Source organism: Bos javanicus, chromosome 24 (assembly GCF_032452875.1).
Source record: "Bos javanicus breed banteng chromosome 24, ARS-OSU_banteng_1.0, whole genome shotgun sequence".
NCBI classification, from domain to species: Eukaryota; Metazoa; Chordata; class Mammalia; order Artiodactyla; family Bovidae; genus Bos; species Bos javanicus.
In genome coordinates, this window is record NC_083891.1 from 4,287,271 (window position 1) to 4,430,247 (window position 142,977).

General features: G+C 46.8%; 3 protein-coding genes across 7 annotated transcripts; 1 reads left to right on the top strand and 2 right to left on the bottom strand.

Annotated features, from left to right (window-relative positions):
• Positions 1–21,148: 21,148 nt before the first annotated feature.
• Positions 21,149–30,935, bottom strand: LOC133237466 (uncharacterized). Of its 2 annotated transcripts, none has more exons than XM_061399526.1 (2): positions 30,670–30,935; positions 21,149–30,492 (listed from the first exon to the last, which is right to left on the bottom strand). In XM_061399526.1, the coding sequence occupies exon 2, from the start codon at positions 23,393–23,395 to the stop codon at positions 21,947–21,949; it is 1,449 nt and encodes a 482-aa protein (XP_061255510.1). In that variant the 5' UTR covers positions 23,396–30,492; positions 30,670–30,935; the 3' UTR covers positions 21,149–21,946. The 2 variants fall into 2 exon arrangements, with proteins under 2 accessions (XP_061255510.1, XP_061255511.1); XM_061399527.1 differs by having other exon boundaries at positions 21,149–23,375; positions 26,082–30,935.
• Positions 30,936–31,036: 101 nt separating this feature from the next.
• Positions 31,037–36,461, bottom strand: TIMM21 (translocase of inner mitochondrial membrane 21). Its single transcript, XM_061399529.1, has 6 exons — positions 36,161–36,461; positions 34,265–34,327; positions 34,069–34,166; positions 31,750–31,823; positions 31,557–31,662; positions 31,037–31,454 (listed from the first exon to the last, which is right to left on the bottom strand). The coding sequence occupies exons 1-6, from the start codon at positions 36,459–36,461 to the stop codon at positions 31,362–31,364; spliced, it is 735 nt and encodes a 244-aa protein (XP_061255513.1). The 3' UTR covers positions 31,037–31,361.
• Positions 36,462–36,815: 354 nt separating this feature from the next.
• On the top strand, positions 36,816–74,292 carry FBXO15 (F-box protein 15). Of its 4 annotated transcripts, none has more exons than XM_061399525.1 (10): positions 36,816–36,895; positions 44,187–44,297; positions 46,101–46,205; positions 50,098–50,340; positions 50,764–50,973; positions 54,478–54,604; positions 55,664–55,746; positions 56,679–56,821; positions 72,645–72,769; positions 73,914–74,292. In XM_061399525.1, exons 2-10 carry the CDS (start codon positions 44,188–44,190, stop codon positions 74,181–74,183), a joined length of 1,416 nt encoding a protein of 471 aa, XP_061255509.1. In that variant the 5' UTR covers positions 36,816–36,895; position 44,187; the 3' UTR covers positions 74,184–74,292. The 4 variants fall into 4 exon arrangements, with proteins under 4 accessions (XP_061255509.1, XP_061255506.1, XP_061255507.1 ...); XM_061399522.1 differs by lacking the exon at positions 36,816–36,895 and adding an exon at positions 37,436–37,563; XM_061399524.1 differs by lacking the exon at positions 36,816–36,895 and adding an exon at positions 37,619–38,096.
• The last annotated feature ends 68,685 nt before the right edge of the window (positions 74,293–142,977 follow it).

Sequence of the window (142,977 nt, forward strand, 5' to 3'; positions counted from 1 at the left end):
ATCTGTATGTGACCACTGCAAAAACCATAGCTCTGACTATATGGACCTTTGTTGGCAAAGTGATGTCTCTGGTTTTTAATACACCAACAAGTTTGTCATAGCTTTCTTTCCAAGGAGCAAGCGTCTTTTAACTTCATGGCTGCAGTCACCATCCACAGTGATTTTGGAGCCCAAGAAAGGAAAATCTGTCACTGCTTCCAATTTTTCCCCTGATGGGACCGGATGTCATGATCTTGGTTTTTTGAATGTTGAGCTAAGCCTAGGCCATGTCTTAGGATGTTCTGCTGAGGAGGAGCCGTCACCTGTGGGAGGGGTCGTGACCTCCCTACCATTTGGCTGTTCAAGCCTGGATTCCACGGCCTTTTCAGTTTCTTTTGAGCCTAAGCTTGCTGATCTGGTTCCAGACATTTGAACCTAAAGCCTGACTTGCACAAGATTAGTTACACACAGTGTCAGTTTATTCCTGAGCAGCACCCATGCACGCATCCAAACACTCAGGAAACAAGTTAGCACTTGGGAGGTGAGCTGATATTGGGGGCGGGCGGGGGGGTCTGCGCTGTGCGGCAGCCCGGCTGCGGGGCCTCTGATAACCGTGGTTCCCAGGCCTGCGTCGCTTCTCACCTTCCAGTGTGGCTTTCTCTAGAATCTGTGCCGCTCACCACCCTCCTAAGCACGTTTCCTAGTGCAACCACAGCCTTCTTAATTTAGACATATTTTTCAAACATACTTTAAATTTTTTTCAGCTTTATAGCAGTGTAGTTGACGAACAGAATTGTTAGATATTTAAAGTGTACACAGTAGTGACTTGATATCCATACACACTGTGAAAGGCATCCCTCATCTAGTTAATTCACCACCACCTCATGTATTTATCTTTTGTGTGTATGAGACCATTTAAGCCCTACTCTTTCAGCACATTTCAATTATACAACAGTGTTTTTTAGTGTGGTCAGCATTTGTACATTTGATCCTCAGAGCTCATTCATCTTATTAGCTGAAAATTTGTACCCTTTTAAAACCAACCTCTTCTTATTTCCCCCAACCCCCAGCCCCTGACAACCACTTTTCTGCTCTGTTTCTGTAAGTTTGACTTTTTCATTTTTGATTCCACATATACATGATACCATGTAGTATTAGGCTTAGACTTGACTTAACATAATGCCCTCAAAATCCATCCATGTCGTCACCAACAGGTACGTGAAAAGGTGCTCAGCATCACTAACCATCAGGGAAATGCAATCCAAACCCCAGTGAGACATCACCTTACACCTGTTTGGATGAATACTATCAGAGAGAAAAGAGGGAACAAGTGACAGTGTGAATGTAGGGAGCAGGCAATGCTGGTGTGCTGCTGGCGAGAATGTAGATCGGTGCAGCGACTTCGGAAACAGTGTGGAGTCTCCTCAAAAACAAGGATAGAGCTGCCGCCCCAGCTCTGGGTATATACCCACAGGAAATGAAAACAGGGTACGGGGGAATTGTCTGCACCCCATGTTCATGCTGGGTGATGCACAACATGTCAGAAATGGAAACCTATTTGTCAGGGGATGAATGGATAAAGAAAATGTGGCATGTATATACATACAATATTCCATTACCGTCCAAGGAGTTGCAACGGGTCAGACACAACTCACTGACTAAGCACACCGCATACGTATGCATACACGATATGCATACACATAATGTAGAACATATACATGATATATAAACATTGCATAACATATATAATATATAACATGAAAAGTGAGGTGAAAGTATTAGCTGCTCAGTCTTGAACGACTCTTTGTGTCCACATAGACTGTAACCCACCAGGCTACTCTGTCCATAGGATTCTCCAGGCAAGAATATTGGAGTGGGTTGCCATTCCCTTCTCCAGGGGATCTTCTTGGCCCTGGGATCAAACCCAGGTCTCGCACACTGCAGACAGATTCTTTACCATCTGAGCCATGAGAGGTATAATAACACATGTTATATATAATGTATACATAACACATATACATGATATATAATAAATACAGTACATATATAATATACATTATATACATAAATAATGGAATATTATTCAAGCATGAGAAAGAAGGAAATCCTGCAATTTGTGAAAATATATATTTTTATATTCAACTATTTAAATTGCATTTTAAGTGAGATGATTGCTTCCTAAAGATATATAAGGAGATGTTAAACTTATCTTTCTTGGATAGTTTTCTTTCAGAAATATTCTCAGAAGGTACTTGATCTTTTTCCTGATACGTAGCTACATGCTAACTTTCTTCTCAGATTGATTTATGGTTAAACCACTTCCAAATGCAAAGGGATCTAAAACTCCAACTTATCTGGATGTATTCTTTAATAGAAACTCGATAGAAGGACTCTTGCCCTCATCAGTGCACGAGATCCACAAAGTTAAGCTGCTTCATTTAGAGATTTACCTGTGGCCTGAATTTCAGTAACCTCACAGTGGTGGCTTTTTGTCTCATGACTTTTGTTCACAAAATAACTTTTCTTTGGGGGAAACTTTCACAATTATAAACTATTTAACTGCCATCAGTTTGCGGGGGCGGTGGTGTTTGGGGGCTCCTGTGTGAAAATGTTAATCTCTCAGTTGTGTCTCCCTCTTTACGACCCGGTAGACTGTAGCCCGACAGGCTCCTCTGTCCATGGGATTTTCCAGGCTTGAATACAGGAGTGGGTTGCCATTCCATTCTCCAGGGGATCTTCCCAACCCAGGGATTGAACCCAGGTCTCTTGCACTGCAGGCAGATTCTCAACCATCTGAGCCACCAGGGAAGCCCCAAGTCTTGGACTCCTGCTGCCCTGGAAGCCAGCACTTGAAGAGGACTTGGAGATCATCAGGCCAGCATCCCTTGTCTTACAGACCTGTCACTGGAAGCTGGGAGGGGACGGGCCCCAGGTCCCTCTGCCATCACAGGAGAGGACAGTCAGCTCAGTAGCTTCCTTCTGCTCATCTCCAAACTCCCCACCAAGCTGGCCAGGACTTGGGCCAATAGAAACATTCGGCCACCAGCTCTAACCTGGACTCTCTTCTGTAGGGAAAGAGGCAGGGGAGAAGCAGCTGGCAGCTGTATGTAACTTGTGCATTTTGAATGAGATTGCTCCAAGCCTGGAGCTCTCGCCTTTGAGCTCTCAAGGCTATCAAAGCCCTCCCTGAAAGAATTTAGAGCCCCAGTCCCTGGGGAACAGGCAAGAAAAGGGAAGTTGACACTCAGTAAACATTTAATTATGCAATCGCCATTAATCTCCCCACCCAGCCTGTGAATCAGGTCACTGCATCAGTTTCTCACAGCTGCCATAACAAAGTGTCCCAGGGAGGCTCACTCTTTAACAACTCTGGAGGCTGAAGTCCCGAATCAGGGTGTCTCGGGGCCAGGCTCCCCCAAAGGCTCTGGGGAGGATACTTTCTGACTCCTCCACTTTTGGTGGCAAATCCTGGGTGATCCTTGGCTTGTAGACATATCACTCTGGTCTCTGCCTCCTCCTCCCCATGTCTCTCATCTTCTCTTGTCATAAGGACACCAGTCGTTGGATACAGGGCTGTCCCTGATCCAGCCTGACCTATCTTAATTTACATGTTAATTACATCTGCAGAGACTCCATTTCTATATAAAGCTATATCCTTTTGGAAGACACAACTAACCTCAACAATTACCATCATTTTACAGGTGAGTAAGCCTCTGAAGGCTCCTCTGCTGATTCACTGGTAAAGAATCCACATGCAATGCAGGAGATCCACATTCAGTCCCTGGATTGGAAACATCCCCTGGAGAAGGGAATGGCTACTCACTCCAGTATCCTTGCCTGGAGAATTCCACGGGCAGATGAGCCTGGCGGGCTACAGTCCACAGGGTCACAAAGAGACACGACTGAGCGACTAACACTTTCACTTCACTTAGATTAGACACTTAGGAAGAAAATCAGGAGATCTATGCATTTGAGTTTTGTGGGCAAAGATAGAAGTGGCACCTCCTGCCTCCCCCCAGACCCCCAGCTGCAGGAAGACCTGCCAGCATCCTGCCCAGAGCGGAAGGCGGAGCTCCGTCCCATCCGCCCAGCCTCTGCTGTTGTATGGAGCGCCCCTACCCGCCGCCTGCTCCTGGGCCACGGGGTTGGACCTGCTTCTTTCCCAGCATTTCTCCCCAGTATCAGGGGCTTATGTCTTTCACAGCCTGTCTGAGGCACCTGAGCACTGCTGGCACAGAATGTGGTTGTTGTGAAATAAGATTATTACACCAAGACACGTTTTTCCTGTCTCCTTCTGCCAACTGTCACTCAGCACACAGGACTGGGATGACTTTTACTTCTCTCTCCAGGGAGAAAGTAACAATAACAGTGATTGCTAGCACCTGCTGTGCTGGGCGTCCTCTGACTGCGGCATACCTGCTCCGTCCTCGTCCTCCTCCCGGAAGGATTTGAAGGGATTGTAAGTATCCTGGCTCAGAGATGAGGAAACAGAGACGGAGGAGCTTGTTTCAAGCTTCTCAGGTCACAAGAGTACGAGGCTCCTCGTGCAGGAAGGTGACATCTTCCCAAACTCTGAGGTGACATCTGCTTCACTCTCCTCCTCACTCCAGTAAAATAATTACGAGGGGATGTTTAGAGTTGGTTGTCTGAAGGTTTCCAGAATGGCACACCAGTCGAGTTTGCCTTTTCCTGTATTCATTTCTGCCTTCTCGTTCTCCATCCAGACAATAAAAACCCCAGCTCAGAGCTCTAGAGGGAGCAATCTAGAGGAAGAGGCGACATTTCCCGCCTCCCCCTGACCCCAGGGCATTTGGATTTGAGAGAAGACAGTGGTCAGTGGGTCCAGAGTTCTCAAATCAGTGGCATGCGTGCCAGCTTTGTGGGAAGCGGGCAGGACAGACATGTAAAAGTGAGGGCTCTGGTCCTCTTACCTGTTATGCAACCTCTTCAGCTCAGTGCTTGCTCCATTCCGTCACTCACGTCTGACTTTTTGTGACCCCAGGGTCTGTAGCCCGCCAGGCTCCTCTGTCCATGGGATTCTCCAGGCAAGAATACTGGAGTGGGTTGCCATTTCCTCCTCCAGGAGATCTTCCCCATCCAGGGATTGAACCTGCATCTCTTATGTCTCCTGCATGGGTAGGCGGGTTCTTTACCTCTAGCGCCACCTGGAAAGCCACACAGCGATGGACTGGAAATGCTTCTGAAGGCTGCCCCAGGTGGGCATGAGGCTTTTCCAGTTCTGCTCTGTACTTTCTAATTCAAATATTTGGAGGTTCCCTTCTTGGAACATTTTTAAAAAAAAATTTTAGCTGCACTGCGAAGCATGTGGGATCTTAGTTCCCTGACCAGGAATCAAACTGATGCACCCTGCATTGGAAATTCAGAGTCTTAACCATTGGGCTGCAAGGGAAGTCTCTCTTTTTAGAACTTGATTGCCCCAAAGTGCAGTAGAAATAGATGAAATATTAAAAAATAATCCCAGGAACAAAGAGCCCATCGTTAGAGGGATAAGGATGCTATTTTAAACCTTGGAATGTAGCTTCTAGCAATCTCCATTTTATCTCTTTGGCACCTAGCTCCATCACCAAAGTTTACCTCTGGCAGCCCTGGAACCATCCTTATTAAGATGCCTGTCGAGTATTAGACAGTCACACTCAACCATCATGAACTCGTTTGTGGGATGAGGTAACCTGAGCTTCCTTTAGGAGAGTGTCAGCATCAACAGAACACGCTAATGGTGTAAATACAATTTCAAAGGTGTTTCTAACACTGAAGAGATTAATGGAATGTTTGCAAGTGCCCTCAAGGGTGTCAGAGCATAGTTTATCATGGGGTGCCACTTGTACTCATCAGCTCCAGTCTCCTGCAGCTCTACTGGTAGGCATACCTTGATTTTAGTTATTATAGGTAATTGACATAGGGCTTCCCAACAGCTCTGCAGGTAAAGAATCCGCCTGCAATGCAGGAGACTCAAGAGACCTGGCTTCCATCCCTGGGTGGGGAAGAGCCCCTGGGGGACGACATGGCAATCCATTCCAGTATTCCTGCCTGGAGAGTCCCATGAACAGAGGAGCCTGATGGGCTAAGGTCCACGGGGTCACAAAGAGTTGGACACGACCAAAGTGACTGAGCATATAGACATAAATGATAGTGATCACCCTGGATGTGTGCTTGACATATGTCACTATCATTCTCCGACTTTTTACTGCTTCATATCATCTTTTGTCCAGTCCTTTGCCTTCAGTGTTTCCCAAACCAGACTCCTCGTTCACAATCTGTCCTTCTTGTCCAAATTCAAAAACTTGCTGACATTTTAAAATTAACCTTCAACCTTCCTGCTCTCTCAGAAACCAAATCCTGCTCCTTTAGCTGAGGAACACCTCCTCTTTGGGGGCGGGTCTCCATGGTAGCCCCACCCGCCGACCCTCCCGACCCCACCCACCTCCTATTCCCGGTCAAGCCCACTGCCCCTACGGCCCGCCCACCGCCCTTCCAGCCCCGCCCACCACCCCTCCCGACACACGTTCCCCTCTCATCTCCCCTCCTGTCCCGCCCACCGACCCTCCAGACCCCGCCCGCGCGAGGAGCAGCCTCCTTGCCTGTCTCCTCTCTGCGCAATTGCATAAGGTGACAAAGGAACACAAAAGGGACAACACGTGGATCCCGAGTTTAAGAAGCGTATCTTCTGCATTGTGTCCAGAGAGATCCCCTTGGACATAGGTCACCTGGGCCTTCCTGGCCCCCTCTGCCACCCCCCTCCCCGACCCCCCATTCACATAGGCCCTCCAGCTCTCACCAGAGCACCTGACTGTCTACAGGTTCTGGAGGGTGTGAGTGGTCTCTCTGGCAGGCCGGGGTACCTCGTGGCGGGGGTGGGAGGGGTCCCTTCCCAGCCCCCCCCACCACGTGGTGTCCGCTGGCCCCTAGGAACCGCTTTCTGCCAGACTGAGTCATTCTGTCTGACCCCCTGGACCACTTGGGGTCTGTGCCTCTAGCGGCACTGGCGTCCTGGGGTCCCTGTGGGCTGGGAGCGGTGGCTCTTTGTGTCACCGCTGTCTTCTGAGCACTGTGTGTGTGCTCAGGCGTGTCTGACTCTGTGTGACCCCCTGGACTGTAACCCTCCAGGCTCTTCTGTCCATGGGATTCTCCAGGCAAGAACACTGGCATGGGCTGCTCTGCCCTCCTCCAGGGGCTCTTCCCCATCCAAGGATGGTACTCATGTCTCCTGCATTGGCAGGAGGGTTCTTTACTGTCTCAGTCACCTGGGAAGCCACTGAGCACTAAAGCTGTGTGCATATCTAGGTGACTGTCCCCAGTCCCTGCTCCCCAGGACATGGGGATTTCAGGCCTGAACACTGAGAGGAGTGCGCCGGGCCCAGCACTCACGGAGCTGGACAGTGCGCCCGAAGCCAGCCCCCCTTGAGGACGCCCCTTCATCCTCTTCAGCTTGGTGCCCTTAGATCCCTCCCATTCTCATCACTGGACTGACTCCTGCCCCTGTGCAGTCTTCAGGAGCAGGACCTGAGGGGATCGGAGGCCTCACCCCCGCCTCGAGGGGCTGCTGCCCTTCTCTCCCTCTGCTGAGAACCCAAATCTCAGCAGGGTCAGGAGGTGGGGAGGTACCCCAGACCATGGCTCTGACAGTTGAGGGCCACAGCCTGGCGTCAGACATGGCTTTCCAAGGGGGTCTGCACCCCCAGGCTCCCCTGCCCCTGTTTGCCATGCTGGGAGCTCCTGGGGACAGAGAGGTAAGCCGATACCTCTCAGGGCTCAGAGCTGCCTTGACTGCCCTCTGATCGGAGCTGGCCCTGAGCCTGGGGCAGAGGCGAGTGGGACAAAGGCCAGCACCCGTCCTTTTCATTGGCAGGCGTTTTATTTGTTCAATGACTTATCAGTTACCTCCTCATTAGTCCAAAGAGAGGAGAAAGCCTCCCCCCTTCACCACAAGGACCCAGCTTAACACCCACCGGATTTGGATTCCTCTGGCTTCTCAAAGTGGGAGGGGAGGGAGGTTTTTAGAGAAAACATGGCTTTCGGAGAAAATATGTTTTGTTTTTATGCTTTCTTTAAAATTAAGAATGTCTTTTAAAGGGTTTCAAAAAGGTCCATTTCTTACGGTGCTTGGCAGGTCCTTTTAGATTTCTGATGCGGTCAGGTCTTGGGGATGACCCTGGTTTGTTGTTTGTTTGTGTGTTTACTCTGATAAGTCTGATGATGATCAAGCCTCTTTGGGAGAGTGCAGGGGTAAGTACAGACCCTCTAACTCTCAGGTGATAAACGCTGTAATATATAGCTCGCCCCACTTTGCACAGGAAATGCACGCACTTTGCTTTCATGGGGGTCATTGGTCATGTTCCCTCTGTGCTCCTGTCTTTAGCTGACTCCCCTCCCCCTGCCCCCAACACACACATACCTACAAAACACTGACCTCCCTCATCTGCACTGCCTTATCCTGGGTCTACCCTGACGCTCACCATCCAATGCTGTAGTGAATTATTTATGCTTCGAATCTGTCTGCTCTGAGACAAGGACTGAATCTTGCTCAATTTTGTGATTTCACTGTCCAGCACAGACTCTTACAGAATGCATACACAGCGTTTAAACATTTGTTGAGCACTTGGAGGCTGTGTAAATAGCTTTTTGTTGTTGTCCAGTTGTGTCCGACTCTTTGCGACCCCATGGACTGTAGTATGCCAGGCTTTCCTGTCCTTCACTGTCTCTTGGAGTTTGCTTAAACTCATGTCCATTGAGTTGGTGCTGCTATCCAACCATCTCATCTTCTGTCGTCCCCTTCTCTTTCTGCCTTCAATCTTTCCCAGCATCAGGGTCTTTTCCAATGAGTCGGCTTTTTACTTTACATTTAATTGAACTTCCTAGGGGAATCTTGGAGAAAGCAATGGCACCCCACTCCAGTACTCTTGCCTGGAAAATCCCATGGACGGAGGAGCTTGGTAGGCTGCAGTCCATGGGGTTGCTAAGAGTCGGACACGACGGAGTGACTTCATTTTCTCTTTTCACTTTCATGCATTGGAGAAGGAAATGGCAACCCACTCCAGTGTTCTTGCCTGGAGAATCCCATGGACGGGGGAGCCTGGTGGGCTGCTGTCTATGGGGTCACACAGAGTCGGACACGACTGAAGTGACTTAGCATACATAGGGGAATCTTAGGGCTTCCCTGGTGGCTCGGAGGGTAAAGCGTCTGCCTACAATACAGGAGACCTGGTGTCGATCCCTGGGTCAGGAAGATCGCCTGGAGGAGGAAATGGCAACCCACTCCAGTACTCTTGCTTGGAAAATCCCATGGACAGAGAAGCCTGGTAGACTACAGTCCATGGGATCGCAAAGAATAATATATATAAAACGAATACTAAAAGAACAAACTCTTTAAAAAACAATCTAAAAATGGTTGTCTTAAAAGCATGCCTTTGTAATTATCAGTTTATTGTAGTTCATGACCCTGATTCATTTTGGTGGGTGTCTGTTGCCCTCTAGTGGCTCCAGAGGGTTAAAGCTCGGGAAACATTCCTCAAGATGGCCGTTCCCAGGACACATGGGCGAGAAGGACAGGAGAGATGGAGAGAGAGACGTTTGCAGCAGGCACGGTGTGATCACCTCAGACAGTAACTTGGCCTTTTATACAGGCTTCTTAATACTCTTGCTCTGTTTACAAAACAAAGAAACAGAGCACGCAGAGCCTTAGATGCCGGGGAAGCAAAAACCAGAGTTCCCTCTTCTGAGCAAATGAAATTCTGAACAGCTTGGGGCTGCTTTCGGAAAAGTGCAGCCCACACCAGTGAGGAGAAGTAGTCCTGTCGTCTTTACCTGATGACACTTCTCTCCTCTGGATTGACAGAACGATAAAGATAAGATTTACTACTCTGTGTGTGTCTGCTTATTATGAACAGTTTTTGGTTCATTTTCCATTTTCTATCATGTGGGGGTCATTATTTTTAAGCGGCTTATAATTCTGGGTCTGGGGAAGTTGCTTGTGAGAAATGGAATATTTCCTGCCGTATGAGTCATCATTGTTCCAGCCACAACTAATGATGAGCTGGTGAGCCCTGAGGGCACTCTGGAAGGAAGGAATACCTGCCCTCTAGCAGCCATCAGACTGCAGCCCCTCCCCTAAGGTGAGCCCTGGGAGACTCAGGACTTGAGAACACAGGATTCTGCCCCAGGTAGCTGAGGTGCATCTCAAAGGACTGATTTCAGAGAGCCCGGACTCTTGCATCTTCCCATACACAGAAAAGTCTAAATTCCTTAGCTTCAGACATTTGGTTTTCTTTAGTTAACAATAATCTTTTGATGTTCTGACTACCTGCCCTGAATGTTCATGGGAAGGACTGATGCTGAAGCTAACGCTCCAATACTTTGGCCACCTGATGTGAAGAACTGACTCCTTGGAAAAGACCCTGATGCTGGGAAAGATTAAAGGCAGGAGGAGAAGGGGACGACAGAGGATGAGATGGTTGAATGGCATTACTGACTCAATGGACATGAGTCTGAGTAAGCTCCGGGAGTTGGTGATGGACAGGGAGGCCTGGCGTGCCGCAGTCCATGGGGTCTCAAAGAGTCAGACATGACTGAGCGACTGAACTGAACTGAACTGAACCTGCCCTTTGCTGCAAAACTATATAACCTGGCTTTCCCCTCTCGCCTCCTCAGAGCGGTTCTCCCAGGGTCACTTGAGATGCTGCTTCTTGGGCTTAAGTCCTAAAAATTCCCAGCAAAACACACACACACACACACACAAAAAACCTCTCAACTTTTCGGTTGTGAATATCTTTTAAGTCCACGCTTGTGTGCCTAGATTCACACGCAGTGCAATCAGCATGTTACTGAGGCCAAGCTCACTCTGCTCGCTGGGAGACCAGGTGTTGAGGCAAGGAATATGACTTTATTTGGAGAACTGGCTGATCGAGAAGATGACAGACTAATGTCTGAACATAACCATCTCACCTGGGTCTGAGTGCCAGGTTCCCTTATGGATCAGAGATGGGAGGAAGGTGAGGAAACAAAGCAGAAAGGCCATCAATCTTGTGGATATCTCCTAGAATGGCAAAACTCAGGCGGCGGGATGTGTTCCTTCCTGCCTGCCATCCACAGGTGGACAGGCTTCTGAACAAAGACACTTTAGCTGAACAGTAAGGCAGAGAGGCAGGGTTCGCTGAGGCCGGCCATCGTGTATGATTACAATAAGAGCAGCAACGAAAACGGAGAAGGCAATGGCACCCCACTCTGTACTCTTGCCTGGAAAATCCCATGGACCAAGGAGCCTGGTGGGCTGCAGTCCACGGGGTCGCTAAGAGTCAAACACGACTGAGCAACTTCACTTTGACTTTTCACTTTCATGCATTGGAGAAGGCAATGGCACCCCACTCCAGTACTCTTGCCTGGAAAATCCCATGGATGGAGGAGCCTGGTGGGCTGCAGTCCATGGGGTTGCGAAGAGTTGGACACGACTGAGCGACTTCACTTTCACTTTTCACTTTCATGCATTGGAGGAGGAAATGGCAACCCACTCCAGTGTTCTTGCCTGGAGAATCCCAGGGATGGGGGAGCCTGGTGGGCTGCCGTCCATGCGGTCGTACAGAGTCGGACACGACTGAAGTGACTTAGCAGCAGCAGCAGCAGCAATGAAAAAGCAAGTCAAACAGTTCCAACAGGGGGTCAGAGCTGGCTTCTCCCTGGGTGAACCAGCAGTGTGCTCTTTCCCCTGAGGACCCGGGGAGGCAGGCGAGGAGAGGGAGCCCCTCACCTCGGACACAGCTTTGGGGCGGGGCTGGGAGAGCCAGAGATCACGGTAAATAACATTTCTGTGAAATATATTAAAAGTCAAAGCAAATACAAATTATCCATGATAAGCAAAACTATCGGTGTTTTGGGTAAAGACAGGATCAGCAGAACTGACTTTTCTCTCCACTTTGGTCTCCAGTGTGGCTGGCACAGTGCTGATTTCTCTTTGCTGTTTTTATTTATTTTTATTAGGAAACAGGAGCTTCCCTGGTGGCTGAAATGGTAAAGAAACTGCTGGCAATGCAGGAGATCTGGGTTCGATCCTTCTGTTGGAAAGATCCCCTGGAGAAGGGAATGGTAACCCACTCCAGCATTCTTGCCTGGAGAATCCCATGGACAGAGAAGCCTGGCGGGCTACAGGTCCATAGGGTCATAAGGAGTCAGACACGACTGAGCGACTAACACCTTCCCTCTACGAGTGGTTCAGGGCCCAGCCTCCATAGTGAGATAGCTGGGTTTCAAACCCGGTGCTGCTACTTACTGGGTGCCTGACATTGGGCAACGTTCATCATGTGAGTCCTTAAAAGTGAAGCCTCATTGCTGGCTGGGTTGGAATGGAGGAAAGGGAGGATGGAGGAGAGTTTCGTTCGAAGTGTGAGAGGGGCATGGCCCATCTTGCTGGCTTTGAGGATGGAGGGCGGGAACCAGGAGACTGGGGATGGGAGTGGCCCCTAGAAGCTGGGAATGGTCCCCAAATGACAAGCTGCCAACCCCCAGTAACAGGATAGAAAAATAAGGGGCAAAACAGGAACAATAAAGAGAGCGAAAAGACATGCGGGCTTAGTTATTTCAGTTGTGCTCAATTCTTTGCAACCTGTGGACTGACTGTAACCCGCCAGGCTCCTCTGTCCATGGGCTTTTCCAGGCAAGAATATTGGAGTGAGTTGCCATTTCCTCCTCCAGGGGATCTTCCCGACCCAGGGATCGAAACTGTGTCTCTTACCTCTCCTGCATTAGCAGGTGGGTTCTTTACCACTAACACCACCAGGGAAGCCCACAAAGAGAGCAAGAAGACACGTGCACTGGCGTTTACACAGAAAGGATGCGCAGCAGTTGCGGCTGGCAAGCACCGCCCATCTGGACACCCGGCGTCCTTCGGCAGACTGCGTGCGTCAGTGCCGTATGCTCTGTTCTCTCCCCGCTCCCCCCACCCCGTGCCTCCCCCAGTTTGGGGACCCTGGCTCTGGATCCTCATGTATATTTTATGTGTCTCTCAGGGCAGCAGGATATTCAAAGTGCCTGAAAAATTAAAAGCTTTTTATTCTCTTGCTTTCCCCCCCTGCTTTTATTACATACAAATTTGGCATAGAATACCATGCCTGATGCAGACATGTAATATTTAATGAACAGCTGTTGCTTTTTCTTTGCTATCCCCATGTGTCTGTGTGTGCAAAGCTAAAGAAAATAAGGCTTCAATGTATTTTATGTGCCTGTTAAAAGCTAAATTAACAGTACTGTGTGCGTTCTTAGAAGCCTGCGCGCAATTTCAGCCAACAAGCCGCCTCGGCTTACCCAGTCCCATAGCCCCCGACGCTCTGTGTTTCAGCCTCTGACCCTGCCCAGCCCACAAAGCATATTTGCAAGAAAGGGAAAGAGACCCTTCTTCAATTAAAAAGGTTAATTTGGAATACTACTTTTTTCAATAATAACAGTTAAAAAAACATAAAATCAGGCTATGTAAATTATATAAATCAAATTGTTGAACCCAATGGGAGGTTTAAAAAGTTAATCAAACTAATTAGGAACTCAAAGTCTCCAGGATATAATAATTAGCTTCATATAGTTTACCTGTTTTTCTACTTCCCAATATTTTGTGAAATTTGTCAATAGTAATGGATAAGGAGAGCTTCCCTGCTGGCACTCTGTAAAGAATCTACCTGCGATGCAGAAGACACAGGTTCGTTTCCTGGGTTGGGAAGATCCCCTGAAGGAGGAAATGGCCAGCTGCTCCAGTATTCTTACCTGGAAAGTCCCATGTACAGAGGAGCCTGGTGGGCTACAGTCCATTGGGTCACAAAGAATCGCACATGACTATGTGTGCACACACACAAAATGGACAGGAAGTGGACGGTAGTAAATTCAACCTCATCTTTTGTTGTGTTTGACCTTGGGACATATGTTTTCCTTGATGATTCACTTATTATCTCTCAATAAATAATCAATCAGGTTGAAGTTATGGTAGATGGGGTGGAAAAGACAGCAAAAGATGGTTGTGAATATAGTGACTTGATTGTAGCCGACTCTTGAGACAGGATGTTGTGGACTGTAGGGAATTCCCAAAGTATGAGATAGAGGGGGGAGATGGGTCTTTGAGAAGCAATTTGGAACCACAGCATATTTCTGAGCAGAGTTAATGGCATACTCAGAAGGACAATAAGCAAGTTGTTTACATTTTGGAAGTTGTTAAGTTTTAGGAAAATGCTTGAGTAATGTTACAGATTCAATTACAACCACACTGAAAATGTTAAACTCCTTAGGCTCAATGAATAATGACTATTTGAATCCAAGCGTATCCCTTTAGGGTAAATCTCTATTTACAGGAAGGAGTTTGATACAGACACAAACTCAGGAGTGGATCTAACAGTGGAAAATAATATATGACATGGAATTTAGGGAGCCCAGCCCTAAATGTTTGACTTGCCAGAAGCTGTGTCGGTATGAATCAGAATTGCAACCACTTAAGTTTTACTCAATAAACACATACTGGGGACTCCCTAGACAATAAGGAGGCAAACCGTAAACATGCCAGGAGGCCGTTGAACAAGTAGTTGGGCAGACAGGACGCTTGGGCTGTTACCCGGAGTTACTACCCAGGGGTTCTGTCCAAGCATTTAAAATTTTCATTTAAAGATGTTTCCCTTTATTAAAACACAGGAGCGGTGAAACTTTCTACTGGCTTTCTGGAAACCAAAGCAAAGACTCTTACTTTGCTGGATTTCTCTAAGGCAGAAAATATGTTGTGCATTGTCCCAAGTCAAGATGGCCCAAGAGGTTCTCAGGATGGCAACTTTAGACAAACGACCCTGGAGCTCTATTCTGTGGTGGCAGCCACGGTGACTAGACCCCTGGTGGAGGGCCTGAGGGAAGTTAGGAAGCTCGGTTCTCCTGAACACTCCCCACCTGCACTGGCCTGTGACTTGAACCCTATGGCCTATGCTCCTGTGCTTGGGTTTCAGGTCCCAATTCCACAAACAGAAGTATGATGGGCTTTTGAATGGAAGAGTCAATGAACTGACTACCAAATGGGGGTTAGTGAGATGCAAGAAGTTTATTAGGAAGAAGGAGGCATGATTATAGTTTTGGAGAGAGGTTTAAAAATTAAAAGAGGTAGGTTTTAGAAGAAATAAACTAGAAACAATTAAAATATTTAATTCAATATTCAGTCCAATTCAATGGTAAGTGATAAAGTTAAATTAAATGAAAAGTATGACCTTGAAAATAAATATTTTCTCCAGTTTCATCATAAAATGTGGCCTAGGGAGGGCAGCAGGAGCATCAGTTCTGCACATCCCCCCGCCCACCTCCGAATCCCATGCGTACACTCAGTATCCATATGGTAGCTCTAATATCATAGCCACTCCACCACCGCTCCTGGCAAGGTAATCCTCTCCAAACATGGGATCTCAATGACATCAGGACAAAGGAGCTAGCACAAAGGGCTTTCTGCTCGTCTCCCTGCAACAATCTGAGCATCACAAAGAAAACAGCATCCTTAATTTGAGTAAGATACAATTTTGAAGGTCTGCGAACTTGTAATGACACTCAGGAAAGAAAAGTTAACATCAAAGGCACCAAACAGTACTGTGAACGCAACAGGGTATGTTTGATTTTCAGGGGTCTTTAAAAGTAGGGGGTTTGGTGCATGAGTGCACAAGTGGCTATCCTTTTGGGTCCACGTCTGTTTACGAAATACAGGTGTGTCCTTGTTTGGTAGCATTGCCTAGGTGAACGAGCCCAAACAAAGCTGGTTATGTGATGGTGGACTCCCTTGAGAGCCTATTTCAGTGATGATACAATATTGTGATTAGGTCAGACAGACCTAAAGTCAGTAAGAGGGAGTAGGCATTAACGTAGGGGCTGCTGGCAATTCCCGGGAAAGCAGAGGGGAGTGAAGAAAGGGGGTGTGTCAGAGGGTCCACGCCTGTGAGGGAAAGCAGGTGTGGTCTCTATCAAGGTCACCTGCCCTGCACAGGAGAGGGAATTAATGACGCCTTGCTGTGACATCCTGTGCAGTGGCCTGAGGGCGTGCTAGTGTGCCGGACAACATGTTCCTAGGGGACAGAGGGAGATGTATACGAAATTAAGAGGAGAAAGGGACAGGATCTGATGGACAAATTCTGCGATGCGCGTTCAGGTTCTTTGTCTCAAGAACATCCAGACACTTGTTCCCCACGGGGCTCAGCTTCCCCGGCTGGGTACCGAGCTCTGCTCCTGCTTCTAATTTTTCAGACTTATTACTCTCCACCATCTGTTCCCCAAAGCTGAAGAACATTTGTGTACAGATGAGAATTTTCCTCAAGTGAGGCAGAGCAGACAGCAGGCTGTAAATATTTTATACTTTCCAGGATCATTTTCTTGCAGAGTATTAAGAATTCACGCCAACAGTTGGTAATGGGTTATCCGAAGAATGCTTTGCTAAGCATTCTTAGCTATCCATCTTGGTAAAGGATAGGAGGAAAGGACTTGGATAAATTCAGAGCTGAGGTTTCAAAGAGCTGCAGCATCATTTCATTCATGGTGGCAGGCTCACCTACCTATTAACAACATTTAAAATTCTCCTCTTGGACTATTTTTCTTTAACAGCTTTTTGGGAGCCTCCAACTTACGGAAAAGTGGTAAATATGTGCAGTACAAAGAACTCTTTCTTTTTTTTTCTACACCATCTAAGAATAAGCTGCTGACATGTTGTCACATTACTTCCACATCCTTTAGTGCATATTTCCTACAAATAAGGATATTCTCCTACTTTAATGTGCTGAATTATGTCCCCCCAGATTCATGTTGGGGCTTCCCAGATGGCGCAGTGGCAAAGAATCCACCTGCCAGTGCAGGAGACGCAAAAGACTCAGGTTCGATCCCTGGGTCAGGAAGATCCCCTGGAGTAGGAAACAGCAACCCACTCCAGTATTCTTGCCTGGAAAATTCCTTGGACAGAGGAGCCTGGCGGGCTCATCGGGTCACAAAGAGTCGGACACAACTGAGCAACTGAACACACACACACAAATTCGTATGTTGAAATCCTAGCCCTCAGGACCTCAGAACATGACTGTGTTTGAAGACAGGATCTTGCTAAGTCGTGTCTAACTCTTTCATGACCCCATGGACTGTAGCCCGCCAGGCTCCTCTGTACATGGAATTTCCCAGGCAAGAATGCTGGATTGGGTTGCCATTTCCTTCTCCAGGAGATCATCCCAACCCAGGGATCAAACCCACATCTCCTGCGTTGGCAGGCAGATTAAGAGCCATTAGGGAAAGAGGTAAGTTAAAATGAGGTCATAAGGGTGAGCCCTAATTCAACATGGGGTCCTTACATGTAGAGGAGGTCAGGACACAGACACCCACAGAGGGAAGATCAGGAGAGGGTGGGGTTAGCGACCCTTGCTCTTCGCCCACAGTTCCGCCCTGAGCAATTGGTGATGTTTGCTCCCATCTCGCGGCTCCTCGGACACTTGGAGGATGCACGGGCATGGCATACGTATGGTTCTGGTCTCCAGTCCTGAGCTGTGCAGAAGTCCAGCGGGCTCAGCTGCCTGTCCTGCATCCCAGTATGCCAGACTCTGAAGTCTGGCCCGTCCAGTATGGACTCATTTTCACTATCCCTAGTCCCCCTCCCAGCTCCCCCACTGTGTCAGACACATCTTTATTCTTATGCTAAAATTCTTAGGGTGACCTACGCTGCAACAGTTTGAGAATTTATGGCAATGAAAGGGAAGCAACATGCCTGATCATATGCTAACTGGAGAAGGAAATTATGGGATATCTTTTCCTTCTTGAAAAATGTATTTATTTTTAATTGGAGGGTAATTGGTTTGGAATATTAGATCCTTTCCTTTTAAGGTATATTCCCTTTGGGTAAATTATGAGGTAGCTTGGAGGTGCTATATATTATTGTAAGTCATTATATTGCTCACATCTTCGATTAAAATAGTTATAATTTTTGCTGCTCTCCAAGTATTTAAAAACCAGGACGGTAGCTATCAGTACCTTGAGGGAAGGTCATTTAAGAAAAAAAGATAGTTTTTTTTAGTGGCATTTGGTAAAGTAGAAGGGGGATGAAAGGCATATTTTTCTTTAAAAATACGCTATTGCGGTAGTTTTGTTTAAAATACTTTTGTTTAAAAATACACTGTGTTGATTTTTCCCAGTTTCTCATTTCTGTGTTGTTCCTTTGCATTAAAAAAAAAAAATTAGTTTTATTAACTTGACATTCTTCCTTTTCTAGGTAATTTTTGGCCATTAGTTCTTGTTTATGGATACATTTTGTTTTCTTTTTTGGCCATGTCTCATGTGGGATCTTAGTCCCTGACCAGGGGCTGACCCGTGCCCCCTGCATTGGAAGGGCAAAGACTTAACCATTGGACCACCAGGGAAGTCCCATTCTTTTGCATTTTGACCCTGCATACTTGGGTTACATATGATAGACTCTTCCTGGAAAATAAAACTGGATTCTTGTGGTCACACATTTCCACTGTATAGAAAAATGTGGCTTTAATTTCAGAACTTCTAGTCTCAGTGTGGATCGCTGTTTTTGAACAAAGGCAAGTAGACAAAGTGGTGACGGCAACCTTGCTCACAAGCCTCCTGTGTTCCAGCCTCATACTCAGCTGGACGTGCATGTTCACCTCTGACCCTCACACTCCTTGGTCTCCATGTCGCCAGCAGATGCATCGACACTCAGAGAGGTCAAGTGAGACTGTCCATGTGACTCAGCCATGTCAGGGGCAGAACAAGGATTCCATTTACGGGTCTCTGTAGCTCAACAGCTGTGCCCCTGGATACTTGAGCGTAAGACATTTGCAGATTTCCCACTCTTAGTTTAACATGATCTTGATTTTCACAGCACTGTCAAGATTTCCCAGACTCCTCTCCCTGAAGGGTGGAAATATGGCTTGTCTGATAGGTGATTTCTACAATGTTTTTGCAGCCAAAAGCCACCTGGGGGAGCATCTTTTCTTCTCCTGCCAGCCGGACGCCTCAGTGCTCCTGGTCCAGTGGCTGAGTGGGAACATGAGATCAGGGACCCATCTCCCTGACTCCTTGAGTGGCTACTGACACCCTCTCAGCTGTGAAGACAATCCCAGGCCAGGACCAAACCGGACTCCTACAAGTAAAATCCTAATAATGAACAAGGCCAGTGGGAGAAGATATTTATAATGGTAAAAGAAAATGCTCTGTGCAGAGTATAGTTGGTGAGGGAAGATTTCACAGCACAAAGAAACCATTTCTCCTTTTCAGGGATAAATCCAGAACCTAAGTTGAAAATGTAGTTGAACTCAATGACAAGGTTTTAAAACAGACCCAACTCAAACACTTCTCCAAATAGTTCTGCTCAATGTAATTTCGAACAAGGTATTTGAACAGCATATTAAAAATGCTCCAGAGCTAAGGGTTTATTTCTTTTTCCCTCTGTAAAATATTCTGACCAAGATACAGAATCTAATTAACGTAAACCCTTTAAGCACATTAAACAGTCCTATATTCCTTCTCGTTCTGCAAATGTGCTCAGATCTGAAGGCTGTTCTCCTACAAATTGTCACGTATTGTTCATTTCTTTGAATACTGCTTTATAATGTCACAATTTCCATAGAGTGCCAAAGGGTATTTCTAAAGTCCCCTGCAGGTAAGTCGAAAAATCACTGCAGGGTGTCCCTCTGGCAATCCTGTCACGAGGACTTCATGGTAACTTCTGTAAAAGGCATTAAGGTGGACAAAGACCTGAACTATCGAACTCAAGCAACTCACTGCCGTTTCAACCGGACAGCTGGGTGACTGTGGCCATAATCTGTTAAATCCCTTTGCTTATTCCTAAACATGGCTCTCTAATGTCTGATCAGCTGGGTTATAGGGCACTGAAATTATGGAGGAATATCATCTGTGGTTTTAGGATTTTCAGGGAAAAAAAGAGCTCTACTGAAGTCAGGGTTTGGGGGCCAGCTTGTCAGTTACAGCCTGCTCCCTGGTCCTCGTGGACACTTGGCTCTGAAGGGCTCCTCCAGCGCCTGGAGCACAGGGAAGCCTCGGCTGGAGGCTGGAGGACAAGGCTCTGCTGCTTCTCTCTGGGCACGCGGGGAGCCCGACAGAAGTTGCATTCCAGGCGACCTTCTTTGCTCTCACCAGGAACAGTCAGATAATTGACCTCTGCTGCAGGTTAATCGTCCTTCCCAAACTGAGCTGCCATCTGTGAGCCGGTGTCTATTAAATGACTGCAGATGTCCTGTTAGCAGGTGGGAGCGGAGCCCTGGGACATGTGGCTGGGGAGGGGCCAGGACGAGACATTTGAGTTCTGGAGAAATAGCTGTGTGAGTGCAACCCGAGGCAGCATCTCTCAGGGCCATCAGTGTTCATGGGTGTGTGTGTACTGAGCCCTGCTAAGGCTCTGTCCCGAGAAAGAAGATGGTCTGGTTAGAGAGACACCTGCACATACAGGAAACTCAGTGACAAGCTTGCTAAGCAGTGAGAATCAACGGTGGGCTTTCCCCTGGCCCATCGTTCCCGATTTATCCGTGTTACTTGACTATGAGTCCATTAAGAATGACAGATGCTTGGGCCCTGTGATGGGTTAAATGGTGCTCCCTAGTTGGGTACTCAACTGATAAGACTCATCCTCCCATCTTCCGTTCCAGAGACCCAGAGAGCCATCTATGTGTGTGTGTGTATTTGTGTGTGTTAATTGCTCAGTGGTGTCTGACTCTTCACGACCCCATGGACCAGAGTCCTCCAGGCTCTTCTGTCCATGGGATTCTCCAGTCAAGAATACTGGAGTGAGCTGCTATTTCCTTCTCCAGGGGATTTTCCTGACCCAGGGATCGAACCTGGGTCTCCTGCATTGCAGGCGGATTTTTTACCATCTGAGCCACCAAGGAAAGCCCAATATCCACCTGGCCTGATTTAAATCAGGAAGAAGGAACACAGACATTTGTAAGTCTCCGTTACAGTCTATTAAGGAGCTAATAGGGAGAAGATGAGGAGCTGGAGGAGTGAGGTGGGGACTGGAGAGAGAAGAGGGGTGGAGAGTCAGAGAGTGATGGAGAGAAGGGAACACACTGAGCCGAAGAGTGTGGGGAAGTGCCGGTGCCAGCCGGCAAAGTCGATCAGGTCCCGAGAACGTGCACGGTGGGGCTAAGAAAGAAACTAAAGCAAGAGACTACAAAGATGGGGTCGAGAGGTTCAGACACGTCACCACGAAGGGACGCAGTCTGACACCAACTTTATTCAGCATCTCATATTTATACAGAAGAGCGTGAGAAAGACAAGACAGTTGACTTTTTTTTCTTGGTTGGCCTATACATCTTACAAACAGTCACAAGAAATCTTGAGAGCATGGGAATGGCTCCCTGTTATTATTTCTTACACCAGATAACATTTCTCTGGGTGTGAGAAGTTTGCACAGAACTCCAGGTGCCTGCAGTAAATAAGCGCCTAATCTCTGGGGTGGCGGGACAGAGAGCTATGTTTGCAAGCAAACCCTCAAGGACTGAGGCAGCTCCCAGAGCTGTGTCCTTCGGACAAAGGACCCCGTTCTCACGGGCAGCTCCCCGCATCTCCCCCTTTCTTTTTATATAGGCGCACGCTTATGTTCCTTTAACTGCAGACCATTTCCATAGATGGAAGCCTTTATGATCCATAGATAATCAATCAGTTTTTAAATTAAACAAGGTGCAAGAAATAAAACAGTTAAAATTATTAAGAATAGTCCTCCCATGGCTGCTCCAAAGTACCAAATACTATTGACAGTAGGTACATTTCGAAAAAGTTCTTTAACAAAAGACTCAGCTCTTTTTGCAACATCCAAATCAGGTCTGGGTCCATTTTCAATGTTCATTATTTCCTGATGTAGATGCAGCAAATTTAAGGAAATATTTTCATTATGCCAAATACCTTCTAAATGAGCTTTCACCTTATCCCGAGCAGTTATACTACCATTATATTTTTTGGGAGTAACACAGATCTATCAAAAATCAGCATGACATTGTACTCGTAATCTCAACTTTATACTTTGAACCTCTTCACCTAAAAATTTTACAACATCATAAAGGGCATTCAATCGATCCTCTAGCTTTTTGTCAATATCTTCTTGAGTCCCCAGGGCAACGGATGCATTTTGTGCCAGATTATTAACAAAAGTTGCAGTTTGTACTGATTGTGCCAAGGACAGGGCTGCAGTAATCAAGGGAGCAATAAGAGTTTCCAAAGCTACAAATCCCAGAATTATTAACCCTATTGCCCTGCGATAACGCATTAAAGCACCCTCTACTTCTCTCCAAAGTTCAAGTCCCCTTTCATCATACCAAGACCCATTAATCTTTATAGGAACCATAACAAAAGCAGGCTGTCTTAAGACTAAAACCCTAGTTTGATTAGTAATTCCCCTGACGCAGTTAGTTAAGGTACAATTGTTACAAGTTACATTATAATTTCGTAACCCAGGTTGTATTTTTACAGATCCTACTAGTAAAGCATAAGGGTGAGGCACACATGCACGAGGGTATCTCATGGTGAGATTCCACAAATGACCGTGTCTCACTTTTGATCCCACCTGAAGGTAGGAACTCTCACATCCAAGGGCGGCAGCTAGTTTCCAGATTTCTGTTTGGAACACTTTAAAGCCGCCCAAATTCCAAATATGGGATACAAAGTTCCTATTATCTTGAGCTCCAGGGTTTCGGGCCGAGTCTGGAGACCAGTCCCACAATGACTCATTTGTCCCAAATATGTTATAAACCGTAGCAGTTCCATCTCGACACAGTTTCCATGGTGCAGCAGTGACTCTTCCCCTTGTTCCAAAGTCGCAGAAAGGGATATCTAAAGGACCAGTTCCATTACGACATTGAGGAATTCCAGACTCTTTTGTTACTCCAGGAATATACAGGCTCCAACCATTGTCATAATCAGCATATCCGGACTCCCCAACAAAAAGACATTCTGTTGAATTAAAATATCTAGACAGACAAACAGGTAAGCGATCAAACACTCCATGATAAGAGAAATTAACTTGATTAGGAATAACATGTTTATCTGAAAAACCACCCAAAGCCACAGTATCATTAGTGTATATGGGAATAGACTGACCCTCCCAGCCCACCGGTTGGAGAAGGGGAGGGTCGGGAAAATAAGCCCAGTAAGCACTTGAATATTTTTCAGAATGTGTAGTATTAATCTGATTTAAGATAATTAATAAGGTTATCAGGAAGCTTAAAGGTGATATCAGATCGCCCTGCACAGCAACACGATTTTGTGCCTCTCGCATCAATGTCTGAAGTTGTTGCCGAGATGGTAATTTATCATGTTCTTGAATCGTCAATCTCCTCATCTGGTTTGCTAGAGATTGTCTCCGCTGTGCGTACCAACCTTTCCGGCAACCAGCGTGGCGCTTCGGCATCCTGTAGGAAAACACAAACATGCCCTCGTCCCCAGATTAGTACTGGATCTGGTCCATACCATTTTTCCACAAGTGGGTCTTTCCAAAAGACTTTAGGTCTTATTGTTTGTGTATCAAAGTTCCAAAATCGCTGTGCTGTTGAACAGCCACTTATGTCTAATTATAAAAATTTAGAACAAATAAAGCATGGTTTAGAGAGTTGGAGGGGGTATTGAGATACAATTTCCCCTTCTATAGTTTTTGTAATTGATGTTTGAGAGTTTGATGTGTCTGTTCAATGATTTCTTGACCTTGAGGATTATAAGGGATACCTGTTTTATGTGAGATAGACAATTGTGTACAAAATAATTGAAAAATTTTTCCAGTGTATCCTGGACCATTGTCTGTTTTTATGGTTTTAGGGGTTCCCATAACAGCAAAACATTTAATGCAATGAGCTATACAATGTTTGCTAGCTTCTCCGGATTGTAGAGAGGCATGTAAAAAGCCGGAGAAGGTGTCAATAGTAACATGAACAAATTTTTGTTTACCAAATTCAGGAATATGGATAACATCCATTTGCCATATATCGTTTGGCAACAATCCTCGAGGATTAACTCCATAATGGGGGACGCCAAAAAATTGAGCACATGTTTGACATTGCTTAACAATCTGTCTGGCAGCTTCTCGAGTAATGCCAAACTGAAGTCTTAAGCTATTGCTGTTTTGATGGTGTAAGCTGTGAGAAGTTTTTGCCATTTGTTCCAATTAAGGAAATATCATACGTGTAGCTTCGTCAGCCAAAGCATTGCCTGGTGCTAAAGGTCCAGGAAGCCCAGAGTGAGCACGAATATGACCAAAATAGCATTTATTAACTCTGGGGCAAATTAAATGTTGTATATCACGAAAAAGAGTTTGGATAGTAGAATTCAGGGTACCAATAAATGGAACAGTCTCAATAGTGTTTAAGGCTCTTATGATATATTGACTGTCGGAATATAAATTAAATGGAGCAGAAATTTGCAATAGAGCCTGAAAGACAGCAAATAGTTCTACTTCTTGAGCAGACTTATAATTAGTACGCCAGGTGGCAGTATTGCCCTGTATAATCAAACTAGCTATTCCATTAGAAGAGCCATCAGTAAATACAGTTAGGGCGTCGGCAAGGGGCTGAGAAACACTGATTTTTGGGAATAGAAATTGGTGATAGTGAGCAAATTGCAAAATTTTATCTGAGGGATAATGATTATCAAGCCATCCACTAAAACCAGCTAAGGCAATAACCCAATTTAGCCAACACCATTCCCGCCTGCTCATCTCTTATCATTTTACCAATTGCCTCAAGCAGGCGGGCAACAAAATCCTAATATGGCTCATCTGGCCCCTGGCGAATTTTAGATAAATCTTCAGTCTTTTTATCAGAATTTGGAAGCTTTTTCCATGTTTGTAGAGCCGCAGCACTAATCTGAGGGTAGGCTCCAGGCAAATAATCAAGTTGACTATTAGTGTCTCGATATTCTCCCTCTCCCACCATCATTTCATAAGTGGTGTTCAGTCCCTGTCACCGACTGATATCGGCTGTGATCCCACATTGCTCAGCAAACTCAGATTTCCATAGTAAATAATCTCCTCCAGATAAACAAGCTCGAGCAACCTGTTTCCAATCATTAGGTGGCAGATTTTGATTTCCTAAAGCCTCTATAATAGCCTGAGTAAACGGCACAGTCGGGCTGTATTGTGCACAAGCCATTTTTAGCTCTTTCAGTTGTTTAAAGGGCAGCGGCTCATAATACCTCTGCTGTTGAGCATTTTCAAACACTGGATAGATTCCTGAAAACCCGGAAATATGTTCTCCTTTTTCATTAGCTCGCTTAATCGCTTGTTGAAGAGGAGATAATAATATCTCACTTTTAATTTTTATGTTTTCACCGAGCAAAGAAGCAGGGATAGATATAAGCTCTCGTGGTTCTATGAAAGGCGGAGGTGGATCGAGTCCAGCAAGAACCGAGGGAGGATATGGTGGAGGCGCAGGCTGGCTGGAGTGGGAGTCTCCCTGTGCATCTTTTTTTACTGCTATAACAATCTTCTGAATTAAATTCTCCAGCTGTTCTTCAGAAAGCCCTGAATGCTTTAATTTCCCTTTTCCCGAGGGGGATTGCATGTTAACCATCATTTCCCAAGGCATATCCTCTCTATGGTACTGAGCCACTTGTTCATTTAACTCTTCCTGTTCATCAGAGCTTAACACATCATCACTCCCTCCAGCCTTACAAGCTGTTCCCTCAGGCACAGCATAAAGCGGCTCAGGTGGAGGAGCAGAAGGCTCTGCAGCTTCGGGTCCGTGGAATCCCTGAGAGCCGTTTGAATTTTATGTCCCTCATGTTCAGGATCCAGACAGTCTCTAATGAGAGTCCACAAAGAAAAAGCATCCACAGGAACACGATTGGGACCATGTAAGGAATAATATGTCTGCAATTGTTTTCTTACTTTTTTCCAAATTTCCAGACTAACTGTTCCTTCCTCTGGAAACCAAGGACAAACCTCTTCTATAAAAAGTAAAAACTTCTCTAGCTATAACTTATTTACATGAATTCCCCTACCTTTTAACATAGTTTTCAACATATGTACAAATAACTGGCGGCTATTGCATTGTCCCATGATGTATTACTCTCGACAATCACCCTCCCTGCCCTTTACTTTAATTAATTAGGAATTCCTCTTTACTTACCTCAATCTTGGTGGGCAGCGGTCGTCGTCGCGCTCCGATTCTCAAGTCCCTGTTCAGGCGCCATCTGCCGGTGCCAGCTGGCAAAGTCGATCAGGTCCCGAGAACGTGCACGGCGGGGCTAAGAAAGAAACTAAAGCAAGAGACTACAAAGATGGGGTCGAGAGGTTCAGACACGTCACCACGAAGGGACGCAGTCTGACACCAACTTTATTCAGCATCTCATATTTATACAGAAGAGTGTGAGAAAGACAAGACAGTTGACTTTTTTTTCTTGGTTGGCCTATACATCTTACAAACAGTCACAAGAAATCTTGAGAGCATGGGAATGGCTCCCTGTTATTATTTCTTACACCAGATAACATTTCTCTGGGCGTGAGAAGTTTGCACAGAACTCCAGGTGCCTGCAGTAAATAAGCGCCTAATCTCTGGGGTGGCGGGACAGAGAGCTATGTTTGCAAGCAAACCCTCAAGGACTGAGGCAGCTCCCAGAGCTGTGTCCTTCGGACAAAGGACCCCGTTCTCACGGGCAGCTCCCCGAAGGGAAGCTGAGCTGTGATGGATTTAAGTGGGAGAGACCGCATCCCACTGTTCCCCTGGGGACTGAGCTTCTGGGCGAAGATGCCTGGGTACTGAGCGAGTGGCCCCTGTGTGCCCCTGCCCTGGGATTCCCAACCTCTACTCCTGTCTCTAGAACTCTGCAGGCGGCCTCTGCAGACAGAGGAGGGGTGCTGGCAGCTCAGGCCTGCAGCCACAGCAACCAAATCAAGACCACTTCAAGGACTGGAAGCAGTCAAGCCACAGGCTGCACTCCTCCCCACAGTCAGACGGTATGGTGAGCCCTGCAAGCAAGGTGGCTGCTAGGTGGCATCACTCATGAGAAGCTTAGCATATGTTCCGGCATGTCCTGGTTGCATAAATTTGAAATAAAATGATACTGTTTGTCGTGTCCGACTCTGCGACCCCACGGACTGTAGCCCACCAGGCTCCTCTGTTCCTGGGATTTTCCAGGTAAGAATATTGGAGTGAGTTGCTATTTCCTTCTCCAGGGGATCTTTCCAACCCAGGGATGGAACCTGGGTCTCCTGCATTGCAGGCAGATTCTTTACCATCTGAACCAAATAAACTAAACCAGTATATTAATAATAATACTAACGATGATGCCGTCATGCTTGATAAAAGACAGAAATGAACATTTTATAACTGACATGAAAAAGAATAAACCTGTTGCAATCCAGTTATTCAAAACTACTTGAAAAATGAAATATTTTGATGTATTTCATCCACTTTACATAACTATAGGTTAGATACAAGTAGCTATTAATGACCATGACATTTAGCTTAAAAGCTTGATGGTTTTTATCTGAATTGCTCCTAAGCAAAACTGGGAGCTTCCACAGGCAGCCCATCACACACAGCAGCTTCTTGGAAAAAATGAACAGCTTGGTCTTCATTGTCTGAGCCTCTTTGGTTCCTTGAGAAATCAACACACAGGCCTTCGTCTCCTCTGTAAGCAGGAATCTGCCGGCCCCACAGAGCACATGTTTGTTTGGTAGCGTTTCCTCCTCTCTGAGACAATGGTGACAACTTTGCTTAAATAGATGAACATCCCCGTGTCTCCGTTTGCACGTGGCAGGAACAGTCGGTGAATGTGGATAACGAGTTCTCATCACTGAGGCTCCCCTGGACTGGAGTGTCATTGCTGCCAAGTCACTTGGTTCTTCTCTTCCTCCACTGCTTTTCTGTCTTCTGCCTGTGACTTGATCATGGGATTCTCCAGGCAAGAATACTGGAATGGGTTGCTGTTTCCTTCTGCAGGGGATCTTCCCGACCCAGGACTGAAACCACCTCTCCTGCATTGCAGGCAGATTCTTTACCACTGAGCCACCAGGGAAGCCTGTGATGCTGCCACATGTACCAAATATTAAGTGTGCAATACATGCCCCGATGGATACTAGTTGCCAGAAATAAAGCCAGGATCTCTATAGCTGATGAATTTGACCATTTCAACTAATATTTCACTTTGGCATGCTTCCTTTTAGTACTATTTTGAAAATTCCTTAGATCTTCAATCCATGGAATGGATACATGCAAAATATCTAATGAGGTCTTTGCATTGCTGTTAACTGTTTTTAACAAAAGTTCCCCATAAATTCTATGAAAAGGGGAAAGGACAGGAAGAAGAGGAGAGGCATTGTGCAACTTAGCAGAGATCTTAGTAATGATGACTGTAAACAGCACTGACTAATCCTTTCCTAGGTTGGGTGGGGCATCTGGAAACAGGATTTAGTGGAAGAGGAGCAGATGCCTCAGCAGGTCCTTGGGGTGTCAGGGGAAGTGGGGGGCACCTTTCTTAGAAGCTCTGTGTATATCACTGACTGCCCCAGCATCAGATGCCTCATGTTGAAAAGACAGACCCAGAGTATCTGGTTAATGCAAATGGTTATTCTGAGCTGTTTATGTTGGGAGTTTGTGAGTAAATGTGTTAGTCACTCAGTCGTGTCCGACTCTGCCATCCCATGGACTGTAGCCCACCAGGCTCCTCTGTTCATGGGGATTCTCCAGGCAAGAATACTGGAGTGGATAGCCATGCTCTCCTCCAGGGTATCTTCCCCACCCAGGGATTGAACCCAGGTCTCTTGCACTGCCGGTGGATTCTTTACTGTCTGAGCCACCAAAATAGTCACACCATTTTCACTGCAAAGAAATATTTTACCATGAAAAAATCCTTTTTTTCCAAAAGTGCACAAAACTCTTTGGTCAAATCAATAGACATGTATCAAAGCATTAACTGTGCTTCCACTATCTGTATGATCAAAATATTAATTTTTTTCTTTGCATTTTGTTACATAGGACTTCCCTGACAACTTGGTAAAGAATCCACCTCAATGCAGGAGATCCTGGTTCGATTCCTGGGTTGGGAAGATCCACTGGAGAAGGTATAGGCTACCCACTCCAGTATTCTTGGGCTTCTCTTGTGGCTCAGCTGGTAAAAAATCTGCCTGCAGTGTGGGAGACCTGGGTTTTTTTGTTGTTGTTGCATATAAAGTCTTTTTACAAGCTGGTTGTTCTTTTGCTGCAAAACCATCTTTTGCTGATGTGTGTGTGTGTGTGTGTGTGTGTGTGTATGTATTCTGAAGAGCAGTATTCATGTTTTCCTTTTTCCAAGCCTGCTCCTACAGAAGTTTCAACCTTCCAGAGGCATTAGATGCACATTATTTTGGTTGTGATTTTGTTTTACTAATCCATGAATGCTTTCAGCTGTGACAATACTGCATCTATAATTTTCAGTCTTCTATTTCTTAGAGCCGGCACGCTACGACTTCAGCAGCTTTTAAAGTCAGCTTCTGAGAACTATGCTGTCTGTGTTTTAGAAGTATGTCTAGATGCTTCTAAGGCTTGGATTTAATACAACTTTTGAAAACCTACCATCTTCCAGATATGCTAAGAACTGAAGGTACAAAAATGAAAATGATACCTTAAAAGGTACTGTAAGGTTGAATGCATGAATGAGAATGCCTGTTTCTGGTTTCCAGTAACAGTAAAGAACAGTAGAGCCCCACGTCCCCCATCTAGCCAGCCGGCCCCACGTGAATGTGAGGACTTAATGAGACCGCATCTGGCAGGTGGTACTTTTGGCTGCACAGGTGTGTGACTGGGGCTGCAAAAGACTGATGTGTACCTCTTGGTGTACTATAAATGCATGGTCAATAACTTCAGGGCAAAAACAATGCCTTGTGACCCCAACTCTCATAGAAGACTTTTGAAAATGCCACTGAGGCAAGGACAAATCCTACCTAAGTGGTAGCTTCCATGACTGCTTTGCCAGGAAAGGAATATGAGAGGCCTGATTAAGAAAATTCCAAGTACCTGAGAATGTTTGGTAGCAAAACACAGATAAAACATCTTAAAACGGTTAGTTCTCAAATATTTTCAAATGTTCATCTCGAGTCTGATTCCAAAATAGATGAAAAGAAGCTGCTTTGGGCATCTTTTTATTCAGTTCAGTCGCTCAGTCATGTCTCTTTGAAACCCCATGGACTGCGACATGCCAGGCTTCCCTGTCCATCACCAACTCTCAGAGCTTTCTCAAACTCATGTCCATCGAGTCGGTGATGCCATCTAACCATCTCATCCTCTGTTGTCCCCTTCTCCTCTCGCCTTCAGTCTTTCCCAGCATCAGGTCTTTTCCAATAAGTCAGTTCTTCTCATCAGGCCAAAATATTGGAGCTTCAGCTTCAGCATCGGTCCTTCCAATGATTATTCGGCACTGATTTCCTTTAGGATGGACTGGTTGGATTTCCTAGCAGTCCAAGGGACTCTCAAGAGTCTTCTCCGACACCACAGTTCAAAAGCATCAGTTCTTCGGTGCTCACTTTCTTTATGGTCCAACGCTCACATCCATACATGACTCCTGGAAAAAACAATAGCTTTCACTAGATGGACCTTTGTGGGTGAAGTAATGTCTTTGCTTTTTAATATGCTGTCTAAGTTTGTCATAGCTTCTTTCAAAGAGCATGCATCTTTTAATTTCATGGCTGCAGTCACCATCTGCACTGATTTTGGAGCCCAAGAAAATAAAGCCTCTCACTGTTTCCATTGTTTCCCCATCTATTTGCCATGAAGTGAGGGTACTGGATGTCACGATCTTAATTTTTTGAATGTTGAATTTTAAGCCAGCTTTTTCATTCTCCTCCTTCAGTTCCATCAACAGGCTCTTTAGTTTCTCTTTACTTTCTGCCATAAGGGTGGTGTCATCTGCATATCTGAGGTTACTGATATTTCTCCCAGCAATCTTGATTCCAGCTTGTGCTTCATCCAGTCCAGGACTTCGCATGATGTACTCTGCATATAAGTTAAATAAGCAAGGTGATAATATACAGCCTTCATGTACTCCTTTCTCAATTGAACATCTTATTAGTTTCAATTTTATTTCACAGATTTTATACAACATAAAAAAGCATTGAATACTGAACTTTATTTTATTACATGGTGTAAAACTGTTAATAACAAAAATTTATCATAAAAGATGTTAAGTACAGCAGAAACTCTGACCATTAATGCAAAGATTTAACATAAAGTATGCTCTATTTCATGATCTTTCACTCTACGAGAAAATCTCTAATTCAGTTTGTCTAAATGTAACAACTACCCAGTAGCCTTCACTTTTATGAGTTTTACTCCCTCCTGTTTTATTCAAAACAGAGGCTGGCGGAGGGCTGTGATGATCAGAGCCTGCCACACTCATCAGGAAACACAAGCTTGCTTGTTCTTCTGATTGTCTCAGGATCGATTATCTTCAACGACAATAGTTCTAGAATAGGGTTCAAGTTCTACAAATATATACCGAAATTCATATTCACCACTTTCTGGGTTCTGGAAAAAAAACAAAAACAAACGAAAGAGCATCAAGGCCGTGCTTTCCCCTCGGCACCTCCCGTGAGTCCGGGTTCGGGACCCCTACCCCACACGGCTCACCTCCTTCACTTCAAGGTGCACGGTTCCCTGCTTCCCAGGCTCCGAGCCCTGGATGTAGAACTTCACTCGCATGTGTTTCAGCCCATCTTTCTTGTATTCAATAAAGCTGTCAAGAAAATGAAATAACACAAGCCTGACTTCCTTTCACTTAAGCCTCTCCCACCAGCCCCCCGGATCCCGGCTGATCCGATACCTAACGTGCTGCCTTCGGCCTCGCCGTGTCACCTCCCCGTAGCCTTTGACGGGCTCGCCGAAGACACTGATGACCTAGAGCACACAGACCAGGCCTGCTCCGTCAGGGTTATGGTTTTTTAAAGCTTCCTGGAAAAATATTTTCTGACAAACCAAGCGACCCCACGAACTGCAGCATGCCAGGTTCCCCTGCCCTTCATTATCTCCCAGAGTTCACTCTAATTAATGTCCACTGAACATTTTTAGCAACATTTACCCAATGGTGTCTGATACTAAAACTTATGAGAGCAAAATGATACTTTAGTCACTAAACACACATATAAAAACAAATGACCCTATTTAAAGCAAACCAGATCGAGGGGTAGGAAACCATTATTCCTAATGGGAAAACTCAATGAAGTGGAAATGAAATTTTCACTGAACTGAAAATGCAAATACTTTGGAATATTTTCATAAAATACAAATTTGATATGAAAGTAAAACAAATATTGCTTCAACTCTGGAAATATTTAGTTTGTTTGCTGAGTGTCTTCAGTATCAGAATTTTCAGACATAAAGAAAAAGAAGTAATAGGTAAGATGAGACATATTAAAGAACTATGTAACAATAGTAACTATGAAACAAATGGGACAATTCTTCAAATAACTCACTATAATAGATTAAACATGTCAGTATCAGAACATTAGAATTTTCTGTTTTTCAGTCAGTCACAGTGCCTGGCAAAGAACAGGCCCCTAATAAATGCTGACAAAATCAAGTTGTTAAAGTTTAATTATTCTTTGTAGAGCTCGTTCAGGCAGCAAATTAAGTTATGAGCTTGAAAACATCCCACTCCGCGTTTATTCAGGGAAGTTCTCTTTTGTTCCAAATGCTGAGGATCACTGAACGGCTAGCTTGTGAACAACGCAGCAACTCTTCATCTCTTCCAACATTTAACTACGTGACTGGTCATATTTATCATTGGAGTGTGTAAAGCGTATCTTTTCAGGTAGAATTAGGTTTCCCAGGAACTACAATGGGAACTTCCTTATTCCCTGCTGAGTTTCACTCAGAGTGGCATCTCCCCACAGCTCTCAGATCGCCCAAGTTCAGTACGAAGGAAAGACGTCAGAGACCGTTAGCTCCCGAGGCTTCTGTCCCGACAGGACTAGACACTGATGGAGCATATGGAGGCGGTGTCCAGGGAAACCCAGGGCAGGGCATGGATGCTGACAGGACTTATGCTGACAGCGTCTGCAGGTTCGAAACCTTCCCGCTCTCCCCAGGGACCGTCTCTTTGTTATTAGTCCTTGGTCTATATGAGAAACAGCCCTGCGATTTATGATGCTATATGCCATATTCTTTCAAAGTACAAGAATTAAGCTTTAAATGAATTAGATTTTTCAATGCCGAAGCTTTGCACCCAGGGAGTAAGAAATCTGGGCCTTCACAGGCTACACTGGCTTTCTCTCTGTGACTGGAAAGCCCTATGGAAAACTTCCTTCTCGATGGGATCCTTTAAAAAAAAAAAATCAACGCGGTTTTTCTGCGCCTGCCTACTCCTGGGGTGTGGTTCAGGCAGGCTGTGCTTAAGACATAAGATCTGGAATCAGACAAACTTGGACTAGGTTCTGGCTCTCCCTCTTACCAGGCTTCCACCCTGGCTCAGAAGGTAAAGAATCTGCCTACAAATGTGGGAGACCCAGGGCTTGATCCCTGAGTCGGGAAGATCCCCTGGAGGAGGGCATGGCAACCCACTCTAGGATTCTTGCCTGGAGAATCCCCTGGACAGAGGAGCCTGGCAGGGTACAGTCCATGGGGTCGCAAGGAGTCAGACACGACTAAGAGACTAACACGTTCACTTTCTCCCTCTTACTGGCTTGGTCATCTTAGCTTTGTTAATTTACTCTCTTTAAATGTCAGTGTTCTTCTGCACGCAGGATAGAGACTGAGCGCTTAGAGCCTGGGCAGAGTGTGTGGTGTGCACTATGCTCTCAGTAAGCTCCAACAATTCCCACTATGATCATGAGGTCATGGATCAGGTTTTTAAAAAGACTGGACACTTACTGCATGAGTTTAACATGCTGATATAGTCTAAGCTTTTACAATTAGAATTGAAATGTCCCTGTATGGACCTCTGGGTGCTGCCCATAAATCAAAGTATTTCAAGTAGCGAACAAGGAGCTAATAACATAATCAAAACCTAACCATTCCGATTTATTACATAAATTTCACCAGTCTTGGAACCACTATGTGACTTCTACCCACCACTCCCCCGGTCACCCCAACGTTTTTTCCTTCCTATTGTCGGAGTCTGTATAACTCAGCCTTGAAGACTAACCTCGGGATGTGATCTGCACTTTTCTAGGGCTTTCCCATATATCTTATTCGGACTAGATGAAGAAAAAAGTTCTCTGAAGATCGTGTAAAACAAGCCACCTGAAAATCACAGAAAAAGGAGATCTAGCAAAACAAGAACGAGACAAATGGAAAGTAAAAAAGACATTCAGGAGGTTTATACTTGCTGTGATTTCAACCTGTAATGCTGATTCCAATAAGCACCACTATTAAGTAGGTAAAATCTCTTCCGGCTTCTTTCACTGTAAAGAGAAAACACCCCTGGTTACATGTGTGCCGGACATGAGCTGGATACTCTTGGCTTCAGGATGTCTAGCAGGTGAGATGTGGGTTTGGGACATGGGAGGGGTCAGCGTGTGTTCTGGAGCAGCTGCTGTCAAATCTGCGCATTGGAATCACCTGAAGAGTTATTTGCAAAGAACCACAGCCGACTCTGGGAGCAGGGCTGAGGAGTTGGTACTTTAGGTACTTGATCTTAATGCCTCCTTACTGTCTAAGATGAGGAAATCCTTTGATCCAGTTCCTCTGAAGCCTCCCACATGAAGTGGCAGCTCATGCCTCCCTGTTAAAGGCTAGCTCTTCCTCCTGCTCGAAGACCTGGTGGGGGCTTCCACCTTGCAAGACACGTGTTCTGGCCAGGGTACAACGTAACTGGAAGGAAGGAGGAAACGGGCCACCCCAGCCCTGAAGTGGCTGGAGGCCCCACCAGCAGAGCCAGCTATATCCCAAGGGAGATGGGAAGGGGCGCAAAATACAGACCGGGACGAATGGGAGCTGACTGATCAGCACTCTCCGATCAAACACTGAAGTCTGACAAGCAGCCTGGGAGCTGGTGCACAGCTCGGCTCGTGCTTGGAAAGATGGAGCGAGCGGGGTCCACATTAAGTGAAGTAAAAATGACAGCACTGCCACAGCGAACTGTGGGTGTGCTCGAGTGGATGTCAGACACCAAGGCTGGCTGTACCGAAGGAGGGCCTGGAAAACACTGCTCACAAGGTGCTCTGACAGCCCTGGGGATGGCCCAGCACTGAAGCCAGGTGGGAACAGTCGTGACAACGAACAGCTCGGTTTCTGGACCTGAACCGCTCTTCACTCCTGGCATTCATTTACCGAAGGAAGGCCAACTCCATCAGGAGGCACTTGCGCAAGTATAAGATTCCCCTGGTCCTTCACCAGAGCCCCTCGGCCATTAACTTGGTGACCCTATGCTGGAAAAGGGGACACTTCAAGGTCCACTGGACAGTGTCTAAGCTGACATCAATAACCTAAGGAGTCTCTACGGTCCCTCTGTTAAGTACCTGTGGTGGCTATGTAATAAAGAGCCTGGCATGTAAGAGGGTCACAGCTGCGTGGACTTACCAGATGGTCATTTCCCTGATTTTCAAACTATAACTGGAACGGCTATACTCAGTCATCAGCAACAACAGTCCCTAAACTAGGTCCTTTGAGGTGCATTGCCCACCATACCATAATGAGTAAAGTCCAATGGAAGCCTCTAAAACTGCCTCCCACTGATCAAAATAGTAAATAAAAAACAGCACTGCATCTAAGGGCCATATGTCAAAGACAGCGCTATTCTTAGAGGCTAAAGACAGGTGTGGTTGTCCCAAGAGGTACTGGCATGGCTATTAGGAAACTGAGATTAGAAATACTCACACTCAATTTTTAGTTGTGCGAAACCGGGGAAATTAGCCTTATACATACTACTGAGTCCTGTCTGAAAAAGTAAACGGTGAAATTCAAATGAGATGAAGTAACACCTGGGAAATCTACTTGTCTGTTACAAAACATTAAACAACGGTTTTATAAGCTCTCTCCACACCAAACTAATAAAAGTTGAGAAAAATCTTACAGGCATAATTCAGCAAAGTTGCATCAAAATCAAGCGTCAAATGTGAGTTCTCAAATCTGGGAAGAAAATTGTAGGCCTATCTTCTCTGCTTCTGAACTGCCTTCAACGGTTCTACCTTTTAATTTGCGTGTACCGCTTATTCTCGGTTCTGAACTTATATAAAGGGCACTGGCAGCTCCCGTCACGTTTGCTGAGACTGATCGCTACACGGAATCCCCTTTACCTTTCTGTGACGTTGAGAGGACGGTTTCCCCGCCCTGACTCCTGTGCACAGACACTTGCTTGCTGCCGTCCTCCTTCGCGCTCTGGGGGCTCCGTACTTGCGTCCAAATGGATCTCTGGGTGACTCCCCAAATACACCTAGGTCGCGCCGTCGTGTTCTGCTCTTGCAGCCCCCATCTCCACCTGGGCTCAGTCTGCGAGCAAGCTCTGTGAGGCACAGAGTGTGGCAGAAACCATGGCTTCCCGGGGCACCCATGCAGCCTCTCCGTGCACCGCACAGCTCTCAGGAGAGTGCAGATCATGCTCCCGGAAGGCCGCCCCGCTCAGGGAAGACTCCAGCTGTGAAGAGGAGACCTTCGCGACCTGCCACACACCCGGCCAGACGCGGGCTCCAGCGCTCGCGCGCACACCGGTGACGCTGCACGGGTGTGCTCGGCAAAAACGTTAGCTCCAACTGCGTCAATCAAGACAGAACGTCTCCCGAAAGGAGCTGACGCCCACTTTCCCTTCCCTTCGGCTCTCCTTTCACTGGACTGAAAATACTTGGATTCCTTTCTCTGCTGACATTCACCTGATGTCCGGCAGGCCCCTTGCAAAGGGACCTGGAAGACCGCTAGGAGTTCTGGGAGTGGTAGTTCGAGGGCGGCACTCCTCCCGGAACTGCCGCGGCGCGGGACGCTCAAAGACTACATCTCCCACAGTGCAAGGCAGCCGGGGCGCGCGCCGATGCCGTAAGGTCTCCCACACGCCCCTGCGCGGACGCCCCTGCGCGAACGCCGCGCGGCTCGGTCTGACAGAAAGGCGGGGCTTTGTTGGTGGCGGGCGGGATGGGAGCCCCTGGCGCTGCGTACTTCAGGAACCTGCAAAAACCAAGTTCGCGGTTACAAACCGTCTATCCCGATGTCCCTCTAGAAGGGGCCGTGCCAACTGGGGAATTCTCGGTCTAAATGTGGCCCTGCTGTTGCCTCTGGGCAGACGATGTAGCCTTTTCGTTTGGTGTTCTTAAACAGTCGGGCAGGAAGCAGCCCAGACTACCCCAGAGCCAGCAGGTGGGGAGGGCGAAGCCGCCTCAGCCCCCGTGGGAGCACAAAGTCCAAGTTGTGTTCTCGCCGCCGCCAGGCGTCCTCGACGTCTGCGTCGGTGCCGAAGCCGGCTGACAGGCGGAGTTGTCCTCGGCCCCGCCCCCTACAGTAACTCTGCGCACGCGTCAGCGTCGAGGGGGCGTGGCCCGGGGTGGTGCGACGGCCCGGAGGAGGAGCGTCGGCGCTGGGTATCCATGGCGATCGGACGCGGCCGGCTCCTGCAGCTGCAATGGCAATGCCTTTTGGCGCGGCCCCCGCCGCTTGGCTGCTTTGGCTCAGCTTTCGCGAGCCCCGGGGCTGCCGCGGGGCGCGCAGGGTTCAGGTGACTCTCCGGGGGTGGGGTGGCGTGGGGGCGGGCTCCCGGGAGCCCCGACGGGATTAGCCCCTCACTCCCCCGCCTCCCTTTCTCTTTCTTTTCATTGATTACGATCTGTTTGCGCGGGAAAGGTCTGGAAGGACGGAGGGAGGCAGTGTCTAAAACTTGGAAGCCTGGGGTAAGCCCAAGTCACGGTTCAAGTCGAGGAGCTTCCCTGGAATATTCTGTCTCCTCGGTTCATTCAGTTAGTGGGCCTTGGGGCTACGGGGGCGTGCGAGGCCCTACACCTGGAGCAGCCCTCGCGGAGAGCCGCCGCGTGGACGCGTCCACCTGCGGGGGCAGGTGCGAATCTCCGCGCTCCCGCTCCGGGTAGCCGGCACGGCTCCCCTCCAAAGCGTGTTCCCGAAGTTATTTCCTAATTCTGGGGCCGGGTTTTTGTCTTTTTTATGACTTTATAAAAGTCGATTCTACTTATCAAAACATAATCAATTTTCTCTCCTGCACCCAGTTCAGGAACGGAGGACTCAGCCCCTAACCAGGTAACGCTGTTAGGCAGGTTGGTCTGGGAGCTGCACCTCCGCCATCAGGGCCAGGTTTGCGTTTCTGAGCAGACCCTGGGGGGATGCCTTCTGTTAATAGACAGACACCCCTCGGTGCTCGCTCCCTGATTCTCTTCTGCGGTCTTCCTGTCCAAGCGGAGGAGGGTGTGTGTATGTGTGTTGTTGTTGTTGTTCTGGTGACAGGGGGCTCGTCTTTGCTCCAGTTCTCTTGGGGTACCCTGCGCCTGAAGGGTGGTCCTCTTCTGCAGTCACAGAAGGAGATTGGAGGAGTGAGATCGGGAAGGGGTAGGGCGCAGGAGGCGGCAACTGCTTTCCAAAAGGAACTTCAGCTTAACTCCAAGGACAGTGGCCCACTTCACAGAGTGAGTGGCCCAGGTGTCAGAGGAAGTATCCCTGGTGCTGTCTTCATGTCTTATTATATCCCTTTCTTTCATCCTGAGCTGTTCCCAGCTCTGGACTGGTCTTCCCAGTTAGATTGCAAGGTGGAGGAATAGTGCTAAGGACCGTTTGCATTCTTGAAGACTCTCTTTTTGCTTGTAGATCTCGATTTATGGATATAGAAAGTCTGCCATATTATGCCTTCTAATAAACCAGATGTCTGTGTTTAAGCATAGAAAAGGATTCTGTTACTAAGCAGTGACTAACACTACACGACTACTACTTACCAGCTCAACTACTTAAGGTATATTTTTTTCCCCCTGAATCTCCAGGACTGTGTCCCGTGTCCATCCTGCTGGGATCCATTACCCCGTTTACCCTAGTTTCAGAAGCAGGGCCCCCCTCGCTAGGTACTACAGTGATAGTTGGTTCTTGAGAATAGCTGTAAACGCTGTACATATCACAAGCCTCGTGACAAAATGGCGACAATGCCTGCAAAATTTCTATTATGTAGGAAAGAAAGACAGGAATTTAAAGTAGGAAGATTGAACTTTAAATCAATTTGCCACTGTTACTAAAATTAGTCTTTATATATAAGGTTCTGTTAGTGGGAAGCAGGATGATTGTTACATGATGAATCTTCTATTACTTTGTAAGTTGAGTGAACTTGTTGAAATGATGTAATTAGAATGCCTGTAATTATGCCTGGCATGGAAGTGTGCATGGCAGTCTGTGATTTGGTGGTATATAAATTCTTCTTGGTCAAGAAAAGTCAGATCTTAAGAATGGTTGTAGTCTAAGTAAGTGGTTATTTTTAATGTCTGGAGGCAGAAAAAATTAGATTTTAACAAAGAATCACACAAAGTGTTTAATATGTTTAGATCTTTTTAACACAAAATATGAATTTGTATAAATAAATATCTTAAACTGTAAGAATATCACAGAAAGCTGTCAAGTTGGCGTAATTTCTGCTTGGTCTAATTTCTTTGATTTATCAGATATTAAGAATCAGGCCCAGAAAGTAGGTTTTTAAAATACTGAACTTAATTCAAAGCAATCAGGTAAAGTTTGTCACTTGAAAAAAAAATCGGTTTTAAACTAAATGTCATCTTACTAGTTATAAAGCTTAATACGCACTGCTTAACTTTGTAGCCATACAGAGCTTCATGTCATGCATGGGACTTCCTGTTGGTGAACTGTGTAGCCCTGAAGAATGTGCAGTTAGTTTATTTTATGGAGAAATGCAGATGTGCTCTCAATGGTGCCAAAGTCCAAAACGATAAGATGTATGGTGACACAGTCATCACTTAATTACCTCACTAGAGCCTCAGTCTTCTGCTCTGGCAATGAGGGGCTCAGGAGATCTAGTTTAATCATGGAAAAACAAAACAGGAACAAATAAATAGGCTGTACTTTTCCAACAGATATGAGCTAGTGGGCCGGGAATTCCCTCTTGACCTGGAACACTAGTGTAACAGTTTTGGGGAACAATGTTAAAGAAGTTTTGAGGTTTCTGCAGGGTGTGCTCAGAGGACCTGGAGCCCAGAATGCTTGGGGGCTTTGAGAATGAAGGCTCCAGCTGAAAGGATGTTTTTTGCTGTGATAGCTGTGCTCCCAGACCTTCTTGTGTGTGGGGTTCTTAGTTTTGAGATGAGAACAACAACCCTCCCTTACAATTCATTACATTTTCAGTACACAGGAAGTATTAGAGAGTACACTGTGTTCTCTCCAGTCTTCCAAGTTCTATTTAAAAACAAGCACCACCAAAAACTCTATAATCCCCTAATCTTGTGAATCAGATGTATTATCAGTTAATACCTTGTTATCTTTCCTGGCCGACTGCTTTTCTTTTTGTGTGTGTGTGTGTTTGGTTTTTTCCTCTGAAGAGAGAAATACAAACATAAGATTTTGTAATGTATGCTGATAGAATGTGCATTTTAGATCAATGTGTTATTAATTTAGAAAATATTTATTGAATGCCTTCTTCATGCTGGGGGTGTTGTGGGTGCTGAAGAATAGGCAGCGAGCAGACCTCATGCAGAAGCCCTGCCAGCACAGCCCTTCCACCAGTGCGGTGGGCGATGGTGTCTGGTGATGCGTGCTAAGGAAAAAAATGGGGGGAGCACCATGTGTGTGTAAAGTGCAGATTGGAGTTTAGAGGGCACGGCCGGAAGACCTCGGTGAGACGGTGATGTTTGAGAGTCAGACGCGACTGAGCAACTAAGCAGGTACACACTGCATGTAGGAGGTGAGGAAGCAGGCCGTGCAGACGCTGTGAACTTGTTTTTATGCAAACACTTCCACCTGTGTTGCAACTGTCCATTTTAACTGGCTGAATGTTGCTTACTTTATGGAGGCCATGGGAAAGAGCTGATCCTGTACTGTTTCCAGGGGCTTCTTCCCTGGTGGCTCAGCGGTGAAGAACCCACCTGCCAGTCCAGGAGATTCGGGTTTGATCCCGGGGTCAGGAAGATCCCCTGGAGAAAGGAATGGCGACCCACTCCAGTATTTTTACCTGGAGAATTCCATGGACAGAGGAGCCTGGTGGGTCACAAAAGAGTTGCACACGACTTAACGACTAACAGCAACAACCAAATACTGTTTCTAGTACTTTTCCCAGTGTAGGCAACTTTGAGATGCATGTTCCTGAGTGAACCCTTTGGGTTCTTTTTTTTTTTTTTTTGCCTTGGGATATATTTCTAGACCTGAAGTTCTTGGCTTAAAAAAATACCTGCCTTTGAAGGATCTCAGTATATACTAGGACTTGACTTTCCCTGCCCTTGGCACCAATCTGTGCTCACACTAGTGAAGGAGAATGCCTGCCCATCTGCAGCCAGGCCACCCTTGTCATCGTTTATTTGGTCTTTGCCACTTTGCTAGATTGAAACTGATGGATAGATCTATTAATTTATTTTTCTTCGGTTTCCTTGGAAAGGCCTAGGGTGATCGTTTTGATTTTTTTTCATCTTTTGATTGAAGAAATACATAATGGCAAAAAGCTGTTATCAATTTACTAATGCTTCTAAACAAATTTGTATTTGATCAGCCACAGCAGTATTTGTTTAAGTTATAAAATAGTATCTATCTGTGAGAGACGCTCCTCAGTCATCAGTCAATAGTATCTACCTGTGTACAGACTCACAGACTTCTGGGCACACTTGTGTAGGGGTCTAAAGGTAACCCATTCAGGACTGGATAGATATTGTTACTAAATGGAAGAGTAAAAAAAATCCTTCAAAGCTTAAGTAAGCTCAGAAACCTTTGTCTCCTTAAGATATTCTCTTTGTATAAGAAGCACAGGTTATCTAGAGTTTGCAGGATTGGTTAGCTGCTTAAAATAAGGAATGCTTTAAAAAACTGTGTGTGTAGTGTTGAATTGTGTATTGTGCCCCCTTCTCCCATTCTTCCCAAGTTCTTGTCTACCCAGAACCTAAGGATCGGCCTCTATTTGGAATTAGGGTCTCTGCGGATGTCGTTAGCTAGGATGAGGTCATGCTGGATCAGAGTGGGTCCTAAACTGAACTCAACTGCTGCCGTGTAGGAAGACACACACACCAAGGGAAGGCTGCCTTGTCAGGAGGGAGCAGAGGTTGTGGTTAGCTTAGCTGCCACAAGTCAGAGAGCACGGAGGACTGTCAGTGTCCTCAGAAGCTGGAAGAGACGGGGACGAGTAGGTCCTGGAGCCTGGGGAGGGAGCATGGCCCTCCCCGCACCTTGGTTTTCCTGTTTGGCCCCTAGGTCTGTGAGACAACGCGTTTCTGTTGTTTGAAGCCACCCTGGATCAAGGTACTGTAAGGCACGTTTGCGCGGTCTCTTCTGACTCTACGACCCGCCCTGGACTGTGGCCTGCCAGGCTCTTCTGTCCGTGGGATTTCCCAGGCAAGAATACTGGGGGTGGGGGTGGGGTGGTTGCCACTTCCTTCACCAGAGGATCTTCCCAATTCAGGGGTCGAAACGACATCTACAGGGCAGGCAGATCTTTGCCTCTGAGCCACCTGGGAAGCCCACTTTGTTAAGGCAGCCCTAGGAAATTAAGACAATTAGGAAATTGTCTTTTACCTCTGGTTGCCAGTATAGCAAGATCAGTGGAATTGAAGCTTGTTGGCTATGGAAATCTTTGCTTAAACAAAAATGTCAGTAGAAGTATAAAAATTACTGCCCAGGAGGGATTCTCTGACTAAAGGGGGAGAGGGCATTGCAGAGCTTTCCAAACGAGCGTCTCGCCCTGCCCTGTCCCACTCTGCGTCTCTGCACTTGGCCAGGAAGTCAGGTAAGATGAAGAGCACCTGAGTGCCTTCTGCTGCATGAAGCCGGGATGGAGGGGCAGCAGGAACTGGACGGTACTCTGCCTCTCCTGGGTTGAGATGCCAGCACACAGAGGGTCACAGTGTTTCCTGAGGGCCTGCCATGTGCCAGCCAGTATGCTCGTTTGTGAAGAGAAAAATCTAGCAAGGGAAGAGAAACTTGTGCTCTGGCTGCTCGGAAGCACCTGGGGGATCATCAGGCTGTTTGAGCGCTTGCTGGCATGTCCATCCTGGCATGTGTGTCTCCACGGCAGGCACCAGGGGATGCCAAGTCTATGGGCAGCACCATCCCCAAGCCTCCTGAGATCAGGCTGTGCTCACGGTCAGGGCCATCCTTCATCTAGATCTGTCCATGTGGACTTCATTCTTCTGCTCCCAGAGAGACTATTGCCCTGACTTCCAAGTTCTTGGGGTACCCTCCCTTTGCCCCCCAGTCATCACGCATATCTGGTAGGAAAAATGGGATGGGGTGATTAAACCAGTGGTGAACAGAGTGTATCCTCAGAGCCATAGGGTTGGTGAGCCAAGCATGTGGATACTGCGTGCTCTAGGTTCTGGTTGATTCTGAAATGGTGTGCTGGCTGGGAGGGTCAGTGATCGCTGTGTCTGTGTGGCAGGGGGGTGGGGGTCAGGTGTGTGGAGGGCAGGTAAGGAAGCAGGTTCCATATTGCCCCAGCAGAAGCAGCGTGTCCACCGGGAGGTGTGCACTTGCTGGCTTTCTGGGCATCTCAGGTCCCTGCCCAGCTGCTGTTGAGAACGGCTTGTCTTGAGGGGTGACTGTAGTGAACATTGATTTTAGCAGGTGGGTGTTTGGTCCTCCTGTAGCTGTGACTGCCGGAGCCGGAACTGGAACCGCTCGTTAGCCCTCCAAGATGGGCAAACCTGAAGATGGTGCCAGATCCAGTTCAGGAATTAAAGTGTTTTTTATTTTAAACCCTACTGAGACGTGCTGCAATTCATGGGGTCGCAAAGAGTTGGACGTGACTGAGCGACTGAACTGAACTGATGTTAACTTTACTGTTTTTCTATTGTGTTATTTAAACTGGACAGTTGACATATTTTATCTTCCCTTTTTGTTTTCATTCAGTACTCTTTTTTTTAATGTATTGATTTTTTATTCAAGGATAATTGCTTCACTGTTTCCACTAAGTTCTTTCTGTAGCACCTTTTGGTTTGCTGATGGTTTATAAGATGCAGCAGAGTCAGCCCAGCCTTCAGGTTTGCTCAGAACACTGAATGTCTAACTGCCCCCCCACCCCCACCCCCCTGCCTTCTGTAGACGAAGTTTCACAGCGAGTTGTCTTTGGAGTGTATGAATCCTTTCTGTTTTGCAGAGGGGAACAGACAGTTCACCTTTGTAATTAGTATTTTCCACGTCTGCTTTCAGAATGAGGCCAGGAGCCATGTTGCCTGCAGGCCCCGCTGCCCTGAGTCGCCGTGCCCGGCAGGACAAGGTCTGCAGAAGGCCCAGCACAGGCTGCTCTGCGTCCCTGGACAGGTAAGGGGTGAGGTGCTCTGCCGCAGCTCAGGGCTGCAAGGGCCGCGTTATTAGAGAAAGTTTAGTGCCGGATACACCAGGTTGCTATTTTGAGCTCTCTAAGAATAGATGTGTGTGGGGAGAATGTACAGCGTGGAGAGCTGGCTATGAGTCATCACAGCCTGTCACCGTCATCGTCAGACTAGTTTCATGAAGCCGAACTTGTAGAAGTGACAAGTGCATTTAATTTTCCTTTTTAAAAAATGTTCTTCACAATTATTCACTTTCCACTTGATAAAGACCCTTGAGAAAGGAGAAAGAAGATTAAATTGTGTCCTTTGGAGAGCTCAGGAGGTCTCTGACCTACTTGACTTTCAGGATTTGGGACACCCTTTTCTGTCACGTCAGGTTCCGTTCTGTGATCCTGAACAACAAGATCTGTAGAAAGTGACAAAAATATTTTGCTTCGCACCGCACTAACATCTCTGGAGCAGCGGCTGTGCGCTCAGTGTTGTGTGCAGTCCTGGAAAGTCGGCACCACCGGGGCCATCTTACAGGGCGGGGAGCGGGCTCACCTAGTCCACGTGCTACAGAACGTGGATTCGTACATAAAGCCTGAGTCCAAGTTTTGGACTTTTAACACTGCATCATAACTAGCTCAGGTAACAGTGTCCACACTTGTACTATGTTTTTAAAAAGAAAGGAAAAGCCAAAAAAGAAAGATTTAATTAAGGACATGAATTTAAACTTTAACCCTAACCATTCACTCTGGGAATTTTGTCGTTGTTGATTCACTCAGTCATGTCTGATTCTTTGCAGTCCCATGAACTGCAGCACGCCAGTCTCCATGTCCTTCACTATCTCCTGGAATTTGCTCAAACTCATGTCCATTGAGTTGGTGATGCCATCCAACCATCTCATTCTCTGTCATCCCCTTCTCCTCCTGCCTTCAGTCTTTCCCAGCATCAGGGTCTTTTCCAACGAGTAGGCTCTTTGCATTAGGCAGCCAAAGTATTGGAGCTTCAGCATCAGTCCTTCCAATTCAGGATTGATTTCCTTTAGGATTGACTGGTGTCATGTTGTTATCCAAGGCACTCTCAAGAGTTGTCTTCTTATTCTTCTCTGGGAATAGACTCGTCATACAATAATCTGATAGGAGAACTAGAACAAATATCGCTTTAGCTGATCTGTCCATGGATACCCGAGGGCCTTCTCTGAACCAAACGCTCTGCTTGGGGAAGGAGGCAGTTGGTGAGCCACTCACATGTGTTCTCATGAGGCTTCCAGTCCTGTGGAGGACCCAGATTGAAACAAGGAGTGGATTATAAATTGGGGTACGTGCTGTCCAGAAAGCAAATGGACTCTTTAATCCAGATTAGTAGGGCAGGATGGTCAGGCAAGATGTCTCTTGAGGAGCTGACATTTAAGCTGAGAACTGAACACGGAGACGACAGGGCCTGGGGAAGAGCCTCCAGACAGGGGCAGTGCAGTGGGGCAGTGGGCAGGGGGCCTGCACGTGCTGCAGGAGCCGGGTGCTGGGGCCGGGGGCGAGGGAGGCAGCCCGAAGGCCCAGGGGAGGGGCGGGCCTTGTTCTCCCTGTGGGCCTTTACGCTCAGAGGTGCGACACCGTCTGCTTTCTGACATTGCCTTGTTTGCGTCTCTGCCCGTGTCCCTGCTGCTCAATGAGGGGAGAGGGAGAGACACTGGCAGAGCCAAGATGGGAGCCCTGGGACTCTTGCACAGAAAGGGCCACTTGCATTGGCAGATGAACGGCCAGGTGTTTTCTGGAAGCTGCTCTGACTCCTCTCCTCCCCCCGCCCCCAGTTTGCCCTCAGAGGTCCTGCTGAAGATCCTGTCCTACCTGGATGCGGCGGCCCTGCTGTGCGCCGGGTGCGTGAACAGGCGCTTCTATCACCTGGCCAACGACAAGTAAGGAGACTGCACGTTGCTGGCGTGTCCAGTGGCATTTTGATGGAAGTTGTGAAAACTAGCGAGAGCTTCTGAGCCATTTTTGAGAATGTAGAAGAATTTCGAGAGTTTGTTTCAGATGTATGTCTCCCGGGTGAAGTTTTCAAAGGTTTGCCCTTCTGCGTTTTAGGAAAGGGATACTCTTTGCGTGAACTGGAAAAGGTCCCGCTTGTTCTCAATGAAGCTGTTGGAGAAAGTGGCGTCAGGTCTGTTGTCTGGGAGGACTCGCTCTCCCCCAGAGGTGGGCAGGCTTCCCCACAGCCCGCAGCGCCGCCATGGGACCTGCCCTGACCCGCCCTGCTGCGCCTTGTGGAGCACACCCCGCAGGAAGACAAGGGAGGGGCTCCCCGAAACCCGCCTGCCGTGGGACGTGCTTGGTGCAGGGGCGTGAGGGGAGGGCAGGGAGGACAGAGCGTGCCCAGGGAGCCTCTGCCCCGGGGAAGAGGCCCGCAGAGCCCCCGGGCTGGTGGGGGGGGGTCCCTGGGAAGAGGGGTGAAACCCCTTCTTCTGTGCTGTTGCTGTGATCTCTGTAGGCGGCTCAGAACGTTGTCTCGAGGGTGAGAAGTGGGCTCCGCCCAGCTTCTGGCATTCGTCGTGGGGTCTTGGCTGTGACGCCCCTCTCTCTTCAACATCAGAAGGTCCCACACAGAAACCCCATGTCAACCAGGGCAGAGAGCATGACGGAGGGGAATGTGGATTTCAGGAGTGGTTTACTCGGGGAGGGGGTGGAGAGGGACAGGGGAGGGCTGTGGTATGTAGACACAGCTGCACAGCGCTCCTCAGTGCGGGGCCACAACAGCTGCATCAGAGCCAGCGGGAAGGCGAAAAAAGTATCGGATCCCTGGTGTACATTTCTGCAGATTTAAATTCTGTGTTCTAGAATCTGTGTTAAAAATCTTTCCAGCCACATTCTCATAATAAGAAGGGGACATATGTCATTCTCTGGTTGGTCAGGGTGGTTTTTTTATCTGTTAACTTAAAAAACATATTTCCTGTATGAGAAAATACGTGTCTGTGTCAGTATATATGTGTAGTGTCAGTTCCTGAGATAGCTCGAGAATGAATGGAAAGCAAGTTTTGTGTGTCTCTCCCTTGGTGACCCTCAGAGATGAAGACATTCACTGAAGCAAAGAGCAGTGAGGCATATTTCAAGGAAGGGGTTGACTAAATGACCAGAGCTGTAGCTTCTTGGGAGTTCTTACTTAATTCAAGGACAGAACTGAGACTATTCAGATAAAGTGCTGCTGCTACTGCTGCTAAGTACTAAGCCGTAAGTTTCTTAGGCTCTGTCCCCTCGGTCCAAGGCCCACGGGGTGCAGGCCCTGGGCTCTCAGCAGCCTGGGAGCCTCAGCTGTGGTTAGATTCTTTGCACTTCTGTTGTTGGTTATCTGTCCATCCCACTTTCTTGGAAGTGGTTGTGCTGTAAAAATCTGAGCTTCTTCTGAAGTTACCCTCGTGTTTGTTCTCTTTATGGAGGAGAGTCTTAGTGGGATAAGTTGAATTGTATTCTTAAGAGTTACAGTCTGATTTCACAGCCAGACTTCATTAAACAACTTCATGTTAACAAGTGAATAGGTAAACCATGAATGTTCCTGAGAAGTTGGTGGTACTTTCTGAGCCTTGTTTGAAGAGAAGACAGGAGCCATCCCGTGACAAGTTACACTGTTGACTTACGGGGAGATGTGTCAGGAGGGTGGGGTCTCCCTTTGCCCCTGTTGTTTGGGGCGCTGTCCCCCCCACCTGCATGGGGCAGCCCTCGGCATGAGCCCTGGGCTCTGCAGTGGTGGTGGGGGGTCACAGGGAAGCCTGGATAGGGCTGAACCTGGCTCTCTCCAGTCCTCTGGGAAACACTGTTTATCAGAACGTAAAATTGGCCCCATTTCCTGACCAACCTGATGGAATTCTTCTGTGCATGGCTCATAGTCAGATAGCTCTTGCCCTTCAGTCTGCTCTAGCTTTTTAACCAGGTTGGGCATTTTGTGATCAAGAAATGAATGTTTTTGGGTTTAGGGACTGTCTAAAAGCCTCTTAAGCTTGACCTTTGTGTTTTATAAATAGTGAAGTGGAACAATATACGTAGTATTGAATATTTTAATTGTGTAGGATGTTTTTTATTCTCTTGAGGCTCCACTGATGGTGAATTAAGTGAGATAATGTGTGTTAAAGTGTAGGGTGGTACCTGTGACCAGCCGAGGGTGTGACGTCACTGCCCTGCCCCTCACGCCCCTCCCCGGGCCTATCTTCTGTAGTTTGTGGGCGCTGGAGCTTGTGGAAAATAGAACGAGCCGCAGTTCCTGTGGTGCGGGGGTGGGAAGTTTGGGGTTCAGTGGAGATCTTGTTGAAGTAGAAGAACACTGAAGTGGAGTGACCTGAGTAAATCAGAAGAAAGCACAAACAGGCATTTATGCAAAGGGAGTTTTCAGAAGCAAGCATCTTCTCAAGGGATTTTGCTGAAAGAGCTCAGATTACCTGGATGTTCTCAACTGATCATTGTTTTGTATCTGTTAGTCCATGTACGAAAGCCTGTAAAATTTTGAGCTGAAACATGAAGACAGAAACCTTGGAGTGAAATGATTTTGTGAGGGGAGAAATGACTAGAAAAACTCATTCTAGAAAGCGATGTTGGTAGTGGGTAGGGGTCTGACTGCTGGCTTGTTTGCTGGGAAGTCCTGTAGTGAGAGTGTTGGAGGATCGCTCTTACTACGCTGTCTGAAAAGGCTGACCCCTCCAGACCTTCCCCTCCAGAAGTCTTGCCTCCCAGGCCTCCTGCAGATCATCCTTTTTTGCATTCATTAGAAATGAGACAGGAATTAGTCAATAATTATGTAAATTTCGCCCTTCATACCAGGAAACCCTCTGTTAACTCCTGCCTTAGTTTCCCTCCTGAGTGCCTTTCCTTCCTGATGGAGAGTTTTGGTGAGGGGAATCCCCGGCTTAGCCCATAACACTGCTCCACTCCTGTGACGCCCGGCCCTTTGCCTCCTCTGGGTCAGAGTGGTGTTGGAATTCCAGCGCCCCGGCTGGTGGGTGCTCTGGGTGTGGATATGATTGTTGGCGCCTATGTCTCCGTGCTGCTGAGAGTCAGGGACAGGCAGGGGTTGAGGCTGTGAGGATTTGGTGGTGGTTCTGTCACCAGTGAACACAGACCTGGGCCGGGCACCTTGCAGCTGGGCCTCAGTCACATCGTCTGTGCAGTGGGGACAGTCGTAGCCGCCACCTCCTGGGTTTGCTGGAAGGGTGAAGTGAGTGAGTGCCTGCGAAGTGCTGAAGTATGCTCAGGGCTAGTGCTCTGAAATGTTAGCTGCTGTTAGGTGTTATTAACCGTCTTCAGTTTTTCCTCTTTGTGCAAGCAGTCCACGTTCATTGTTAAAAAATCAGAAACGTGTCAGTCACCATCAGCGTTTCTCTCTCTGTGTGTGTACATGTGTGTGTATGCATAAAACTGCTTTCTGATCTTTTCAAAGACACGCATGATATAAGCTAGGAAGTCACACTGTGCACCCTTCTTGCTCTCTCCTGTGTTAGGCCTGTTCGATTATTGGTGTGAGAGGGCAGCTCTTATTTGGGATGACACCAGGGTAACGCGAGACCGCTTGTCTCCCTCGGCCCTGGGAAGCACGCTTTTCCCGTTAGTGTGTGTCTCTAGGGCTGGTGAATCTAAAACGCTAACCTTCATGTCGACACTTAACAGCTGTGAACGTTTAGCTTGACTTGGTCGTGGAAATAAGTAGGTAACAGTTACTTGACTAGCTGTTAAATCACATAAAGCTGTTGCGTGATTGTTCTCTAACATTCGTCGCAGGTGCATGGCAGTGTCTCTTCGTTAACGCGTTTGTTTCCTCTCCTCCCCCAGTTTTATTTGGATCAGAATCTACTCAACTGCCTTTTCACCTAGAAGATCTCATTGGAGAGTTGATCCGGCAGAGAAGACAGACTTGTCTGTGAACTTACTGTCAGCGGGGGATAAAGAAGCTGGATATTGGAAGAAAGAGTATCTTACAAAACAGATAGCGTCTGTAAAGGCGGCTCTAGCGCGGGTTCTCAAACCTCTGCACCCCCACACAGGCCTCCCGGTGAAGACCAAGGAGGCCCTTAGGTAGGCCTCGCGTTAGCCTGAGCCCCAAGTACTGTGCATACAGGTCCCACGCACAGCTTACACGGGGAGGGACTGTTGGATGTTTTCTGGTTTTGTGTACCTGTAAAATGAATGGTATTTTCCCACCCCATACGTATGGTCCAAAGGTTTTGTGAGGCCTGGCAGTCGGCTCTAATGAAGCGGGAGATTCAGGGCCCTGCTGAATGGGCAGAGCCTTGGCCGTCTTCATCTGTGTGTCACTGGCTCCTGGCACAGAGCAGCAGTTCCACAGGTGTTTGTGACGTGAGGGGGCAGGTCCCTAGAGAGAGCTGCTACGGCTTGAAAACTCGGGTCAGGTGTGTGCTAGGAGCTTGGGCTTCTAGGGTTCCAGGTGCTTTAGAGATGACAGGAGGCAGACCTTCTCGCCCGCTCTTCTGTCTTCAGAGTGTCTGGCCTGGGCTGGGTGATCATCCTGAGAGCAGCCGATGGGCGAGAGTACACCATGGAGCACGCCGACCTCTCCGTCAACGACTCCTCGGTCACCGTCGTCTGGTACGGCAAGGACTGGCCGCCTCTGGCCACGCTGTCCACCCTGGACCTGTGTGGGGCGACGCCAGTGTTCATGGGCCAGTCCAGAACCCCCAGCAGGATCAGGTGCGTGCTGCCGGGCGAGGCCGTGTCACGTGGAACGACACTTGGCCTGCCTTTCGTCGTTAAAAAGTATCAGTGGTATGTTTTGATCTGATTGCATCTTCAAGCCTTCTCTTTCATTCTGGGTTACTGTCGAATAGGAAAAGAAGGGGCTTATCGCATCGACAAGCTGATTGTTGTTGTTTAGTTGCTCAGTCGTGTCCAACTCTGTGATCCCGTGGACTGTAGTTCCCCAGGCTCCTCTGTCTGTGGGGTGTTCCAGGCAAGAATACTGGAGTGGGTTGCCTTTTCTTTCTCCAGGGGACCTTGCCGACGCAGGGACTGAACCTGCATCTTTTACATTGGCAGGAAGGTTCTTTTCCACTGAGCCATCAGGGAAGCCCTGTCCATGGCTTAGGGAATGGTTTTTTCATGACAATTGCCTGGATAATAGGTGGCTGACTGAGTTTTTTAGTTTTAAAAGCACTTTAACACAGAGACATATAAAACGATTATATTTTCCTTCTTTAGTAAATGATACAGTAATCATGGTTTACGCGTTAGATTGTACAGTCACTATTTTCTGTGCTTTTCTGTTGAACTCGCTCATCGTGTCACCTAGTGCAGACGGCTTGCTGTTCCAAGTCTCCACATTCTCACCTGTGGGATGGGGTGAGGCTGGCTGTGATGCAGTGTTTAGTGTGCATGGCTGCTGTGAGACCACAGAATTTCACCGTCCAGTGCGAACGTCGGGTCTTACTGCTGCACCTACATCGGGTCTTATGTGTCTTATTGCTGGTGCTTATTGAGTCCTTATTATTCCGTTGTGAGGTGGCTGTGCCCTGGGTTCACACTCATTCTTGGGCTTTTGGTTTTCCCAAGAACTCGGTCGTGCTGACTTTTCTAAGCTGGATGTTGTCACGTGTGGTTTCCCGAGCTCCTGGCTGTACGTGTATGGCAATGCAGAGGTGGCGGCTGCCTTCTCTGGCGCCGCTTTCTCTCCCGCCCCCAGCCCCTCTGACCTCTCAGTGCACTGCTGTCGCCGCCCTTCGAGCCGCAGCCCCACCACAGGCTCCTCTCCCAGCCCCTGCCGCGGAAGATGTTGAGATCTCACTGCAGCATCTGCCTTCTGCTCAGTAGAACTGTCTTCTTTCCCGGTGTCCCTGGATGTAGAGACGATTCTGCAGTTTGTAGCCGAGCCCCTCTTCTGTGGTCCTGCCTCTGGCGCTGGCTCTCTGAGGGCTCTTCCCGTGATCACTGGTCCGGTTGTCATGCTGTGACCGTAGGGGTGTCGTATTCTTAGTGCTAGTGAGTCCAGGTTTTATTGTATTCCGAAAATATTCTTACTACTGTGAAGGAAAATATTGGCATCACTTCCCCTGGCTATATTAACCGAAGATATTTTGGGAACAGCTACTTTTTTGGAGTGGTATCTTTATTTGCATGACTCTCTGAAATTCTACCTGATATCATGGTGGACCCCAGATATTTCTTCTGCAGTGTTTATGTTTTATGCACTGTGAAATCGTTTTCAGAGAGAGAGTCTGCAGCCTCTGTACCAGTGTGACTGAACAGTACCTTATTGGCACATCATGAGATTATGTTTATAGGGATGAGGACAGAACAGTTTGCATCAAAGTAAAACGCTTATGAACGTTCATAAATGGATGGTGTTGAACTGTAAACTCACTCAAAGATACTATGTTCCTGAAATTGTCATCCAAGTCAGGAATACCCAATACTGCACAGTGACAGAAAGCTAGAACTCACTGTGAAAATTCATTTAATGTAATTTATTTCCATTAAAACTCACTGAACTTCGGCCAGCATTTATTTAATCAGCGGTGGTGAACAAACTCTGAAAGTGCTTCTCAGGAATCTGTTTTGCTTGACACGTTTGTTGCAGGTTTGTGAGCAGGTGTGTCCATGGTGCAGAAATACAAACACTTGTATGCATCTGTGTGATGGCAAAGGAGAGACACAGTGATTTTTATTTTGCTTCCTCCATGATGACTTTGTTTTTAAACAATGAAAGCCTTATTTATGTGAGTTCCAGTTTGCACATCCCTGTAACACGTGCCTTCCTGGTCGGACGTGTTATGCTGTGTCCCCGGTGTTCTCTGTTCTTCAGGGGATGCTCTGCCTCCCGGACTTCTGAGAAATGTCGGGTCACCGTCAGCCTTAGTGTCTGCGTCAGAGTGAATCGTAAGGCCAAGGCCAATGGGGACTGGCATGGCCCCTGTGGTGTTTATCAAACCTGTCTGGAGTCGTGGTCTGAGGGCTGGGGTGTCAGGCTCCTTTCGGGGTGTTTTCCCAGCCTCGGCCACTTGCATCCACGTTGGCGACTTCATCGCAGTGGCTGCCGCCCCGGAGCTCCTTGGGTGCTGCGCGCTCTAGGGAGGGGCTCTCCTGTCATCTCCCGCCCGCCCGCCCTCCAAGGCAGGGGCGGTTTCCCGGGACACAGGTATAGTCACGCTGAGACGGTGTGCAGGGTTGGAGCTAAGCGTTCAGCTCTGGTTCTCCTAACTCTACACTCGGTCCCCAGCCTGGTGTTCAGCTTCTCCCAGGGTATTCGGCCCGTGCTTGGTGTATTTTTAGATCGTTGCCTCACACCCACACTCACCTAACCTGTGTTTTTTGCACAAGAAGCTGGGTGAGGGGCTCAGGTGGTTAGGTAGCCACGGAGGGGTCTGGTTTCCACGCTTACAGCCCCTCTGCTTTCAGAGAGTGCACAGTGGGACACCCTGGTTTTTACATGCTCTGCCTAACGAACATCTGAACACCCATCACCAGCAGGCATGTGCCTTAGGTGCTGGAGGGGCCCCCGCTCCTTCGAGAGCTCCCTCTGATGGCAGCTGAGCTGTGTCAACTGGCCACTGCGCGCTCCTCTCCCTCCCGGTTTCCCGGATTGCCTCCAGGAAGGAGAGACACTTCTGTCTGCTGCGGTGAACGGATAGCGTGGTTTCCTTCTGTTGATCTGTGTCACGAGCAGTAGCTCTGAGCTGTGTTCTGCACGTGGGAGTTACTTACTCTCAGATTCTCAATCCTAACAGAGTTCACGCTGCATCTCGTTCATGAAAACCCTTGTAATTTTGGTTTAAATTTATTTTCTGACGTTAACAACTTCCACTCTTTCTGAGTTGTTCTTGACAGTAACTTGAAGAGGTGATTCTGCTTTCAGGTAGCCCAGTGGACTGCTCCTTTTTTGCCATTTAAGGGATTTCATCTGCATTACTGAGGGCCGTACTTTAAGGCTCTGCTCCTGGTGGCGGTGGTGTCCAGGCTTGTGAGGACGGCCCCTTCCCTCGCCCCTGGGCGATGCTGCCGCTCACTGCAGCGAGGGCAGGGGCGGGGAGAACTCTGGTTTACCTGGTTTGCCTTTTATTTATGCAGGTTGTCTCTCCCTACGAGCTACCTGCGCATGGTTAGAGGTTCCTAGAAGTCTTTCTAGATGCACTGAAGAGCGTTGGCAGCACGGGCCAGCCAGCGCTCATGTTCCTCTCTGCTTTCTTTGCATGACGTTCAAAGACCCCGATGGCACTCTCTGATCACCAAGTACCAGCTGAGCCAGCTGACCGAGTCCAGTGCGGTGGGCGGTGACAGGCTGATGCGGGTCTTCTGCCTGCCCCCTGGCCTGGTGGTTGGGCTCTGGAAGGTGAGCCCGGCGTGCACCTGCCCTGCAGCCTCCAGTCCACACCCCCATCGCTCCCCTCGCACATGGGGCAGAGGGTGCGGTTCCTGCTGCCCCCTCACAACTCCATGTTTCCACCCGGGGTCCCTTTGCTGCTTACGCCCACGGCACGAGCCCTTCCTGCCCATGTGCTGGGTTCCCGTCACCCTGTGATTTCCCAGGATGTCCTGTCTCCTCCAGGCAGTCCACGCTCCTGCCTGCTGCTCCTTTGTGCCCTTCCTCTGTGGAAGCTTCTTCCTGCCAGTTTCACCCGGGGGGCTCACTGGTGTCTCTGTTCATGGTGGGGGAGCAGCCCGCCAGGCGTTTGCTTTCCCCAGGGCCGTTTCCAGTCAGCCAGCTCCTCCTCGTCCCCTGGGCGGTTGTGGCAGTGAGGGGCGACAGTGTCCTCCCCACGTGGCCAGGCCGGCTTGCCCCTGTGGCTGTGGCCTGTGAACAGGCTGGTTGTGAGAACAGTTCACACGTGTTCATGATGACCAAGTGGCGCCCAGGCCCCCATGCCAGCCTCCAGACCGCTTCTCCCCTCGTCCTGCCGTGGCCTCTGCTCTTCCTCCCACCCTCCCTCCGCGTGCGGCGACTGTGGACCAGGCTGCATGTGGCTTGCTCTGGGCTCGTGAGTCAGTCCACCTGGGCTGGCCGCACAGATGCCAGGACTCTGGCTGACCCCATGGTGGAGGTCTCGCAGGCGTTCCCTTCATCTCTGAAAAGCCTTTGAAACAACCTGGAATTAACAGTGTATATTCTCACAGTCAGCTTATGTCACAGGGCACTCTGATGCTTCACGAGTGCTGGGGTGTTAATGCTTCTGGTTCCACGCACTGTGCGTCTCGGGTGCCTTGTGGTCCTGCCGTCACTGTGACGTCTTAAGTCTTATCAGGCAGTGATGGTGAGTTAGTGCTGCGGGGTCTTAGATGGTAAGAAACCACATCTCTCTGTGAGATGCATGTGCTGAGATCAGAAACAGTGACCCTGTGAACAATGAAAATATTTCTGCTGACACATGTCTTCTTTTAATTGCCTTTGCAGAGGGAGGAGGAGCTGGCGTTCGTTATGGCAAATCTGCATCTCCACTGCCTCGTGGAGAGGAGCATGCTGGGGTCGCCTGCTGTGTACGTATCGCTGTGTGGTGTGTGCAGTTTTGTACAGTCAGCATAAGGGAGTCTGAGGTGAAACCGTCCTAACATTCTGAGAATAGCTTCAAAGATACCGTGTTTTTAATCAGTAGCCACAAGCTGACGGGCATAATTATGCAGTTGTTGCCAACAGTAACTGGGTTACCTGCGAGTAGCCTCCACTGCACTCAGGGCTCAGGCTGGCGCGCCTTGTGGGATTCGGTCTGTAGATCAGGGCAGCGCCTCACAGTAATGAGGTTCAAGCGCACTGAGACCCTGCACGCTCTTGGTGCTGCTCTGCTTGCTCGATCATGACAGCAGGCAGACCATGGCCCCTGGGGTCTGAGCTCCAGGCATGCGCTGTGCTTGGTCAGGACAGCGCGCCTGTTAATGGACCTCAGGTCAGCGTGTGGGCCGTGCTTTCCATTTCTCCGCTCCTTGCACCCCCCGGGGCCAAGGCACCCACATACTGACCTGGAAAGCTCCTGAGTGCTTCTCCGTTTGGAACGTTAGCTGCTAACGTGTTTCTTCCTGGATGAAGCCTTGTTCATCGTAGCTCTGGGTCTCCTCCCGGCGGTCCCTGAGCTGCTGCTCTTGTCTGGCGTGTCTTCCTGCCGCACATTCAGCCCTCTAAATGCCGAGACCACGCGGAGCAGAGCTGCTGTCCGGGGCGGGTCCCAGCCATGTTCTGTCGTGGTGGTCCGGGGGTGCCCAGGGAACACGCGATTTTTGCCCATTTGTATAGAAGTAGAGAAAAGGAACATGTCCTTTCTTCTGAGCCAGTGGTATTGAACCCTATCGGGAATCCACAGAGGGCTGGCGGCAGCTGGTGTTGTGAAGGGGTGTTCATTTTCTAGGGAGTCTTTCCTGTCAGAGCCTCTTGCCTCTGGGGCTGACAGATTCGCGTGTGTGTGTGTTTCGCTCCTCAGCCCCTACGAGTTGCCTCCTCACACACCCGTCTCGGACGACAGCCCTGAGCGTGGACTGCACGGCTACAGGCTCCACGTGGACATGCACAGCGGGGGCGCGTCCTGCCTCTGCGGCTCCTTTCACAATCTCTCCGCCAGCAAAGGTGAAGCTCCCTCAGTTTGAGTGTTTGATTCGGTGTGAAATTCAAAGTCTGAAGAGGCATGGGGACCACTTTTTATACCCGAGTTAAGGAAGTCCCCCCGAGTGACCAGTGCCCATGTCTAAGGAAGGCCCCCCGAGTGACCAGTACCCATGTCTAAGGAAGGCCCCCCGAGTGACCAGTACCCGTGTCCTTCCTGGCCCTGCACGCCCTCTCCCCCAGCAGACCCCTTATCACGGGCTGTGGGGCTTCTGGGCCAGCCCCGCTTGCAGTTGCTGGCTCTGGCTCCATCATCACGTCCCCCTTCTCTACCTTCTGGAATATTCTCTGCTCACCCTTTCCGCTGGCAGCTGGTGCTTTGCCTCACCACATGCCCCCTCTCCCATCCTGACTTCTTCCTTCTCAAAGGAGTGTGGTGAATGTGGTGGATGCCCCCACAGGCCCAGTGTGGGGCGTGCCCAGGGTGAGGGCAAAGGAGGCCAGACGGTGGTGGACGGGAGGCAGGGGGCGTCACCCGGGGGTGGGGGTGACGCCGGCACCTGCCCTGGTTCTGACTGTTTTTACCTGGTGGTGTTCCTTGTATCCTGTAAACTTGAACTTCGATGTAGAGACTTGCTTAGACTCAAGTTTCACACTGGTTATAAGAATATTTTATAGGGGGAAATTATATACTTCATTTCTGAATGTCCTGTTCCCCCAGATTCTTCCACCTGCTGGATTTGACATCCATTAATACTCCCTGCCTGGGCATCCCAGGTGGCACTGGTGGCTAAGAACCCACCCCCCAGTGCAGGAGACATGAGAGGCTTGGGCTTGATCCCTGGGTCAGGAAGATCCCCTGGAGGAGGGAACAGCAACCCCTCCCAGGATTCTTGGCTGGAAAATCCCATGGACAGAGGAGGCTAGTGGACTACAATCCGTGGGGTCACCAAGAGTTGGACACGACTGAGCAACTTAGCAGCATGTTAGCAATACTCCCTGCCTACATCATCTTTTTGGGGTTTAGAAAACGGTGATTTAAAAATTGTGTCATTCTATCCGCAGTTATTAGCTAAGCTCTTGTAGAGAACCTTTTCCTTCATCAACTGGGTGACTTCCTATAACGGCAGGGTAAATGCTTTAATCCTTTCTCTTTTAACCACCAATTTGCAGATTACAAAATTGATGTATTTGTCACCTGCTTCCTTATTCTCTGAGTCATCTTTGCATTTGTCTCAAGATTTCTAGGCTTTTCTGTGCGTGTTGGCACTTTTATTACAATTATGAAGAATGTATATGTTAACCTAGGGTGAATTGACATCTTTGGATCTTCCCTGGTGGCTCAGATGGTAAAGTGTCTGCCTACAATGCGGGAGACCTGGGTTCAATCCCTGGGTCAGGGAGATCTCCTGGAGAAGGAAATGGCAACCCACTCCAGTATTCTTGCCTGGAAAATCCCATGGACGGAGGAACCTGGTTAGGCTGCAGTCCATGGGGTCTCAAAGAGTCGGACATGACTGAGCCACTTCACTCACTTCACTCATGGTAGAAACGGTTTTGAGGGCGCTGTCTCCTGTCTCTCTTGTTTAGTGTCACTTTGGACTCTTGGGTTATTATGTACTCAATAATTTATAATCAGTTATAGACAGTATTCTTCGTAAAGCTAAAATTGTCCCCAGTTTGGTTAGTGGGCTCTACTTCAGGATCCTACTTCTCTGCCTGTTCATATACCTTTCTTCTTCTCTGAGTCATCTTTGCATTTGTCTCAAGAAGATTTCTAGGCTTTTCTGTGCGTTTTGGCACTTTTATTACAATTACGCAGAATGTATCTGTTAGCCTAGGGTGAACTGACATCTTTGTTGTTTGTTTGTGCCCCCCTCCCCAAGTATGTGGAATGTCTTTCAGTTTGTTCAAAAATACTTTTATGTCTTTTTGGAATGTATCAATTTTCTTCATACTAATTTTGCACATTTCTTAAGATTTTTAGTAACTATTTCCTTCATTGTTTTTGCTATATCTTCTAACTGTTTTGTAATGTCTTTTTGTGGTTTTGGTCTCAGGTCACTGCTGATCTCATAGAATGAGTTGGGAAATATTCCCAACTCTTGAATTTTTTTTAGGATTTTGGATAGAATTTTTTTCTTAAGTGGTTGGTGGAATTCACCTTCGAAGCCATCAAGGCCTGGAGCTTGCTTTGTGGGAAGGTTTTTAGATACAGTGTCAATTTCCTTCATAGATGTAGGTCTGTTTAGGTTATCTGTTCTTGTGTGAGCTTTGGTATTTTGTGTCTTTCAAGTTATCTGTGTAAATATAAAGATTGATGAGTGGGTTCATCAATGAGTGGGTTCATTGGTGGGTGGGTTCATCAACAGAAGAACAATCCCACTTCTTCTGTTGTAAATTTCTCTATGAATGTTTACCAGATGACGAGTACTTAAATCCATTATTTTATTGGTGGTTTAGTCACTAAGTCATGTCCCATTCTTGCGACCCTGTGTACTGTAGCCCACCAGGCTCCTCTGTCCATGGGATTTTCCAGGCAAGAATACTGGAGTGGGTTGCCATTTCCTTTTCCAGGGGATCTTCCCCACCTGGTCTTCTGCCCTGCATGTAAGTCTCTTGCATTGCAGGCAGATTCTTTACTGAGTAAGCCACCAGGGAAGCCTGGTCCATCATTTTATTAGAGATTATAAAATGGTGATTCCTTAATTGTATCATTCCTTCTTCATCTATTATTAGCATTTGATAAGAAGGGTTTTCTTTTGTCAATTATTAAGTTACCATGAAATATAATTAATACAGGAAAGGCCTGATACATGCTTGATTCTTTCTTGATTTACATACAGTGTAGTAATTTATGCTGTAATAGTCTTTGAAGATGACTTATAAGTTTTCTATGCTCAGTTGCTCAGTCCTGTCTCTTTGTGACCCCATGGACGGTAGCCCACCATGCTCCTCTGTCCATGGGGTTTTCCAGGTAAGAATACTGGAGTGGGTTGCCATTTCCTTCTCAAGGGAGGTATTATTGTTAATTCATGGATTGAAAAAACAGAGGTTATTTATTTTAGTCCATTTGAAGCCATTGTTTTTATTACTGTGATGTTCAGACTGTCCTGTCATGGGTCATCTGCTTCTGTTCTTCTGACATGACTCTTCCTCTTTGGTAACTTGCTTGTGCTCCAACAGGATGAGATGCTTCAAGCTCATGTTGTCTGTTTCCCACCCAGACCTGGACTTGGCCATTTCCCCAGGACTTCTGTTTCCTTTTATTTCTCACTATAGACTGTGGCATTTAGAGATCATAATCTATATCCTAAGGACGCCTGTTGCTCTTGGGTTTTCATCTCTTCTAGGGTTTTCACTGGGCAGAGCTATGAGGTTTGTAGACTTTATAATATGTAGAAATAAATTATACATTCATTTAAATTAAAGATCGTGGGGTTTTTAATTCACCTATCATTTTTATATACTTATATTTCTTTTCTTATACTGAAAGTCTTTGTTCCAAACAACATCAAAATATATAAAATTTCAACCCCCCCCTCAAATACTGATATTATTAGTAATAACTTATTGCATGTTAGGGCTTCCCTTGTAGCTCAGTCAGTAAAGAATCTGCCTGCAATGCTGGAGACCTGGGTTTGATTCCTGGGTGGGAGTTTGAGTCCTGGGGAAGGAAATGGCAGCCCACTCCAGTATTCTTGCCTGGAGTAATCCCACGGACAGAGGAGCCTGGCAGGTTACAGTCTATGGGGTCGCAAGAGTCGGACACGACTGAGTGACTAAGCACACATTAGATGTTATTTTAATTAAGATTTTCCTTGTGGCTTTTAATGTACTTAAGATATATATATCACGTTAGAAAAAGTTAAGTCACCTAAAATAATTCTGCTCTGTGTGGTTATGCTCTCACCTTGATATACAATTAGGGTGATTTGTTTCAGTTGACTTTTTATTTTTCAGGATTGCTTTGCTTCTGTTTTTACACTAAGAAATTACATACCACATTTGTATGGTCCAAAGTTGAAGTTATAAAACAATGTAGTTCAGAGATGTTTACTTCTGCCCTGTCTCTTCACTTCTGTTCTTTCCCTCCCTCCAAAGGTAATCCTTCATATTAGTCTGAAGTTTGTTCTTTCAATGTTTCATTTTGAATACATAATGCTATATATTAATATATTCATATTTCTCCCAATTTTTAAAATGAGACATACTAGACTCCCTTTGATGTTCCTTCATTTTTTCCAATTAATAATTTATTCTGAAGATTAGTTTTTAGAATAAGATACAGGTCTTTCTCTTTTTCTCCTTCCCTACCAGCTCAGTTGGTAAAGAATCCACCTGCAATGCAGGAGACCCTGGTTCAATTCCTGGGTCAGGAAGATCTGCTGGAGAAGGGATAGGCTACCCACTCCAGTACTCTTGGGCTTCCCTTGTGGCTCAGCTGGTAAAGAATCTGCCTGCAATGTGGAAGACCTGAGTCCTATCCCTGGGTTGGGAAGATCTCCTAGAGAAGGGAAAGGCTACCCACTCCAGTATTCTGGCCTGGAGAATCCCATGGACTGTATAGTCCATGGGCTTGCAAAGAATCGGACATGACTGAGCGACTTTCACTTGTTAATGTCTTTTTGTGGTTTCCAGCCTTTGCTGTTATAGATAGTGGTTTAGTGAATATAAAGTGAATAGCCGTGTTCACATATCACTTCATGTCTTTGTCAGCTTGTCTTTGGGACACTTTCTTAAAAATAGAATTGCTAGCTCAAAGAGTATATTGCAAATGTAATATTGAAAGATACTGGCAAATTCCTCTTTGTGAGAGTATTTCCAACTTAATGGGAAATTAAGTTAATAAAATATGTTGTCACTAAGTACATTTCTTCTAGGTTTTTGTTATATGTCCTCTTGAGTTTCTTTCTATTCTTGGATTTGTTGGATTTTTTTACAAAAATCAGGAATAATTATTAAATGTTATGAAATACATTTGGGCAACTATTGATGGTATGATTTCTTCTCCTTTACAATATTAACAGTAAATTTCATTAATACATCTTCTATGGGAATGTTAACATCCTAGAGTCCCTAAGACAAGCTCTTCTTCTCATATATGTGCTTATTTTAAAAATACTAGTTTCAGTTATTTGGTTTTTAGTATTTTCCATTTAAACTCAAACTATAGTTTTCAGTTTTGTATGTGTTAAATTTGTTTCGTTTTCAGTCATAAGCAAGTTTTCTACTTTGAATCAGTTTAAGATTTATATAATTTCCTAGAAATCATCTGTTTTGGGCTTTATTTTGATCTTTTCTTAGCTTTTTGAGTTGACTGCTTAGATTGTTTAACTTTCAGGTTTTCGTTTCTTTTTTTTTCTCCAGTTCCCTTTATGCCCAGAATCTTGGACTCTCAAGGTTGGAAGGAATTGAAAGGTGATCTAAAGAATGATCTATTCTGGGCTTGAATTTGCTCTGCCCAGAAACAGCCCACCTGCCTTTTTTTCTGCTTTTCATTGAGCCCAAAGTAGTTTCTCTGTCCATCCACCCATTTGCCTTGATTCTGTTATTTAAAAGAGAGAATGAAATCTCATCCCTTTTCCTGGTACGCACCGTGGAGGGGCTGCTAACGTGCGCACCTGTTCCTAGGGCACCACGTGCATGCCCGGGGCTGCTGCTGGCAGAGAGCTTGGTCTCGCGCTTCGGGGCTCCAGCCCCGGGTCCTCGGGTGCCCTTCGCATCCCGCTTTCCCTGCCTGACACGGTCTCTCTTCTCCAGGGGCTGGGCTGAGGCCCGTGTCGCGGGGGCTGCTGGGAGTTCAGAGGAGAGGACTGCCCGTGCCTCGTTCTCGTTCTCGGGGAACACCGAGTCCTGTTGACTGCGCTCTGTGTGCGTCCCTCATGCCCGAGCTGTGCCCTCCACTGTGATGAGGACAGGACGAGGGTGGCAGAGAACCTGGGCGGGCGCTCGTCACAGGTGCCTGCTGCACACTTCGTGCCCGTGTTAGTCTTCACGGCAAGCCTGTGGGCTGGGCACTGTGCCCCCTCCTGGGTCACTGCTAGAGCGGCTGAAGCTTGTGCTTGGGGTCCTCCCTCCGGCTGCACCCCGGGCTGACCGCGGAGCCCAGGGCCTCAAGCCCTGGGCTGCTGTCTCCTGTATGCTGTACTTTGCAGCGTTGTGCGTCTAGGGTGTGCCTTCTCCTGTGTGACTCTGTCTTTTCAAGGTGATGGGCTCGTAAGGGTGTCAGGTGGGGGCCCTTCTCTGCCTGAACGCTGACGTACCCTGAGAAGGTGAGATGATTGTTAGGACAGGAAGGAGGCTGAGTAAAAGAATGGGAGCCTGTGACAGGAGCAATTCAATTTGCCTTTCATCTGTTTTCACCATAAGGGACGTTTTCCCCATAAGGCTTCACACGACTCTCTTGCATGTTTCCTCTGCCTGTGGTTCCGCGATGCGGACCAGCAGAGGGCGCTGTTGCCATCAGAGTAGTCATCCCTCTACCAGAGCACAAACCCACGTGTCCTCTAGGTTTTTGAGAAATGCGCTTGTGGTTTCAGGTGGAATATTTAATAAATTCCAGCTCTGTCATTGCGGGAGGGGATGACAGCACAGTGCCCCTGTCAAGGGTAATGTTTTATCCTCACGGTCCTAGAATTGCAGGACGCTGAGTAGCCTGCAGAAGGGAGTGGCAAGACCTTGGCAGCTCACACCTCTTTCCTCCAGACCCTTGAGGTTTTTCTCTTTCTCTGACTTTGCTCTGTATCCTCTCGCGGTAATAAATCTTAGCCATTAAGACAGCTATGCCCTGAGTCCTGTGAGTCTTCCCAGTAGGTCCTCTGGGTCTTGGGGACCCAGTGCCAACCATCTACCCACATCTGCAAAAGTACAGAAGTCATAACGTGCCCAGGGAAACCCAGGAACCCCTCCCAGGGCCGTGCGGTTACACACGAGTCGCGAATCCACCTGCCCAGTGCTGTCTGCCTGAGAAGCATGTTGGAGCCTCAACACCCAGGGCTCTTAATGGGGCTGGCCACGTGGGCACCCTCTGCCAGCCTCACCCACATTCCAGACTCCCAGGAGGAAAAGTATTCAGCATGGATCACGCTGTCGGTACAGACTGTTCAGTCAGAGAGGAATGGTGAGGTAGGAATCCTCCTGAAACCCGTCTCCAGACCTCAGCCAGAGGCTGGCAGGCTTTCTAAGGGTAGGCTGTCTCAGGATGCGAGCGCACTTCACCCAGTGGAAGAGCAGACAGGAAGCGTCCAGTCGTGTCTTTGAAGTGTAAATGGAGCCTGAAAAAGAGCACGTTCAGCAGTGCAAAGTATGAAAGAATGTGTATTTTTTTGATCTTAGTATCAAGCTAATTATTACCAATTTTCAGAAGCTGGAGGAAAAAGATTTTGCACAGTACAGCATGTTGAGACTTTTTATCAGTGTTGAGAGGGAGAGTGATGGTAAAGAGGCAGAGGAAAAGAACTTCTAGATAACAAAGTATGCTGCTAGTGTCACTTATTTGAGTTGTTACAAAATGCATTTAAAAACTAATGGCTTTTTCCTTTTATGGGATTTGAGAATTCTGAATATGTGGACATTTGTAAAAAACAAAAATCACCCAAGGACAACTCTTGTTTCTCTTTTGGTTCATTTTCAAGTCTAGAGCTATGTTTATATTTGCGGACCACACTGTGGGAGCAGTGCCTGCTTTTTCCCCATGTCACTAAATAGCCTTTGAAAAATTAGACTTTGGGAAGTTGTATGACAACCTGTTGTTGGGTCTTATCATGCTTTATTGACCTATTCTCCTTCTGTTGGGCATTTAGGTTTCCTTTTCCATGATTATACCACTATTATCATGAGCATTATTTTGAAAAATGTTTGGTAATTTGAGAGGTGACAATGACATCTGATTGTTTTAACTTCGTAAATGTTGAATGTATATCAAGGGTTTGGAATAACAGACGTGTCTAAAGATTATCTGAAGATAATTAATCTGAGAAAATTAGCAAAGCCATGTGTATTGACTGTTTTAAAAAGCCTGTGGACTGTAGCTGAGTTGGCGGTTGCTGAAGCAGCTGTCAGGTGGGCTGCTTAGGGCACCTAGCCGCTCAGGCTGCAGTGGCACCTGCCACAGGTGTGTGGCATGTGGTCAGGTGGAAAGGAAGTGAGGAGTGTTCCAGGAGACGGGGCTATACCAGTGCTGTCTGGTTTTCATCTCTCTTTCCTAACTGAATTTCCAGTTGTTTGTGTTTGATTGGTTCCACTATTTTAAATGTTTACTAGATCTATGTGAGTTTTAGTTGCAAATATTTTCAACATTTTGTCTTTTGCCTTTTAAGTTTTGTACATGTTGCTTTGGATTCCTGCCCCCACCCCCAAGTGTTGTTTTTTTCTTAATATCTATTTATTTTGTCAGGTCTTAAATGCGGCACGAGGAATCTTGAGTTGCAGCATGTCGGGTCTAGATCCCCCACCAGGGATCAAATCCTGGCTCCCTGCATTGGGAGTGCAGACTCTTAGCCACTGGACCACCAGGGAAGGTCCCACTAAAAAATTTTTCATTGTATATAATCAGTCCTTTTTTCTTGTTGTTGCTTCCAAGATTTTTACACATAAAAAGTACCCACTTGGCAAGGCCAGGCGAACATTCACCTGTGTTCCCTTTCTGTTACTTCCCTTCCTTTTGTAAACCCAGGGCTTCCCTCGTGGCTCAGCTGGTAAAGAATCCGCCTGCAATGCGGGAGACCTGGGCTGGATCCCCGGGCTGGGAATGACCACAGGCAGCCTGCAGTTCCCTGCCTTCCCACAAGGGCTCCTTCTCTGCTGTGGGTCGGACCCCTCTCCCTGTGACTCTACCAGGCAGGAAGTTCGTCCAGGCTTTACTCGTGGATTTTGTTATGAAAATGTGTCCCCTCCCCCAGGGTAACGTTTCTTACCAATGAACTTTTATCGAAAACGTCTCAGTTATTTCCATCCATTTATTCTTTTAGATGTATTTAAAATAATCACTTGGCCAGATTTTAAGTGTCTTATTTGGATTTTGATCAGATTTGTATCAGATGTGTACATTAATTTGGAAGGGATTGATGCAGTTTCATTCAGGGCTCTGGACCTTCTGTTTAAGTTTTCTTCCCTGTCCTTAGGAGAAATGTTTGTTACGTAGGTCTTTGACTTTTTTCAACTCATTTTTGTGTCATTGTGAGTGAATACTCTTAGGTTATGTTTCCGTTAACTGTTACTAGATTTGTTTTATATCCTTTGGAGATTTTGTGATGTGCTTTTCATTAAAATGCTGATTAAATAATAAATAGTACCGTACTCTGTAAGGTGCAATAGAAAACACTGAGGGATCTGAAAGAAGTTATGGGCCTGAGAAACTTTTTACTTTACAAAAAAGTAGGGTTGTTCTTCTCTTGAGGAACAGAAACTGTTTAGCCCAGATAACCTCTTTTTAAGAAATTCTACTTTAAATTTTGTATGGTTTGTTTGAGATATGTTTCTTATATAGTATGTCACCCCATTTTTATTGGTTGTGATTCCAAAAATAGATAGTTTTTTGTTTCCTCTGTTCCTTGATACTAATTACTTTCTGTGTTTCTAGGTCAAATTATCCTCTCTAAACATTTGTGGTAACAGGAAGGCATTAGAAATTGTTTAGTATTTTCTAGGTGGTGATTATCTAGAAAAATTAGAGCAGATAATTTGTATAACATCTTCGTCAGTGGTGGTGCTTACCTTTTCCCTGGTTTGCACATTCGGTGGCCCGTTATGAACAAATTGGCGCTACAGACTGCTGTCCACACAGCAGGAGAACACAGACCTCCATGCATTTCACGTCATAGCTCATTGGGAGCCAGTGGTCTTTTCCCTGAAGCGGGACAGGCGATGTGATTTGTGGGGCCCAGCGTAAAATGGAACTTCGAGGCTCCTTGTGAGAAAATTATTCAGTTCAGAATGGTGACAGTAAACCAGGAGGGTCCTCTGTAGACGCACAGGTTGTGGCCCCTGAAGCTGGCCCCCCCGCCCCCTGCATGCCCCAGCCTGGGGACCCAGGACCTGTGGAGAGGAGCCTTGAGGTTCTGAAAGCGTTCATTATTGTTTAGTCACTCAGTTGTGTCCTACTCTTTGCAACCCCATGGACTGTAGCCCACCTGACTCCTCTGTCCGTGGGATTTCCCAGGCAAGAAAACTGGCGTGGGTTGCCATTTCCTCCTCCAGGGGATCTTCTTGACCCAGGAACAGAACCCACGTCTCCTGCACTGGCAAGTGGATTCTTTACCACTGAGCCACCTGGGAAGCCTTTACAGGAGCCCTTTTCCTCCTCTTTTGCATTTCTGGCCTCTTTACTTCTGTTTGAGATTCTAACTTCATGAATGCCCAGAGGTTCCTTAGAGAAAATCACAAATACATGTCCAATGGGTCTGTCAGACTTTTTTCTTCATGTTCAGGGACTTGGTCTGTAACTGCATTTAACTATTTACATTTTATGTATATCAGGGGTTTGGAATAACAGATGTGCTGAAGATTATCTCAAGATAATTATCTGAGAAAAATAGCAAAGCCATGTGTATTCCAGGGGAGATTTACTTTAGACAGCTGAGAGGAGATTTTCTCACTTTAAGAATTAGTGCCATTTCTGTTTGATCATTAGAGTCTTGTTCCTAATTACTACTTTGTAGCATCAGGTCTCTGTAGCTGTGAATTGTTAATACTCTGTGGCATGTATTTCTAGGTTTATAGGGTCTCCCTCCCTCTTTATCCAAAACTTGCACAGACATCTGAGAGTTGCTTCTGTTCCATTTATTTGTGCTCCTGAGCTGGTCTCCAGATGGTGATCGAGGGTTCTGTCTTGTTCAGTTTATCTGTTTAGTTAACCTGTGCTCTGTTGTCCTTGCCTCAGGCCGTTCTAATCTAACTGAACCCCACCCCCCGCCCCTTCTGTGTTCTTTGCTTTAGGAAAAAATCACTGGTCTCTCCTCCCCACTGTCTTTACTTCCCACTTTTTCTATGTTCTATTTGTGATGCAAAAAATGAACTCTAATCATAGCTGAGAAATGAGAACTGTTGACAGTAGTGTCCTTAATATGCCACAGAACACATGACCTTTATTCCCAGAGACTAGGTTATTTTAGGAAAGAGATCAACAGTCCAGTATCTTTAAATGTTCAAGAGTATAGGGCTCTCTTGGAGGCTCAGGCAGTAAAGAATCTGCCTGCAGTGCTAGAGAGCCGAGTTCAGTCCCTCGGTTGGGAAGATCCCCTGGAAAAGGAAATGGCAACCCACTCCAAAGAGCTGGACACGACTGAGTGGCTAACACACAGGGGTTTAGGAAAGGAAGAGATGAACGCAGTTAGAAGGGTGCCGTGAGCCGCAGGGGTGACGGGTAAGCTCCCTAAGGCACTGGGGGACGAGGAAGCTCTGAGGACTCAAGTGGGCCCTGCCCGGAGTCACGGTTGTATGGGAAAAGCGGGGCTGGTGCTTACGCAGAGGGGCCTTCGGAGGAACAGTGATCAAGATAACAGCTAACGCTTGAGTGCCTCATTTTCTGTAACTTTCCCCTCTGCTTTCCAACTTAGAAAAAATTACAGGAGTAGTTCAAGAACTCCCATATACGTGTTTCCTTTTTTAACGATAGATTGGTCTTGCTTGTTCTAGGACGTCATACAAACGGGCTCATACAGTATGTCCTCGTGCGTTCAGACTCTTTCAGCATTGTGTTTTTGAGATGCAAGGGTGATTGTCATTCCTATTCATTGATGAATTGCATTCCATTGAAAAAATACACCAGAATTTGCTCACCTATTTTCCTGTTGCTAGAGAAGGAATTTGGGTTGTTTTCTGGTTTGGACTGTTAGGAATAAAGCTACCGTAGACTTTTTATGAAAGTCTTTTTTGTGGGCATATGTTTTTATTTCTCTTGGCTAAATACCTAGGGCTGAAAAGTTGAATCTTAAGGCAGGTTTATGGATTGAAAGTTGATAATTTTTTTTTTTTAAGTATAAGAAATTTTTATGTATTAGAAGTTACCAAATTTCAGTTTTTAGAGTGGTTGTGCCATTTTACACTCTCATCATCTGTGTCTGAGTGCTCTGGTTGCTCCGTATCCTGGGCAACCATTGATGTTATTCGTCTTTTAAATTTTCGCGGATCTGGTGTGTGGCACTGGTGGTTTCTCCCTGGTGGCCGCCAGTGGTTAAGCGCTTTTTCGAGTGCTCGTTATCCGTTTGTATGTCTTGTTTTGGAGTATCCTTGTGTCTGTGTATTCTGTCTCTTTATTCCTCAGTTGTAAGAGCTTTTTATATATTCTGGGTAATAGTCCTTTACCAGATACATGTCTTGCAGATATTTTTTCCCCGGCTGTGGCTTGCTTATTCATTTTCTCAGTGGTGGTGGTTTAGTTGCTCAGTGGTATCTGACTCTTTATAACGCTATGGACTGTAGCCCTCCAGGCTCCTCTGTCCATGGGATTCTCCAGGCAAGAATACTGGAGTGGGTTGCCATTTCCTTTTCCAGGGGATCTTCCCGACCCAGGGATTGAACCTGGGTCTCCTATATTGCAGGTGGTCTGCTGCATCACAGGTGAATTCTTTACCGACTGAGCTTCCAGGGAAGCTCCAAATTTTCTTGATGATTTATCATTTTAGTGATCAGAAGTTTCTCATTTTGATGAAATCTCATTTATTATTTTTTTGTTTTATGGTATTGTTTTCTGTTTTCTGTTAAAAACAATCTTCTGCACCAGGTTATGGCGATATTCTTTCTTCCAGCTGGAGTATCGTTTATGTCTGTGAACCATCCTTAATTAATTTTTGTATGAAGTATGAGGCAAGGGTTGAGGTTCGTTTCATTTTCCCAAATGAATAGAAAGTTGTTCTTACACCATTTGTGAAAAGGCTTTCTTTTCTCATTGAATTATTTTGATGTTTTTGTCAAAAAATCAGTTGCTTGTAACAGTATTGGCCTATTTCTGGACCCATCTGTTCTACATCATTCATCTGTTGATCTTTATACTAATACCACACTGTCTTGATTGCTTTAGCTCTTTAGTAATTCTTGAAGTCAATTACTTTTCTTTTTTTTCAAGATTGTGTGGCTATTTTAGGCCCTTAGCATTGCCATGTGAATTTTAGAATCAGCTCGTCAAATCTTACTCTTTATTGATAAATTGGTTATTAAATACCTGCTGGATGGTGTATGTGTGGTTGGATTCCTTTGCTGCTCACCTGAGACTGTCGGAACAGGGCTTGTTAATCAGTTATACCCCAACACAAAATAAAACGTTTAGGAGAATACCTGCTGGATTATCATTATTAAGCCTGTATATCAAATTTGGGTAAATGGACATCCTGACAGTCTCGAGTCTTGCAGTCCATGAACACGGTGCATCTTTCTGGCTGGCAGTAGACTTAACCCTTCAGATGGATTATTATTGTTGAGATAATACATAAAAGTACTTAGCGTGGCATTTATAAGGACCCATCCTCTAATGTTGCTATTTACTGTTAGTTCCATTAATCACACAGCTTTATAAAGTACTTTCTGTTCATATCTCATTTTGATTAGCGTGGAGCTTGACCATGGTCACACTGCTAGGAAATGCCTGGGCAGGGTTTGAAATGAAGTCCTTACGACTCTTAGATTTCGTGCTTGTAAGCGTATGTCCTGGAAGCCAAGGGTAGTGAGCCTTGTGTTGTATTTCTCTGTGTTTTGGGGGTGGCCTTTATATGTTGGCAGGTTAAGGTTAGACAGGATCCAACAACAGTTTATTCCAAATGGTTTAAGCATCACAGGAGTTAAATGAGGATGTGCTGGCTCACAGTCTCCCCAGAGAACTGTGGCTTCTCCCGTGAGAGCATCACCCTGTCACCCCAGGAGCTGACCGCAGAGTGCTGCCTGTGCCCCTGGCCCCACCCGTCAAGGCAGCTTTCCCTTCTCTGCCTCCGCCCTCTGTTCACACTGACCCAGGCGAGCAGGGACGCGCCCCTGCCAGGAGCCAGGCCACTTACCCCTGGTCTCAGGAGAGCTGGGGTGGCAGACAGGGAGCCCAGGGGATCAGCTGTGGGTGGGGGGCTGCAGCTGGTTCCCCAGCACGTCTGGTCTGTGCATTCATACTTTCTACTCTGTTGGTAGTAAAATGAAAACAAAGCCTCTTGAGAATCTAAATCCACATTACACATTTTCAGCTAGTATGTAAACCAATGGGAGATCCTATTTCCCTGATTTCATATCCATTTTAATCTGTCCTAACATGTCGTAGACACAGAACAGAGTCTGGGTTGTATTTCTGCCGCTTCCCTGCTGTGTGGCCTCAGAGAGGGCACTGTTCGCCTCTCTGCTTTCTCAACTATGAGCTCAGAGAAGCACAGTGTCTAATTAGTAGTCCTGTTCTAGGCTGTTCTTTTAAGCTGCTGTGCACAAAGTGCTTAACTTACGCTTGGTGTGCAGGAAATACCCAGAAGCATGACCCGTTTTATGTACACTCACCTTCACACCTGCGTCCTGTGTGCAGATTGCTTACATGGAGAGAGAGCTTCCCCTTGTTCCGTCTCAGAGATGGAAGTGGTTGCCAGGTCGGTGGGGAGAGCGCTGACTGTGAAGAGCCACATTGCTGGTCTACAGGGAGGATGTCTGGTAATGACGGAAGAGCATCGGTCCTCGCTTCCTGGAGAGATTTCATGTTTATCAACTCGGACAGATGTCACTGAGCTGTCGCTGGCTGTGGTACCTTGGAGTCTCCTTTCTGTCGTGGCTTGCAGACAGGCCGGCAGTCCCCCGCATGGCTGTGCGGTGACACGGGTCTGAGCAGGGCCACATCTGCTGGGCAGGATGGCGTTGCCTCGGCTCCCCCGAGGCCTCGCTGGAGAAGCTGGCGAGCAGGGACCTGGGCTGCCCCGTGGAGCTGGAGCGGCACTGCCCGATGGGACTCCGCTCAGAGCCTGTGTCCTGCTTCCGATCTTTCGGTTGCGCCTATGTGAGGACACTGTGCCGTGTTCCCAGAACAGGACTGTGGCTCCCATGACAGCTCAGCTTTGGCTTTCTCTTGTCCTGTGAATGAAACGGCGTGGGGTCAGAGAGCTTGTGCTCTTCCTGGCTCTCCTCCCGCTGCTGGCCTGTGACTCACATCGCACGCTGGGGCAGGTGTGGCCTCTGAAGAAAGCTCATGTGCGAGTGAAGGCCCTTGACCCTGTCCTGGCTGATGCAGCCTTAGCAGGACGCGTTACAGTGGGTGCAGGAGGGTCAGCGGCCCCGCAGGCCCCCAGGCGTGCGTGCAGCCCCACCGTGACGGCCCTGGCGGTCAGGCTGCTTGCAGGCCGCTCAGCGTTGGTCCTCATGGCCCGGGCTCTCGTCTCAGCGCTGGTCCGCGTGGGCCGGGATTTCTGCTCATTTATGCGCTTGTGAGGAGACACTGTGTGGGGGCTCCTTCCCTGACCACGTCCACAGTCACCTGCCCTCCCGGCTCCTTTCTCTGGACGTCTCTCCTTCCCTTTCTGTGCACTTTCTGGCCCCTGTTTTCTTAAGCTCCACAGCTCTGTTTCCCCACTTTCCTTGCTGTTATGTTTTATCAGATCAGTGGAACCCCTGCCTCTCAGCGGCCTCTCCATGGTGACAGGGTGCTATCTGGGTTCACCCCAGGGGTCTCCCCATCTCCCCGGTGAGACACGCTCATTTCTCTGTCTTGGGAATGCAGGTGCAGATGGTGATGCCCTGGCCTCAGCCAGACGCCGGGGTCTCTCTTTTCCTTCCATCCCCAAACCCAGCTCTTAGATCCACGAGGCTTCCTTGTAGTGGCTGACCTGAGGAATCTTGACCTGTCATCCTGCATTGGTTGCTATATAGTAATTTAAAAAATCTTCAATCTTTTCAGGATACCTTGAAAATGAATACATGAAGCTCACTGTGATAAGTTTTAAAAATAACACAGAACACCTACCTCTTATTGGAAAAGTTGGCCTTTCTTGGAAAACTAATAGTTTTGATGGCTGTATAAAGGTAATTTTTTTCTTAAAGTACTCGGTCTCTGTATAATTAACGTGTCTGATGATGTGTGTGTGTGAGGCTGCTTTGAAAGTCCTAGATGGATTGTTCTGGTGTCGGAACAGCTGTGCACGTCTTACTGCTGACCATCAGTTGATTGACTTATCCAGTGCTTACTGAGCGCCTTTTGTTTTCCACTGAGCGAGGTGGGTGGGCGGCACTCAGCACCGTTTCTGAGTGGTGTTGATCGCGCCCCTGCGCTCCCTCGAAGCCCTTTGGCTGTTTGTTTTATGGGGAAAGAGCGGAGCTGTAGGTTGCACCAGGCAAGTCACATTTACTCAAAAACGTCTTACTCATACACCCATTTAAAGTATATTGCAGTTCTGTTCCAGCATACAGATATTTCCTTGAACAGTTACATTGGAGCTTGCCTGTCACAAACCAGCCGCACAGCGGGGAGGCTTGCTGTGGGGGCTGGTGTGGCAGAGGAGGGTGGTTCTCACACAGTCTGGCTCCTCTGGTGACCCCTGTGCCCGTGGGCGCCCTGGTTCTCACTCCTCTCCTTCTGTATTTTGTGGGGTGAACTAGATTTACATGGGACGGTTCTGCTGTGGATGCAGAAGCCCCCAGTGAGCTAGGCTTTATCCTGCCTAGGAGCACGGAAGCCTCGTCACAGGGGTGAGAGGTGATGACTGAGGCAAGAGCCGCGTTGTCGCCGAGCATGAAGACCACTTCATTATCACTAAGGCGCCTCCCTTGGTTCACTTGCTCTTTGCTGTGATGAGATGTTTTATTAATTGTACGTGTAAACAGGCATTTAAGCTTTGGCAAAGATCTGTCGTACACAAAAGAATATTGTTCCGTTTCTTCAGGAGCACAGGCCTGGCTTTTTAAAATGGGTTCAGGTGAGTCTTACAGAAACATGTACGAGAACGTTGAAATCACAGTAGATGTTGAGGACCAGGAAAGGCAGACTATCAACCTGGCAGACTTAAGGGGTCAGGAAGTGCACACTCTGCACGTTCCCGCCTCCTGTGATTTTGTTCTCTTTCCTCTTCTCCCTCCTCTTTCACTTAGTCCTTCATGACGAGGCTCCATGTCTCCCCAGGTCTAACTGGGATTTTTATGCTTGCCACTTATGAATGTGTTTATTTTGTAGAGTTGCTCTATAATGGACCTAACTCTTCTGGAGGAGTACGGGAAGCCCTTCTGGTGCTTCAGTTCCCCGGTGTGCGTGCGGTGCTGCCCCGGGCCCTCCGACGGCCCCAATTTCTTGGGGGAGGCATACTGTGTGGACTACTCGGATTCGGAAGGAAGGCTGCACATGGAGCTGGTGTGGGTCGAGGAGACGGAGGAGTACTTCATCGTCAGCCTGGCCCTCTACCTGCGGTTGGCGAAAGTAAACCAGTGGTTTGGGACACAATACTAAGTGGTAGCAATCGGTGGCAAATTATTATTGCTGTTTGTTTTCATCGGACTAACTGGTTTTGTTCCTGGTGTTTGTCGTGAGTTAAAATAAAGCACTGGTCTGTTCGGTATCTTCTTATTTCACATTATAAGTTATGCTTCCTGGGTCATTTTAAAGTTAACGTATAGAAGATTAAGTTACATTTTAAAAACACGGAAGTAGCACATCACAGTGGAAATTCACATACAATGAAAAAGGGAAATATTTACTCTTCTCCTGCCCTTGCACTTTAAAATGCAAGAAAATGGATGAGACTGGAAACTGGTAAGTTTGCTCTTAGGGGGGGGTGTGTGTGTAGAATAAAGATCATGTGACCTGATCTTTATAAAGGTGGTGTGTGTGGGTGTGTGTTGGGTAAAGATCATGTGACCACTGTATGTATGTGTCAGTGTGTGGGGGTGTGGGGGTGTGGGTGTGTGTGTGTTGGGTAAAGATCATGTGATCACTGTGCGTGTATATTGGATACATAGGATTCTTTCTTTGTAGGTTAGAAACCCAAATAAGGAAACATTTAAATCTGAACTTCATGGTATTCATTAGGATTAGAAAGTGCTGTATTCATGGCATTTAGCAGCCACATTAGTATTCAATAAAGGAAAGTAAAATAGACAAATGACCTGCTTCAGAAGGAAAGACGCATGTGTAATCATCTGAAGAAATTGTCATTCCTTAGAAGAGAGAAGTGTGGCGCACGTGCTGTTCAGACAGCAGCTCTGTGTCTGTGGCGTTGGAAGCAGGTCGAGCTGGGGAAAGAGGGCCGCTCTCCTTTCCCCAGCTGGACAGCACCAGGATGGAACGGGGAGCTCCGGGTACTTGATGTTGGCAGCACCGTGGGGGCTCACAGTTACAGAACTTTGTGCATCACAGCTGGCTGGTCTGTGAGTGCACACCAGGCTCCATCCGTTCTCAGCTGTTTGCACATCCGTGGAAACTGCTCTGAGGGGCATACCACCAGCAGGGGGAGCTTGCTGGAGGCAGGGATTGGCGGGTGATCGAGTCCTTCCCATCTGAGCTAACGATGGAAAGGAAAGTTAGAGGTGGAAGCGAAGGTTAGAGGGCGGGGCCGGTGAGGCACTGACAGTCCTGGCGTCTCATCAAAGCCTTGTGCTCACCACCAGGCGAGGCTGGAAGACTCACCCTTGCCCCCACTTGCCCTTTCATGGGTCTAAGAGAATGTTTAGCTGAGGGTAGCTCTTTCTTCTCGTTTATCTCCATATTTCTAAGTAAAAATCTGTAGCTGATTCTGGCTTTGTTGATTTTAGCATCTATTGATTTACGGTCGATAAAATATCTCTGTTACACCAGCCATCTCCCCTCTTGCATCATACCAGATAATTCCTGCAACATAAAATCCGTTGTTGTGATTTGTTACTATGTAATATTGCTCCTGGTGAGGCTTCTCTCTTCTACAGCCTTTTATTTTTCTTGGATTAGTAATTGCCTTCTTTTGTTGACTTGCATGGGTTTTCAATGAGCCTCAAGTTTTCCTTAAAGGTCTGTCCAGTGTTGCATGTGTTGGCCAGTTTTTCAGTGTATCCCACCTCCTCCACCACCCGTACAGACTTAAATATGTCAAAAACTCTCTTAAGTTCTACTGTGTCTTCCCACTAGGCTCATCCCCTGAGTTCTGTCTCTGCTTGCTTCAATCTAAACTTCTCTGTCCAGCCCTCCTGGACAGCCCTCATCCTGAGAAGTCTCCTGTGTGCATCCTGTCCATGGAATCTTGTCTTCATTCTTGATTTAAAGTTGAGCCTTGAACAACGCCTGTGTGGACCCTCTACGTAGTTGAAAATTGGAGAATAGTATGAAGTTGGCCCTCCCTGTCCGGGCTTCCTCAGAATCTGCTGATTCACCCAACCTCAGATCGAGCAGCGGAATAGTAGTAACTGTGGGAAAAAGCCCAAGTGTCTGAGGACCCACCCAGTTCAGACCCACGTTGTTCTGGGGTCAGCTGCACATCTCTTCAGTGGCGCAGGTTTTCCTGTAGGTCTCGAAGGAAGTGCCACGGGAGATGCATTTGAGGTCCATGAATTTCTGAAAACTATCTGATAGTTTAACTGGGGACAAATTGTAGGAGGTAGAATATTTTCTCTTAGAGCTTTGAAGACATCTTTTCTTGAGCATTTATCCTGTGGTTGTCTTTGAGTATCTAATGCCATTTGGGTGGATCTTGCTTTGTGTCTGGTCTGTAGTTTTTCTCTTCTTTCTGGAAACTTTTGAAATTTATGCTTGGTGTTTTGAAATCTCCAGATAATGTGTTTTGAAGTAGGTCTTTATCCTTCATTATGGGTCATTTTAATCTAAGAATTTGTGCACTTCAGCTATGCATTAAAAATGTCAGTCATTTTCTCTATCCTATTTTTCCATTCCTTTTATTAATCTACTGTTATCCTTTCTGGGTGGATCCTCTGAGTTTCTTATCTTTTCCACCTTCTGTCTCTTAGTCCTTGGTTCTACTTTCTGTAACAGTGTCTCGGTTTTCCTTTTCAACCCTTCTATTTAATCTTTTTTGATGGTGATGACCAGGCTTATACTGTATATGAATTCCTTTTCTAGCTCCATATAAGACATTCCATAGCTGCTTGCAAGTGCAGTCTTTCTCTAAGGTGGGCTGGCAGACTCTCTGTGAAGGGCTCAGTGGTGGCTTCGGCATTTGTGGAGCATATGGTGTCTGCTGCATCGACTCGGCTGTGCGACCGAGCGTGAAGTCAGCTCCGGGCTGCCTGCAGGGGAGGGGCCCACGTTCTGCAGAGCCTTGATTCACCTGAGCAGGTGCAGGCCGAATCGTCCCCAGGCTGCAGTCTGCAAGCCTGCACACAAGTCTCTAGGGTTATCAATTTCAGTTTTCAAAACAGTTTCCACCTTCACTCTTTGGCAAAATCACAGCAAGACTCATCCGTCGGTGCTGAGTTTGTGGGTGACAGAGTGATGAGAAACGAGGGACTCAGTCTTGGAGGAGAGGATGAGTCCACAGTGGAGGAACCAGGAAAGGCCACACCTGGACCCAGTCTCCTGATGGCCCCCCCGGCCCCTCCACCCCCTCCCCTCGCCAGGCACCCCTCCTCCCCGCTGGTCTGCTGCGCTGTGGCTGGGTGCCCTGCCTGGAGGAAACCCTTTTCACTCTGCCAGGGCTCCTGTGCCCCCTGCCCCTGCGAGTGCAGCCTCTTCACCCCACCTGGGCTGCTCAGAGCCCCCTCCCTGCCACTGCAGGTGCCTGCCGCGCCGGACGCTACATCGTGGCTAGAAATGGACGTGGGGGACGGTGGATTTCTCAAGGATTAACATGCAAACCTGTATTAGTTCTGTACATTGTGAATGTCCACAGATAATGCCCGGTGTAAATAATTTAGCCCTACTGGGGACTGGCCCATCTTAGTATTATATGCATTGAGATTACATTAACAGCCATGAAAAAAAAAAAACATTTACTAATCATACTGCCTTGTCAGAGAGAAAGTCTTTTTGTCTGTAAAGCAGGAGAATCTATTATGCTGGAATATTTTAAATACAAAGTGGAATAAGAAGCAGGGCTCATGGAGCTCAATCAATTCAAGTAAAGTAACAGGTGCAAACTCTTCACTATGCAGTTGGCAAAGGAAGCAAGCGTGAGTTACATGCAGAGAAATGTACCTCCCACGGGCGTGCAGTCAGAGGGACATACTTTTATTTCAAGTGTACTCCATGTGTAAGATTTTGTCCGATTCAAAATCAGACCAGAGATCTGACCTTGTTTAGTCACTCAGTTGTGTCCGACTCTTTTCGACCCCGTGGACTGCAGCCCGCCAGGCCTGCTTCCTTGACCATCACCATCTCCCTGAGTTTGCTCAAACTCATGTCCATTGAGTCAGTGATGCCATCCAACCATCTCATCCTCTCTCGTCCCTTTCTCCTCCTGCCTTCAATCTTTCCCAGCATCAGGGTCTTTCCCAATGAGTCAGCTCTTCACATCACGTGGCCAAAGTATTGGAGCTTCAGCAGCAGCCCTTCCAATGAATGTTCAGAGTTGATTTCCTTTAGGACTGACTGATTTGATGTCCTTGCTGTCCAAGGGACTCTCAAGAGTCTTCCCCGGCACCAGTTTGAAAGCATCAATTCTTCAACTGACCTTGGGCAAGATGGATTTTATAGTGACTTGATAGTTGTCTATTGTTCTTATTAACATCTCTCTATGAGTCTAATGATTATAATTGCTGCAGAAAGAAAATGCTTACATGGGAAGATCACTGTTTACAAAGTGTTTTTCCAGTGTTTGTAAAGAAATGTGCCTTTAAAAACTGCAGGCACGTGTTGGTCCTATGCACCGGGTGCGTTTCGCCTGTGGAATAATACATCATCCAGCTTCAGCAAAGGACGTCGTCTGTGGTCTCCTGGGGCTTCAAGGAATAACACCTGGATTTTCTGTGAGCTCCTGCTAGGCATGTCCTGGGCTGCGGACGCCCCTGGGGCTGAAAGAGCACGCCCAGAGGAACATGGTTGGGGTATGGTGGTGAGCACAGAGGTGCCGTCCAGGTGGCTCAGCCGAACATCTGCCACAGCCTGGAGGTCGGGAGAAGAGCGGGCTGGTCTGGGGCCTCGATGGGCTAACGGGGCGGCTACAGAGGGGCCCTGCCTCTGGCGGAGTGTGAGGACCAGGCCTCGAGGGCCTCAGGCTCACACATCCTCTGTTTCAGGTCCAGGTACCACGATGCTCTGCTCTGGAAAAGGACACGCAGGATGCGTGCCTGCTCCGAGAATGTGTAGAAACTGGGAATTGCTCTCCAAACGTCAGATCTTAGAGTCTTCCTCAACTGGCCTGGCCTCAGCCCCGACCACTGGCCTGAGTACCCTCTGACTTCTCTCTCCACCCTGGAGGGGGACACAGTGAACTACCCTGGCACCTGCCTCGAGGGCACATGTGCGTGTTTGCTGATTGACATAGAGGTATGTCACAGTGAAATGGGTGTACGAAATACGTTCATTATAAATGTATGCTTCAGGAAAGCGTCTGCGGACTCAAGATGAAACACCTGTGCTCGCTCCCTGACTTAATGCTGCCTGGGGAGAAACTGAGACATTCACCACGATTAATAATAAAAACTTTCACTAAAGAGCGGGAGCTTACTGTGTGCCGGGCATGTGCAACAAGCTTTACTTGTAGCTTTTTAATAAACCTATGGGGCAGATGGTACGATGATGACCTCATACGGTAAGGAGCCAAGGCTCAGAGGGTAAATACCCACAGGTACACACAGCTGTGACTCGCCCCTTTCTGGAGCCGGTGCCTTAACTAGTGCCGTGTACGTGTTCTATGTTATACCACGTGTCCTGTGGCTCTGGGAGGCAGAAGGACCATCGGGGACATGTAAGACCTGAGAATATGTCATCAGGTAGGTAGTTAGCATCATGTAAATAAATACATATAATGAAGCCGTTTCTGCCTAATCCAAGGATACAGCTGTTTAAACGAGTTATGCCTTTCCTGAAGCAGACATTTACATTGGAAAGAGTTTTGTACACCCATTTCATGCCGTGGAAGAAAAGTTATGACCAACCTAGACAGCATATTAAAAAGCAGAGATGTTACTTTGCCAATAAAGGTCTGTCTAGTCAAAGCTATGGTTTTTCCAGTGGTCATGTATGGATAGAGAGTTGGACCTTGAAGAAAGCTGAGTGCTGAAGAATTGATGCCTTTGAACTGTGGTGTTGGAGAAGACTCTTGAGAGTCCCTTGGATTGCAAGGGGATCCAACCAATCCATCCTAAAGGAGATGAGTCCTGAATGTTGGAAGGACTGATGCTGAAGCTGAAGCTCCAGTACTTTGGCCACCTGATGCGAAGAGCTGACTCATTGGAAAAGACCCTGATGCTGGGAAAGATTGGAGGCAGGAGGGGAAGGAGACGACAGAGGATGAGATGGTTGGATGGCATCACTGACTCAATGGACATGAGTTTGAGAAAACTCCAGGAGTTGGTGATGGACAGGGAAGCCTGGCGCGTTGCAGTCCATGGGGTCGCAAAGAGTGGGACACAACTGAATGAACTGAACTGAACTGATGCCTTAAATCAGTGAAACCAGTATATACCAATGGAAAGACTGAGAGTAACTCAGTCACTGTGAACAAGCCAGGGAGGCAGGGCCTGCTCTACCACGAGGAGGGCTTGGTGTAAAGCCAGGAGGTATGAGGCTGCCCTTTGATGCAAGGCAAGAACGGATAAACGGAGCAGAAGACAGAACTCAGAGACAAGTTTGATGGTACAGGTGGCTCAGAGCAGAGGAGAAGAGTGGGCTTTAATGGCTGATGCTGGGATGACTAGGTGGCTGTCTGGAGGAAAGAAAAGTGGACCCACTACACCACACCCAGAAACACATCCCTGCTAGACTGTAGATGAAAATGTGAACAGCAAAATAAGAAAGCTCTGGGAGACAGTATGAGGGGCTTCCCTGGTGGCTCAGTGGTAAGGAATCCACCTGCCAAGGAAGGGGACTCGGGTTTGATCCCTGGGTCGGGAAGATTCCCTGGAGAAGGGAATGGCAACCCACTCCAGTATTCTTGCCTGGGGAATCCCATGGACAGAGGAGCCTGGCCGGCTACAGTTCATGGGGTCACAAAAGGGTCAGACACAACTTAGTGACTAAACAACAACAATGACAACCACTATTTTCAAAAGACAGCCTGGGCAGTATTTCCGTGTGTTGAGGTCACTGACAGGCACTGGACTCAGGCACCCTTTTGAACTCTTTTAGAAACACGATCCTCATTGTCAAGGGAACATAGTCCCTTTCCTGATAACTCATGCTGAGCATCCCTCCCCGTATCATGCCAACGCCTGCCTCTGAGTACCTGTAGAGAAGAGATATGTCACTCATTGGCCATAGTCCCCTCCCCTCTAGAGATGCCCAGAGTCAGCTTGATTTCCACTGGGTCCTCCCGGGGTGGCTTTTACAGGGAAGCCAAGGCAGGTCTCAATGCATCAATCAAAGAAAGCTGAGGAGTAATCTGAGCTACTAAGGGGATTTCAGTCACTCATGGATGATTATGCCCATGAGAAAAAAGGGAAGTCTATTTATATAATGTATGCATAAATAAAGCAGAATATCTGGACTTGACCATTTCAGCTGCAGTGATGTTTTGATTGCATACGTTATTAGGAAAATTCAGACTTGGTAGAAATAGAAAACCCAAAATACAACTGATAGTAGCTAAATCTTCACATAAGAACATTAGACTTGGAAGAAATAATGAGCTTGTAAGAAAATGCTTAGTGGCCAAAAAAAGAAAAATGTTAATTAGTTAAATTTGATAGGGACTCAAAAAATCAGGAAATTAAATTTGTGCAGTGAAATATGTATGGAAAGGGATTGCTCCTGATGAAAGTGAAAAAATGCACATAGTTTTCTTGTGTGCTCTAGAAAGCTGATCAAGGATTATGCTGGTTTAATGGCATTTAATGTTGCTAAATTCTAAGGGAAATGTTTTTATTGGTGAATAGCGTCTAAACACCCTCAGGGTTAAAATGATGGGGTGAAAACATTCTATATTGATTTAATGTGTCGAGTACCTCTTCACTGCAGCGTGCCGTTAAATTCTGATGTCACTGGACTATGGAGCCTGCAATAAAAATTATTTGATCTTTTATCTACACACAGCCTACACCCCAGTGGAGGTCTGTAGCCCCTAGTTCTTGTGCTTTTCCAATGCACATTGACCTCTTGCCTCCGGTTAGGGCGGAAGAAATTGCAGTTGTCATGGAACAAGATGCTAAGTGGTATCTGGAACCACTTAGATTTACAAACGCCATCCACCCATTTTCCCAGAAGGAGATCCTTTATGTGATAAGATTCTGTTGGCTACGGTTCCACTGCTAAATTGCTCATTTGCCCCGATGATCTCCATTCTGCTTAAGTGGAGCGAACGGTCAGGTGAGAGAGGTTTGTTTCTATAGCAGCTTGGTGGCCGAGCTGATGCTTCAGTTCACGACGTGCTCTTCATGCGGCCCCGACAGGCCGGCCTGATGCCGGATCGTCAGCTGGACACGCCCTTTTCTTGCAGGAGAAGATGATTATGGTACATTTATAACTACTTTAACAATTAAAAAAAACAACAACTGTTGTTTTATTTATTTTTGGATGCGCTGGGTGTTCGTTGCTGCAGACAAGCTTTCCCTAGTCGCGGAAGGGTGGGGCTACTATGCGCTTGCGCAGTGCCGACTTCTCCTCGTGGCGCACAGGCTCTAGAGCCAGAGGCTGCGGTCGTTGGGGCACACGGGCTTAGGTGCTCCGTGGCAAGTGGGATTTTCCCGGACTAGAGATCAAACCTGTGTCCCCTCATTGGCCGGGCGAATTCTTAACCACTAGACCACCAGGGGAGTCCTATAACTACTATTTAAAGAGATTCTCAAAGCTTTCTGTAGGAAAAAGTTGCCAGCTGGTGAAACTTTGTTTCATAGGGTAGAACAAAAAATGGAAAACCTTTCCACACTGGTATTATTAGGAAAAGGTTAAACGTTTCATTCCGGAGGCAGAGAGCAGCGTGATGTCATCTCACGGATTTATGTCACCGTCACATTTATTCCCCAAGGGCGTTGTTACATTAGGAAGTGTAACCATGCATCTCCGTCATTGTGATTTATGTTAAAACCTAATCGCAACAGGGAACATTACTTCTGTGGGCGGCGTGTCCCCCCGCCAATCTGTGGATGGTTGGGCCATGGAGGAATTTATTCCCTGAATGTTCTGTTTGGGACTGAAACCTGGCCCCATGACAGGACTTGAGTATGGATCCTTGGACGGAATACAGAGGGAAAGTGGAAGTGTTAGCTGCTCAGTTGTGTCTGACTCTCTGTGACCTCATGGACTGTAGCCCACCAGGCTCCTCTGTCTATGGACTTCTCCAGACTAGAATACTGGAGTGGGTTGCTATCCCCTTCTCCAAGGGATCCTCCCGACCCAGGAATCAAACCTTTACCTCTTACGTCTCCTGCATGGACAAGTGGGTTCTTTACCACTAGCATCACCTTGAATAATTTTCTGGGAAAGTATTTCCTGAGAGCTCTGAGCTGTAGATCAAGGCCACCAGGGATTCACCTGCAGTGTAAAGTCTGACAGAACCCCCGGTGGTGAGTGGAGGAATCCCAGTGGACCCAATGGTGTGTGCCCTGAGAAAGTCCGGGGGACGATAGGGTCCAGTGCTGAGAAACACAGGAGAGGCCACAGCTGTGATAAAGGAGAGAGAGCTGCTTCTGTTCAAACTGCCACCTCGCCCAAGTTGTTCCATTCAACACAACAGATACTTAGTACAGAGCGGGTGCAACTTTTTACCTGTCTCTTTACAGCATTTACTCCATTTCAGCCTGGAATAAAATTTGTCTATGATTCAACAGTAATTTCTCTGTTTTTACCTTTCCACATCTATTTAACTCAAAGATAAGGCTGAAATTCTCAGAGTTCGAATGAGAGTTCCCGGACAGCTTTCAATGAGGGAGTCAAAAACTCCCCAGGAATGAAAGCCAGGCTCCTAGCTCTGTTCTCCGCTTGCTGAACTGGAATCTTAGCGAAGTTGTGCCATGGGAGGAAGTCAGTGATGCCCACCTTGGGATCGGAAATCTGATATATATATAACACGCAGCTGCAGATGGCACTGAGCCTGCCGCGTCATTCTCTCCTTCCTCCTCAGCCACAGAACCAGGAGAACTGGAGAGGGAGGCATCAGCCGTGTGGACGAGGGAGGCAGAAGGCAGCTGAGAACGTCCCATTTTAGGAAGTTGAGAGCATCGTGATGGCGCTGTGGCTGCAGTGTTCACAGGAACCATCTGGGCCTCGGCGCAGGCGTGGAGGGTGTTGTATCCTGGTTCCAACTCTGCGGTTCACCTTCAGAATGACCTTGAGGGTGGCGTCTAGAAGAGGATGCTGACCGGGAGAGCGCCCTCCTAAAGCCCGCAGACAGGGCACGAGGAGCTGATGAAGCCTCCAGTCTTCTTTAAAGTTTGCCAAGGGCAAGATACATGATGATGTCATCCCTCACAGAGCAGTCAACTAATGTCCAGTCCAAGTGCATTTGTAGAAGTGAATGCAATTACCATCCTCGCCCCGCTTGACTCAAACAATTAAACCGCTAATATCCTTTAGAAAAGCAGTGCTTTGTTATGGGATGAAGCAAGTTATTTTTAGAAGCAAATGAGTGCTGGAGATCTGCCCTCCCAGCACGTTTTATGGCCATGGATGTCCAGAGGAGTTAATGGCTTCGTTTTGGGGGAATGTGGCTTTTGTGAAATTCCTCAGCCACAGCTGTTCTCTGGAAGATGTATGTAATTGGGATGAAATTTCCTATGGGACATTGCGGTAAGTCCTGTTTTCACCACCTGGGAACCTCACAGCTGATGCACCCCAACTCCGGTCACCGCAGAAGTGTCCTACCGTCTATTAATACCAGACGGTGTGGAAGATGAAGAAGAGATTGTGAGCCTGACAGCCTGTGGGTGTGCGAGGCGTGACAAAGAAATTGGCAGTTAAATGCTGACCTATGAGTTTGATGTTTTCACTGATATTTCTCTGCAGCTCAACACACGAGATCAACTGAGCTCATATGCGCGGCGTGCTCAGTGGTGTCTGGTACATTAGGGAGAGATTTTTTTGGTGAGGTGCTTTTTCACATTATGAAAGAATTCTCAAACGTTTGACTGTTTTTCCTCCCCAAATTGAAATAGGCTTTTTAGATTGTTATGGATTATAAAAGAAATACACACTTTTGGTAAGAACTTTTAAAAGTACACAACAAAGTACAAACAGGAAAATAAAAATCACCCTCAGAGGGGCAGGTCCAGAGAACAATAGCAATGGAAAAGTGGACGGAAGTACCAATATGACAGAAACTCACAAACATGAGAACATTAGGAACTAATCTGGTTCAACAGAAAAGAAGTTTTTAGAAAAATATAGCAAAAGTTCATTCAATAAGAAATGGAACATGTGAATAGAATGTAATCATTAAAAAATCAATCAGTAATCAAAACCCCATATATTTTTTTAAAAAGCAGCAAAGTTCAAACTATTTAAATCTGCTTTTTTACATTATATTTAAGGGCCAGAGAGTACCACTAGCTGTCAACAGAATGTTCTAGAGCATATGAAGACAGAGAATGCTGTCCAATTCATTCTTAAACAATTAAAAACATTTTTAAAATTGTAAATTGTAGCACACATATAGAAATTGCATGAAGGAGAAATGCACAGATTGACAATTACTGTAATTCAAAATCATGACTGACCTTCACCCAATATTGCCACAGCCCCTGAGTCCTCAGGGCCTTTCCCATCAAAACACTCTTTTCCCTAAAGATAACCACCGTCCTGACTTTTAGGTTATCACATTCTTATTTGTCCTCATTCTTTAATAATCTAAGCATCCATTACTAAATGCTTTACTTTTGTCCATTTGTGAACTTTGTGTGAATGCTTTGGGTGGAGGTTCAAGGCATGCCAGTAGGACTGGAAAAGGGGGAAACAATGAATAAGGACCAGAAAGAAGTAATCAAACTGTTATTGGTAAATGATATGACTTTCTGCATCAAAAACCCACACTAACCCACTGAGGAGTTATTAAAATTAGAAACTTCATTAAGGCTTCTGGAAAAATACCTATGTGTAAAAATCAGTTTAATTCCTTTAAAAACCAACAATCAGAAAGTTTAATTAAATAATGCTTTATTGTAATTGCCCTCTAAATTCACCCAAATAAAAACAAACTATATAGTATTTGGGGAAAACACCCAACCAAAGATATGTAAGACCTTTATGGAAAAATCTTACAACTCTCTCAAATGACATCAATAGAAATGTAAATAAATAGAGAGTTATCACTTTTATACATGGAAAGACTGACTCTTAATAATGTCAGTTCTCAATAAGTTAATCTATAAATTCAATACCATTGAAATCTAATTGCAAGAAAAAAAGTTTTACTTTATAAGCTAATTAAAAAGCCATGTGGAAAGCTGTGAGTTTAAGAATGGAGAAGACAAGTCTGAAGAAGCAGGTAGCAGGAGATGCTTTGAAGATTTATTTTGTAGCTACAGTAAAAACAGTGTGTGAAGTAGCTCAAGGGCAAAACCTTGATTTATAAACACACAAAATTGAGAACACAGAAGCAAAATAATGCACAATGGACACAAGTTAATGGCAAGGTAGCCATATAAATCAGGTGGGGAATATGGACTATTCAATAAATGGTACTGGGACTATAGGATACCCATTTGCAAAAAATCAGAATTAAAATTAGACAATCTGCACAAAAATATAGCCTAGGTAGACCAATGACATAAGCAAACTTTCAAATTTGAAATGAAAACATCAGAGAATATCTAACCTCGGTGTAGGGATGGATTTTAAATGAAAAACATAAAAAATACAAGCCATAGGAGAAAATGAGGATTAAATCAATTGTCTGTAAGCAAAACTTCCATTCATGCAAAAATGAGAAGACAAATCAAAGATTGTGAGAGGTTTGTGAAGCATATAACTGATAAATATATTAAAGTATTTATTGAATATAAATGTGTAAATATATTTAAGCAAATATACTTAAATATTTTAATTATGTTTAATATATTAAACTCCTTCAAAGCAATAAGCTGAAGACCAGAAACTTGATAGAAATTAACAAAGGGTATAGACAGATGTCTGACTCTTTGCAAATCCATAGACTGTAGCCCACCAGGCTCCTCTGTCCATGGGATTTCCCAGGCAGGGATACTGGAGTAGGTTGCCATTTCCTCCTCCAGGAGATCTTCCTGACTCAGGGATGGAACCTGTGTCTCCTGCGGCTCCTGCATTGGCAGGCAGATTCTTTACCACTGAGCCACCTGGGAAGCACTATAGACAGAAAAGTCACAGGAGAGGGACTGCAGGTCGACACTGAACACATGAACGGAGATCTGCATCATCGGGGAACTTCAAATAAAACCCAAGTGAGGTACCAGCTCACACTATCCAGTTGGCAGAGATGAAAAGATCTGACAATTCCAAGTCTTGGTGAGAACGTGGAGACTAGAAACGCATATGGTCTGCTGGTGGTTGATACAACCACTTTGGAAAGTAATTTTGCATTTCTCATAATTTTAAATATTTCAGACTCTATAATTTAGCAATTCTAAGGGTCTTAGAAAAGACCCCAATGCTGGGAAAGATTGAGGGCAGGAGGGGAAGGGGACGACAGAGGACAAGATGGTTGGGTGGCATCACTGATTCAGTGGACATGACCTTGGGTGGACTCCGGGAGATGGTGAAGGACAGGGAGGTCTGGTGTGCTACAGTCCATGGGGTCGCAGAGAGTTGGACATGACTGAGTGACTGAACAACAACAATTTAGCAACTCCATTTCTCAGTATGTATGGAAGGGAGACTAGTGCACAAGGAGAGATCCTTAATATTTATAATGTGCTGTTTGTGATAACACCATTGGAAAAACTGGAAAAATCCTGTATGTCCATCAATAGGAAAATGAACAAAATATTGGGTATATTCATAAAATATAACACAATACACCAGTTAAAATGAATGAATCAGAGCTACATGCATGAACATGAATAAATCTCATAGACATAGCATGAGAATATGGTACAATTTATATAACATTTAAAAACATTTAAAACCAACTTGCATATATTTTTGGAAGTATGCATTCATAGAAAAATGCTTTTAAGGCATTAAAAACATGTATAAGAATAATAAACTTCAAATAAGTGGTTAAATTTGGGTAGAGAGGGATGGAAAGGGTTAAGGGACTGAGAATTCTTCACAAAACAGTGATATAAAGACAATATGGCAAAATAGTAAGAAGTGACCAAGTGACTATGCTTGAAATATTTCATATGTCAGTTAAAACTGTCATCAATATATATAATCATATCTATCCATCCATATCTATCTATGCATCTATTATCCATCACCTATGTATGTTAGATTTTAAGATCTCTACTGTTCTTTATTAAGGACATATCATATTTCATAGACATACTACATAGTGATTTCCTGATTGTAGTTTATGTAAAGTTTGAAGGCTTTGTTTTTTTATTTTTATAAAGAGATATATATGTATGCATTTATTAGTTTTTAATCGGAATATAGCTACTTTACAACGTTGCATTAGCTATGTATGAAGTAAATCAGCTATATATGTACATATATCCCCTCCCTCTTGGATCTCCCGCAGGGAGATGTAAATATACATACACCTGTAATCTCATTTACTGCATCAGCTGGAAATTCTGAAGAACACTGTGAAAGAACAGACCTCTGACCTTCAGACAGCCCCTCTGACCTTCAGACAGCCCCCTCCCCCAGCCCTTCCATGCCAATCCCTCACACCTGAAAGTCTGAATAAAGGATGTGAACATAACAAATAGAATGACTGGATTGAGGAGGTGTCTGTGATCTGAGTTTGAGGATATAAATTTATACAGATTGTCCAACAAGAGGACAATGAGATTGCTGTGATGTCTTTTGCTCTGTACATGAGATTATCACATATTAGACCACACTAGGTCCCTTGTTCTTTAGAATGGATGCAAAACCAGATGTAATCCTGCTGTGAGCAGGTGACCAGTGGTGTGTGACTGGGTCCTTAGATCTCACACTCAGAACTCTGCTGTCACTTCCAGGTACGACTGGGAAGAGCTAGAAAACCTCATGAAGACAAGAGCTGCCCTGAGCCACCTGGGGCCCATCCTTACTAGGTGCCAGTTTAGGTGACGGATGAATCAGTGGGCTTGCTGTGAGTGCCACACCATGACTCAGTTCCTGCTGCTCTAGTTAGAGATGCATTTCAAGGGCATTTGCATCAGTTCAGAAATCTTGAAATGAGTTCTGAAAATAGGACTCTACTGGAAAAGGAAAAAGTGAAAACAATGACAGACCTTATTTTCTTGGGCTCCAAAATCACTGAGGACGATGACTGCAGCCATGCAATTAAAACACGCTTGCTCCTTGGAAGGAAAGCTATGACAAACCTAGACAGCATATTAAAAAGCAGAGACATCACTTCCCTGACACAGGTCTGCATCGTCAAAGCTCTGGTTTTTCCAGTAGTCATGTACGGATGTGAGAGTTGGACCATAAAGACAGCTGAGCAGTGAGGAATTGATGCTTTTGAATTGTGCTGGAGAAGACTCTTGAGAGTCCCCTGGACTGCAAGGAGATCAAATCAATCAATCCTAAAGGAAATCAACCCTGGATATTCATTGGAAGGACTGATGTTGACGCTGAAGCTCCAATACTTTGGCCACCTGATGAGAAGAGCTGATTCACTGGAAAAGACCCTGATGCTGGGCAAGATTGAGGGCAGGAGGAGAAGGGGATGACAGAGGATGAGATGCTTGGAGGGCATCACCAAATCAATGGACGTGAGTCTGAGCAAATTCCGGGAGATGGTGAAAGACAGGGAAGCCTGGCGTGCTGCAGTCCATGGGACCACGAAGAGTCAGACTCGACTCAGCAACTGAACAACAACAACCCTGCAGTAGAAAGATGGGAACTTAGATGAAAATATTGGAAAACATCTACTATCTGCCCCTAGATTTCTGAAGCTCCTAGGGCTCCCTCTCCCATTCACCAGCCATTCCTACTGCAAATGCAGTATAAGCTGACGCTAGAATTGGGGTGCTGGCTCCCCCCAGGCAGGGTCAGTTACCACATCTGTTTCTGGGTGCAGCTGGGAGGCTTGGTCCAGCATTGGAGGAAGAGCATTGCTGAAGGGGAGAGGCAGATGAGATATTTGAGCAGCTTCCCTCCCCCTGGAGCCCTTATAAACCACAGTGCCTGGCACATGGTAAATGCCCAATAAAAATGTAATTAATGAACAAATGCATGCATCCATTGTTAGTTTGCAGCCACAGCCTGAATTGGTTTACTGGGTAGCATGTTCCTGGCTGTTACCTCTGAACATACAGTGGCCTGTTTTTACCAGCTTGGCAAGCTTTTTTTAACCTTCTTGTACTTATTGCAGGTTGAGGAGATAATTGCTATTTAATATTTGAAAAGCCAATAGATGTCTTGAATGGTGAAGTCCCAAAGCTTTGCATTTATAGCTTTATTATCCACTGTCTCCATTTTTTCCTTTGACATGGCCTTTGGTTCTCATCACTATTTGCTCACTGTGACTCAGAGGGCCCTAAGGCCCCTGGGAAGAATAAATGCAAGGATGCCAGTGGGCAGGTGCCTTGGGGAAGATAAAAAAGCATTTGATAAGTCAAAGGTGGTGGCCTTATTTTGATCACGTGTTTTAGCAGGAGCATGGGAAAGGTAGAATGTCCATTATTTGTAAGACCCACAAGGTGATTGGTGTGGGGAAAAGAAGGGGCAGAGAGGTGAGCTGAGCTGGGCTTGAGGGGCACCCAAGGGGGAAGGATTCCCACGAAAGGTATAGATTAAGGAGTTTTAGACCCCAAAGGAAAGCATTTTTACCCTCCACCTTGGCACTTTGCCTGTAGGAGAGAGAAGGGGGCGGGAGAGGATGAGATGTTTAGATAGCATCACTGACTCAGTGGACATGAGTTTGAGCAAACTCCAGGAAATGGCGAAGGACAGGAAAATGCATTCTAAAGCTCCCATTTTCTTCAGGGCATAGATCGGATCCCGCCACACAGACAAGACACAGTTGAAAACCTCAAATTCTGCATGCTGTACAATAACCAGCACAGAAGAAACCCATAACCGGAAGCTATCTGATATTTGGGTAGTTAACTGAAGAAAAGCTATGGTTTTGCCAATAGTCATGTATGGATGTGAGAGCTGGACCATAAAGAAAGCTGAGCACTAAAGAATTGATGCTTTTGAACTGTGTTGTTGGAGAAGACTCTTGAGAGTCCCTTGGATGCAAGGAGATCCAACCAGTCCATCCTAAAGGAGATCAGCCCTGAATATTCACTGGAAGGACTGATGCAGAACCTGAAACTCCAATACTTTGGCCACCTGATGCGAAGAGCTGACTAATTTGAAAAGACCCTGATGCTGGGAAAGATTGAAGGCGGGAGGAGAAGGGGGCAACAGAGGATGAGATGGTTGGATGGCATCACTGACGCGATGGACATGGGTTTGAGTAAGCTCCGGGTTTCTTCTCTGAGTGCAGGTTGCAAGTCTGTGTTGTGTTTCTTGCATAAACCACAGCACAGTCCATCAACTGTGGTTTCTAGTTCTGATTTCTTTAACGTGGATTGAGAACTTAAATTGCAAAGGAATCTAAGTTCAGCATCCCTCACAAAGCAGTCATTTTTGTTTCTATTGGCAGAGAGTTAGGTTAGCCTCATTCCTCAGGTGATAACAGGTTTGCAATGGGTCCATACATGCCCCTTTCTGGGTTTTACTCCAAGGCATCGTTCTGTTACCCGCATTACTTCATGTTGTATTATGAAACTGTTACCCTTCATCACCTGTTTTCACCCCAGTAGATCCTTATTCTTGTTGATTACCCTTAAATATACATTTGTCTTTGTCAAATAGATGGTGATTTTTGTGTCTTTAATTCACATAAATGGTGATGCTCCTTACCTTTTTGGGATCATCTATTCATAGCACTAGTGGTAAAGAACCCGCCTACCAATGCAGGAGACGTAAGAGTCTCAGGTACGATCCCTAGGTCGGGAAGATCCCCTGGAGGAGGAAATGCCAACCCACTCCAGTATTCTTGCCTGGAGACTCCCATGGCCAGAGGAGCCTGGTGGGCTACGTCCATAGAGTTGCAAAGAGTCGGACGCTACTGAAGTGACTGAGCACACACGCATTCATACTACCAAATGTATACTTAGTTTTCAGCTTTTAACTAGAGTGTCATGAATGCAAGTATGTATTTTTCTGCGTATTTCTTTGTTGTTATTCAGTTGCTAAGTCATGTCCATCCAACTCTTTGTGACCCCATGGACTATAACACACCAGGCTCCCCTGTCTTTCACTATCTCCCAGAGTTCCCTCAGATTCATAGCCGGTGAATCAGTGATGCCATCTAACCATCTCATCCTCTGCTGTCCCCTTCTCCTTTTGCCTTCAGTCTTTCCCAGCTCATTCCTTACTTGTAGGCAACACATCAATTATCTCATGTTGTGAAACAAAATATCCCAAAAGTTTATGCCTTGAGTATTTTACTTGTTGATGATCCTGTGTGGCAGCAGATGGAGAGCTGAGAAGTTCTCCGGGTCTTGTCAAGGGTTGCTTGTGGGGCTGTGGTCCCCTGGGGACCATGTGGTTGCTCCCCTGGGGCCCCACGACCTAAGGCAGCATCACCACCATGCTGACCGTCCACTGGGCTACACATCCTGGCACCTGGAGGGATGTTCAAACCCTGATGCTACCTTTAGAGTCGTGGGTGTCTTATTGTCAGGAAGTGTTACCTGGTAATTGTGCAAGTTTTGACCAGAGTCAAAAACTTAAATTTTTTTTGTAAAACAGAACTTCAAAATTACTTAAGTTTTTTGTTGTAGGAAATGGCTCATAATTATGCCCAGCACATAATTTTCTGTATTGTCACCAAAATGATCAGTCTTGATAAGAAGAAGTTATTCTTACTTTCAGAACTTCTGCAATGACTACCTATTACCAGACTCCATAAGGAGTGATTCATGTATCTATATGACTTATTATAAATAAAATATCAGCAGTTGAAGTAGAAAAATACAAAAAAGTTTGGACTGCTTCATCTTTATTTGCTGGGCCATTTGTTTATTCACCAAACTCATCTATTCAGCAGATGTTTATTGAACACTATTTTGTACTGGACTATGGGAAAAACATAATTGGATAAAACAATTTGTTCTTCCAAGGAAATAATAATCCAGATGGAGGGTGTGAGATGTCCCTAAAAATGATAATACCAGGCAAAGCCAGAAAAATGCCATAAGGTATTTTTCGACCAAGTGCTATGAGCCTTGGAGGGGTAGATGTTTTCTTCTAGCCACGAAGGGAAAGGATTAATATTTATGAGGAAGGTAATGGATATCAAAGATCATTTATCTGGATCTTAAATGATGGACTCTGCTGACGGCTGGACATGAAGGTCAGAGGAAGTGAGAACCGTGTTCTGGTGGCTTGGGGGTGAGAGAGGGGGTGTTCACGAAAGTGAATTTGGGCAGCAAATCCAAAGATAAACAAGCTGGAAAAATGAGACGATTTTAGAACAAACTGCAGAGAAATGCCAATAAGGCACTTGGACATTTTTCTGTAGAAAAAGGGAAACCAACACAGCTTTTTAAGCAAGAGAATAATGTGATCAAAATTCTGTTTTAGAACAATTAATTTGAATGAATTCAGACTTTGCTTAAAGCTCCTTTCTGAGGTGGAAGGAACTGAAATTGGGCTCAGGAAATACTGGGAAAAACAGAAGAGGGTTCTCATTAGCGGGAAGCTGATGGTCCAGGAGAACGTGGCCCCTACACCCAGGACGGCTGCATTGCTTGCTTCGGGGGTCCGGTCATTACTGCTGACCTTGTTTACTTATGTGTTTGCTTGTTTAAAGTTTGCTTCTCGCCTCCCGACTAGAACAGACTCTCAAGGATCTTGTCTGCATCCTTTGCCTCAGTGCCTGGAACAATGCCACACCCATAAGAGGTGATCCTTCATTATCAAAGAGGCAAGATTAATGGAATATCGAAAAGATTAGAATAAGTGAATCTCAGTTTGATTTGATTTTCTCCAGGAAGAGTGAGTTTGGGGACCGACATGGAGAAAGATCTAATTTTTGTGTAGAGTTGTATGTACCATTTTCAAAGTACTTATGACTGTTTTATTTACATAAAAGACAGTTATTTATTCATTGGATGTTTACTGAACAGTTGCTCTGGGGCAGGGTTGTGCTGTGTGCTTGTAATTGTGAGACAGTCGCTGCCCTCGAAGCCCTCACAGGCTGATGGAAAAAACCAGAATGCACAGAGAATTATAATAGACCGTGTCTATTAGTCAGGGTTCTCTGGAGAAATAGAACTGGTAGGATAGGCACTTATACAAAAAGGGATTATATAATAGAGAATTAACTCATATGATTATGGAGGTGGAGATGGCCCAAGACCTGCAAATCCCCAGGGTCAAGACCCAGAAAGAGCTGATGTTTCAGTTCGAGTCCAAAGGCTGGGGAAAAACCAATGTTCCAATCCAAAGGCAGGCAGTCGGTAGAGGGTTGCTCCTTCGTTCTGTACAGGCCTCCAGTGACTGTATGAGGCCCTGTCTCACGGGGAGGACCATCCACTTTACTCAGTGTTCTGGTTCCAATGTTCACTGCATCCAGAAACATCTTCATGACACAGGCAGAATCATGTTTGACTAATTGTCTTTGTACCTGTGTCCCAGTCCAATCAACACCTGAAATTAGCCATCTCAGGGTCTCCTGTTATGACAGAGAAATAAACCAAGGGCCGCTCAAACTAATTCCATCTTGGGCAATTGGCAAAGGCTTTGGGAAGTAGGTAGCAAGGGAAATAGTTGCTTGACATTACTGTCCTCTCTATTTTTAAAGGAGGAGATAGAGATCCAGGGAGATTAAGTCACTTCCCATCACAGAGACAGAAAGTGATAAAGCCAGGAGTTGAGCCCACATCTTCTGGTTCCAGATTTTATGGTTTTGCATTATCCGGAATAAGCAACTCAAAGAAAGAATTATATTTAAAGATGGTGAAAGAACATCCAGTTTAAAAAAATGATTTGTGATTCAAGCTGTAGCTCGGTTATACCCAAAGCTGACAAAGGGACTTGGGAGGGTCACTTTAGAGCCACAGAGGAGAAGCTTTCTTCGGCTTCTCTATGCCTGTCAGCACGACCCCCGAGATGGCGGTGGGACGGGCAGGGGTGGCCTGTGGCTTTGGTACTCGGGGTCTCATGGTCATCCTGGTTTCCAGGTGAATGAGTTAATGATACAGCAGAGTCCTGGAGCTCCTGAGTATAGGCTTGTAGATGCTGGGGAAATGTTCTGAGCCATTGTCCCCCCAACAAGCTCATTTCCTGGGGGCTTCTGCTTGATGGTCTCCCTCTGGCCTGGTTTCCTTCAGGCTTGTTAGCTCTTGCCCCCTCGTGATGTTGGCAATCGAGTGGCTTCTGGGTGCGAGACTCGTCCAACCCCACCCTATATGAGCTTAAGTAGGTGGTACCAGAACAGTTGTGTCCAGGTGGATTTTTTTTAAATTTTAATTCAAACTCTTAAAATTAAAAAAAAAAATAATAATTCTGTGAGTCCACTTGGGTCAGTGGCAGCTCTTACACAATGCAGAGTGTCTGCAAGAGCCACCCCCTAACTCAGTACGTGGGTGGGATTCCAAAGATGCAGTGGGCTCAGAAGGAATCTCAGGTTTATTTCTAAGAGAGTCTTACTCTCGACTTCCTTCTGTCTGGGACTCCACTGTTTACCCCATCAGTGACTGACTGTGTCCAGGCCTCATCACCTGCTCTTCCTGGGAACACCAGGCCATTCACTGCAGGGTCCTCCAGAAACCACGATGACCTGCCAGATGCCAAGTGCATCCTGTTCAGTCCTGCTGAATTACAGAAGGAAAGAGGACGTAACCCTCGCTCCCCCTCCATCTGCAGGCAGATCACTCTCAAGGCTGTTCTTGCCGTGGGTATTCAACTGCCATCTGAAAGGCGCGTTAGTCATCTTAATAATGTGAATTAATCACAAGCCCATCCTGGTGGACAATATCGCAATCAAAACAACGGAGTCTGAAATGTTCCAGCGAAAATGAGAACTTATGAGCATAGCTTAACTCAGAAATATTGCAGCTGCAGTCAACAAGCTTCCAATCAAAAGAGACTCACAAGCCATATCTGAGATTTTCTGTCTGTTCAAAGTGCTTTTGTCACTAAAGCGGTATCAGCAGTGTAATTTCAGACTCAAACAAGGAAGAGAATTACAGTAATTAAGGACATACTGTGACCAGAACACTTCCAAGCAAATGATACTGTTGAAGTTGTAACTTTCTGAACCAATTGAATTCTGTCTTATATATCAATTTTTGAAGATGTAATTGTTATTAATAAGACATTAACAGGATATCATTTTCTTTGATAATAACTTGGTCTCTCCATAAAAGTGAGTTATTAGAATAATCAGAAACTGCATTAGAACCTACAATATAGAGATGATACAGTGTTTTCTTCCATTTCTGACATATTTGATGCTTTTCAAAATGTGCCTATTCCTTTTTTCCAACTTGTGTTAAATTATACAGGAGACAAAAACTACCTCTTTGGTTCTTTGGAAGATTTTACAACTCTTTTTTGGACTGACTGTGCAACTTTAGAATTCTGTGTTCTCTTTACCCAATCATGGAGTTTAATAGCAAAGAACAGAAACCAACATTGACCATGTACTAGGCACTATGGAGATGCTTTCAGATGATGCAATTATCTCAGGAATTTGAGAATTAGTTCCTATTACTGAAAGTTTATAGCATAAAATAAGTTTTAGAAGTTTAATCGGGTTGAAATGCTATTTTCCCAATTAATGATTTGCCAAGAAGTGGCAGTTTCCTATAAACATAGGTAGCAAATATAAGTGGCAGGTACAAATGCTCTAGAAACATGGTCCATCCATCCATGTGATTTTAAATCAATGGATTGTGAAATTCTTCTGTCAGAAAAATTGATTATGACTCTTTAGGCCTTAGTCTTAAATTACCCCTGTCATCGTGTATTAACGTGTTCCTTCCATCGTGCGATTTTCCTCGTGGCCGCCTCCATTTGCCCTTGGCTGTCAGACGACCTTGTGTAGGACACTGTCACGTGGTCAGGGCAGCAGAGTGCAGTGACCACGGGCGTCTCACCCTCAGGAAGAAAGCTCTAACCCTCTATAATGAGAGGCAAACTAAAACAACAGCGGGAGGTGATTTCTCATCCGCCAAATCAAAGGAGACTAATTTAAAAAGCACACGGCATCCTTAGCTCACAAGCCTGGAGAACAGCACCCTTGTCCACTGCTGGTGGGAGGGGAGTTGGGGCAGTTTTTGTTCAAGGTAATTTGAGTAGAACCATCAACAACGTTTAACCCTCGGAGGCTCTCACTACATGTCCAGAATTCATGCAAAGGATGGGGTGACGTATTCATGCATAGATTTATGTACAAGAGCGCTCATTAGAAGGCAGGTGTAGTGGGGACAATGGGGAAGCCACCTGCCTGCCTGGGATCAGCACGTGTGGCCTCACGAGGACAGAGTGGAGCCACTGAAAATGTCACCTGACCGAGGACCGTGGAGAGTCACTGCAAGTGGAAATGCTTCTAGAGACACACGCAGAGTCTAGTACGCTCACAGGCACGCACCCGTGTGTGTGGGGAGCGCCTGTGTGGGGCACCCCTGCAGTGTGACCATGTTGGCTGAGGTCAGGTGGGCCCCTCATGTGACTGTCCAGCGGGGGCTGGGCATGGCTTCTGGTCCCAAACCTCCGCCCGCAGCTCTGGGGCTGTGCTTCTCCGGCGTGGCCTCTCCACAGGGCTGGCTGAGGCGTCTCAGCATCTCAGTGGGCCAAGGTGGTTGGGGCTTTCACATGGTGACCGCTTCACTCCTCCCTGGAAAAAAGGTGGAAACTTCCAGATCTCCTAAAGACTAGACCCAAAGTTGGCACAGTGCTGCCTCTGCCCAATACATGGGTCAGGGTGGGGCACAAGGTCAGATTGCTCAGTGGAGGTGGGGAGAGCGGGAGTGCATCTCACGATGAAAAGACATTGATGGCAGCCACCTTTGGGGGCTATCAACTTCAATGCACACCTGAATTTTATTTTATTATTTATTTGTTTTTTTAAGGTTTTACCTTTAGGTCTGTGATCCATTTTGAGTTAATCTTTGTATATCGTGCAAGGTCTGGTTAGGTGTTGTTGCTTTTTTTTTTTTATTTTGCATAGAGGTATTCAAGTTTTCTAAGGGCTTCCCACGTGGCGCTAGTGGTAAAGAACCCACCTGCCAGTGCAGGAGACGTACAATGTGGGTTCGATTCCCGGGTCGGGAAGATCCCTGGAGGAGAAAATGGCAACCCACTCCAGTATTCTCGCCTGGAGAATCCCAGGGGCAGAGTAGCCTGGGGGGCTATAGTCCATGGTGTTGCAAAGAGTTGGGCATGACTGAAGCGACTTAGCACCTTCAAGTTTTCTAGTGCCGCTTACTGTCCTGCCCCACGTGGCACGTAGAATTGTAGCTCCCCTATCAGGGATCAAATCCACGTCCCCTGCATTGGAAGGTGGAATCTTAACCCCTGGGCCACCAGGAAGTCCCTCCATGTGAATTTTAAAAGCCGTCTTCTCTGATGGTGTGATTATAGCTTTATATGCATATTTTCTGTATGCTCTCTGTCTGTCTCAAATTATTTATGCTGGATTTCTACTTCATCATCATCAAAAACAATAAAGAAAAAAAAAACCCAAATCCTCACTGTACCAAATTATAAAATAATAAAAAATTATAGCCACGAGGGTGAACTGACATCTACCACGTTGATATACAATTACATCAGCATAGCACTTGTTTTCCACACGCTCTCCTTCTCAGGCCTGCATTTTGCCATGGTGACCACTACCCTGAATGTAGAATTCTACGTGGAGATGAGCATCTTGCGGAGTCACTGAGGGTGGACGGTGTTGGGGAGGCTGCTAACAAACTCTCTCATTTGGAACTAAGCTCATCTCATAAACAGCTTTTGAGATAGAAGATATTCACATTAAATCATACTACATGATTTTTTTATGAGTTGAAAAGTCAATACATAAAAGTCATAAATACTGATGATAGTAATATTAAATGCAAGTCAGTCAATGAAATTGTCTCTATATCCATCTAATGAGATACACTCTGACACCAGGCTTATTGGTAAGAGTGAAAAAAACTCTGATGATATTAAGTTTTGGCAAGTTTGAGGAGCAGGAGCCCTTTATATACTGGTGCTGAGTATAAAAATTGACCCATTCACTTTCCAAACAACCTGGATAAAAACATATACCTTTTGATCCAGCAATTCTGGTGCTGGGCATCTAGAGAAACTCATATACATAACCACTGGGATGCATGCATTACTATGTTCATGGCAGCATCATTCAACACTGCAAAGCTTTGCAAATAATCCACCAGCATCAGAGTGGACAGATAAACTCTGGCGTGCTCAGACAGTAATGGAAACAAACTGCAGGTACACATATCAACATGAAAGAACCTCACAAGATTGTTGTATCATTTGCTAAGGACCGAGAAGCTTCAACAACAGGGATTTACTGTCTCACAGTTCTGGAGGGCAGAAGTCCAAGTAAGACTGGTTCCTTCCAAGAGCTGCAAGGGAGGTGTCCATTCCAGGTCTGTCTCCTTGGCTCACAGATGACAGTCTTCTCTCTGTGCACCTGTCCTTGGTCTCCCCTTGTCTGTTTCTGTGTGCAAAATTCCCTTTTGTATACGGTCATCAGTCAAATTGGATTAGGGCCCATTCTGCAGACCTTACTTTCGCTTGATCACTTCTATAAAGACCCTCTCTGTGCATAAGTTCACATTCTGACAACAGGGCAATTAGACTTCAGCATATGAGTTTTGAGAGAGTACAATTAAATGCATAGCAGTCATTCTTTGTATTTTATAATTAGGCTATGAATATTTATTTGTATTTAATCAAAATATGTACATCAGTCCACCACACTGAGGAGATGTCCGTGACTTTCAAAAGATTCTCAACAAGGTCTATGACCTTCAAAAAAGTTGAGAAAGAGTTGGAGGTTAGAAGTGGAACTTCTACTACTAGTATTACCACTTCTATTGCTGGTGATATCAGAACCAGGAAGAGCTGTTAAATGCTACAGAAGCTTATAAGGAAAGCACATAGATTGTGTTTATAGGGCATTGCAAAAACAGGGTGCTTCTGTTTGAAATGGTTTATATGTATTACCGTGGGGAGTTATTTTAATGAATCACTAGTCATCTTCCTGTCTTTAAGAAGGATTATATTTAAACCAGATATATAGTTATCCAACTTTGCATGAAAAGTCTCTTCTAGTATATTACATGTCACTTGACATACTTGCCTTTAGTATGTGCTTCTGGACATAGGAAATGTTTAGGACAATTTGGGGGAAATCGCATACACTTCCTGATACATCCTCTCACCCAGGGTTCTGCCTCAGGGCCACCTTTTTCAGCTGTTTGTGTGCTCAGTCACTTAGTCGTGTCCAACTCTTTGTGATCCCATGGACTGTGAGCTGCCATGCGCCTGTGGCCATGGGATTTTCCAGGCAAGAATATTGGAGTGGATTGCCATTTCCTCCGCCAGAGGCTCTTCCTGACCTGGGGATGGAAACCATGTCTCTTGTGTCTCCTGCATTGGCAGGTGGATTCTTTAGCAAACCCAGGACAATGACCTTGGCTCTTGTTCTAGTCTACACTATTGCAGGCAGGTAGGACCCCCTGGGTCCAGGCCACTACCTGTGAGCAGTACTAAGACGAGGGGTCTTTACTTTGGGACTTCATAGATTTGTTAGGAATGACTGAATTCACACTCTAAAATAAGAACTATATAATTTTACCATATATTCTGAGCGCCGAAGAATTGATGCTTTTGAACTGTGGTGTTGGAGAAGACTCTTGAGAGTCCCTTGGACTGCAAGGAGATCCAACCAGTCCATTCTGAAGGAGATCAGCCCTGGGATTTCTTTGGAAGGAATGATGCTAAAGCTGAAACTCCAAAGGTACTTTGGCCACCTCATGCGAAGAGTTGACTCATTGGAAAAGACTCTGATGCTGGGAGGGATTGGGGGCAGGAGGAGAAGGGGACGACAGAGGATGAGATGGCTGGATGGCATCACTGACTCGATGGACGTGAATCTGAGTGAACTCCGGGAGTTGGTGATGGACAGGGAGGCCTGGCGTGCTGCGATTCATGGGGTCGCAAAGAGTTGGACACGACTGAGCGACTGAACTGAACTGAACTGAACTGAATATATATTTAAGAAAACCCTTTAGAATTTTCCAGGAGTTCTGATAAAAATAGAATGTGATTACCCTAATTACCATAAATTAGGGCTAAATTAAAGAGTGTGGAGTAGTGGCTTTACTGAACATGCTTTATTATGGGGGCTTTATTGAATGTGCAGCTTTTAGGGGCGAGCCCCATGGCCCTGGAAGAGGAAGAAGGCAAGTGTGTCTGAGCTGAATGTCAAAAATGCATTCACATGGCCTCACGTGGAGGCACCTGTCCACATTTCGTGTGCACCGACCACCATGAACTTCACTTAGCATTTACCCATTGTTTTAATTTACAGCACACAGACCTCTGGAGAATTCTTGGCTGTTCACTGCATATTTATCAAATGGAAAAGCATATGAGTCCATTAATACTGGGTTGGCCTGAAAGTCTGTTTGGGTTTTTCTGCAAGGTCTTAGGGAAAAACCCAAATGAACTTTCTGGCAACCCGACACTGAATGGGAATCTCTGTTTGGAGCTGTGCTGGGTGGGAAAGGCTCTTCATGTCCATACATCATGGAAAGGACTGTGTCCTGGAGGGAGGGCTTGGGGAGGAGGAGCCACAGGGGCAGGACCAAGCTGTCTGCTCACCCTGCTGGTACTGGCCCTGCTCCATCCTGGACTCACTTGTCAGGGCCCGAGGCTCCCGCTTCCCTCCTCCTAGGTCTTTTCTGGAAAATGGTGTCAGCCCACAGAGATGTTGCGAATGAGGAGAAAGCGAGAGAGGGTGAAGGGGAGCCTAGGTGTACCCCAGGGTGAAGTGGGGTACCCCACTTCTCTAGTTTGCTCTACATTCAAGAATCAATCTCTCAGCTTTGTCTATGCAGATGGCTCTTTACTTTCTCACTAAATTCACAGAAAGTTCTTAGTTTGCAAAATCATGTACATTCTCATGCATTATATGTGCAATAAAGAATAAATGTACTTGCTTTATGGGTGCAGTAGTTGTATTTCAGCCGAGAAAGCTCTTTCTCAGCCGCGGTGAAGAAACATCTAAGAACTAGTGTCGGAAAAAAAAACATGAAAGGATTGTGTCCTTTGTTTTAAACTGAGTGTTTTGAAACACATGAAGTACTGAAAATCGCTGTATTTTAAAATAAATCACGGTGTGATTGAATCGTTGCTAATCTAGAAGAGGATAAATTTTGAGCGGCTCCCTGCCGCTGACTCTGTTTAGTTTAAGGATTTACTGCCTTTTATTATCCTTAGAGTATGAAGTCTGAATAAATTCCCTCCAGACCTGAGCCCTCTGCCTTCTAACTTGTTTTGCTCCCTTATAATTGCTCTTAGAAGAAAGATAAATAAATCAGACGTTTTCTGTTGTATGGGACACACGTTTCATTGCAGAATCTGGGCGCTGGACGCAGTGGGAGCTGTGTGTCTGTAGTGCCCAGCACGGTGTTGACCCATTGGCACCAAATTGTGGTCCAAAGAATTCACCACTCAGCTGAGCTGCATAGCCTCAGTGAGGGAGGGACCTGGCACGGTTGGAGGAGGGGAGGGGCGGTTCAGCTGGATTTGCGCTCATGGGACAGGATGCAGATGCAGGGCATCCCAGGCCAGCACGCCTCGACCTTGGCCTTTAGGACGAATGGCTTTCTCTGCAGAGAAAAGCTGGGAGGACAGCTGGCCCTCCACCTGCCCACTGGCTCCATGATGGCTGCCTTTCGTGACAATTCCTCTTTTCATCCTAGAAAAATGATGCCCGTCCTGGTCCGTTTCTTTTAATGGAAGCTCCTTAATAGCCCTGAAACAAATGATTGTTTTGTGAGCAGCCAGCTCTGAGGGACTCTCTCTAGGAAATAAAGCCTAGTGATGGGAGGGATCTGTGATCCTTACCAGCCCTGCTGTGAGATGAGATCTGGGTAAGGGTCGGGGGTGGGACTTAGAAGTGGGAGCCTCTGGGAGACGAAATAATTAGACCCTCGGTCTGAAGGTAACACCCACTAGTAAAGAAGAAAAGCATGACATGAGGACACTTCTCAGTGGATTTTCTTTTACTATTATGACAGTGTTGGTTTAGTTGCTAAGTTGTGTCTGACCCTTGCAACCTCATAGGCTGGGCTCCTCTGTCTATGGAATTTTCCAGGCAAGAAAACTGGAGTGGGTTGTCATTTCCTTCTCCAGGGGTGAAAATACATACTTAATGACAAGTAGATAAACCGCTGATCAGAAAAACTGGAGTGCCACTCCCATTACAATGTAATATTAAAGTGCTGCCTAAAGACATTTTATAAAGTAAAAAGTGTTTGAAGTTTAATTTTATAAAAGTCAACACCATTCAAACCAGCATGATTATTTGCTGGATTTTAGGTTTTTGTTTCCTCAGAAGGAAAAATGAAAAAGAGAGATTGTGTGTTCACATCTGGGGGGCTTCCTGGGGGGCTCAGTGGTGAATAATCTGCCTGCGAAAGCAGGAGACATGGGTTCGATCCCTGGGTTGGGAAGATCCCCTGGAGGAGGACATGGCCACCCACTCCAGTATTCTTGCCTGGGAAATCCCATGGACAGAGGAGCCTGGAGGGCTACAGTCCATGGGGTCGCAAACGGGTCGGACATGACTTAGTGACTAAACAACAACAACAGCATATTCACACTTAACTTGTATGGACTGCCCTGCTGTTCAAAGCCATCCGTGCAAACTTTTCCACGAAGGGGGACATATCCGAGATTTTAGCCTCCACAAAAAGTGACTTTAGAGGACTCTTTTCCTCGGGGCAAGGAGGCACTCTGTAGGTCAGAGTTAACGCCATTGGCTTCCGCATGGAGGTTCTCACTCCTTGTCAGCAGGTGTGGCTCGAACCATTTCTCTGATTTACCGCACAAGCTGGAGAGCTTTGTGTTTCCACTTAAATGGAGTTTCCTAGGCGAGTTGGAATCATTTTAGGCCAGGGTTTCTTGTTGAGGTTGCTGGCCCCACTTAATTCCCAGGAGCACAATTAGTAGCCCTGCAATTATCTCCCCGGCGTGAGGAGACAGACCCACCGGCTCACTGTCACAAGGAGTGCTTCACAGGGTGTTACGGAGGTGGTGGGAGGCAGAGCAGGGAATATTTATGAAGCTTCTTGATTGAATCTTTGCATTTATTTTCAAGTGACAACTCCAGCTACCTACTGAGACAGGCAGATCGCTATTTATGGGAAAGCCTTATTTTTGGAATTTTCATTTTTTTCCTAAAAGGGTAGGAGACTTTAGTGCCTTTTTTTTTTTTTGGTTGTTCTTGTTCCTAGAGAACTTTGTCAGTGTGCTGAAGGTTTGACAGAAGGGCAAGTTTCAGCCAGGACTCTAGTGTGTCATTGGATCTGGGGGTTGGAAGGGATCCTGGACTCAGCCATCCCGACTGTTGTCATTTTAGAGATGGAAAAGACAAAGTGCAGGAAAGTCCCCCTGCCCTGCTGGGCAGATGGAGAAGGGGAGACGATGCTTCCTGACCCTGGGGCGCTCTGACGCTCACACCTTCCTTTCCTAAATCCTGGCTTGGTCCTTCCCCACCGCCCTCCTCCCCTGCTGCTTCCTTCAGACTCTTTTAATGTTGCTAAGCTTCTTCAACTGGTCCTGAGGACCTCTGGGGACCCCCAGCATTTGCTTCAGATGCACCACAAAAGCACTAACCTTGTGAGAAGTGTCCATCAGGGTTGTCAGTGGCGCACTTCTCAGGAGTTAAGGGTCTATAGCATCCATTATATTCCCTCAAGGTAATCTGTGACGTTAAAAAACGCAACCACTTCCATTGGAAAGTTTTCTGAAGTAGGGGGAGCTTGACGAGCTCGAGTCCTTTCTTTCATGTTCTCAGGTAGCTGTTTACTGATGCTGACGGTAGCTCTGTGCTGCAGCCATTGGTTCTCTGTGGTTCTGGTGAAAGAGCTGTGTGTTATCCCATGTCATGGAGTCTTGAATTTCTTGTTGTTCAGTTGCTAAGTCGTGTCCGACTGTTTGTGACCCCATGGACTGCAGCACAACAGCCTGCCCTGTCCTTCACTATCTCCCGGAGCTACTCAAACTCATGTCCATTGAGTCGATGCCGTCCAACCATCTCATCCTCTGTCACCCTCTTGTCCTCCTGCCTTCAATCTTTCCCAGCGTCAGGGTCTTTTCCAATGAGTTGGCTCTTCACATCAGGTGGCCAAAGTTTTGGAGCCTAGAGTTTAATTAATCTCTGTCATTCTCATTCCAATTTGTCCCCTGGAGGCAGTGTACCTCACCTGACATTGAAGCATCCTTAGGAAAGGATGCCACTATCTCCTGGGTGAGCACCAAAATGGAACGTCCTGGAGGAGGTGGCCCACAGGACCTACGTGCCTGATACCTTCAATCACGAACGTGTAGGAGGCTCACTGTCAACCTGGTCCTGATCATCCCCGGGTGCCGCTCGGTGTGTGATGGTGACAGGGAACAGAAGCACACCCGAGCCTTGCTTTAACGGAACCTGGCATTTGCCCCAAGAAAGGACCTTGCAGGCAGAGCCTCGCCCGCGCCCTGCAGAGCGTGACCACGTGGACACCACTGGTGAATGGCTCCCTCATGTGAGATGTGACATCACTTCCCAGCTGCCGGGTTTATGGTTCCCTTCAGATAGTTTTGGCTTGGATTCAAATGGATGAATCAGAAACATGTAGCTTTTGGTCTTGGCATCAGTTTCTTTACCATCTCAAAATTATCTCCAATTTTTTTTAAATCTTATTTTCTCCAGAATTTAGATATAAATTGTGTCCTTCTTTTTAAAATCTGTATAGGCGTCTGAGGGGCTACAAAGGGGTGGATGAAATTCCAAATATCTCTGTTCATAAGTGCCGTGGACTCATTCCAACCAACCAGCTGACAAGGATCCGAGACCCTACTGTGTACCAGGATCGCACTGATGAAGACAGGGTTAGCTTTTAGATAGCGAAAGGGATAGTAAACGTGTGTGTGCTCAGTTGTGTCCGACTCTTTGCAACCCCATGGACTGTAGCCCGTCAGGCTCCTCTGTCCTTGGAATTTTCCAGGCAAGAATACGGGGGTGGGTTGCCATTTCCTTCTCTGGGGATCTTTCAGACTCAGGCATCAAACTTGCATCTCTTGTGTCTCCTGCATTGGCAGGTGGATTATTTACCACTGGCGTCACCTGGGAAGCCCTAGTAAGCATGTAAAACACATAAATAAGTAAAAACATGTAAATAAGATAATCCTTGATAATGATAAGTATGCCCCAGTCCTCGGTAACAAACAATACAAATCCGTCAAGTGAAACAGAGAAGGACCGTGCCGGCTGCTCTGAATCGGTTGGAGGGCAGGCGGGAGCAGGGCTTCATGTGGCCTCTCGCTGCCCTGGATGCGCGAGTCCACGTAGCCCCCTCCAGCCCCTGTCGCTAGCCCCGCAGAGGTCAAGGGAGAAAGTTCCGGCTCCTGGGGGGCAGGAGAGAGAGAGAACTGTTCCGTCCCCCACCCTCAGCTTCACAGCTGATGTCTTGAGTTTCCACCAAAGTAGGAAGGGTATTGGGAGATGCCAAGTGATGTCTTAGACAGCAGTTCGGGGAGTATTCAGGGTGATCAGGAGAGGGCCCATCCCTCAGATGGGTAACTTTTGAGCTCAAGTCCAGGTGGTGGGACGAGGCAGCCAGCTAAGCCCAGAGAGAACCTTCTGGACTGCAAAGTCCAGACACAGAAAGAGCTGGTGGGGAGAGAGACGGGGAGGGGGAGAGATGTGGGGTGGGGGGAAGGGTGTCTAAGTAAGAAAGAGGCGGAGTGAGGGGTGAAATTAGAGACTTGCGGTGTCTCATTGTGTGGGACTTGCAGAGGCCTGCAAGAGGCTTCTCGTTTCCGCGTTTGTGGTGGAAACTGTCGGAGGTTTAGATGTCATTCACTTTGTGAGGGGAGTGTAACCAGAGGTGCTATGACCCTGAGCGTGGGGAGACAGGCTACTGAAGCTGCCCAGCGTGCGGGGGGAGGAAGCCTGCAGGGGCTGGGCTGGCTATGCAGGGGTGGGGTGGGGCAGGGGGGATCAGTAGCTCATTTTCCGCTGTGCTGGATTTAAAAAGACTGTTAGTATCTCAGGTGGGAATGTTAAGGATGCAGATGGATGTATGAATCTGGAGCCCAGGGAAGAAGTTTGGTGATTTAGACTGGAGAAACCTCATTTGAAAATGGTGCTTCAAGCCACAAAACAGGACATCAGCAAAGAGTGCAGACGGAGCAGAGTGAGGAGGAGCACGCCAGGGGAGGAGGGACTCCGGTCCTGAGGAGGGCGGGGCAGATGGGAGGGCTCGCAGGCGAGTTCACAGTCACACGGCCCTGCTGCTAGCTGCACGACATTTTTAAAATAAGGACTTCAGTGAGATTTGCATTATTTCAAATAGGCACTGCAGAAGCAGTTTGAATTTTTTATTATCACGAAGTTACTTTCCCTCCATGAATATTATTTATTTATATTTATATTACATTTGCTTCCCCAAAAAAGGTTTGAGGCAATTTGATATAAAGTGATACTTGAGGGAAACCATTAAACTAGAAAATCAAAGTGATAAGGAAAGCAGAGGAAGCTAAATGCTGTGTGTGCTCGTGTGTTGTACCCGGTTACTGCGGCTAAGTATTGCATTAAGTCAGTCTCCCAGCAGCCAACATCAAAAGGGGCAGATTAGGTTATATGACTGTCTTTAGCTGATGCCCGGATGTAAGGGAGACAAATTTTCTTCCCAAACGCTAAGGAGTAAGTTTCTCCTGCGTCATCCCCTACATAATGATGCCTATAAAACAACAGTGCCGTCGTATTTTATTCTCATAAAAGTCTTTGGAGGTGGATCCTACTGTTTCCCCATTTTACAGATGAAGAAACTGAGGCTGGGAGGAGGTAAGTGCATTGCTCAGGGTCACACTGCAGAGAGGAGGCAGAGCTCGGATTTGAACTCAGTTCTGCCTGAGGCCAGTCTCTGGTTGCTCGGGGCCTGGGCCATACCATCACCGGGCTGTGTCATCACCACGCTGGCTTGTTTTTGGCTGCATTAAATCTCAATTGTGGCTCATGGGTTTAGGAGTCTGGAGGCATGTAGTGTTTTATTTTCCAGACCAGGGATCAAACCTGAGTCCCTGCACCGGAAGGTGGATTCTTAACCACTACACCACCCCAGGAAAGTCCTCCATTTCTTTGTTATTTGTGTCCTACTCATCCACCGCTTTATTTCCATGATAATATTTCTTTAAATATTGCTCCAAACACTTCTGAAAAAATTTTACGTCACCATACACATTTTACATACTTCCATGTGCTAATCATTAATAAGGTAATTTATTTTTCATGTACAAAATCTGTCCAAGAACAGAAGACAGTGCTTTATCCCAGCTCATTTATCCCCACTTCCAGGAACCATTCAGCCTTTTCCATAGGGCTTAGGAAATATTTCTTGAAAATACTGTATGTTTTAATGGGGCCAAGTATTAGAAAATATTATAGGATTTATCTTATGATCCAGCACTGTGATTTCTCTTGGGTTTGGCTCTAGGTGTGAAAGCTGACACTGTGTTTTATTTCTGAGCTTCACTGATGTTTTATGCCGGCTGTAATAACATTTAGTGCCATGTCCTTTTCTCAGAATCTTAATAAACAACCGAGAGCAAGTCGCACCTCATGAGCAGTTAGTATGTCTGACTCAGCATAAGCGCCTCCATCTTTTCTGAAAGGCAAGCATTTGGCTGTCACACAAGTTGGTGATGGGGCAGATAATTCAGAGTCAGGAGAGGAGCTGGGTCCTCAGCTTGAGTGAGCAGGAGGTGATAACTCTGACAGACTCTTGAAGGCGTGTACATCTTTGGCCAATATCTTAACATCTCCCAGCTTAGTTCCATCAATGAATCCCATGATTGCAGTTCAGCAGGATAGGCCTTGGTATCTAGAGGTTCACAGAATATCTAATGTGATAATGTTAACATGATGTACCTTTGAGAGAGCGTCCAGAGTCCTGTGTGTCCCCACACATTCCTGCCCAGGGTTCTGGCTGCAAGGATTGTCTGGCTCCATTTCTGGAGCTGGTCACCTGGGAGGTGGAGGCGACCCCCGCATCACCCCCATGCCACCGCTTGCTCCCCGAGGGTGGGGGCTGGCTTGCTTGCTGCCTGTTGTAGCGTTTACTCCTTGTTTAGAACATGAGGGTCCCTGGGTTTCTTTCCTGTAATGCAAACACTACATGCAGGCATTTGTCTCAGGCTGGCCGTGTCTCTCGGTGACCTGTGGGGACATGGAGACAAGGAGAACGTGAAGCTCCGGCTGTTGTGAGCGATGAAGTCCTTTGTCTGGCCTGGGGGGTCTTTTTTCTTCTGCCAGATTTCACAAGAGAGTGATTGGTTAGCTCTCTGCTTCTGTGCTCAGTTGTGTCCGACTCTTTGTGACTCCATGGATTGGAGCCCGCCAGGCTCCTCTCTCCAAGGGATTTCCCAGGCAAGAACACTGGAGCAGGTTGCCATTTCCTTTTCCAGGGCATCTTCCTGACCCGGGGATCAAACCCGAGTCTTCTGCATCTCCTGACACTGCTGTTGGACTCTTTACTGCTGAGCCACTCGGGGTATAAACAAGGTTTGTTTGTACAAGCTTCTCGGTCCTGAAGTCCCAAACTCTGGTGGCAGGGGTCTTCTTCTTAGCCTCCTGGTGCAGGGAGGCACCTTCACAGGAAGATTTATTTCCTGGTCTCAAGGGGACAGAGGAGGGTCAAACTGTCTCTCTTGTACTGACTGCATTTCAAGTTAACTTTGGGTTGGGAAGATCCACTGGAGAAGGGATAGGCTACCCACTCCAGTATTCTTGGGATTCCCTGGTGGCTCAGACAGTAAAGAAGCCACCTGCAATGCAGGAGATCTGGGTTCAATCCCTGGGTTGTAAAGATCCCCTGGGGGAGGGCATGGCAACCCATTCCAGTGTTCTCGCCTGGAGAATCCCATGGACAGAGGAGCCCGGTGGGCTATAGTCCATGAGGTCACAGAGAGTTGGGCATGACTGAGTGACCTTCACTTTCACTTTAATTTGAAATAATCAGTATGCCACTGATGCACATGTGGGGGCGATCTGCCCTGGACCCCCTCACCCCTCATGGTTATGAAATAGCTGCACTTTCTCTGCTGTCACATCCACATCCCAGACAGGGAAAGAAGATGAAAAAGACAAAGAGAAGGAGGAAGAGGAAAGGAGAGATGGAATAAGAGGAAACGAGGAGTGTCTATTTCAGGAGAAAAATCAGTCAGGAACATGCAGCACACCTCTGCCTGTTGGCTAGAACTGAGTGTGTGAAGTATTCTGAGCGTCTAGTTACATTGAATAAAAGTAGGGTTTTTCCTGTAAGAAAACAGAGACTAAGTACTGAGTAATTTGCCCTTAGCATCTTCAAAAATGCTAATGTTTATGTAACTTCAAGAACTACCCTTTAATAGCCATAATCCTTTCCTTTCTGTAGATGTAAAATAAAGGGGCTCAACTGCTCAAGGTCACACTGCTGGTAAACTGGAAGCTAAGACTTTAGGACAGTCTTTCTAGCTCCATCCTGTCATTGCTAATAATATCGTATAACTGCCAGTGACCCTAGAGTCCTCCGAATGAGTTTAGCAATGATTTTTTCCAACACTATTGCCCTGGTCTGCTCAGGCTGCTGTAACAAAATACTGTGGACTGTGGTTAAACAGCAAGAATTTATTCCTCACTGTTTGAGGGGTTTGAAGTTGATTGAGGTGCCAGCATGGCTGGTTTCTGGCCAGAGATCCCTCTTCCTGGCCTTCTTGCTGGGTCCTCATAAGGCACCGGGGTGAGGTTGTAGTAGGAGGTGGACGCTACTCTTATGACCTAGTCTAAACCTAATTGTCTCTCCTAATACCATCACCGGCTTTCCCAATGGCTCAAGCAGTAAAGACTCTGCCTGCCAACGCAGGAGACCCAAGAGACTTGGGTTTGATCCCTGGGTCAAGAAGATCCCCTGGAGAAGGGAAAGGCAACCTACTCCAGTATTCTTGCCTGGAGAATCCCATGGACAGAGGAGCCTGTTGTGCTACAGCCCATGGGGTCACAAAGAGTTGGACAAGACTGAGTGGCTGAACACACACACCATACCATCACATTAGTGGTTAGGGTTTCAAAGTATGGATTTTGGGGGAACACAACCATTCAGGTCAAAACAGCACCTTCCTTTTTTTTTTTTTTTACAGCTTAAGATGCAAGAGTGTTATTGAAACACACACATAGATATACACATGCAGGGAGGGAGAGATGTTAGGTCAAATACTTAATATCTCTAAAGTAGTTTTATTATAATTTCAGTTATTCACATCTTCTTTAGCATTTGATTAAAAAATATTTGTCATTCTGATTATCATCCAGTGCTATTTCACTGTTTTGATTTCCATTTTCATGTTATTAGAATGTGAGCGTAGCAGTGTATCTATTAGCAATTTGTTTCTTTTCTTTTTCACATACCCTGCTCATTATATTCTAATGGGTTTGTTGTATTTATCTTAAAGACTTGCAAGTGTTCTTTATCCATAGCAACCACTCATGATGTGATATTAATCTGGATACTATGGATGGATGTATTTGATGCCTTTTGGCATGAAGAATTTTATACTCCTATAGACATGGTCAGATACAACCACATGAGAAGGTGATTCTCAATTACCCGAGAAGTCACGTTATCAGTTTAGAGAAAAGACCATCTTGGGCTAGTCTGAGAAGGCTTCAGAGAAGAGGTGGAATTTGATCTGGGCTTGGAGAATGGTCTTCATAGAAGAATAGGGAGAGGTATTTAAGGTGCAAGAAATTGTGTCTTGGTAGAAGTGATGATACGTCCTTTCTTAGGACAAATCCTGAGAAATAATACTGGGGAGATTAATTATACTTCTAATGCATCCTGACACAAATAGAGACAGATGATTTTAATAAGCAAGCTGTTGGTACATTTACTGGTTAGGAATGTGGACGAATGTGAATTTATAGCCATCTCATCTCATCTATAAATAGAAGCTCATTCTGTGGGTGGAATGGAGGGTGCAGAGCCCCCTGAGGGCAGGGGCCATGCTCTTGGTGTGGCGGTTAATTTCCTTCCGGCTCATCTAGCACGTTACATTCTGGAACCTCAGTCTGCTGGGGAACCGAGGTCAAGAGCATCCAGCTTCAGAACCCACAATACACACACAAGATGCCTTTTTAGTAGCAGCTGGTTCTTAATTTTTTTTATGCTATTTTTGTATTAACAGTCACTGCTCTGTTAAATGGGCAAACCCCCCTGCTCCACTGGGCAGAGCTGATGGACTCGGGGTGGCCACCTGGGCCAGAAGGAGCCATCCGTGGGCTGGTCTCAGGGCACCCGGCAACCTTGTTGTGGCTCCTGACACCCCGCCTAGAGTTTCAGATTCAGCACAGCTGCCTCAGTCTTCAGGGTTCCTGCCAGGAAGCAGGAGTCCCTCAGGCTGACGGGGAGACTCCCGCTTTACTGCGCACCCGTGAGCAGGTAGAGGGCGGCTAGCTTTTGACACTCCTGGTGCTAATGAGTTGGAAGGAGGACCACGTGGTGCTGTGTTCGCTGGGCTGCCCTCCCCCATGGCCTGGTTCTGTTCCCTGGGGACCTGGAGGCTGTCCAAGGACCCTCCTGTTTGTCCTCGACCCCTGGGGGCAGGAGGTGCGGAGAGTGGAGGTGCGCTCTTACAGCTGCGTGGTGAGCTGAGAGGTCACCCTGTTGGCTGCAAGGGGGACTCAGCCCCGCCCCTTTAAGTGCTGGCAAACGCAGCGCCCCCTTCCTGTAATTCTCAGTGGAGTCCTCGGCCTGGGGCCCCTACGTGCTCCCCTGGGAATGGCTCTATTAGCAAAGGTCTGGACTCTGCTTTCTGAGAGTGTCACCTGTGCGGCCCTTCCCCTTCCAGCACCTCAGGGAATATGCAGCAGACAGGCAGGTGCCTGCAGTCCTGGTGATAGTAGACAAGGTTGGGTTCGATCCCTGGGTTGGGAAGACCCCCTGGAGAAGGGAAAGGCTACCCACTCCAGTATTCTGGCCTGGAGAATTCCATGGACTAAGTGCATGGGGTCGCAAAAAATCGGACACAACTGAGCAACCTTCACTTCACTTCATTAGCAAGTTATAACCAAAGGGCGCTAGTGGTAAAGAACCTGCCTGCTAAAGCAAGAGATGTAAGAGATGCAGGTTCAATCCTTGGATTAGGAAGATCCCCTGGAGGAGGGCATGGCAACCCACTCCAGTATTCTTGTCTGGAGAATCCCATAGACAGAGGAGCCTGGCAGACTACAGTCTATAGGGTACAAAGAGTTGGACGTGACTGAAGCAATTTAGCACATTAAGAAGTTAAACTAATCAGAATCAAGAGTGTTAAGTCAGCAGATGGTATTTGGGGGCTGAACACCCCCACCTCTAACGCCCCTAGTGAAATGACTTTAGTTAAGGTTAAGGTCTTGCTCTCCTGGCTCTTGGACCCTCCTCCACCCTGGGCCCTTTTATCCGCCTGGCCCGGGGGCTCCTGTCTCACTTCCAGCTCTGCTCTCAGCCCATCTGTCACCGAGGGCTCCCTGTCCCTCCGTGTCCTCTGCTCGTGGCACCTCAGACCACCACACTCATGCACAGAAGCAGCTTGGGTCACACATGGGCGAGTCAGGGTTCCCTCCCTTTGGGATCACCACCTCTTTTCCTTTTTACTAGAAGGCGGCAGATGGCCAGTGCTCACTGAGGCCCTGCTTTCTCTGTTGTTGTTCAGTCACTCAGTCACGTCCAGCTCTTTGCGACCCCGTGGACTGCAGCAGGCCTGGCTTCCCTATTGAAGAAGGACACCAGTCCTTCACTATATCCCAGAGTTTTCTCAAACTCATGTCCATTGACTCAGTGATGTCATCCAACCATCTCATCCTCTGTGGTCCCCCTCTTCTCCTGTTCTCAGTATTTCCCAGCATCAGGGTCTTTTCCCGTGAGTCAGTTCTTTGCATCAGGTGGCCAAAGTATTGGAGCTTCGGTTTCAGCAGCAGTCCTTCCAAAGAATATTCAGGTTGATTTAATGAATAGGATTGAGTGGTTTGATGTCCTTGCTGTTTGAGGGACTCTCAAGAGTCTTCTGTAATACCACAGTTCAAAAGAGTCCATTCTTCAATGCTCAGCCTTCTTTATGGTCCAGAGAAGACTCCACTTCTCAGCCCATGATTGGTTCTGGCCAATGAATCACAGGAGACGGGACACTGGGGTCTCCCCATTAAAGACACTCAAGAGCTTGTCTGGGTTTTCTAGGTTCTTTCTTTTCCCTGTTGTAGCTATGCAAATGTCTGCTTGTTGAGAGAAATTCAGCTTGTGTCCCTGAGTAGCCTTGTGGAGGGATGTCTGGGGCTGCTCAGCATTGTGTGGGTGAGAAATAAACTCCTGTTGAATTACTGAGATCTGGGCTATGTACCCAATGCAGAGTCTATTCTAACTACTTCTGGAAGCTGTTCACAATGTTTTCCCAGATGACACCTAGATGAATGCTGTTGTACTCCTTGCTGGTAGCAAGATAGACACGGACTCTGCTCTTGGTAACATATCATCAGAAGATGCTGGGAAGTCATTCTAGGAAGAGGAGATGGCCCAGAAACAGTCTTTTGTAAATGAAAAAAGAATGGACTTGGATAAACAGGAAAGGATTAACCTTTTAATTAAGATACCAAGAAGAGGTGGCAAGAATACTATACAAAAGAGATCTTAATGACCCAGATAACCACGATGGTGTGATCAGAGCCAGACATTCTGAAATGAAGTCAAGTGGGCCTTAGGAAGCATCATTATGAACAAAGCTAGTGGAGGTGATGGAATTCCAGTTGAGCTATTTCAAATCCAAAAAGATGATGCTGTGAAAGTGCTGCAGTCAATATGCCAGCAAATTTGGAAAACTCAGTAGTGGCCACAGGACTGGAAAAGGTCAGTTTTCATTTCAATCCCAAAGAAAGGCAATGCCAAAAAATGTTCGAACTACTGTACAATTGAACTCATCTCACACACTAGCAAAGTAATGCTCCAAATTCCCCAAGCCAGGCTTCAACAGTACATGAAGCATGAACTTTCAGATTTTCAAGCTGGATTTAGAACATGCAGAGGAACCAGAGATCAAATTGCCAACATCTGTTGGATCATTGAAAAAGCAAGAGAGTTCCAGAAAAACATCTACTTCTGCTTTGTTGACTATGCCAAAGCCTTTGACTGTGTGGATCACAATAAACTGTGGAAAATTCTTCAAGAGATGGGAATACTAGACCATCTTTCCTGTCTCCTGAGAAATCTGTATGCAGGTCAGGTCAAGAAGCAACAGTTAGAACTGGACATGGAACAACAGACTGGTTCCAAATTGGGAAAGGAGTACGTCAAGGCTGTATATTGTCAGCCTGCTTATTTAACTTATATGCAGAGTATATCATGCGTAATGTTGGGCTGGGTGAGGAGACACAAGGTGGAATCAAGATTTCAGGGAGAAATATCAATAACCTCAGATATGCGGATGACACCATCCTTATGGCAGAAATTGAAGAACTAAAGAGCCTCTTGATGAAAGCGAAAGAGGAGAGTAAAAAAGTTGACTTAAAACGCAATATTCAAGAACACTAAGATCATGGCATCTGATCTCATCACTTCATGGCAAATAGAAGGGGAAACAATGGAAACAGTGAGTGACTTTATTTTCTTGGGCTGTGAAATCACTGCAGATGGTGACTGCAGCCATGAAATTAAAAGACGCTTGCTCCTTGGAAGAAAAGATATGACTAAGCTAGACAGCATATAAAAAAACAGAGACATTACTTTGCCCACAAAGGTCCATCTAGTCAAAGCTATGGTTTTTCCAGTAGTCCTGTATAGATGTGAGAGTTGGACCATAAAGAAAGCTGAGCGCTGAAGAATTGATGCTTTTGAACTGTGGTGTTGGAGAAGATTCTTTTGAAAATCCCTTGGACTGCAAGGAGATCCAACCAGTCCATCCTAAATGAAATCAATCCTGAATATTCATTGGAAGGACCGATGCTGAAGCTGAAACTTCAATACTTTGGCCACCTGATGCAAAGAACTGACTCCTTGGAAAAGACCCTGATGCTGGGAAAGATTGAAGGCAGGAGGAGAAGGGGACAACAGAGGATGAGATGGTTGGATGGCATCACTAGATGGACATGAGTTTGAGTAAGCTCCAGGAGTTGATGATGGACAGGGAAGCCTGGCGTGCTACAGTCCATGGCGTCACAAAGAGTCGGATATACCTGAGCGACTGAACTGCACTGAACTATGCCTGGAATGCTTCTTATATGAGAAAGAGAAAGAACTGAAACCTACTGATTCAGAGACCAGTCACTTAGTTGGGCCGAGGAGGATGAATGGGGTCCATGGAGATTCCAGGAACAGGGACCTGGACCCTTGGGGAGAGAGGGAGGAGAGCCAGATGCAAACAGCACAGTGAGTCCCTCCAGATCCAAGTGGCTCGGTGTATCCAGGGATGTATGGGGCCAAGTCCTACTCAAAATCTCCTCGTTAGATGTTCATCAGACACTCGAGTTGTGGGCTCCACTGCGTAAAGACCAAGCCTAGAAGTGTATCTGCTCACTGACCTGTTAGGATAATTGGGTCCAGAGTGAGTCCTGCAGAGGCCTTCTCGAGTCACCTGCCTGTACTTCCATTCCATGCATGGGGAACGTGGAGCCAACTTCTTTGTGACAAGCAGGAGGTGGCAAACATGGAGATGACGTGGGCCCCCATGGGTGTGCAGCTTTCCAGTTTAGGCCCTTCTGACTTCTGAGTGTGGCTTCCACACCCTTGGAAATTGGCTTATTTGTGGGGTTGGGGTGTGACTGGTTCAGTGTGGCAGCTTTGATGGGTTAAGGAGGCATGTAGGCTTTCTGACCCAGTGGAGGTTTTTGCCTTAGCTAAGATCATCTGGACATTGTTTTCTCCCTGATTTCAGAGTTTCATTCACAACGTAGACTTTGTTTATGATTTGTTAGTCCTACAAACTGACTTTTGGGGCCAAATGGTGATTATTTGCAATCTGGGCAAACATTGCTTGTTGACTGTGAAATACGAGACAGCAGGGCTGACACGATTGTAAAAGCTGAATGTTGTACAGAAAACTGCTCTTGGGCTTAACTTCAGGGCCACAAAGTACGTTGATGGTAATCACCTTGGCTCAATCCATAGACCATGAATTAGTTACCGATCAATCTGCAATAAAGTAATTTATACATGACAGTTAAAGTAACAGGAGAGCCTCGGGGAGTAAACATTTTATGTGACGAATTAACCATGCGAGGTTCGCTCAGGAACATTAATTAGAATCCTGAGGTTAAATTCCTGTGTGTTGTGAAGTTGTTGCTGAGTAATCACCTCGGGGCAGAGTAATGATGCAGGGCTTGGGTTTGCTTCTGCCATGGTCTCTTCCCACCAGAAACGAGAGGTAACAGTAAAACCAGCAGCTCCGCTCTCTCTTCTGTTCTAAAGAGCAAGCGAATTGCCTCCTTTCTTCCGCTCCAAACCTGCTCCCGTGGTGTCCAGTTAGAGGAACATCGGCTGCTCCCCATCAGCCCGGCAACCTCGGGTGGCAGGTTTGCCCGTGAACGTGAAGGTCCGGGAGATGTAGTGCTGCAGGGAGAATGAAGTCCCTTCAAGTGCCCCGGACCTGCAGTTGGTACTTTGCACAGCAGAAGGCATTTTGCTGATATGATTAGTTTAAGGATTTGGAGATGAGGAGATTATCCTAGATTATTGGGGGGGGGGGCATTGGCAGTGTAATTACCAGGGTTCTGACAAGCATAAAAGGGGGCAGAAGAGGAGGCCGGGCTGATACCTGGTGAGAAGGATGCTACCTGCAGAGGCTGACTGTGAAGATGGAGGACGGTGAGGAGGAAGAGGAGTGTTCCATGTTGTCCCTGACTCTGTGAAATTCCTTTGAGAACCTCAAACCCTTTGTCTTTACAGTCGTAGCCCTCAGGTTCCTGGGAAAGAGGAGGGTAAGGCAGTGAGCATGCTAGAAAGGAGCCGGGGAAGCAAAGTGCCCCCTTCCCTCAGCATTGAGGACCGAAAGCCAAGGCTGAGCATGACTCTGAGCCCACGGGCTGAGCCCGTTTTATCTTCTCATTCCCCTGGCGTGTCTGCATTTGGACCATGACCCAGTTGTGGAGGACCCTTCAGAGAACCCTCTTGGGTCTCTGATCACCGGGAACATTGGGCCTGGAGGAATTTTATGAACTCAGAGGAATGACCAATTCTACTGAAATGATGGCAGGAGTGTTTTTAAAGGACATGGTACTGCATGCTTCCCATCTTCTGCGCCAACACCAGCCACTCAGCTTGTCCACAGCAGGCCCTCAGCTGGTCCATGAGACCAAAGTTCAAGCCCATCTGAAAATTTAGCTCAATCCATTGACTTAAGGGAGCTTCCCCGATGGCTCACCAGGTAAAGAATCTGCCTGCAAAGCAGGGGATACAGGAGACTTGGGTTGGATCTCTTGGTTGGGGAGATCTCCTTAAGGGCATGGCGACCCACTCCAGTATTCTTGCCTGGAGAATCCCACAGACAGAGGAGCCTGGCGGGCTACAGTCCCTGGGGTCTCAAAGAGTCGGACACGACTGAGCACACTGCTTTAAGGCCGAGGTGCCTCAGTTTGCCGTGTGACTCTTTAGGAGTCGCTGGTCTCTTTGTCCTGCAGTCTGGAAAAAGGAGCTTTTTTTTTTTTTTTTTTTTTTAAGAGTAGAAATAAGATGCACAATAAATTAATGCACTCGAATCATCCCAAGACCATCCCTCTCTCCCCCTGCTCTGTGGAAAAAACATCTTCCATGAAACTGGTCCCTGTGCCAAAATGGTTGGGGACCACTGCCCCATAGCACCCAAAACAGGAACCTATATACAATAGACATTGTTTAGTCAGTCAGTTGAGTTGCTCAGTCATGTCTGACTCTTTGTGATGCCATGGACTGCGGCACACCAAGCTTTCCTGTCCATCACCAACTTCCAGAGCTTGCTCAACTCATGTCCATCAAGTCGGTGATGCCATACAACCATCTCATCCTCTGTTGTCCCCTTCTCCTCCTGCCTTCAATCTTTCTCAACATTGGGTCTTTTCCAATGAGTCAGTTCTTCACTATTAAATGAATAAATAAGTGATAAACATAAGCTCAACTGAGATTCTTTACAGTATTACTACTGATAATAATAATGATAGCAACAGCTAATGCATATTAAAATCTTGACACATACTAGGCACTTAATAAAAAAAAAAAGGAGCTTTGTAACCGTTCCTTCCTCCCATCTCAGCGGGTGAGTGCAGACGCCCCCTGCAGCTGCCTGGTTAAAAGCGCTCATTGCGCTCCTCGCCTCTTCTCGCCATGAATTTAGCACTCTCAATAAACTTTATCTTGCCTTTTATGTGGTTGCTCCTGACTCTCTTCTGTTGTCACCAGAGACACCTTTTCAGTTGCTTTTACATCTTTTCTAATTACTCCCCACTGTGGTGTGGAGACTCTGTTTGGATCTTTCCTGAAAGCTGGTGATTCTCCTCCGCCCCCTGCGATGACATTGTACTGGAATGGCCTTTTAGAGAGAGTCTCTGGGCAAAACTTCACATGTCCTTCCTGCCCTGTGTCTTGGGCTCCTGTTCTCCACACACCTGAGGGCACAAACCTCTATCTTAGAAACATGCTTCAGCTCCTGATGAAACCTAAACTGACACCTATGCCACTGTTCACCGGGCACTTTGCAGTTTGCTTCCCGTCCGTGTATTCTGACAGCTTAGCTGGAAAGCTGTGCGTCCTCACAAAGACTTCACATTCTTTGTCAGGAGGGCCTGCAACTTACACTTAAGATGCTTCCAATCCTGGTACTGTAACGGGTGCTGAGGATTCAGTCCACAGACACCGGACTGAGCTTCAGCACCCCCGCTGTGGCTGTTTCACTGTGTGATGTTTTAAAATTTTATTTATCTATTTTTGGCTGCACCGAGTCTTTGTTGCTGCGAACAGGCTTTCTCTAGTCGGGGCTAAGGGGGCTACTCTTCAATGTGGTGCATGGGCTTCTCATCGCAGTGGCTTCTCTTGTTTCAGAGTACAGGCTCGAGGCACGCAAGCTTCAGTAGTTATGGCACATGAGCTTTGTTGCATGTGGAGTCTTCCTGGACCAGGGATCGAACCCGTGTTCTTCGCATTGGCAGGCACATACCTAACCACTGGACCACCAGGGAAGGCCCTGCTGTGTGGTTAAAGGAGACAGCACATCCCCCAAAGAGGATTCCCCGACTCCACATCCTGCAAAGGGACCACTGGTTGATCCAGCCTGACCGACTACCACGGCACAGGCTACTCTACTTCAGGACAAGTTGGGTCTACTCCCGAATCTGAGTTCTTGGCATCAGGTCTTTGGACAGACCACTCAAGTGTCTTCAGGTAGTATGAAGCCACACTTCGTCACTAACTGTGTAGTTCTTTCACAGTGCACCCCAGAAAGAAGCCGATTAGAGTAATCTACAAGGACAGTTAACTTTAATGTGGTCCTGGTGGCAAATGCATCCTTTGGAATCCAGTCACATAAGCTACACAGCCACGGCTGTTTTGGGAGCGTCGAGTCTCTGGTGTGTGTTTTTTTTTCATTGCTCCCAGTGTCTCTACGTGGCTTATGCTGGCCTGCAGCAAGTTATGTCACATTTTCTTATCTCAGAGTTTATATTGAAATTCCATATTTCACGAAGAGTATTATTGGTAGGTGTCCTGTAACACAAGTGCCCCAGGATCAAAGAAGTTTGTCATATATTTCCTAGGGCCTCTCCTGCTCTAAAATGCATTGCCTGACTCAGCTGAGTTGCCTGACTTAGCCTGGTGTTGGAGTAGCCGATGGAGACCATGAACCAAATGAAAGTTACGGCTGAGACATTAATCTCTCACTGCCGTGGTACCAGCAAGAGGCTAACCCAGAGAAAGCACAGCCCCTGTTCTATTTTCCTCCATGAAACATCGCACTGGTCATAGCTCAGGTGGATCAGCACAGATGTGGGGGTCCTCCTGTTGTAGAGGAAGACTCCACATGCAACAAAGCTCATGTCCCAACAAAAGACTCTGGCAGTTTTATGCCTAGGACTGTGGGAGCCAAGGAGGGGCTGGGATCAGAAGTCCTGATGATAAAGTCAGCGTGCAGAAAGCCTCAAGTCTCCTCCTCCCCTCCTGCTAGAAGGTCACTCCTGGACATTGGCCTGGATCATCAGAATTGCAGCCTGTGACTTCTCACAGCCCGTGCCTGCAATTGCTCAGCGTTCAGCCTTGAAGCTGTTCCTTAACTTTGTTTCTAACTCTCTAGCTATTTCTGTTCCTTTAATGGCTAATGCCACAGTTGGAGGGCGAGACTTCCCTTCAGTGCAAAGGTATTTGGAGAAGTTACAAAACATTTTCCTGAGGAATGCCTATGATTGCTTCTAATTGTTTCTTCCCTGAATTGCTGTAGTTGAAAAGTTTTTTAAAAATATATACTATTGGATTTCCCTGGTGGTACAGTGGATAAGAATCTGCCTGCCAGACCAGTCCAAGTTCTATGCATGAAACAGGGCAGTCAAAGCTGGTGCACTGGGACAACCCGAGGGATGGAATAGGGATAGAGATGAGAGGGGGCTTTGGGACGGAGGGACACATGTGCACCCAGGGCTGATTCATGTCAATGTATGACAAAAGCTACCACGATCAGTTCAGTTCAGTGGCTCAGTTGTGTCTGACTCTTCGCAATGCCATGGACTGCAGCATTCTAGGCCTCCCTGTCCATCACCAACTCCCAGAGTCTACTCAAATTCATGCCCATCAAGCTGGTGATGCCATCCAACCATCTCATCCTCTGTCGTCCCCTTCTCCTCCTGCCTTCAATCTTTCCCAGCATCAGGGTCTTTTCCAAGAAGTCAGTTCTTTGCATCAGGTGGCCAAAGTATTGGAGTTTCAGCTTCAGCATAAGTCCTTTGAATGAATATTCAAGATTGATTTCCTTTAGGATGGACTGGTTGGATCTCCTTGCAGTCCAAGGGACTCTCCATGATATTGTAAAGTAATTAGCCTCCAATTATAAGAAATAATTTAAAAAGAAAAGAATCTGCCTGCCAAAGCAGGGGACATGGGTTCGATCCTTGGTCCGGGAAGACTCCACATGCCAAGGAGCAGTTAAGCCCGTGGGCCACCACCACTGAGCCTTGAGAGTCTTAGCACCCATGCTCTGCACGCAGAGAAGTCACCACAGTGAGAAATCTGCACATCGCAATGTGAGTGCGCAACACTTGCCGTGCACAGAGAAGCCCGAGTGCAGTGGTGAAGACCCAGCACAGCCCAGATAAATAAATAAGTATAGTTTTACAATTTAAAAAATAGAAGTGCTATCTTCATATATATGCACTCTGCTGATTCTCTACATGTGATAACTAGACGGACTCTCTCCTACCAGCCAGGGTCATGGCCAGTGTCTCCCTCACTGCACACACCCTCTTTACACAGCCTGGGGTCTGCGGTAATATAAGCTCCAGTGGCCGTATTTTCTCAGCTGAAATTGGGGACACACGGCCCTGCCAGGGTGACTGTATGTATGGGTACACAGGACATAATATTTCTTTCCCAGAAAACCTGAGGCATATGGTCTCCATATGTACAGAATCTATGGCCTCTCACGCGTCTGTTTGCTGATGAATTTCTCATCACATGAATATGTAACAATAGTAATGTGATTTTTATAGCCTTGCTGTCAGGGCCTTTCCATTTGGAAAAGATATTCATCATTTCTGTTTATGGCCAAATTACTTCTCTCAATTTTGTGGCCAGCCTGACATGATAAGTCATGTATCTTGGTTTTGATGTTCTTCAGTGAGTATATTTTCTTACTTCTATTTAGGGATCTGTGCTCTGTCTAGGCAAAAAAAAAAAAAAAAAAAAATTGCTGTGTGTGTTCATTTGTTCTGAAAATGTTTGTGGAGGAGGCTGCTTGATGGGGAATCAGTGTGGGGAGTGATTTCAGGGGAGTGTGGGGAGGAAGAACTAGGAAAGAGGATTAAAGTTTACGAAGTTCTCTCTCTGCTGGAGTCAGCAAACACGGGCATTCTCAAAGGCAGGAAAAGTGAGGAATGAAGGGAGGTTGAGGACACAGCAGGACAATGGAAACCGTCATGGTGTGGAAGGTGTTTCCAGGCATCCCCTCCTCAGCCTGCTCCCAGGTGGCTAACTGAGAAACCAAATAAATAGTTGACTTTCACCTACAGTAGAGCCAGGAGATGGGCAAATGCTGATGACACCTGGTTAATGAAGTGTGTTTGAGTTCAGAAATGAGCATGGCGAGGATTTATTAATATTCATAAAAATCCTGAAAGCAGTAACTGATGACATTCTGGTAGATACGATCACTCCAAAGTAAGCAAGAGGTGATGTATTTGACTGAAATAATGAAAACAAGACGTTCCTAAAAGAAAAATGATCCCTTGGAGCAGTTAAACTAAATTGGACGCGATGCAGCTTGTTAAGGTGATGGGTGGAAGTGCGGTGATTGGCAGGCCTTGTCCGTTACGTTGACCTTCAGACGGACACGAGAGCCAGGCTTGAAGCACCAAAGAGACTGATGAATGGGACAGGGAGCCCTTAATATTTTTCTCTTCATTAGGGAGTTTTAAATGAAATATAAGCTCCATTTTAAAAACCCTTCGGTTTTTGGCAACGATTCTCTAGATCTATTTCCAATTTAGTCTTATTTCCCCACCAGGAAAGTGAAAAGTGAAAGTGAAAGTTGCTTAGTCATGTCCGACTCTGCAATCCTGTGGACTATACAGTCCATGGAATTCTCCAGGCCAGAATACTGGAGTGAGTAGCTTTCCCTTCTCCAGGGGATCTTCCCAACCCAGGGATCGAACCCAGGTCTCCAGCATTGCAGGCAGATTCTTTACCAGCTAAATCACAAGGGAAGCCCAAGAATACTGGAGTGGGTAGCTTTCTCTTCTCCAGGGGATCTTCCCAACCCAGGGATTGAACCCAGGTCTCCCACATTGCAGGTGGATTCTTTACCAGCTGAACCACCAGGGAAGCCCATCCAGGCCACATAGGTAATTTTTTTTCTCCATCTCTTCTTCTGTGCAGAGAAATAGTCACACCTTTCATAAAACTTCTGAGGTGTTTCCTGTTCCCACTGATGGAAAAAGTCCCCCACAGGTGTGCCTGCCCTGTGCCTGCTTCGCCTGCTGTGGTGGTGGTTACCCCAGGTCCCCATGTGTCATCCTCGGTGCTCCCTAGCTCTCAGCACCTCTGTTAGTTCTGACCCCCTCCTCACCCTGGTGATTGCTTTCACAGTTGTCAAGTTTCTGCTTGTGTGCAGCCTCCTTGGGAAAATCTCTGACTCTCAGCTGAGGGTGGGTCAACCGCTGTGGACTCTCGCATGCTCTGAGTCTTTCGTTTTTAAAAAAATTATTTATGTATTTTAATTGAAGGATAATTTACAATATTATGAGGGCTTTTGCCATACACCAACATGAATCGACCATAAATATACATGCGTCCTGTCCGTCCTGAGCGCCCCCACCGCCTCCCTCCCCACCTCACTCCTCTGGCTTGTCCCAGAGCACTGGATTTGGGTGCCCTGCACGGTGCATCGAACATGCACTGGTCGTCTATTTCACATATGGTAATGGGTGTATTTCAGTGCTATTCTTTGCGGTTTTCCATGCAATTATGTACTCTTGTCAACATGCGTCTGCCTCACCAGACCAAACCCTGCAAAGTCAGGGGACCATCTTTACCTCTCCCAAGTTTTACTCTGGTGTTAGACAGCATTGCCTGGGCTGGAGTGCCCATCGTGAGCTGGCGAGGAGGGTGGTGTAGAGAGGTACTCATGGCCTGGGGCGTGTCAGCTCAGTGAATACCTAGGAGGGAGGCGCTGTTACAACCCACTTGGTTCAGACGAGGACACTGAAGCGTGCAGAAGGTAAGTAGTCAGTAAATGTGGACGGATATCAGTGGTGAAGCCCGCTCAGTCTGTCTCCACAGGTTGACTCCCCTGACTTTCTGACTGTGGTGCAATTCAAGACAAGAAACTCCCTCCCAGACCTTCCTCCTTGATTTTATGCCCTCTTTTCACAGGACTGCAGCCATACTTAGTTGTGCTTTTAAGACTGAGCTCCATCCCTCCCTCCATCCATCTATCCACCCATGGACCATCCCTGTCTCTTTTCTTTCCATCTGTCCTTCCATCCTCTCTCTAAACATTTTCAAAACCTAATACATGGTTTATTAATACTAGGTATTACTAATACTAGGTGTACTAGGTAATACTAATAGAAGGTGCCATGGTTAGTGCTGGAGCTGAGAAACAGTAGTTCCTGTGTAGACATATTTATACATAAATGTATAAATTTATATATAAATATTAACCTCTCTATACTTATCTCTATACCAATCTAAATACGTATTTTATCAATGTAGACCAGTTAATATCTATCTCTCTGTCTGTCTCTATCATCGATCTGTTTAGCATCTGAATACACACACGCATTCGGATCAGTAGTAGGAAGCATGACGGAAGTTTTAACCAATTATTATGGCCATCCAGAAGACTGAGGTTATTAAATGATTGAAAAAGTACAGGAGGGCAAAGCTTATGGAGGAGCTAACCTCTGGATCTGGAAGGATAACCATGAATTTGGCAGAAAGATAAGTAGAGAAGAATGTTGAAGTGGGGCTCCTATGGGTTTGTGCTCTATGTGTGTGCATCCAGGTGTGTGCACATGTGTGTGCATATGCATGTATCACATGTGTACCCACACGTGTGCACACACAACTGATGTCCCAGAGAATGTGTCAATGGGCCGAGTTTTCATGCAGATTAGGATTTTGGAAGTCTGAGAAAGCTGCAGGGGGCAGGAGCCTGTACTGGGGACAACTGCCCAGTTAAGGCTGAGGAAGCCCCAGAGAGTCATGTGCATCCCAGTGGCCCCCTCGTTGCAGACCCTGAGGTGTGCAAACCCCTGCAGAGCTCCACCACAGCAGGTGGTCCGCTTCAGTGCCCCCCACCCAGTCCTCACATGTGACCGATGCCCTGGCCTTGGAGTCAGTGGTCCCCTAACCCCACTGACCCTCACTCTCCTCATCAGTAAACTGGGATTGAGAAGTACCTGCCTTTGAAGCTGGTAGAGAAATGCCTCGCAGTTTCTGGCTTAGTCGGGACTGACGTCCTCACTGAGTGGTGGTAGGGACATGTGCTCTGGGCCCCTGGTTCCCTGGCAGACAAGCTGTGTGACGCTGACTGAGACAGGTAACCTCTCTGGGTCTTGGCTGCCCCCCAGGTATAGGGAGGAAGACCCCCGCCCAGCGTGGGGCTCGAGGGTGAGGGAGCTGCCCAGGTCGGTCCTTGGACTGCTGCCTGCCACCCAGTGAGCGCGGCGTCGGCACTGCCGTGATACTGCCCTGGGAGCAAAGTCTGGCTTCACAGATCGACTTGTGGACCAGCGGCCAGACCTAGAAAACCCTTGCCCTGTGATCTTCTCGCTTCCGGTATGATGATGCTTGAGTCTTTTTTTCCCTTGTTGCAGATAATTTCTGCATATTTTATTTACATAGCACCTATCAGTTGATTCTGGTGTGCTGAGACAAGTGAGCTTTTCTTAGTTCTATAACAGTATTTTTGTTCTAAGCCATGGAGAAGGCGAGACTGACTCTGATGGTGAGACCAGTCTGACCCTGCAGGCTCATGCTGGCCTGCCACCCTTGGGGATCCCTTGTCTGTCCAGCCTTGGGTGCCTTCCAAGTTCAAAGCCACCTGCGTTCCTATTTATCTCAGGAAAGGCACTTCAGGAGTGTCTCCCTGGAAAGGGGGAGACTTGAGTTACTGTGTTCCCTGCGGTTGTGCTTCCAAGTGGCCAGGTCATGCTCCTGCCAGAGGTGACTGTTCCTGGAACAAAACCTGGGTGTCTTCCTTCAAGAATGAATGCAGGGTCTCACTACCCAGAGCCAAACCCAAGGAAGGCAACTTATTACTTCTGCTTTTTTTAAAATTTAATTTTTATTTTATTTTTTTTACACCAAAGACATTTTGTATTGGGGTATAGCCAATTAACAATCTTATGATAGTTTTAGGTGAACAGTGAAGGGACCCAGCCATACATATACATGTATCCATTCTCCCCCAAAGCCCTCTCCCATCCACACTTCTGCTTTTAATAAAAACATATATCTTTTGGAATCTGGCCTCAGGTGTAGCATTATTTCAGGACTTAAGAAAAAACTAGGGGCAGGCCACACAACCTGGAATGAGTTACAATGGAATCTGAGGTACAGAGTGCAATTAAATGGCTTGTATAAGGCTTTAAAGTTAGGAGATCTTTTCCTTTGATTACATAATTGTTTATCCGCTGTATCCAGCATAAATTTGAGCTGCTGCTCCATGACCTGGGGAGAGAAATCCAATTTGATCTCTTTTTATGCAGCATGTTCATTTTCACAGGGAGATTCAATTATTCCCTCACTTATGAGGCTATAAATGAGTTTGCTGGGCTGGTTCCTGACACCAGCACTCGCTCTCATCATTATTCAGATGAGTTTTCACTTTTCTAAACTGGTCTTCTGCCTACTGCTCTTGGAGCCTGGCCAGCACTGGGGAAAAGGATTAAATAATCCTTCCCTCACCACTTCCTACATGTTGTGCTATTTTGTTCTCTCCCAAATGTCATCCTCTGCTCACATGCACGTTTTCCATGGGCGAGGCTCTCAGACGTCTCTGCGGCTGGTCGCTCTGTGGCTGCGGGGCTGTGCAAGGACCCGCAGAGCGGAAGGTCCTCTGTGCAGAGGCTGAGCTGGGGCCCTGAGCTGATCGCATCCCAGGAGTGCAGTAATCACTGTTTGTCCACACACAGACCCATTTGCTCTTTGGGAAGCAGAGGCAGAGAGAATCAGTGGGAATAAATTCCAAGGTGTGCCTGCTAAGTCAGTTGTGTCCAAACTCTTTGTGACTCCATGGACTGTAGCCCGCCAGACTCCTCTGTCCATGGGATTTTCCAGGCAAGAATACTGGAGTGGGTTGCCATATCCTTCTCCAGGGGATCTTCCTGACCCAGGGATCGAACCCGTTTCTTATATCTACCTGCATTGGTAGGCAGGTTCTTTACCACTAGCACCAGTTGGGAAGCCATAAATTCCAAGGACAGGAAGACAAAATAAGGGCCCCTGGTACAGTGAGTGGGTGGTTCCACCAGCTGCAGGAGCCCTTGGATGTGACTGGTTCTGCGGGCTCTTCCTTCACTGTCATGATGGTCTTGCCCGGACATACTCGAGATTCCACCTTGAAGACCGGGGTCAGAGGGCGGGGGCTGCTGCCTCTTCAATTTTAGGTGTGAGGTGTGATGAGCGCAAACTGTACCTTCCTGCATGGCTCAGGGGTAAAGAACCTGCCTGCCAATGCCTGAGCCGCAGGCTTGATCCCTGAGTTGGGAAGATGCCCTGGAGGAGGAAATGGCAAACCTCTCCAGTATTCTTGCGGCGGAAATCCCATAGACGGAGGAGCCTAGGGGGCTACAGTGAACGGGGTCGCAAAGGACATGCAAAGAGGACATGGGGACACGACTGAGTGACTTACACACACATACCCCTTTCTGCCTGTGGATCCTGGGAGGAGGGTTCAGCGCAAGGAGGAGGAAGAGGGGGAGGAGTGTAAGGAGGGCAGCTGGGCAAGCGCCTGTCCTCCCCCACCGACAGGGACTCTTCTCACCTCCAGTGTCTCCGTCTGGTTGGAGCGCCACCAGGCAGAGTCCCGCCCCCCAGACACCTCCCTGGATCTCCAGCTGGCTCACTGCCAAGTCACGTGGGCCGTGAACCAGCCTTGGTCTGGCACCTCCGCTGGGGTTTCTTCCCGCGGCTCTCCTCTCCTCACTGGCATTTTCCCTCTCTTTAGTGAGAAGAGCTCTGCCCAGAGTCTGCCTTTCTTGTTGCTCACCTGGTCCCCAGCTTGAGCTGCTCATCCTCGCCAGGAGAGCTCTGAGCTCTTTGCCTGGTGGAGCCCTCATCCACCAGCTGTACCCGAGCCTCTCTGGGTAATGTCCAGGCCAGCATGGGCTCAGGACGGGTGCCAGGTGGCCAGAGTCTCTGTGGGTGATGCCCAGGCCGGCATGGGTTCAGGACAGGTGTCAGGTGCTGCATCCTGCAGCCCAGATTCTGAATGGGAGCCTAACCCTTGGCTTCTCTCATCCTGAGGATTCAAAGAAGCATTAAATAGGTCGGGGACTTTTGTAAATACAGACAACCCCATGCAGAAGCTGCAAAACTGTGTAAAGGTGACAACAAATTTGTGAGCATCGCCTGAGGGAGCCCCGAGGAAGGGATGCACAGCTCAAGGAAGGGACCCACAGGCCCGAGGAAGGGACGCGAAGCCCCGAGAAAGGGACGTACAGCTCAAGGAAGGGACGCACGCCCTGAGGAAGGGACGCACAGCTCAAGGAAGGGACGCGCAGCCCCGAGGAAGGGAGGCGCAGCTCAAGGAAGGGACCCACAGGCCCAAGGAAGGGACGCACAGCTCAAGGAAGGGACTCACAGCCCCGAGGAAGGGAGGCGCAGCCCCGAGGAAGGGAGGCGCAGCTCAAGGAAGGGACCCACAGGCCCAAGGAAGGGACGCACAACTCGAGGAAGGGACGTGCAGCCCCGAGGAAGGGAGGCACAGCCCGGAGGAAGGGACACACAGCCCCGAGGAAGGGACGCACAGCTCACTGGCAGCAGGCGGGGGTGGGGGCGCCCAGCAGATGGGCCTTGGGGAAGCTGGTGATAGACAGGGAAGCCTGGCGTGCTGCAGTCCGTGGGGTCGCAAAGAGTCGGACAGGACTGAGTGACTGACCGGAACTGGAGGCCTTCCCGGGGAGAGGAGGTGGGGCACGGGAGCAGGCACGTGGGAGCAGTCAGGCGCAGGAGGAGTCAGATAAGGAGACCGGGCAGAGCCTTGGTGGGAGAGAGGCATCTGGAGCAGGAGGAGGCCCAGGCTGTGCCCGCTCCAAGTGTCAGGCTCAGGCCTGCGTCCTCAGACCAGAGGCCCACAGAGGTGGTCCCCGCTGGTGCCAGTGGTCAGTTTCAAGGGCTAAAGTCACACTCTTCGTACAACGTGGCTGCCCATCCATTTGTGACATCCTCAGACGTCTCCAGTCACTGACGAACATCCCCCGGCTGCGGGCAAAGTGGCCCTGTTTAGGACATGATTCGAGTCCAGAGTTTTTGCCAGAAGGGAGTCATCCCCTTGGGAGCGGTGGGGTGATGCCCTGCCCCTGGTCCTGGGGGAGGGCAGGAGTCTGTCCCCGCATGTGGACAGATACTGGACGGGCTTTCCTGCTGCTGCCCTCGGGGGACAAGCGGAGCGTGGTGCAGGGAGCGTGGTGCGGAGCCTTAGGTGGGGATTTACACTGGGACTGTGTCCTCAGGAGGCCCCAGGACTGGGGTGAACACCCCAGCGAGCCTCACTGTGGTGTGGACCTTGGTGTATTCTGTGCCCCAGGGTCTCGGTGAGTCAGGCTGTTTTCCCAGCGCTGAAGGTGCCTTAGAGGAATGTATCTGACCGACACTGACCTCTCCAAGTTGGAGGGACCTGTGGGAGTTTAGCCACTTTCACTGTCTGCGATTCCAGGGCCCCGGGACCACCCTGACGTTTGCCTGATTAATGCTTCGGGGACACACGCCTGTGAATGCAGAGTGGGGAGGCTTGGGATGTAATTAAGCACACATCTGTCTTGGATGTGTGCCCAGATGCTCTGTGATGGGTGAATCCGAAAATCAACACCAACAGCGGAAGACGGATAGGGTAGCACTAATGAACTCCATAATCATTGCTTGTGAGACAAAACTCAGCTTCGCAGGATTCCCGGGGGTCATGTGCCCTTGGGATGCCCAGGAGCCAGGGTGTGCGAATCCGTGGGGAATGAGCCGGCATTGCCGGCTGGGACCCTCACCCAGTCACCCAGGCAGGGGGTGCTGCTGAGCTCAGAGCCCGGGGAAGAGAGCAGACACCCCAGGGAGAGGGAGGCAGGCCCGGTCTCCCCCAGCTCAGTTCTCTTCCGACGGAGGCCTCCTGACTTCTCTGAGTTCCTGTTTCCTCTTCTCCCATGAATCGCGCATCCCTGATGGTCGTGGAGGTGAGGTGCGCATGGAAAGCACATTGTGAGCTGTGCCGGGCTCCCCGGACAGTGGCCACGGTGCTGGCATCGGCTGCCCGCCCTGGTCAGGGAGGAAGAGGCGGGTCGTTCTTTACAGTGGGCAGCCCTCCCTGGGACCCTGGGTGGGGTCCATCTACAAGCCAGGAGCCCCGCAATGTTCTGGGAATAAGGGATGAGGTGTGGGCACAGGATTCTCCCCAGATGGAGAGGTTGGGGGGCGAGGGGTGGGTCTGAAAGGGTCAGAAAAACCTCACCACCCATCCTGTGTTTGTGCCGCTGCGCTGGGATCAGTCAGAGCAGATGGGAAAGTGTCGGGGCATGCGGTGCTGGAGCCCACATGCAGCGTTTGCAGAAACTCTTGTGAGTCCCTGAGGTGCCCTGGGCATCTGAGGGCCTCCACCAAGCGATTGCTCAGACCTGCGCTGTGAGCAGGGCCCTTGGGCAGGAAGTCCAGCTGGACCTACGGCTGGAGGGAGACCGGGGACCCTCTGGGGCTGCAGAGCATCTCTGCAACGTCTGTGTTTGGGCCCCACTCGACGCCTCCTTCCCCCTCCTCCATACAAGTTCTTCCATCCTCTCTCTTTGCTATTGTGATAAAATGATAAAGCAGACATTTCACCACTGTAAACATTTTAAATTGATAATATAGGGGCATCAGTTATATTCACACCGCTGCTGTGCAACCAGTACCTCTGTTTCCAAAACTCTCTTTTTTTAGCACTGCAAAGAAAGCCACTAACCAGGAAGCAGTGACTCCCGCCCCCCAACTCCACCCTGCTGCCTTCACAGTAACCTCGAGTCCACATCTGTCTCCATGAATTTGCCAATTCTAGTTTTTTCGACAAGTAGAATCGTACACATTAAAAGCTATTTGCTCCTTGGAAGAAAAGCTATGACCAACCTAGACAGCATATTGAAAAGCAGAGACATTACTTTGCCCACAAAGGTCCATCTAGTCAAGGCTATGGTTTCCCCAGTAGTCATATATGGATGTGAGAGTTGGACCATAAAGAAATCTGAGCACCAAAGAATTGATGCTTTTGAACTGTGGTATTGGAGAAGAATCTTGAGAGTCCCTTGGACTGTAAGGAGATCCAACCAGTCCTTCCTAAAGGAAATCAGTCCTGAATATTCATTGGAAGGACTGATGCTGAAGCTGAAACTCCAATACTTTGACCACCTGATGTGAAGAACTGACTCATTTGAAAAGACCCTGATGCTGAGACAGATTGAAAGAGGGAAAAGAAGGGGATGACAGAGGATGAGATGGTTGAATAGCATCACTGATTCAATAGACATGAGTCTGAGTGAACTCCCGGAGTTGGTGATGGACAGGGAGGCCTGGCGTGCTGCAGTCCATAGGGTCACAAAGAGTTGGACATGACTGAACTGAAGTTGGAGCGACTGAACTGAACTGAGAATCCTGCACTGAGTGACCCTCATGCCTGGCTTGAGTCACTTGGTGTATTGTTTCAAGGCTCATCCATCTTGTTGCATTTTTCAGTTCTTCCTTCTTTTCTGTGACTGCAGAACATTCTGTTGTGTGGACAGAGTGTGTTGTTTACCCATTAGTGTGTGACGGACACTTGGGTTGTCTCCACTGTTTGGCTGCTGCGACTCATTCTGAGACAATCGTTGGGATACAGGGAGCAGAGTCCCTGCGGCAGTTCTCTGGGGTCTCTGCCCAGGGGTGCAGATTCTGGGGCATTTGCTGATCACGAGGTTAGTGTTTGGATCTTCTGCTCTTTCCTTGGTTCCTTCAGCCTGGAGCCTCCAGAGGAGAGGCTTCATGGGGAGGGTGGTCCCAGCCACATGGGCCAAGGCAGGGCCTGCTGATGGCACTGCCTACCCAGGTCCTGATCCAGTTGGTGCCTCGCAATTCCTGGAGTGGCTTGGTGAGGGGGTGGCTGCCCAATATAAGCCATGAGACTGGCTCCTTTGGACTTCAGGCCAGAGATGATGAAGACCTTTAACCAGGCAGGACGTTGCAGACGGAGACCACAGAGGTGCTGAGAGACAGGCTTACCTTGATCCTTAGTGGCTCTCAGATGGGGTCCCAGAGTTCAGATGACATCCTTTGCCTCTCAGAGGAGGCTGATGGGCCCCCAGGGGATGGTTCTTCATTCCAGGATCATTCCCATTTGAATGGTGATCTCCCCTTCCCTGGTGCAGCAGGACACAGGCCAGCCTGAGGCTGAGGAGCCCCTGGATGGGTGGTGATCGATCTGGTCAAAGGGAGGTGGGTAGATGAGCCTAGAAGTGGAGACACCACACAGTAACCTGGAAACAAGCCGAGGGTGGGTGACGCATTCGGAATCCATTTCCCCCAGGGGCCTCCTTGTCCACCTGTGGGTCCTTACTGCTCTGCATATTTTCTACTAAATCCTATCCCAGTGCAGACTTGAGTCTCTTGTCCCTGCAGATGGAGGGAGTCTAATCAAACCATGCACAGCCCCAGCACACTCAGGCACATGCTCACACGCACATGCACACACCCTTTCACCTCTGAACTTGCCGGATCACCAGGCTGTGATCAGCCAGCCCTGCCCTTCAACACCTCAGCCCTGACTCATGCAGCCTCTTGGCAACTGGCTCCTGTAAATTACTCGTGTGCTTGTTTCATCATCAGGTTGTAGGCCTGCATGACACACACTGAAAGAGCAAGCGTCAAAATCACGCTGAAAACTTAAGCTGCAGAGGGTGCCAAACTGGGAAGTAAAAGCAGAACTCACAAAAGTTGAATTAGAAAATCTGGACAGTTGCTTTCAGTTATCTCTGGACTGAGATGGGGAGGTGTAAATAAAATGTGGATAATGGAGTCGGTTATTTGTTCAAAATAACTGGTAATCCAGTCTTTGTTTGCTCCCAAACACTCAGTGTTTATCTGCCATTGGTGGTGGTTTAGTCACAAGTCGTGTCCGACTCTTTACAACCCCGTGGACTATAGTCCGCTAGGCTCCTCTGTCCATGGGATTCTCCAGGCAAGAATACTGGAGTGGGTAGTCATTTCCTTCTCCAGGGGATCTTCCCGATGCGGAGATAGAACCCGGGTCTCCTGCATTGCAGGCAGGTGATTTACCAACCGAGCTATGAGGGAAGCCCTTATCTGTCATTATATATTGTTAAAACCCAAAGAACAGTGACACAAAGAATGAGCCCTAATGCTAACTACAGACTTGGGTGATAGTATTGTGTCGGTCGTGGCTCGTCCACTGTGACAAGTGTGCCACCCTGGGAAGGATGCTGGTGGCAGGGCTGTGTGCATGTACATTGGTCCAGGTGGTACGTGGGACCTCTCTGTGCTTTTTCCTCAATTTTGCTGTGAACCTAAATTCACTCCAAAACTTGTTAATATCAAACTTACTAATATTAAAAAAAGGAAACTGTATCTTCCTTCCCGCTCCCTTTTAAATGTATGGATCAGAGATTAAACAGTGGTATTAAATGATGGCAGATATTAAGAGATTCTGTGAAGACTTCACTGGGGATGAGATTCCATGCCCATCACTGCAATCCTGCCAGCTGGGCAGGCCCCTGGAACCCTGTGCTTTGAGGTCAGTTGTGCTCACTGTGACCCCATGGACTGTAGCCTGCCAGGCTCCTCTGTCCATGGGATTTCCCTTGTGAGAATACAACAGTGGTTTGCCATTTCCTTCTGCAGAGGATCTTCCCAACCCAGGGATCGAACCCACGTCTCCTGCATTGCAGGCAGGTTCTTTACCGTCTGAGCCACCAGGAAGGCCCTGGTGTTCTGAGACTCTGGCTTATGATACAGATGGTCTCAGCCTCAGTGGGCTCAAAGATCTAAGGTCCCCATATGCTCTGGTCCAGTATTTTATCATCTGGATTTGTAACCCAATCCAGGTTTGGCTGGCTGTTCACTGCTCATACACCAATACTGAGAGAAAAAGTGTCAGTAGAAAATAAGTTCTTTTAATCAGCAAAGCCAGCAATCTGGGAGGATGGTGGACTCATGTCCAGAGACCAACTCCAAAGATTCTGCTCAGCCAGGATAAATTTTAAAGGGAAAACTGGAGGGAAAAGAACCCCAGTGAATCATGGAGGCAGGGGAGTGGGTTCTGCCTCCTTCTCCACTGCTCCAGACTGGCCAGCTGTCTCTTCAGAGAGAGATCTTGCCTGAGTGATCTGCCTGCAGGATTGCTTATGGAGGTGGAGACCTGGCTTTCTTTTTATCCAGGAAAAGAATCAACAGTTTAGACAATGCATGGTGTGGATTCAGGAGAGTGTAATTTAGCAGTTTCAATTGTCTAGAGATCACATGCCTAGAGTTAGGTTTTTTTTTAAAGGTTAGAGGCATTTTGGCTAAGATCAAGTAGTATGGGGGCTTCCCAGATGGCAAAGTGGAAAAGAATCTGCCTACTAATGCAAGAGACGCAGGTTCCAGCCCTGGGTCTGGAAGATCCCCTGCAGACAGAAATGGCAACCCACTCCAGTATTCTTGCCTGGGAAATCCATGGACAGAGGAGCCTGGCAGGCTATGGTCCATGGGGTCGCAAAGAGTTGGCTACGACTCAGCAACTGAGCACAGGGGTAGAGGGGACAGAAATAGGCAAACAGGAGAGGGACAAAGCAGCTGCTCTCACATCACTGAAATCTGGCTCCTTCATCACGGGAGCCAGAGAGAGGAGGGTGACACCTGAGCCCAGGTTCTGGGGTCAAGACTGTCTTCTGCATTTTCTGATGTGCATCCTGGACAAAGTTGCATCCTCTCTCTCCCAGCCTCAGCTTCCACAATTTTGAACTGGGCTTAATAACACTCATTGCATGGTTATTGTGAGGATTATTCAGAAGATACAAAAATATGCCTTTCTGGACCATCAGCACTATTTTTCTTGAGTTTCTGCACTGTACACGCTCAGAATGATGGTGGAGGGAATTCTCAAGCCTCAGAAGTGACCGTCTGCTTTCACGTGGACCTTAACCTGGATCGTGGCCTCTTTCAGGATGTCCTTGAACCACTGGAGAGATGGCTGTGACGTTTTAGCACATTCTTAAAATTATCTCTGAAGTGTCAGGTGCATTTTCAGGAAATGTTGCTGTGGTCCCTTTTAGACATTCTCCAATATTCTGTTGCTTCTGCTGCTGCTAAGTTGCGTCAGTCGTGTCCGACTCTGTGCGACCCCACAGATGGCAGCCCACCAGGCTCCCCCGTCCCTGGGATTCTCCAGGCAAGATCACTGGAGTGGGTTGCCATTTCCTTCTCCAATGCATGAAAATGAAAAGTGAAAGTGAAGTCGCTCAGTCGTGTCCGACTCTCAGCGACCCCATGGACTGCAGCCCACCAGGCTCCTCCATCCATGGGATTTCCCAGGCAAGAGTACTGGAGTGGGGTGCCATTGCCTTCTCCGAGCCTCCCAGGTAGCATGGGGAATTCAGAGGCTTTCAGCCACTCTTGCTGGGGAGTTGCTTCTGCTTGATTAAGGAATGTCTCCATTTCAGCCCACCTTTTAGCTTATTATTTGGTGGTGCTGGTTTAGTCACTAAGTCGTGTCCAACTCTTGTGACCCCATGGACTGTAGCCCACCAGGCTCCTCTGTCTATGTGATTTTCCAGGCAAGAGTACTGAAGTGGGTTGCAGTTTCCTTCTCCAGGGGGATCTTCCCAACTCAGGGATCAAACCTGTGTCTCCTGCTTTGCAGGATGATTCTTAACCACTGAGGCACCCAGGAAGCCCCATGTTTCGATTGAACTAATTTTCCAATAACTAGATACAGATGACACACCTCTATCACCCAGATTGATTCATGTATGTCTTATTCCATTTCTGATCAAGGTGGCAGATCATGAAACTCAGTCTGCAGGTGTGCAGTAAACAGTGTAATTAACTATCCAATGTGAAGTTCATATCATTTCCTATAAAAATTCATTTGGATTTACAACAGCTGCTATTACTCTTCTCCAGCTGGCATGCTGCCTCAAATTCCACATCTAACTAGGCAGTGAGAGCATTTGAATCAGGTGGGTAGTTCATTATATTATGTACGTATGAAGGCACTTTGGAAGAATATAAAAGGGCCATTAAAATGTATTAAATTCAAAAGGTTTAGATGGCTTTTCTGTTTATTCAAATGCAGTAAATGATAGACTGAAATCGTAGTTGTTAGGGACTAAACATTTCCTCCTCTATGAGCACCTTCATATATTTGCATTTAGCAAGTCACAGGACATCAATAAAATATTTAAGAAAACATAAATTAAGCCCAGATAGCTTATTTCTCTTTTGGAGTTTTGTATATTGCCTAGAGAATGTGTGTGTGTGTGTGTGTGTGTGTGTGCATTTTGAATACACTCACTGTCCTGCCTGGTTGGGCAAAATATATTAGTAGAAGGTTGTTCCTTACAGGAAAAGATAAAATACACAGGAAGGCAGTTCTTCAGTTTAGAAGGTTAGAACTTTAAAACATATTTTATTTATGTATTTGGCTGGGCTGAGTCTTTGTTGCTGTGAGTGCGCTTTCTCTGCTTGCGGTGGAGCAGGGGCTACTCTATAGTTGCCATGCACAGGCTTCTCTTCGCAGCGGCTTCTCTTGTTATGGCTCATGGACTCTAGGCGGCAAGTTCAGTAGTTGCAGAACATGGGCTCTATAGATGCGGCACATGGGCTTCGTTGCCCCCCCGGCGTGTGGAATCTTCCTGGACCAGGGATCGAACCTGTGTCCTCTGAATCGGCAGGCTGATTCTTAACCACTATATCACCAGGGAAGTCCACGAGGGTTGGAATTTTTAATCTTTTTGTTTGTTTGTTCTTCGGTAGATCTGGAGAACTGGAGAGGTAATGGAGGTGCAGATACCTGGTATAGATTTTAGATATTTCTCTCTCCCCACCTCCCTCATCTCTCCAACTTTCCCTGTTGAAACTACATAAGTTTGACAAAACTGCAAGCTCCTTGAAGGCAGGAACTATGCCTTAAACGAGTGCTTTTGTTGTTGTTCAGTTGCTAAGTCATGTCCGACTCTTTGTGACCACATGGACTGCAGCACAGCAGACTTCCCTGTCCTTCACCATCTCCCGGAGCTTGGTCAAACTCACATCCATTGAGTCGGTGATGCCATGCAATCGTCTTATCCTCTGTCAGTTTCTTCTCCTCCTGCCTTCAATCTTTCCCAGCATCAGGGTCTTTTCCAAGGAGTCAGCTCTTTGTATCAGGTGTCCAAATTATTGGAGCTTCAGCATTAGTCCTTTCAGTGAATATTCAGGGTTGATTTCTTTTAGGATTGACTGTTTTGATCCACAAGGAGCTTAATAGATATATTTTCATTTCAGGTTGCAGGAAGTCAGCTTTTTTTTTTTTTTAATATTCATTTTCCTTAGTTCCTTGGGCCCATCATTATAATGTTTGATGCTTTTAAGTGGGGTTGGCATCCCTGGTACCCGTAAGATCACAGGTCAATGATATTTAAAAAGTAAAACATGGCCTATTATTAGGCATGGCTTTGAGTTAAAACATCTCCTTTGAGAGGGCATCTGGCTTTATTTTGCTAGTTCTATGGGAGGGTAGGGACTGAAGAGGGGCCTGCCTGCTCTGCCTCACCTCACTAGCATCATGCCAGGGGCTTAAGCCTCCTTTAAATGTGAAATTGCACTTTTAATTCAGTTTGCTCATTTAATATGAAAACAGACTACACAGAGCTCAGTGTTCTCAGTTCCTGCTGTTGACCGGTTATCAGGTTAATCCTCGGAAATGGAAATTGCTTTCCCCTGGTTTTCTGACTGCTGCTGCTGTTGCTAAGTCGCTTCAGTTGTGTCCGACTCTGTGCGACCCCATAGACGACAGCCCACCAGGCTCCCCTGTCCCTGGGATTCTCCAGGCAAGAACACTGGAGTGGGTTGCCATTTCCTTCTCCAATGCATGAAAGTGAAAAGTGAGAGTGAAGTCGCTCAGTCATGTCCGACTCTTTGCGACCCCATGGACTGCAGCCCACCAGGCTCCTCCATCCATGGGATTTTTCAGGCAAGAGTACTGGAGTGGGGTGCCATTGCCTTCTCCAGGTTTTCTAACTGAATAGATGTAAAAGAGAAAAAGAGATACAGCTCTAGGGGAGGCTCCTTGGAGCCCGTGCAAGAGTTTTCCTGTTTCCCGATCTCCCTTCTGATGCCAAACAGGGCCCTGGGGGTGCTCCTGGGCACAGGGGCCTCTTTGTTCCCCATTTTTCGTATGTGAGACTCCAGCCTCCATGACCTTTTCTGAGTTCCAAAGGGCAGAATCAGTTCAGTTCAGTCACTCAGTTGTGTCCGGCTCTTTCTGACCCCATGAACCACAGCATGACAAGCCTCTCTGTCTATCACCAACTCCCAGAGTCCACCCAAACCATGTCCATTGAATCGGTGATGCCATCCAACCATCTCATCCTCTGTCATTCCCTTCTCCTCCTCCCTTCAATCTTTCCCAGCATCAGGGTCTTTTCAAATGAGTCAGCTCTTCGCATCAGGTGGCCAAAGTATTGGAGTTTCAGCTTCAACATCAGTCCTTCCAATGAACACCCAGGACTGATCTCCTTTAGGATGGACTGGTTGGATCTCCTTGCAGTCCAAGGGACTCTCAAGAGTCTTCTCCAACACCACAGTTCAAAAGCATCAATTCTTTGGCTCTCAGCTTTCTTTATAGTCCAACTCTCACATCCATACATGACCACTGGAAAACCTTGACTAGACAGACCTTCGTTGGCAAAGTAACGTCTCTGCTTTTTAATATGCTGTCTAGGTTGGTCATAACTTTCCTTCCAAGGAGTAAGTGTCTTTTAATTTCATAGCTGCAGTCACCATCTGCAGTGATTTTGGAGCCCAGAAAAATAAAGTAAGCCACTGTTTCCACTGTTTCTCTATCTATTTGCCATGAAGTGATGGGACCAGATGCCATGATCTTAGTTTTCTGAATGTTGAGCTGTAAGCCAACTTTTTCACTCTCCTCTTTCACTTTCATCAAGAGGCTCTTTAGTTCTTCTTCACTTTGTGCCATAAGGGTGGTGTCATCTGCATATCTGAATAGTTACTAATCAAAGAAGGAGCATCCAGGAAACCACCTGAGGCAAGATTAAGGGGGCCAGGGAAGCTCATCAAGTTTAGGAGACCCAACCACCAAAGACCCTGTGCACACCCTACTCTTGATTGAAGGGAAGAGAAGGGGGCAGCAGAGGATGAGATGCTTGGATGGCATCATCAGCTCAAATGACATGAGTCTGAGCAAACTCCAGGAGATAGTGAAGGACAGGGCAGCCTGGCCTGCTGCAGTCCAAGGGGTTGAAAAGAATAGGACCTGATTTAGTGACTGAACAACAATAACAGAGAAGATTTGTATTTATAAGGGAAATCTCCATTTGTAAAGATGTCTCCTACTCTGTACTAGAAACAGAAGTGTTTGTTGCTCAGTTACATCTGACTTTTTGTGACCCCATGGACTCTAGCCCACCGGGAAAGAGAAGGGTGTATCTCAATCCTGAGAGACTCTGGTCCATGCTGGAGACACTGCCTTAACTTGCATAGCAAACCTCCCCCTCATTTCCCATAGTTTCCTGGCCACCCTCCCTCACATCCTTTCTTTGATTTAGCTGAGATGGTCAAGAAGTCCAAGTTCTAGCCACCTATTTGAGTTATTCTTCCCAGAGTTTCTCCCATGTTTATGTGAAAGATAGATGCTAATAAATGCCAGCTTATTTTCTCTTGTTCATCTGTCTATTGTCACAAGGATCCCAGCTAAGAACCTGGGAGAAGAGAAAAGGTTTTTTCCTTTCCTACATAGGAAACCCCAGTAATAGTCACATGTTCACATGTTTTTATCTGCCGGCTGCTTTCCATCTGTGCTTAGGATCTTTAATTGCATCTGCTGGACTCTTACACTATAATCGAGATTTTTTTTTTCTGTTAGGCACTTAAATTACACAACTAATGTTCATTGGAGAAAATTCAGATAAATCAAAAATATTCATTCAGTATCCCATCCACCAATCAGAGAAAACCCCTGTTTCTAGACATTCCAGGCTTTATAGTTCTCTTTCTGACCATCAATTCAGAAACAAAACTGGATCATGTTATAAATACTTTTCTGTATTCTGCCCTTCTTAGTTAATAGATCATAGACATCTCTTCCTATCAGTGGCTGTACATTAATGTGATCATTATGAATAAAAATAGCAATCCATGCCTTCTGTTTTTCATAATTTACTCAACTAATTGCTAATTGTTGGACATTTAGGTTGCTTATGCATTGTCTTTCTATAAACAGCATGATAAATATCCCCTGTCTATGTTCTTTGTTTATTATGCAATAATTTGCCTAGGATGAATTTTTAGAAGTGGAATTTTAGGGCCAAAATTGTTGTATATGATTAATGCCTTTGCTAAACTGCTTTAAAAAAATCTAACAATTTGTATTCTGTATATTTTTTTGCTAACTTGATAGATAATTATAGCATTTTATTGGTTTTGGTGTGTACTTTTTACTAGTGAGGAATGCTTTTTCATATATTCATTGGAAATTCTTTTACAATTAGTTTATTCTTTCCTTTACCTATGATTTTTTAGGATGCCATCTATATTATTTATTTCTAATCTAAAAAATACATTAAGCATATCGATCATTTGTATAGAATATCTTCTGTAAACTTTTTCCAGTTTGCATTTTGAATTTCGACTATATGGATTTTATGCAAAGGGGTTATACTTTAACTTTTTTGAAAATATGTTTTAGGTATTTAAGCTTTCGGTCTTTTTCTTTATAGGCTCTAGCTTTTGTGTCAGAATTAAAATGCACTTTTCTACATACTTATCAGAATACTTACCTATATTTTCTCCTAGGAATTGTTTGGTTTTATGTTTTATGATGAAAATTTTAACCAACCTAAGAAAAAAGAATTAAAGTTTCCCCATACTGGTTCCTGGTTCATTGGAAAATCAGTCCTTTCCTGTTTACTGAAAAATCGGTCCCCGCTTCCTGCCCTGAGTCAACCATTCACCCAGCAGCAGGCATGTGGCATCTGCTCCAAGCCAGATGAAAGATGCTGGTCCTCCCTCAAGAGCAAACGGCTTAAGCTGGGCTTTTGAGGCCCCTTGTTTGAGGCCTCAGCATCTCAGCCTCCCTTCTGATTTTTATTTTTAGTGTGCTGGGCACTTAGACAATTATGTCTTTTTTTTTTTAATTTAATTTTTTAACTTTACAATATTGTATTGGTTTTGCCATATATCGAAATGAATCCACCACAGGTATACATGTGTTCCCCATCCTGAACCCTCCTCCCTCCTCCCTCCCCATACCATCCCTCTGGGTCATCCCAGTGCACCAGCCCCAAGCATCCAGTATCGTGCATTGAACCTGGACTGGTGACTTGTTTCATATATGATATTATACATATTTCAATGCCGTTCTCCAAAATCATCCCACCCTCTCCCTCTCCGACAGAGTCCATAAGACTGTTCTATACATCTGTGTCTCTTTTGCTGTCTCGTATACACGGTTATTGTTACCATCTTTCTAAATTCCATATATATATGTTAGTATACTGTATTGGTGTTTTTCTTTCTGGCTTACTTCACTCTGTATAATAGGCTCCAGTTTCATCCACCTCATTAGAACTGATTGAAATGTGTTCTTTTTAATTGCTGAGTAATACTCCATTGTGTATATGTACCACTGCTTTCTTATCCATTCATCTGCTGACGGACATCTAGGTTGCTTCCATGTCCTGGCTGTTATAAACAGTGCTGCG

Bases quoted from the DNA above. Each gene is read 5' to 3' on its own strand.
- LOC133237466 (XM_061399526.1), bottom strand. From the start codon at position 23,395: ATGTTTGTGTTTTCCTACAGGATGCCGAAGCGCCACGCTGGTTGCCGG.
- TIMM21 (XM_061399529.1), bottom strand. From the start codon at position 36,461: ATGATCTGCACTCTCCTGAGAGCTGTGCGGTGCACGGAGAGGCTGCAT. The intron at 34,328-36,160 runs GTAAAGGGGATT...TTCTCTTTACAG, and splicing joins CCTCTCAACGTCACAGAAAG to TGAAAGAAGCCGGAAGAGAT. The intron at 31,455-31,556 runs GTGAGCCGTGTG...TTTTTTTTCCAG, and splicing joins TGCACCTTGAAGTGAAGGAG to AACCCAGAAAGTGGTGAATA.
- FBXO15 (XM_061399522.1), top strand. From the start codon at position 37,436: ATGGCGATCGGACGCGGCCGGCTCCTGCAGCTGCAATGGCAATGCCTT. The intron at 44,298-46,100 runs GTAAGGGGTGAG...CCCCGCCCCCAG, and splicing joins TGCTCTGCGTCCCTGGACAG to TTTGCCCTCAGAGGTCCTGC. The intron at 46,206-50,097 runs GTAAGGAGACTG...CTCCTCCCCCAG, and splicing joins TATCACCTGGCCAACGACAA to TTTTATTTGGATCAGAATCT.